We start from the raw sequence: 142,250 nt of genomic DNA, 5'->3' as shown, positions 1-142,250 counted from the left end.
GAGCTCCCCAGTGCTGAGGGCAGTGCTGCCTGATCATTCTAGTAGGTACTTTCCGTGGCTGTACAACTTTTAACAGCAGGAGGAGTGTGGACTTGGCTCTAACCACAGGGAGACTGCAACGGGATAAGATTGATTGCCTTGGAGCAAAGGGTTCTGGGTTGAAATGAACCTCTTAAGAGTGACAGCTGTCTCAGATAGTGGAGGAGCAGGTTAACACACGTGCTTTATCCAGATAGTCTGTATGCAGAGCCTTGCTTTCCTCCAGCTACAATTCTAACAGATCTGCCAATCGCTTGCTGAGAGCATTTGGAGAGAGAATGTTTATGGTCCAACATATATTGGGCTAGCAGTCAGCTGGGAGTGGGGTGCCCTCCCAGCAGTGTGGGGAGCCAGGAGAGGAACAGCAGGGGTTATGCTTTTAAGGTCAGGATTTAATAGCAGTGGGCAGGGCTATGTAGGAGGAAGCTAGCTTGACTTCTGTCTGTGCTATGTTTGGCTCCAGACGGAGCAATGACTCCCTCCGTTCCCTGGTCAACTAAGTTGCCAAACTTCAGAGAATAGATTTTAGAGGTACAGGGGAAGTTACTAAACTAAGGACGCTGCTTGCTGGATTTCTTACAATGGGGCTCTTAAAGCTTGACATCAAAGGTCTCTCTAGATAATAGTAGGGGTGGAAGATGCCATCGTCTGCTGTCCCTGTTTCTTGTGTTCTTGACGTGCAAGCTCTTCTCAGACATATTGCGCGAGGCTCTTGAGGTAAGATTGTTTCTATGCCTCTCTTCTCCTTTCCCCTTCCTCCTGCCATAGCTCCCATCCCAAAAAAGCAAATGTGGCATGTTTCCAGACAGCCCTTAGTTTCTGTACTGCAGTGGCTATTGAGAGCAGCTGGGATGTTCAGAAGGAAAATGAAGAGTTGAAGATGATGGAGCATCTGGGCCTGAGCGAGGAGGAGGAGGACAGTGAACTCGTCGTAGTGGCAAAGAAATGTTTTGGGGCAAGGTGACTACTGGGAGTTCAGTTGCTCGCCATTTAGTGCCAGCTGACCAGTGTTGGAAAGGCAGACCACAGGCTGGGGAGAGGAGGCAGAGTTGGAGCCAGGAGGTTACTTTGGGGGAGAGTATGGAAGAAGAGGAGGGGCCAGGAGCAGAACACACACACAGCTGCAGGTGGGCATCCTGAAGGGAATGCTGGGAAGCGGCTGGACAGGTGGGAGGGGAGCTGGAAGAGCTCAGTGCCCTAGAAGCCTAGAGGGTTATGTTTGGTGGGAATTCCCTAGCGTTCTTCAGGATACCTTCCACCCTTGTCTGATCTTTCTGGCACTGGGGCAGCAAACTGTCCTCTCTGGCCTGCCGTGCCCCCATGTGTTGTATCTGACTCTGTTGCCTGTCTCCACAGGCTTTTGTCTGTTCTCCCCCTGTCCTTTTATTATTTGCATTAGAGCAATGCCTAGAGATCCCTAGTCAAGTCACATTTTTGGCAAGTTACATGATGGTGTTGCAGAGCCAGAAACATGAACCCAGGACCCCTGAGTCCCCGTCCAGTGGTGTAATCCCAAGGCCAGGCATCCATCCATCTTTCCATCCCTTGTTTTGTGTGTCCTATCTCTCTCCTGGCCTTGCTTTCTGTTTTCACTCGTAGCTGCTTCTCTCTACCAATTCCCTCTACCACGTGCTCCTTTTTCCCCGTTCTGTTCTCTCCCTCTCTGCAGTGTTGTCTCCTCAACCAGCCCGCAAGCTGTAGCAAATATTTGAGTGCCTGTTGTGCAGGGAGAATGGCAGTTTACTCTAGGCCCAATCCCGCTTTCATTGCTGTCTCGCAATTGCTTCAGTCGGAGCAGAAGCAGGCCCCTTGTGCCCAGGGGAATGACTCAAAGCTGCATGGTGCCACGCACTTCCATGCATATATATTGCATATCTCCGAGGCTGTGATGCTTGCTGGTTCTGCTTGTGGTTTGTTACTTAAAGGTGAATTGTGACACTCCTGTGGTAGGAATGGAAACTGAGCCTGGATCAGCTTAGCAGTCGTTAGAGCATATTTCTCTCTTCGTGTCTCTGCAAATTAACGACAGGTTTCCAGCCGGTTGCTAATAGTGCCTGTGGGGCTGCAACCATTGGTCACCCCAGCAGCAGACTTGTCTCTCGGCTTGCCTGATGTTTTCAGCCCAAGTGGATCTGTTGCGCCGAGGCTGGGCCAAGAGCAGTGAAACTAGATGCTGGGTGGATTTCCATGCCTTCCCTCCCAATCCTCCTGCAAACCTCCGAAGCCTCTTTGTTCCATTTAGAGGCTTTGAACGTTTATTATGTTAAGACACAGCAAACATCATACTTGGGAGGAATAGTGCCTGGGCCTGCAGTCAGCATGCAGGGGGCAAAGGCATCTGGAAACTCTCCAGGCTTAATCTTGGAATTAAGCATCTAATTGCTTCTTGGCTTGCCCCCAGGAGAAAGAGGCCTTCCTTTGAAATGATAACCTATAGGTTCCGTAGGATGCCCAGTTGCTAGAGCACTCATAGAATCATAGAATATCAGGATTGGAAGGGACCTCAGGAGGTCATCTAGTCCAACCCCCTGCTCAAGGCAGGACCAATCCCCAACTAAATCATCCCAGCCAGGGCTTTGTCAAGTCTGACCTTAAAAACTTCTAAGGAAGGAGATTCCACCACCTCCCTAGGTAACGCATTCCAGTGTTTCACCACCCTCCTAGAGAAAAAGTTTTTCCTAATATCCAACCTAAACCTCCCCCACTGCAACTTGAGACCATTACTCCTTGTTCTGTCATTTTTTACCACTGAGAACATTCTAGATCCATCCTCTTTGGAACCCCCTTTCAGGTAGTTGAAAGCAGCTATCAAATCCCACCTCATTCTTCTCTTCCACAGACTAAACAATCCCAGTTCCCTCAGCCTCTCCTCATAAGTCATGTGTTCCAGTCCTCTAATCATTTTTGTTGCCCTCCGCTGGTCGTTTTCCAATTTTTCCACATCCTTCTTGTAGTGTGGGGCCCAAAACTGGACACAGTACTCTAGATGAGGCCTCACCAATGTCGAATAGAGCGGAACGATCACGTCCCTTGATCTGCTGGCAATGCCCCTACTTATACACCCCAAAATGCCATTGGCCTTCTTGGCAACAAGGGCACACTGTTGACTCATATCCAGCTTCTCGTCCACTGTCACCCCTAGGTCCTTTTCTGCAGAACTGCTGCCGAGCCATTCGGTCCCTAGTCTGTAGCGGTGCATGGGATTCTTCCGTCCTAAGTGCAGCACTCTGCACTTGTCCTTGTTGAACCTCATCGGATTTCTTTTGGCCCAATCCTCTAATTTGTCTAGGGCCCTCTGTGTCCTATCCCTACCCTCCAGCGTATCTACCTCTCCTCCCAGTTTAGTGTTATCTGCAAACTTGCTGAGAGTGCAATGCACACCATCCTCCAGATCATTAATGAAGATATTGAACAAAACCGGCCTGAGGACCAACCCTTGGGGCACTCCACTTGATACCGGCTGCCGTCTAGACATGGAGCCATTGAACACTACCCGTTGAGCCTGACAATCTAGCCAACTTTCTATCCACCTTATAGTCCATTCGTCCAGCCCATACTTCTTTAACTTGCTGGCAAGAATACTGTGGGAGACAGTGTCAAAAGCTTTGCTAAAGTCAAGGAACAACACATCCACTGCTTTCCCCTCATCCACAGAGCCAGTTACCTCGTCATAGAAGGCAATTAGATTAGTCAGGCATGACTTGCCCTTTGGTGAATCCATGCTGACTATTCCTGATCACTTTCCTCTCCTCTAAGTGCTTCAGAATTGATTCCTTGAGGACCTGCTCCATGATTTTTCCAGGGACTGAGGTGAGGCTGACTGGCCTGTAGTTCCCAGGATCCTTCTCCTTCCCTTTTTTAAAGATGGGCAGTACATTAGCCTTTTTCCAGTCATCTGGGACTTCCACCAATCGCCGTGAGGTTTTAAAGATCATGGCCAATGGCTCTGCAATCACATCCGCCCACTCCTTTAGCACTCTTGGATGCAGTGCATCCGGCCCCATGGACTTGTGCTCGTCCAGCTTTTCTAAATAGTCCCGAACCACTTCTTTCTCCACAGAGGGCTTGTCACCTCCTCCCCATGCTGTGCTGCCCAGTGCAGCAGTCTGGTAGCTGATCTTGTTCGTAAAGACAGAGGCAAAAAAAGCATTGAGTACATTAGCTTTTTCTACATCCTCTGTCACTAGGTTGCCTCCCTCATTCAGTAAGGGGCCCACACTTTCCTTGACTTTCTTCTTGTTGCGAACATACCTGAAGAAACCCTTCATGTTACTCTTAACATCTCTTGCTAGCTGCAACTCCAGGTATGATTTGGCCCTCCTGATTTCACTCCTGCATGCCCGAGCAATATTTTTATACTCTTCCCTGGTCATTTGTCCAATCTTCTACTTGTAAGCTTCTTTTTTGTGTTTAAGATCAGCAAGGATTTCACTGTTAAGCCAAGCTGGTCGCCTGCCATATTTACTATTCTTTCTACACAATTGCTGACTGAGTAGAAAGGCTCCTGAAAGCCTCTCCATTGTTTTCTCTTGTCAGATCTTATCCAGGAAGCAGTTTAAACCCCTAATCCAACTTGATCAGTCTGATTTCATGGTGGGGGCGGGGGAGGGTCAGGAAGTCCTGAACCCTGGGTAAAGATTCCTGGAGCTGGCCCTGGCAGTGGGGTTGGGACCTGCTTGTTGTAAACACGGATCTCAAAATATCAGGATGAAAGACGGTTGGGAACTCTGCTGGCTTCATGTGGGGCAGTTGCTCACCTGCAGCGAAAGTCACTTAACAGACAGTCCGTGTCTCTTCACTGGGAGTCCTTTGGGTGCCTGTCAGCCCTGAGTGTATCCACTCCTTGGTGGCGTATTACAGCCGCTATCTAGCCTGTACAGAACCTTCCGTTCTGAGCAGCTGTCAACAGCCTTCCGTAAAGGTGACCTGCAAGTAGGTGGAGAGCTCCGGGGCCGTGTGCTGCCAGCTTGCACGGGCGCTGGTTGCTCTGTGTACCCGGCCTGTTTGGGAGAAGCGGTACAGACGTCCGTGTCATCTGGTGTTAAGTATCTGGGCAGGTCACCTCCGAGTGATCTGTCCCTGCAGGAATTGCTGGGTGCATCCCGGGTGGGTGTGTCTTGCTTCGGGGAGGAGTGCAGGACTTACATTGACCCCTGCACAGGCCTAGGCTCTCCTCCGGTTGGTCTGGAGGCCCTATAATAGCCTGCCAGGGAGAGCCTGCTCTGGTAATTGAGCTGGTCCTGTGACCATGGGTGAACCAAAGAAAGCCCAGACAGGGAGCACAGAAGTGACTCGGGCAGGGAGCGTAGAGCTAGCAGCAGTAGCAGTTTCTGATGTGATTGTTTCCACAGCCACTATGTCCACCAGGAGGCTGCGGAGCGAGGACTACAAGGACTACAGCTCCACAGAGGCTACGCCTGACGGGAGCCCCACTGAAGGCATAAATGGCTTTGCATCTCCTGAGTCCTACCAGCGGTTTGGGGAGAGCAACGGGACAACGTGAGTGACTGGTTCAGAACCACCTCTTGTCTCCGCTGACGCAGACTGCCTGGGCGTGGCTGGTGGTGGGCTCTGCATTCAGCTGCTGGCCGCCGCGACCCCCCGGTACTCCTCGGGTGCCAGAGCATCCTCCTGTGCGCTGGCCATGTGCTGTGTAACCGGGAAAGCACTAGCCCCCTTTCAGGGTGAGGGGGAGGCAGCTGGCTTTGCAGACTCTCTCGTGCCTGTCCGTACAGGTCTCCGGGAGCAAGGGCTCCGCCCGCCAGGGTTGCTGTAAGCTCAGTCTGGGCGTGGATAGACTGGGTACTTGGCACAGATGCCGGGTCTCGGCAGAAATTTTTTCCAGCAGTTTATTTCTCCCACGAAGCCTGACTCAGAGACAGCATTTTTAAATTTTTTTTTTGAAACCAGCTTTGGATTGCCCTCTCCCCACCTGCATTCTCCCGCCACCTTTTTTTCCCCAGCCAGCTCTGACTTGGGGATGTGGAAGGCAAATGACTTGCCCGGATCCAGAGCAATCAGTAGCGTGCTTGCAGTAATGTCTCAGCATCTTCCTTGCTCCCAGTTCAAGCGAAAGGGTACATGCCGGGGCAGCTAGTGTTGAAGCAGCTGTAATCAAAAATGATTTCACACCGTGGGCACCCAGGCCTCCGAACGGGGAAGCTCCTGACCTGCAGAGTTTGCTCGGGGCTACCCAACATCTCCCTGAATGGCAGTGCAAGATGCTTGAGCTCATGGACCCATTCAGTATCAGTCGCTTCTGACTGCGTTGTCACTTGCTGGTGCAGCTGGGCTTACAAAGACCTGCAGGTGCTAAGCTCTGCTTGCTGCTCCGGCAGACGCATCTGCTGCTCAGAGATCCTGCAAGGGTATTTTCTGTTCCCAACCACTGCCAATCTCTGTTCAAGGGCAGCCTAGGACTCGAGTGGCTGTGTGGCGGGGAGGCTGGGGCTGAAGTACATTGTCAGGCTTGCACTGGGGCTTGGGGATGGGGCTTGAATATCTTGTGGCACTCCTGACCGTCTCTGTATCTTCTCATCTGCAGATGGTTTCAAACCTTGATCCACCTGGTGAAAGGGAATATTGGCACTGGCCTGCTGGGACTGCCCCTGGCTGTGAAAAATGCTGGCATCGTGGTAAGATCGTGTCTTCCCTCCTAGCACGCAGGCACCCATTCCAATTGCGGGTGGGGGGGCTTCTGCTTGGTTTCTAGACAGTGGCATGTTGATGGCTTGGACTCAGGCCTTCTGTGTGTCTAACATCTCCTGCTTAGATGGCTGCTGGGGTTGGTCATAGGCTAGAAAGCATCCAGGCCTACGTCATCGGTTCCACTCCCTGCTAGGTCAGTAGCGACTGCACGGCTAGTGGCTGGCTGTTCAGAAGCACCAGCGAAGAGCTGCGGCGTTGGGCTGGTTTCTTGGGGGAAGGTATCAGCAGGGCTTTGCTGCTGGGTTCCTCTTGGTGCCATTTCCTCTGCCCGGGCTTGAAGCAGGGCGTTGGGGAAGGTTTGCCCATGCACTGAGGTCACTGTGCTGTATCCTGTAGACAAACCGAGGGCTGCAGACTCCAGAGCTGTGGGGCAGGCCCTTTTTGCTGATCGTACAGCGACCCTTAGCCTCGTGTGGGTCTCTTTCCAATGCTGCAGTTAGACCAGTGACTGTAAAGCCTCTGGCTGCTAGAAGGTGTCCTCTCACCCCCTTACCTAGACTGAGAAAACACATTGTGAAACATCAGGCGGTCTCTTCTCCGCTCCTAGCAATTAAGTACACGTGTAAATTGTGACCTAAAACAAAACTTTGCAGTGTGACAACATCCCGTCCGCCGAGCCCAGGCGGTAGAACTTGGGCGTTAACGCTGTCCCAGAAGCACCTAGTGCTGAACTGCATTCCTTAGCCATCAGATGCTGCTGAGCCTTCCTGCTGATTAACATTCTTGTGTATCTAGCTGCTCCTGCAACCCTCAGGCACTGATACGGGCGTATTCGTCTCGCCAGTATCTATAATAGGCCATACAGTGCATCGCTTCAGCATCTGTGGAGGGAGCAGGCGGCCCTTCTGCCCATTCCCATGGAGCTCCAGGGGTGTTGGGGATCCTGACACTGAGTCCAACCCCAACGGTTCCATTTCCCCCATGACTTTGTTACTAATCTGGTGCCATGCGCTGTTTAAATATCGTCCATCTTCTATAAAGCTCCTTGAGGTGCTTTGGCATCAGACGAAGCCAACATACCTCGCTTGGGGCTTCCGCTACTCTCCACCAGTCCGCAGTTGCGAGGTGGCCCCAGACCTGGGGCTGTGTTGGACTGCAGGGAACAATCCAGCATTTGGAAAGGCAGAGCCTGGATCCTACAGAGCTTTTCCCCCTCACAGTTCTGATTCCCACTGTGTTAGGAGTTTTGCCTCGGTTCCTTGGTACGCTCTTCTAATGCAGGCAGGACCGCGCTTGTGTTCTCAGCTCTCTATACATTGCTGTCTAATGTAAACCCAGTCTTGCAGTTCTCGTTTTAACCATCAGAGTGCACTCTTCTCTCTCTCTCCTTTCTCTCTCCTCTCCTGCTGTCTAGCTGGGCCCTCTCAGTTTGCTGGTGATGGGAATCGCCGCAGTGCATTGTATGGGCATCCTGGTTAAATGCGCTCACCACTTCTGCAACAAGTAAGAGAAACCCCCACTGCTGTCATGCCTGAAGTGTTGGCCTCCTATCCCCTTCCCAGCACTCCCCTTGCCTGAGTTTTATGGAGCTCATTAGAAATGGGGTTCTTTGGTGGCACATCCTTTAAAGTCCGCAGGCAGCATTCTATCCGTGGAAGTCTGCCAAAGTGCTGAAAGCCCTTGTGCAACCTGTGGACAGAAAGCTCTCCTTCCTGAATCCCTGGGTGTGGTGCATGGTGGACGTAGAGGGTTGGAGAGGATGTTGCCTTTGTAATATTGTAACCAGATCTGCAGAGCGTTGCACCAAGTTCCTCCTATTGGGAAGAAGCTTTTTGCAAGCTACCAGGTTAGGTAAGTTACACAGATTTTTCAAGGGCTTGGTCAGTTTCTATTAGAGAGAGGGAGCTGATGGGGAGGAACACTTACACCCTGGGTAAGGAGAGAGGCTATTATAAAGGCGATTGTGTACAGCATGTGATTGTGCTGTGCCTGGCCCTCAGAGTCAGTTACACAGTGTGCTACAGGTGTGTTCCTCGGTCCTGATTTCGCACTACGCCCCCTTTTTCCAGTGCTGAGCCTGGCAGTGCACCTGACAGCCCTGTATTTGTTGTCCCAGTCCTTGATCTCTCAAACTACCACCATGATGCAGTGAATCAAAGCTCTCCTGGTTCTTCAGACTCCTTTGTGAATCACTTAATCTCTCTCCACCTTTGCTTCCCCACCTGTAAAATGGGGGTGGCGACGCCTCCCTACCTCCCAGGGGCCTTGGGAGGTGCACGTCACTCACACCTGTGATGTGCCTGGAGATCACTGACTGGGAAGAGCCACAGAGGGGGAAAGTATTAAAGAATGAAATAGAAAATGGAGGTCGTTTTCACTTCCCATGGCCCCTGATTGATTTGGGGTTGTCTCCCTGCTTGCACTAGTGTATCCAAGAGCTCTCCTTGTCTGTTGGTTCAAGTCCCCGCTCACACCTGTCCTGGGTGGATTCCCATCTTCCTCTGAGCAGATACTGTGGGGTTACTGCTTGTGGTTACACAAGCTTGACGGTTCCATCTCCATTATATGGTACCTGGGTTCAACAGAGAAGCATGACAAGAGTTATTACAGTGGCCTAGCAGAGTGGTCCCCGAACTATGGGGCGCGCACCCCTAGGGGATGTGGAGGAATGTTTGGGGAGGCGCAACAGGGCCTGGGCCAGTCTCCACAGGAGCACCACCCAGCCTTGCTCTGCCCCCAGTTGTGGCCCTGACTCCCGGCTGCAGGGTCACATGCAGCCCTGGCCTCGGCACTCGGCCCCTGCTGCCGGCCCCGACCGTGCCTCTGCTGTTGGCCTGCCCCCAACTGCTGCTCTCTCAGCCACAGCCTCTGACCCTAGCCACAGCCCGGCTGCAGTTCTGCTCCCAGACATGGCTCCGGCCCTGGCTCACGACTGCGGCCCAGGGGGCACAGGCAAGTGGTATGGGTGTGGGGGGAGACATAATGTAAAAAGTTTGGGGACCCTGGCCCAAAATTTGCCAATCAGAAATATCTTCAGCCTTGCATCTAATACCAGCAATCTTGTGTTATTCCCCTGGTTTGTGCCTCTGAAACTAGAAGGTAGATTGGGCCACCATTGTCGCTTTTCTCTCTGCCTTCAGATATCAAAGGCCTTTTGTGGACTATGGAGATGCTGTGATGTACGGGCTGGAAGCCAGCCCTAGTGCCTGGCTTCGGACCCACGCCATCTGGGGAAGGTACCATGTTCTCTTCTTGCTTTGGGTTTGGATTGGGAGAGGAAGGGCTGGCTGGGCTCTAAAACATGCTAATCAAATAGTGAGCAAAATAAGAGACTTAACCAGTTCTTCCAGTTCAGGGGAACGCCACATCTGCCTTCTCAGCCTTGTCCCAGTCTGAGGGGAGCCTGGCTTTGTGCAGAGCACCTTTCTTACCCTGAGAGAGGCTGCACAACGCAAAGCCCTAGGGTCTGACCAGGCTCTAGGCAAGCACAACTGTTGTGTGCTCTGCAGTTGCTTGTCTATGCCCCTGGATGCTGGACTCTGTCTCGCTGTGTTCATTGCCTTGAAATGCGGGAGGTCATCCCCGTGTGGTCAGCTGTGGTGCTGTAGGGGAAATGTGGTACTTGACTGCATGTATCTGGGTGGGAAAAGGAAACTCATTTGCTCCGCAGCCGAGCAAGGAAGGGACAGATGACGCTAATTACCTCATTGCATGTTGGCACAAATTCCTGTCAGCCACTGGATACCGAGGAAGCTTAACCGCCGGTCAGAGGCTTCCCATCCGTTTCAGTAACTCCGCTGCCTGGCAGGTGTTGCCCAAGTCCGTACGTTAGCAGTGTGCCTGTTACACACACTGACAATCCATATGTGAAGCAGGGCTTCTGTGGCTCGGGGCCTCTCTGGTGCAACAAGAGCCTGTAACCTCTCTTGCTGGGACTGGTCTCCTTGAATGCAGCGGGGAGAAAACTTTTAAAGCAAAAAAGGATGAGCATAGCTGAGTCTCCCAGATGGCAAGGCTTTCCTTACGGGGATGGTGCTGGTGCCTTCCGCGGAACGGGCAATCCAAACTCCTGGGGGTGGGGAAGGACCCTCTTCAATTGACAGCGAGGGTAATTAACCATTGAAACCACTTACCCCAGGCTTGGGGTGGATTCTCCATCACTGACAATTTTAACATCAAGACTGGATGTTTTCCTAACCGATCTGCTTGCAGAATTACTTGGGAGCAGTTCTGTGGCTTGTGCTCTACAGGAGATCAGACTAGACGAGCACAATGGTCCCGTCTGGCCTTGGAATCTATGAATTTTGGGGGTCCAGATCTTCATCCCCACCCAGTGTAAACTCTGTGCTTCTGCACCTCGCCAAACTGCAAGATAAGGTCCCCTCCTTGGTCACAATATTTGAGATGCCTTTATGGCACTCTTGGGCTAAATCTCTAAAGGCCACGATGTCAGACTTACCCAGGTCTAGCACAGGACACTGAGCCCCTTCTAAAATGGGAGATGGGGTGGAGAAGGTGAACAGAGAGCTAGGAATTTTTAAGCATAAGATGCAGGATCCCATCTTATCCCTTTGCTGAGACAGTGGTTGGAAACCACCCTTGTGTAACAGATCTGTTCACGCACATTTCTCTGCTTGCTGCTGCTTCTGATGGGCCTGTTCCAGGTATTGGCTTGTCTCCGAGTTGAGAGCTTCCACCTTAAAAAGGTCAGAGTACTCAAAGGGCCTTCTGCTGTGTGAGCTTCCTGGTGAAAGGGAGGGAGAGGGGAAGCTTCTTCCTCCGGCAACGCTCCCTCCTACCATCAGCAAAAGCAAGCAATCCAGATCACCCTTTGACCTCTAGCTCTGTATTGCAGTCTCCTAGCTGAGGAATCGCTCACACTGTTGATGTAGCATTAGGATCAAAGGATGCACCTCTAGCGTGAGTCTGTGTCTTTTAGCATTTGTTTCTTTTTTTAAATACTTTCTTTCCCCCCCCACCCCCAGATACATAGTGGGATTTTTCTTGATTCTCACCCAGCTGGGGTTCTGCTGTGTTTATTTCGTATTTCTGGCTGACAATCTGAAACAGGTAAGACTTCAGCTTTCTTGTCAATAAGGGGGTGGGGAGGGGAGTTTTTGTTTAAAAATTCTCTCCAGATTTGGGAGGAGCTCAGGTTGTTCCTCCTCCCGCAAACTAAAACCCAAACCCAGGGAGAGGAGACTTGCTTCCATAACTAGAGTGGTACAGGAAAATATAACCCTTCAGACCAAAGGCAGCGATCAATATCCCGGCCGCATTTGTGCAAAGTGGGAAAGTGACAGATATAACCTCCCCCTATCATGTATTTGTCACAGGTGATAAATGGCTGCTAGACCTCTTGTCTTCCACACTCACAGAGGGAACTAAAGGCAGGATCTGGAAAAAAAAAATCAGCACTAGATAATACTTGCCTGCCACATCTTTTGTCTGTGGATGCTTCCAAGCCTCCGGGATTAAGAGGGGAAGGGGATTATCCCACATTGCATATTGTGGGGAATCTTGCACCTTCCTTCAAAGCAGTTGGTACTGGCCACAGTCCGATGGGATATTGAACTAGACAGTACGGTAACACCTAGACGCTCCTATTGAGACCAGCTCAATTTCAAGGGGGGGTTCCTGTTGTAGAATGATGCCAGTGAGAGCTCTTTTAAACAGAACCAAATGAATTAGGTCTCTCTTCTCTGGACTGCAAACTTCCAGGGCAGGGACCATCAGATCATGTAGGCTGAGCTCCTGTATATCACATGTTACCGCCCGGCACCTACACCCTAAGCCCAGCAACTGAAATTAGACCAAAATATTACAGCCTAGAAACAGGCATTTGCAAAACTTCAGAGCAAGCTGGGAGTTCCCTGCATGCCTCCCCATGCCAGTCACTCCTTTCCTTTTAAATGGCTGGAATATAGCAGGCAGGGTATAAAATGAAAGCGCTGTAGCTTTTAAATAAATAATGGCCAAGGAGATTCCCTTCGTGCTGATGCCTCTCGAGGGACAGTATGTAGGAGGGAATCAAGGGCACACTGGGCATTGAAGATCTGACTGTGTTCCACGCTCTGGGGCTCTGAGCCAGGCCGTGCACAGGGGGAGCCGGATGGGAAAGGGGCTGCCAAGTGTCCCACAAAGCATCAGAGGAAACCCTGCCCACCTGCTTGCCCAGCATGAGGGGAGCTTTTCTGGGGCAGCTCCCTTGACGCTGTGATGGATCTTTTTTAAATAAGTGGCTGGAAAGGAGACTGCATCCTCAGTCATATCTACTTAATAAACACTCTGCAGGGAGCTTAGTCACTGTGAGAAATCCACAGATGCATGCCAGCTCAGCGAGTGGTTTGATCTGTCAGATGCTGGTGGAAGTCTGAGAACGCTGGAAACCTGCTTAGTTGGGTTTTATTCAGATCAGTGGAAATTCTTACTCACCTGGGAAAGGGTGGAGATGTAGGGGGGAGAAGAGAGGACACCTCAGGTTGCTCCAAAGAACTGGGCCATAATGTCATGAAAACCAATAGCCTCAGGAGGTGAAGAGAGCAGGCAGGGGATCTTCCAGTCACCACACTCGGGAATACACCGGAGTGAATTCCTGGAGGTTTCATGTCCTTCCCAGCATTACATTGCCTTCTGTCTTTTGGGGGTGTCCTGTCGGTTTCCACAGGGCAGTGAATTAGTGTGAAGTGGCTGCTCTGCATCAGTGCTCTCTTTGTATGATGAGCTGTTTTTCTTTCACCTCACAGACCCTGTCATAGTCAGTCATGACTAGAGGGCAGGTGGACAAATGCAGCCAGCTGTTAGTTCGCTGACCGCATTGGCTGACTGTCACTGCTGTTTCAAGGCAGGCTTCCTGCCATGGGAATCCTTCATGTTGCTTTAATAATGGAGCGATCTCGACGGTCCAGTGCTGGCTGAGCTACAAAGAAGCCGACCATTAGAAATGGAGATCAGATGTTTGTTTGCTTCTTTACTAGCTGAGGGTGGGGAAAAGCCCCTTGCTGGTTTCAGAAGCCCATATTTGGGGGCATTATTTTACATGATCGTAAAGTAAATCCTCCTATGAAATCTGGAACATTAAGTCTTTGCACAATATGTGTTTATATTTTGTGCTGTGCTTCGCTGCCCCAGGAGTGGTTACGGCTTGGGTAATACATTGTATACTAGCACCAAAGTGCCTTTAATCCAATCATGATGCGGCAAAAAAAGAAACCGGCTGTTCCCGCTTTATGCAGAGCGTGTGTGCATACTGAGTTCTGTAAAAATATACTGTACTGTCTCTTTAATAGACTAGTTATGGTTTGGCTAAAAAGGGTTATTTGCAACTCGTTCGGAAATCCTAGCTCAGCTGTCCAGCAATTTGACGGATTTGCACTTGATGTGATAGGCGAGGTGTAAAGCCACACTTTAACTGTAAGAGTGTCTTTGAGTACCCAGGATCTGTGACTATGGCAGGGGGCGGATGCTGTTGTGTCTAAAGCACAGGACTGGGCTCTATTCCTAGCTTTTCATCGGGCATGCTGTGTGACCTCAATGCAAGTCTCTGAGTTGCTATGCCTCGCTTTCCCCATCTAGGGACCCTAACACTTCTCGCTTGGGAGTCTGAGTTTCATTTGGTGTTTACAAAGCTCTGTAAAATTCATATGGAAGCTGCTATAGAAGTTCAAAGTGTTTGCATAGCAAAACCATGTTAAATGTCCCCTCCCTCCCTGCCCTACAGCCGTCTGTTGGGTTATTAAAAGAACTTGCAGTATTTTAATTTTGCAAATGCAGCCTATCTCTAAAAGATAAAGGTTGTGTGGCTCTTAAATTGTGAGACCATAACTGTGTGGCTAGGACTCGCCATCAGCCACGTGACTCGGTTGCCAAGTTCAGGTTATGACAGGGAACAGTTCAGGATCCAGGGTTTTGTTTATTTTTTTTTGGCTCCTCCCTCCAGGTGATCTCTGCAGCAAATGGCACCACCAATGACTGCCATTCCAACAAAACCACGGTGCTGACTCCCACTATGGACTCCCGGTTGTTCATCCTCTCCTTACTGCCGTTCCTGGTGCTGCTCGTGTACATACGGAATCTCAAGTTCCTGTCCATCTTTTCCATGCTGGCCAACCTCGCCATGCTGAGCAGTCTCATCATGATAAACTGGTATATCATCACGGTACGTGCAAAGAGCAAAGCCGAATGCCTCGCCAATCTAGAGACCTTCCAGACCTCACTCAGGGACTGCATATGATGATCTTCAGAAGTTTGAGAGCCGGGCATGCCTGCTGGGGCTCGGAGCTTCAGCCTGGCGGAGAAGGAGGGGGTCTTGGGGAGTCTGCCTGGCCCGGAGGGGAGGGGTGTGTCTCGGGGATCAGGAGTGGGGCTGAAGCCCCAAGAGCCCTGCTCTCACAGGCCATAAGCCCTGAGACCCACCACCCTGCCGCAGAGCAGGAGCCCAAATCTCCCCGCTACCCCAAGTCTGGTAGGTGGAGTAAGTGGAGAAATGGAGGGCTTTTAGACGCACTTTAACTGTAAAAGAGCCACAGTTTGGCTACCTCTGTATTATATGAGCTACTCTTAGGGATTGCTGCCGGTCAAGACGGTTAGAGGAGTGGGTGTGTGGTCGGGGGAGGGCGTACACTAGAGTCGGTGGGGGACGGTAGGTAAAGCATTAGGTGCACTGTACAGGGAGAAACTTGCCCAGCTCTTGCAGCGCTGGATGCACACCTGCTTTCAGGAGCATTTGAGTCCATGTTTTGACTGAGTGGTGAGCAAGTGGGACAGAAAAGAACCTTTGAACCAGGCCTTGGTTTCTCTCGTGCATTTAAATCCAAGTTGCTCTTTTCTAGAGCATTCCAGATCCCAGCAACCTGCCTCTTGTAGCGGGCTGGAAGACCTACCCTCTGTTTTTTGGCACGGCGATCTTTGCTTTTGAAGGTATCGGAGTGGTAAGTGTCGGCTTGTCAGCGGTGCAAGAATCGGCTGCTATTCACGCTCTCTGCAGCATCTGTTCTGTATGTGCTGATCTCTCTCTCTCTCTCTCTCTCTCTCTCTCTCCTTGTAAGCCAAATGTTTGACCTGGGTGACTGGTATTCATTGTGCATCCACTACACAGACACAGCTTCCCTCTGTCAAACCTCTCTGCTACTAGGAGAATGGAGGGGTATCGAGCCCTTTAAAGAAATCTTGAAAGACCTTTACACTAAAGCAGCAATTGTTCAATTGCTTCCTCTTCAGATCTAATACTTTCAAAGCCGGCGTTCTGACTTAAAGACCTTGGTCTACCTGTGTGGCACAGATAAGTGTGGCCTATAGGAGTGAACTTCGCTGGGTTTTAAAGCTGCCTTGCTAGAGACAGGAAAGACAAAGTGACATGAGGATTGGAGTGCTTGGTCTAGTCCCTCCACTTGAGTAGCCTGCTGTCTTGCAGCGGTTTCGGTTCAATTTCCGGTGGTGCCAATTATGTTTGCCTACTTTCTAGTAGGTGCTGTAAATAGAGCAGCATGCTGATGTGAAAAAGGAAGGGGTGGAGCACTTTTATTATCTTGGTTAAACCTCATAGGGGATTTCCCAGAGCTCCCTTTCTAAGGGGACAGCTGGTTTCATGTCTTTGTGTTACCTGGCTACGTAAACACATGAGCTGGAAGCACTAAGTCCATTAAGAACATGAGAATGACCAGACTGGGTCAGACCAGTGGTCCCTCTAACCCAGTATCCTGTCTTCCGACAGTGGCCAAAGCACTGGTCTTCAGAGAGAATGAACAGAACAGGTGATCATCAAATGATCCATTCCCTGTCGCCCATTCCCAGCTTCTGGCAGTCAGAGGCTTGGGACACCCAGAGCATAGGGTTGCATCCCTGACCATCTTGGCTAGTAGCTATTGATGGAGCTATCCTCCAGGAACTTATCTAGTTCTTATCAAAGACACCAGAGTATTGAAAAATGCACTGCACAGAACTGTAAAGACTGTGTACAAGCCCTCTCTCGCCAGCCGTGTTCACAAAGCAAGCATGGAGCGGTGGGAATAAAAGCTTTTTCTTTGGCTTAATTTGCTTCTCTCACAGTCCTCTACTCCATCAGCTGTGCTTCTGTGACCTGTTGATGCTCCCTCTTTAAAACCCAGTGCAGTCTAAGACACATAGCAGCTATCACAGGATCTCACAAAAGTCTATATTTGAAGACCCAAAAGCACCACTGACAAGTCAACTGTAAAAGAATAAGACTGGCCAAGAAAGTATTTGTGTCCTGAGCTAGTTGCTCTTCAAATTCTAACAGCAAAAATGTAAGTACATCAGAAGCAGGAAACCTGCCAAACAGTCTGAGGGGCCACTGGATGATCGAGGTGCTAAAGAAGCCCTCAAGGAAGACCAGGCTATTGCGGAGAAGCTAAATGAATTCTTTGTGTTAGTTTTCATGGCCGAGGACGTGGGGGAGATCCTCACACCCGAGCCATTCATTTTAGGTGACAAACCTGAGGAACTCTCCCAGACTGAGGTGTCAGCAGAGGGGCTTTTGGAACAAATTGATCAATTAAACAGCAGTAAGTCCCCAAGATCAGATGGTTTTCACCCAAGAGTTCTGAAGGAGCTCAAATATGAAATTGCAAAACTACTAATGGTATGTAGCCTGTGGCTTAAATTAGCCTCTGTACTAGATGATGGGACAACAGCTAATGTTATGCCTATTTTTGAAAAAGGCTCCACGGCAGAAGCGATCCTGGAAATTAAAGGCTGGAAAACCTAACTTTGGCAAATGGGTTGAAACTATAGTAGAGAACAGAATTATCAGTCCCGCAGATGAACATGATTTGTTGGGCAATGGGCAACAGGCAACACGGCTTTTGTGAGGCAAGATTTCACTTTACAAATCTGTTACAATTCTTTGAGGGTGTCAACAAGCTAATAACAAGGGTGATCCAGTGGGAAAAGGAAATTGGACTTTTAAGAAAGCCTTTGACAAGGTCACTTACCAAAGGCTCTTAAGCAAAGTAAGCAGTCATGGGTTAAGAGGGAAGGTCCTCTCATGGATCAGTATCTGGTTAAAAGATAAGAAACTAAGGGTAGGAATAAATTGCCAGTTTTCACAATGAAGAGAGGTAAATAGTGGGGTCCCCCAAAGATCTGTCCTGGGACCTGTGCTGTTCAACATATATTCATAAATGATCTGGAAAAGGGGTGAACAGTGAGGTGGCAAAATTTTCAAATGATACAAAATTACTCAAGATAGTTAAGCCCATAGCCTACTGTGAAGTTACAAAGGGGTCTAACAAAATGGCAGATGAAATTCAGTGTTGATAAATACAAAGTAAGTGCATTGGAAAACATAATGCCAACTATACATATGAAATGATGGGGTCTAAATTAGCTGTTAATACTCCAGAAAGCAATCATTTAGTCATTGTGGAGAGTTTTCTGAAAGCATCCGCTCTTTGTGCAGCAGCAGTCTAACAATGGTAGGAATCATTAGGAAAGGGCTAATAATAAAACAGAAAATACATAATGTCACTATATAAATCCATGGTCTGCCTACACCTTGAATACTGTGTACAGTTCTGGTTGCCCCATATCAATAAAGATCTATTAGAATTGGAAAGGATGGCAGAGAAGGGCAAGACAATGATTAGGAGTATGGAACAGCTTCCATATGAGGAAAGATTAAAAAGACTGAAAACAGCTAAGAAAATAGACAAGTAAGGGGAAGGAGGGGATATGACAGAAGTCTATAAAAGCATGAATGGTGTGGAGAAAGTGAACAAGAGTGTTGTTTAACCCTTCACGTAACACAAGAACTAAGCGTCACCTAATGAAATGAATAGGCAGCAGGTTTAAAACAAACATAAGGATGTACTACTTCACACAATGCACTGTCAACCTGTGGAACTCATTGCCAAAGGATGTTGTAAAGGCCAAAAGTATAAAGAGTTCAAAAAAGAATTGGGTAAGTTCATGGAGGATGGCTCCATCAATGGCTATTATCCATCCTAACAAGATGGTTAGGGACGCAATCCAATGCTCTGGGTTCTCCTTAACCAACTGCCAGAACCATCTGGCACTGGCCACTGTCATGGATAGGCTACTGGGCTAGATGAACCACTGGTCTGACCCAGTATGGCCGTTCTTAAGCACAGTGGCCATAGTCTTGAGTAGAGGTAAAGCAACATGCTGCAAACTTCACAATGCACTCCTACCACCCCCCCAGAAAAGTGTCGTCTTTTGTCTCTCCTGTTACTTTTGATTACTAGGGCTTCTTGAAAATTGTTTCTCAGCAGCTTACAAAAAATTGTATTTTCAGTGGAATGAAATTGTTCAAAAAGTCTGATTTCCATGGAAAACTTTGATATGTTGTTGAAAACCAAATGCACAAAACCTGAAGTATTTCGATTCAAAATGGTGCAATTTGGGGGTTCTGTGCTCCCATTCTCTTGTATAGGAGGGCTCGCTGGCTGGACTTTTCTTTGCATAAAGTCAGTGACTCCTATAATGAATTCCCTTCTCCAAAAGGGGAGGAGGCATCATGGGAGATGTAGTCCAGCTAGCAAACCCAGCCCTTTGAGGAGATTGGGAGCATAAGGCACCCAAACTACAATTCCTATGAGGCATTGCTGCTTTGTTGTTTTTCAGTATTTTGTGGAAAAGTTGAAATAGCTTAAACCTGTGGCTTTTTCTAATCCCTCACTGTCTGGTTGAAATGATTGGGGACTGCTGCCAGCACTGTGTTTACAAAGAAGGGAAGGCATAGTAGCTTCCTGTAAATTATACCTGACACCGGCTAACTCCTACACAACTCCTTTAGCAGCTACATTACCTGTGGCCCAAGCATGAGAAAAGCGGATGAGGCTGTACGGAGAAAGTACATGAGTTTAATGGCATTCTGGTACATCCTGAATGAAGTTCACGTATCACTTACAGGGATGCAGTGCTGGTACTTTCAGCAGGAGATGACATGGTAAAGCCAGTTAGTCTTAAGGAATGAGGAAGAATGGGAGGGAGCGATTCTTTTCTCTATTAAGGGGAGAAGGGGGTCTCTTGAAACAGTTTATTGTGAAGGGGGGGAATGGAAACCTTCAGGATGCACAGAGGTAGTGAAGCCAGTTAGCAGTGCTAGATGTAGGACAAACTAAAGTATAACTTTATCATCCCAGTATAGACTAGTCCCACCCATGCATAGTATTTTCTCCCCTCCCCCAGCAGTCCTAGCCAGTAGTTCTCTGAAAGCCAGCAGTGCAGGGAGACTGGGTTGGACAGGGAGATGGTGATAATGCCCCCCCTCTGGAGTGGAGTGTGATGAGCAGCTGGTGCAGCACGCAACAGGGGAAATCTTGCCCAAGAGCAGGATTTAAGGGCAGGGGCGTCTAACCGCACAGAGGAAATAGCGGCAGGACTTTCGGTGCTACGGTACGTCGTGTAGCACTCTCCTCTTCTTTTGAAAGGTTGAAGGGATGAGCTGACCCCATTAGGATTTGACCACATGATTCCTAGGAGCCTGGCTACCTCATACCAGAGTCTTAAACGGTGTAATCCACCCCCGGGCCTGCATTCACCCTACTGTTACCGTCCCACCTCCTTAACTCCTCTACAGTGGAGCGACTTGGGTAGTGTCCGCAGTCACATGATTCCCTGCTCCTTTTCCTTGGGTCTTGTTGCAGCATGGCATGGGTTGGGGAGGTTACCCATGATCCAGGGAGCATCTCGTCCTGTTCAGCTGCTGCACTGCTGGCAAATGGCTAAACAGCAACAGTCAGCTGTGTGCCATGGCTGCTACTCACTGCTGCTTAGGGTCTCCTCTGACTATGGGGCACAGACCCAAAGAGTCTTCTTGAGCAAGCCACATCCAGGAAGATGCTGGCTCAGAGGTGGCGTGCTAGACTCCAAACCCATGGAGGTGACGGGTAGGGAAATGAATTCAGTTTGGTTTTCCTTCTCCTTTTCCTCCTAGGTGCTCCCCCTGGAAAATAAAATGAAGAATCCCCGGCACTTCCCAGTGATCCTGTATGTGGGAATGGCCATAGTCACTGTCTTGTACATCAGCCTGGGGACCTTGGGATACCTGCGATTTGGAGCCAACATCCAGGCCAGCATTACTCTCAACCTGCCTGACTGCTGGTGAGTCTCTGGTCAATGCTATTTACCACTTCCCGTAACACAAGAACTGGGGGTCACCAGGTGACACGAATAGGCAGCAGTTTAAAACTAACATGAGGAAGTACTACTTCCCACAGCGCACAGAAAGCCTGTGGAACTCCTTGCCAAAATATAGCAAAAGAATGAGATGAGTTCATGGAGGATAGGTCCATCAATGGCTATTAGCTAAGATGGCCAGGGATGCAGTCCCATGTTCTGTGTCTCCCTAAACTTCTAACTGCCAGGAGCTGGCGCTGTACAATGGCCTGGATCACTCGATCAATTGCCCTTTTCTGTTCACTGCCTCTGTAGCACCAGCTACTTGGAAGGCTGGATACTGGGCTAGATGGACCACTGGTCTGAGCCAGTATGGCCCGTTCTTACATTCTCTGTGTTGGGCGCTTGCATTTCACATGATGCAGAAAGGAAATCGGTGGGTGCAATAGCTCTTCTCAGTGCAGGGCTGCTGAGGGGATGAGTGTAGCTTGACCACACTTGAACATGTAGCTCCAGAGCAGGTGCTTAGATTGCAGAGCTTTTCCCTCCGGAGTCACGTCTGGTATTGGTTCAGTGCTACTTCTGCCCTTTTCCTTGGGATACTGTACCTCTCTGCTGTGAGTCTTCCTTTGTAAGTGGAAACCTTGCTGGGGTTTCTGATTCATCACACGCAATACGGAGGAGGGTGTCTACCTGTCTCCAATCCTGCTGCAAAGATAGATATCTATCTCCACCCCTTTGGACCAGACTGCCCCAGAGTTATATATATAACCCCTTCATTAGGGAGCCAAGGAGAGTTATTCAGTGTCTGCAGGGTGACTGACCTGTAGGTTACTGGGAAAGGTCTGAGTGGGAGTCAGGTTGTAAACAGGGCTCTCTTTTGATGTTGGGTAAATCACTTAATTTTGCTGCCGTAGTTTCCCTGTCTTTGAAGTTTGGGTGATATGGCCGTGAGAAGTAATGGAGTTTAAAGCACTTTGAGGATGAGAAGTGCCAGGTGCGTTTCAGCCCAACACACACTTCATAGCATAGGGCAACACATAGCTACAATTCAAGCAGGGTGCTTACAGGAATGGTTTGTTTGTGGCATTCTAACTGACAGGTGTCAATCGGCAGCCTGTGCTGCCTGGCGCTGCCTCCCGCTTTACCAAATAGGAATTTCATCTAAATAAAAACTGACTAATAGGCTGATGTTGGGGAGTGCCTTGTTTAGGGTGACCAGAGGTCACGATATTAGGGGCTTTGTCTTATATAGGCACCTATTACGCCGCCCACCCCGTCCCAGTGTTTCACACCCTAGCCTTGTCATAGAGAAGATTAAAAACAAAATTGCTCGGCCCCCAGGGGGCCCAGACAAAGGTGCTAGCAGCTGCTCCAATTGAAACCCTCCAGCTACAGAGCTGCCTTCTCTGTTGTGGCAAGAGGCAGGTTTCAAAGGACTCTGAGGAACTAAGTTAGCGGGCAGGCAGGACAGCAGGAACTAACTAAAAGCCCAGTGCTGTCCGCTAGCACCTAGGGGCTGTATTTTGCAGCTTGTTTGGAACGTGAAGGCTGTGATAATCGATTCAATGAGGCACACAGATGTAAGGCTTTTGAAACTGTTTGTTTGAGGTTTAACATTTGCCAGCCTAAGTCCAGGAGAAGGCATGTTGTGTAACTCCCTTTTTGTCTCAACTTCCTGACGTTGATTTCCACCTCCGCCACTCAGGAAGGTGGTTGTAGGGGAGGATTTAAGTGGGCCCCCGCTTCCTGGCCTTTTACTAGGATGCAGAGTGACTCCAACTTCTGGTCTCTAAAAGTGGAACATCTCTCCGCTCTTTGTGTCAGCTCAGCTCTGTTCCTCCTTCCCCGTCTCCCCTGGCATCACGACAAGAAATGGTGGAAAACCATATGCTTTGACAGGGGGAGGCGTGTCGTTGATACAGTAAGATGCTTAGATGTAAGGACTTGCCCAGTGTGCTCTGTTTCTCCAGCCTGCCCCGGTTTAGGTGTTTGGAAAGCCATGAGCTTCTCAGAATGGGACAAATCATGAGTCCCTCCCTCCCCGGCGGGCTGCCGTGCTTTATAACAGTTCACGGGAAGGCCTCTGATTGGAACGGGTGTGCTCTGCTCGTGTACAGCACTTCGAGCAATGGACAGAAGTAACAGACAAGAATCTGATTTGCCTCCTCTCTCTCCTCAAACACTTTGAGTAAGTTTCAGACATGGGTCTTCTTGGAAGGGATATTGGGTCACTAACTAGCCCTTGACCAAGCTGGTGTTGAACCAGTACCCTAGGATGGCTTGGAAAGATGGCACATCCCCACCCAGGGGAGACGCAGCCGAGCCACTGGGTGTCCAGGAGCTTGGAGAATCCACGGCATCTGTCTCGCCTCTTATCCTGGGCGCCCTGGTCATTGTCCAATGTGTCAGAATATTTCGCTTGCTCTTGTCCTCTTTGGTAACTCCAACTGGACAAGCTGTTCACTGCCCTTTGGTTTTCTTTAATTAAAAAAAAAAAAAAGCACGTTGGATTGGGGGCACAGACTGGCTACATGTCCTGCTCCCAGCGCTAGCTGTGTTTCTCTACGTAAGAGACATGTTGAGTCTCGGGTGCTGCCGAGTCTCTCTGATGGAAGAATGCTTTAGAAATCTGCGAGCTACGCGGAGTCTGACTAGCCTGTCTGTAGGAAGCATGTGGCTCTGTGAAATACAGTGTAGCCCTGGAGAACAATGGATGACATTTCTCCTGTCTTAGTACTTCTGCGTCCCCCCATTACCATGGTATCTGAGTACCTCACAACTCCCCAGGGATGTAGGGCGTGGCTGTTATCCACATTGCACGGAGGGGAAACTGAGGCACAGGCTTGCCTAATGGATCACAGGGAGTCTGGTGGAGCAGGGAATTGAAGCTGGGTCTCTTCTCCTTGCCTGGTGAAAGGGGAAACCATGTGAACACCAGCCCATGAGGAAAGCCCTCTGTCTAGCTCTGTGGCTGCCCCTTTGCCATCTTTCCACTCACTGGCCATGTGCGAGAATGGGTGTGCCTCGTACAGAAACTGTGACATTGCTCTTGTGCACTGACTTGTAGTGGAATAGCTATGCCCAGTCTCTCGAGGCTGAGGTCTTCAGGATGTTTGGTGGCTGATGGAGAGAAAATGTTTGCCCAAGAGGATGAGCTAGGGTGCTATTGGCAAGAGAGGTCTGGGAAACTATTCAAAGTTTAAAAGTGTGCAGTTTCTTTGCCTTCATTGGCCTGGAACCCTGCGTGTCCCAAGGTGGCTTATGAACCAGATAGCAGTGCTTAATCTTGGCTTGTTCCCTGCTAGCCCTACCATTTCCCTCTAGTGGAAAGTGTCTTGACTTGTCATGTGACCAGACTTGCCATTCCTTACCCATGCGTGATAAAGGTTACAGTAAAACTCGTACATCCTGAATCATTGGGCTTCCCCGATATTGACCTTTAATGGCCGTATAAATAGAGAACACAGCCAGAACTAACTGCCTGAGTTTACAGTCTAAACAGGCAAGACACAGGGTAGGAGAGTGGAATATTACTATCCCCATTTTTACAGATGGTGAACTGAAGGGCAGAGGAACAAAGTAGCTTGCCCAAAGTCACACAAGGAATCTGACAGAGCTAAGAATTTAACCCAGCTCTCCGCAGTGCCTTAACCACAAGACCATCCTTCCTCTGTGCAGCATCATCCACTTTCTAAAACATCAATGGATTTTTCCAAACTCTTAAGTGACATTGTGCTTTGCCCCCACCTAGGGGAGCAGGGGGCGAAGTTGCTGACTCCTTGTGATCTGCAGAGACTCCTGGGCCAGCCCTGCTCTGGATCTTTGAAGACGTGCATTACATTCATACAAACTTCTTGCTTTAGGAGCTAGTTCTCTGTAGCCTTTTCCAATCTTTGGTGGTCACTTAGTGTGACACAGTAGGAATATAACCAACCAAACACAGGAACAGGTGACTTATGGTCAGATGTTCAGAAACTCACCCCCATACCTGGATGTAGCTTATGCCCCAAACCCCAACTTGTACAACAGGCGTCAGGGTATTTACACCCTTAAATTAGACTCTCGCCAACATGAAAATTTTGCCTGTAGCTTTTTGTACATTAGCCTGCCTTGATAAGTGTGGGCGTTTTCAGTAGCTAGTATGTCCTGTAAAGCCACAGTGGGCAATGTAGTCTGAATTCTTGAGTTACTTGCTATCTTAAGAAGACTGCATAAAGTGACTAGAGAATTTATAAAAGATATTCCAGGCATATTGACATAGGAATAATCTAAGGGAGATCTGTTCCAATATGCACAGCAAATAGCTCCTGTCTATAGCTTGCACTTTGTACCTCACCTGTCCCCATCACTGCTTCAGGCAGTGTGTAGCTTTTCTCCCATCACTGCCACCATTGAGTTGATCTTCCCAAGCCAAAGCAGGAATGTCCTTTCACCACAACCCCCATCAGGTTCGGTGTGGAGCAGAGAAGCAGCACTGCTTGAAACTGATTCCCAAAAGGAAGAGAGGGATTTTTAGTTACTACTTAATTGTCTCTAGGTTAGAACTGCAAAGTGCTTAATCCTCATGCTTACCAGCTGTTCTATGCCCCATGGATCAGGTGGTTCTCTTCTCCTCACCCCAACTGCCTGACTTCTAGATTTGAAATCCCTCACTGGTGGGTTGCAATGCTGAAGAGCCTCTTGCCCATAAGAATGTGTTCAGGTCGTCCGCGTCCACCCCCTGCGCACCAACCCTGGATTCACAGAGTTGCAGTTTCTCAACATGCTTTGGTACCTTGTATGATTACGAAGGGGCAGCACTTCCAGCCTGTAGACACTAAAGGATTGTAAAAAGGTGGCTAGCCCCTCCTTCCTTGGCTGGAGCTTTTGCATCTCCAGCTTCCACTTGTCTTCCCCCGTGCCACACAAGTTCTGTCTAGCTCTGCTCCCCTGTTCTGTTCTGTTATTTCTCCAGACAGGCGTGCACACATGTACACCAACTGGAAGCCTGATCTAGATTGGCCCATGCAATGCTGGGATCTAGTCAGCTGGTTGGCCCAGGTTATACAACACTCTTTTTCTAAAAGGCCGGTTCTCTTGCCCAGGGATCCCTTGACATTGCACAGCAATTGGTATCCTCTAGCCATCCTTGGTCCCAGATCGGGGTCATTCTCACACAGAGAAGACAAACTCCTTCCCTTTGGATTGCTGGTGTCTGTCACTGTAGAATGAATACCTAGCGAGCCCCCTGCTGACTTGGGGACTTAGCAAGGGGCTCTACCAGGACACACAACCTGCCCAGCACTGCTATTTTAACAGTCCCTTCCCCCAAACCCTCTGTGTCGAGCTCCAAAAATAGTCTGGTGTGTTTTTTTTTTTTTTTTTTTATTGAGCAGGTTAAAGTGCAGGCGGTGGTGACGTCTGCATTGCTTTTAACTTCCGAAGCCTGTGCTAATCCTGGTAGTTCCCCTTGGCTGGGGGGGGGGGGGCAGAAATCGAAAACTGTGAAATATTCATGTTGAAAGCTGATAAACCACTTTGAAGGTAGCCTTGATCTTTTTATTTCAAGGCACAGAGTAGAATTGGGTTCGCTGCAGAGCAAGGCGAAATGTAGCTTTTTCTTCCTCCTGCGAAGAACCCAAATTTTGCTAGCAAAGGTAGGGATGAGAGAGAGAGCTCAGGGAGCAGGTAATAAGAGACAACTTCTGTAATTCTAGCTCACTGGCTGACAGCCAGCGTGGGTTGCTGGTGGCTACTGAAGTCTGATCAGCTGGCTCCTCAGTGAGGCGACCTGTGGTCTCTGTCCATTTCCGGGTGGATGGGTGGTCAGGCGCCCCAGTGGGCAGTGCCCTCATAGGGATTAGCCTCCCTGCATTCCTTAACGGTGGCCCCTGCAGTTCCGGCTGGGGAAGGCGGTCAGGGAGCTTGTGCTGCTGGGACAGTGCCCGTTCAGCAGCTGAGCAAAGGCCTTCGGACTCCAGTTGGCAGGAGCTTGGTGGACAGTGTCATGCTGTGTGTGCACGTGCTCACAAGTTCAAATCCCTGGCCCCTGCGACCCACCCTGACTAGGGAATGAAATGTCCCACTTTCTGAGCAGTGGGAGAAGACCCATATGCAAGCAGCAGAGCCCCGGAACTGGCTAGCAGCAACCTGCTTTAAGCCAGGGGCTGAATGTATGGTCTGAGGAGCTTCCACGGAAGCCAGAGGTATTTAGTGCCCAGAGATGCAGCGAGGCATCTAGTGGGATTTTCCAAACATCCAAAGTAGCTTAGGCGCCTAATTCCCATTGTTTTCAATGGCAGGCACTTCCCTTAGGCAGTTCTGTAAATTCCCCCAGGCACCCAGCTGCGTCTTTAAGCACCTGTGTCAGTCTGGCCCTTCATACCTTCACGATGGTCGGGGCGGGGTCAGAGCGCTCGAAGCACTCGTCGTCGATAACTCCGGTCCGGTCGACTCCTAGGGCACCCACCCACGCTGAGATCTCTCTCCTTGTGGATACAGTCACCTGGCCAGAGCAAGTGCCTTTCAGCTGTGGGCTTAGGGCTTGTGCTGCCCTGTCTTGGGAGGGGGATGCTCGCTTACCCCTTAACCAGGGATCCCGGGCCAGGCTTCACAGACATGGGGATTAAGACAGCTCTCTTTCCCTTCTAAATTCGCTCTTGTCACAGAGCTATTTTTATTTTGTTTTGATTAACTCTGCCTCTGAGGGAGCTGGGATGTGAGTGGAGATGACTGGATTTCTCCCTGTTCCCTTTGCAGGCTGTACCAATCTGTCAAGCTGCTCTACTCCATTGGGATCTTCTTCACCTACGCGCTGCAGTTCTATGTCCCGGCTGAAATCATTGTGCCCGGGGCTGTTTCCCAGGTGCCAGAGCGCTGGGCGCTGTGGGTCAACCTGCTCCTCAGGACGTGCCTCGTCTGTGTGACATGTGAGTAGGAGCCAAACCCGTTCGGTTTGCTCACCTTCTCGGGCGGGGATGGGGGCCCAGCGGTGTGGGAACCCTTGTGAAAGTGTTGGCAGCGTATCCCGGAATCTCCCCCGGTGCTTAGCCGTCACTCATTTGCATTACGAAACCTCCATGCAGTCTGACGCCCTTTGGCACAATCGTTAGACTCTGCCGAGGAGAGCCCGGGTACTGGGATCGGACGTATTGCTGGTTATGACTTGCCCAGCATTTATCCCTTCCCTGGCTGTACTCTGAGGCGGTCATGCTTGGCTCTGCATGCACCCAGAGTAGGTGCTGCAGGTGGTCTGTGTGTTGGAGCAGCACATAGGAACCATGCACAACGCTTGCCTGTGTTAGGTCACATGTCAGGGACTCCTTCCCAAAGTGCCGGCTGTTGGGCGAGGAAATCCCTTTCAGAATGCAAAGCATGGGGCAAACCTCCCGGTGCACTGAGTACGCAGTGTGGTGCCTTCCCTGTCCGCTTGTGTAGGGCTCATGTATGTTTGTATTGGACAGTTACACAGTCTGCAGACGGTTTCTGGCTGCTCTTCCTTGCTTTAAGGCTTGTGAGCAGCTCACAAACAGGCAACTTCCTCCAGTGACTCAGAAGTTGCTGGCTAATACAGTAGCTGGATGGGAGGGGGCAAGACAGGGAGGGGGAGCATGTTAAATCGGCCAACCACGCTTTCATATATAACTGACCTACTTTACCAGGCCTTTGTCTTTTGCATTCTGTGGACTCTGTTTTGAAAGCAAATCTCTTCAGTTGTCACAGAGAATCTCCATCTCCCTTGTTCCCGCCACGGGAGCTCTCTTAAAAGCCCGCATTTAAGTGCCGCATGCAGGAAAGCGGAAGGTAAATAACTGGAGACAATACATAGATGGTTTATAATCAAACTCTGGCGTGAGCATTGGGCCTCCTGCCAACTGCACATCCCAGGGCTGCTGTGCCGGATGGACACAGAAAATCTGAAATTGCCCATCTTCCCCTGCCAAGAGGGTAGTTCTTGGAAAGAAGTTCTAATGTAGTAGGCCAGGAGGCTGAAATCATGGTTATCTATAGAACAGGTGCAGCGTAGCCAGTAGCAATATGGGCTTCCCCAATCTGACCCCAATGCTTCCTCTGCTGGGGGAACTCACCCCTTACTCTAGAGTGGATGGGTCACTCCTACCGTGAAAGGGTAACTTAATCTGTTCCTGCTCTCTGTTCTTTGTCCCAACTGCTGAGAGCGCACATGCCCAAATCACAGTATATAATGGAGAACTGGCAAAATGAAACAGAACAATCTTCTGAGCAGGGCGAGAGGCTCAAATAAGTCTACTCCACGGAAGCTGAATAGCCCAAAGGAAAGCCCTAACCTCGGAGAACTTTGAAGGCTGATAAGTGGCTGTAGCAGCAGGTGTTTAGCGTTGGTCTTGCCTGGAAGCAATGCAGACGACCTGTATACCAAAAAGAAAAGGAGGACTTGTGGCACCTTAGAGACTAACCAATTTGAGCATAAGCTTTCGTGAGCTACAGCTCACTTCATTGGATGCATACTGTGCATCCGATGAAGTGAGCTGTAGCTCACGAAAGCTTATGCTCAAATAAATTGGTTAGTCTCTAAGGTGCCACAAGTCCTCCTTTTCTTTTTGCAAATACAGACTAACACGGCTGTTACTCTGAAACCTGTGTACCAAGGAATTGGTTGAGATGATTGCATCCTCTGTAGGGAGCATTGTGAGTAGGTAAAGATTTGGAGTCTGGGCTTATTGCTGACCCTGGATATTCAGTTCACTGCAGCCAGAGATGCCTCATTCCATCTCTGGCTAGTGGGAAGACTGCGCTCCTTCCCCTCAATACCGACCTAACCATTGTAATCTGCTGTATCACCTTTCTCAAGTCACTGCAACGCACGTCGCCAGACACTGACTTCGAAGGCTGCAAGGGACAACTGGCTACTGCCGATCTCCTAGGCTAGGCCAGACCAATCAAAAGCTTGTTGTATTGCTGCTCCCTGTCCAATCCAGCATCTTCAACATCCTGGCCCTCATCAAAGCTTTCGGTATGCCAGTTACCTCTGGGCTAGCTCTCTGTGCAAGGCAACACAGATTCAGAGGCTGACGGGACCTAGAGCCAGTTGTGGACTGGGGAGCTCTTGGTGGAGGGCCTTTGCCTAAGGAGCGCTCTGCCACAGATTTTGCTGAGCTTGGATCACGCCAGAGGATGAAGCAAGTCATGCTTCTGTATGCAGGTCTTCTCCGAAAGACTGGAAGCCGCCAAATAGCCTTCCATGCTGGAGGTGCAGGGGCTATGCTGCTAATAAGACTGTTCCAGTGCTGTCCTCTTGTATTATCTTAGATACCACAGTGGTGAGCAACAGACGAAGAACCTGGGCACCAAGAAATTCTCACCAGGTTGGGTTTGTGTGGGGCCTGTGTTGATAGGATCAAATGGAGTTACTGAATCAGTGAGAATTGCTGTGTAGATGGTCCCTATGCATGGCTGACGCCAGAGCCTTTCTCTGATGCCAAGGGGGATGGATGCAGGGGGAACCCATCAGTGCCACCCCCTTTCCAAACAACTCATGGCCAGTAAGTACTACAAATAAACCACAACTTCAATTTTCCTGCATCCAGAGTTTGTACTAACAGTAGTATCTACTACTAGAAGTGGACTCCCCGAGCGGATACATCAAGAGGCTGGGAAAGAACAAAGGGTTAAAGGAGATGGGTTTTGGTGGCCATCCGTGTGTGACTGCAGCGAGCCCACAGATGGTGGATTAAAAATAGTCCCAGATGTGCTAAGGGGACAGGCATGGATTCCTTTGTCACGCATATCCCTGCTGGGTTTGTGCACTCAGAGGGGAGTGAGTGTGAGTTCACTCAGAGGGGAGCGAGATCACGGGTTCTCAGAGGATAAAAGCCATTAAGTGGTTGGCATGAATATTCATTGGAATGATCTCATGACCTTGGACCAAGCCTCTGTCAGAGCTTCGGTGGCCCAAGAGAGGGTGCAGTTTGGATTTGTTTTAGCTTAGCACTTCTAAACCTACACCGTTAAAAGCCCTTTGAATTAATATCTGTGGAAAGCTCAATGGTTGTCCCCTGAGGCTGAGGGACTGCAGCTGGTGATTTACTTTTGCTGCTTGTTTTCAGTGGGGTTTTAATTGTGTTTACTTTGAACCACCACAACTGAAGGAGTCGTAGGGGACACACGATAGCACGTTTTGCAGCCCGTTACTCTGCTTGCCCCTGCGAGTTGTCTCTGTAGGGTTGTGCCCTTTGGACCCAGGAGATGGGGGGGAATATTTTGACTGGGGGAAGGAGAGATGAGAGAGAGGAAAATGAGGTGCAAAAGTGTCTGGCTCCTGTTATTCCTCAGCATCCCTCCCTTCCATCCCGCTCACACCCTTAACTTGAGCCAGACCTGAGCAAGTGCCATACTTGAGTTAAGCAGTGGAACAGGGCAGCCCCCTCTTTAAACTGCAGCATTGGAGTGCGGAGCTTTTATCAAGAGGTGAAGCCTCTTTCCATGGAGCTTTGTAAGTGATCCAGGCTTCCTTCACTCCCTTGCCGTGGCCCGATGGCCGGCTGTTCCTGGAAGCGGCTCAGTGGCAGTGAAATATCTGCTTCCGTGTAGCAGCCAGTATCTCAGTACCATCACTCTGTCAGGTGTAGTGTTTGGGCCGCTTCTGAGCCTGCTTTTGAGGCCTGGGAGCCAAAGACCTGAGTTCTAATCTTGACTTTGATGCTAACCAGCCTTCCTGACAAGGTGGTTCACCTTGAGGTGAAAAGGACTGTGTACATTCTGAGAGGCTGCATCTGCCATCAGTTATGTGGCTACAGTTCCTGTTGACTTCAGTGGGAGCTACACCCTGTAACTGAGGGCAGAGTTGGGCCCCAGTATTGTCAGAACACTTTAGTTTTTAAGATCTACAGCCATGTGGTTTTTTCCCCCCCAATGTAAAATATCCAGGCTTTTAAGGTTCTCTGTTTACCCCCTGCCAATAATATTTGGGTGCAAAACCATCAAAAGTGGGAAAACCCAAGATTTCTCCCTTTCTCCTTGGCACAATTGTAGGCCTTTCTTGCTTTGTGGCTTTAGTGCGTATAAATGAGAAACTGATGATGGCAGCAAGACTGTGCGGGTCTGTTCTCCATTAACCCCACAGCTCTCAGTCCAGCTGAACTGTGGCAAACCGCGGTGTTGGGATAGGGACAAAAAGGCCCATGGAAGACTGCAGTGAGACTATCAAAGCCCGTTGAATTAGTTACCTGAGTCAGGATTTTGAATCCAGCAGGTGTTGTGACAACAAATTGCCCACGCACACAATTCCTTAGATTGAGGCAAATTCTAACATGGTCCTCATGGACGGCCAGTAGCTCTTGTAAATGAAGATCTGGAGGTGATAGAAGAAACAGTTGCAAAAGTGCCCTCAGTCTAGCTGTTGAGATCTTTCAATGCCCGAGAGCTCTTCACGAAGAGCTTTTCTTGCACTACGGCCCCTTCTCTCAGCTATTGTTGCTACTGGAGAGAAGAATGGGGAGGGGGACAGTGATTCTGGCAGAGTTATTACACTGAATCCTTTCCATTTGAAATGCCATTCCACGTCTGCAGGTTGCCCCTTGTGCTACTCAAATGAGCATCTTGATCCTGTGATCAGAGGAATAACGTCCAATCATCTGTGGCTGACTTGTGCAAGCAGCAACCTGCTTACAGAGGCTAATTTACTAGCTTTAGACACGAAAGTTCAGTGCCCAGATGTCTGTCTAGAGCAAAGCGCAGGACTCCAGGCAGACAGAGCTGGGGTAGTAATATAGGAAAAGTTACACAGAATGCTACAAGGCCATAAATTGCTCAAAGGTACCCCCTGTTGGCGTTAGAGGATGATGCATTATGAACAGGTTGTAGCAGGAATCTCACTCCAGCACTCAAAGGGTGAGCTGCTTGCTGGCTTGATTGTGATCCTCTCTCCTATCCTCCTTGCTTCTTAATCCGTGAACGGGTGGCCTCCTTTGCTAGGTACTGCATGTCTCCTAGCGGGCTGGCTCCTGCTACCTGGAATGCAAAATGCCTCATTGAGGAAAGCACTGTAATGTGCCAGAACCCTGGTGCCTACGCTGCTTTTTCCAGACGGTGGAGTGAGTTGTGATTACTTGCTCCAAACCATAAGAGCCATGGTCCTCTGTGCCTCTGATCAGTCTGAGACAACTGTCAGCTCCGGTGCTCCTGGGCTTTCCAGGGAGACTTGCAGCAGAACAGGGAAGACCAGACTTGACACCAAGCCCTGGGCTACACTACAGACGTATGTTGGCATAACTGCATTGCTCAGGGGTGTGGAAAATCCCCCCCCGCCCCCCGCTGATGCACTTATACCGGCTGAACTCCTGGTGTAGACAGCGCTATATCGATGGGAGGGCTTCTCCTGTCACCATAGCTACTGCCTCTCGGGGAGGTGGAGTTCCTACCCCGATGGGAGAAGCTCTCCTGTCTGCATAAATAGCATCTTCACTAAGTGCCACAGCAGCTCAATGCTGTATGGGGTAGACAAACCCTGAGACTACTTCCCCGCCCCTTTCGCATATGCTCCAAAGACAGCCAGGAGCACACATCGGATTTGTTTTCTCCTCAGGTCACCTTTACAGCGGACAGGGGTAGGATGAGCTCGGCATCCAGTCGGTCTCGCGCTGCTGTAACCTTACTCGGAGACTGACTGCAGCACACAGCTGCAAAATCCTATGCTACAGCATGTCCTGCGCTGTCTAAGCAGAGCGGGGCCACAGAAGGGCAAGTTGGCCTTAACTTAGGAGTTGCTGCCTGTGTTGTGACACGTTGTGTTTAATTCCAGCAAAACTCAATTGAGAACAGATTTCTGTTGCAACCCCTCAGCCCTTCCCTGAGGTTCCACCGTGGCCAGTCTTGAGCTAACCAGCCAGGCTTGCCGGTGCTGTTGAATTAGATGGCTGTTAGTTTCAAGGCCCTGATCTTGTGACGTGATTAGAAAGCTCTGTCAGAGGCGCTAACCTAAGCAAGTTGCTTGCAGCGGTGGCCGTGTACTTCGCTGTCTGAGTGTCACGGGGCAGTGTAGCCACCGAACTAGGTGTGTCAGAACCTGCGGCTCCAGTGGCTGTCATAGAGTTGAGTTGCCATCTTACCTGGCTGCCCCTAGCCCTCACACTGGAGCTGTGTTGGCAGAATGACCCCTGGACTGAAGACCTTGTTGTCGGGGGCGCTGTGATGCAAGCTGAACAGAGCCACGTTTCTTTCCAGGCACATTTCTTGTTCCGTTGCACAAGAGATCTGTTTTCTGGTGACCCATATTAAAATAAATAAGCTCTGGGTGCAAAAATGCAATGTTTTTTTCCTATATCCTGGGCTCGAGGAGTTGGATTCTCCCCCCCCCCCCGAGTGTGTAGCAGACAGTATTTTTTTTTGACAGGCCGTGTTTTCAAAGCAATCAACCAATTTCCTTTTCTCTGTGGTGATTATGCTTTGAAGTGCCCTACTTCCATTGCCGAGAATCTTTTTTTGTTGTGCAGAATCCGGTTGCCTTCCTCCTTAAGGTTTTGTGTACTGAAAAGCCTTAACAATGCCTTTGAGCACCAAAGATGAAGAGGGCTGCCCACCTTGTCTTTTCCTTTCTTAATAAGTTAGCTGTCTGGGGCTTTGGCCCTTACAATTTTTTTAAATTGATTTATTTTATTGAACTGCTGTCTGTGGTACTTATCCGGCCCCACTACTGTAGTGTTGGAGTGCCTCAGTCTTTAACGCACTAATCTTCACAATAGTCCTGTGAGGGAGGTAAGTGGTGGTATTACCATTTTGCGGATGGGAAGCTGAGGCATTATAAAGCCAAGTGACTCGCCCAAGGACACACAGGACATCTGTGGCAGAGCAGTGGATTGTACTCTGCTGTCTAGTGTCCCAGTCTAGTGCCCTAACCACTGGGCCATCTCTCTTCAGTGTTGTAGGGTCATCATTCTGTTTAGGATTACAAAGAGTGAAGCAGCATACACCCAGGCTAATGCGGCTGGCAGCTGAGAGAACATCCCACAACTAGCTTGGAGTTTCTCTCTCTCTCTTTCTGTGTAGCAGAGCATGTGTCACACCCAGGGCCCAATATACAACTTCAGTAATAGAAATCATTAGAGGCAGTCAAACCAGGGTAAGTATTTTCTGTAAGCGTTGAAGCTGGGGTGTGTGAGGGGGGGGAGACAGATTTTTTTTGTTTGAAACTATCCATGGAATCTTGTGGGTTTTTACTAAATAAAACTATGGCTTGAAACAAAATTTGAGGGTTGTCTTTTTCTCATCTCACCCCAACTGGAAGAGTAGGGGGACATTGGGGAGCTCGGGGGCAGAGAATCCCAGATTCTTCACTTTTTTTTTTCAGTTGTCAGTCTAGTGTTTTCAGTCTTCAAAATTTTCACCAAAACAAATTTTCCACAATTTTTGTCCTGATCAAAAAGCCACGTGTTGCTGGGTAAGACTTCAACAAAAAACTTTCAACCAGTTCTACAAATCATATCAAGAGCTTCACCCACCAAATTAATGGCCTGGGGTTGGGGTGTGTGCCATCTTGGAAAAACTTCTCCTCGACAACTGAATAAATTCAAAATAATGAACCTTGCACTGTTTTGGGGGCACTTGTAGGGTCAAACAAAAAAAACTAGGCCATCTGTGGGTTTGTTTTTTTTTAAGGAATTTCTTAACTCTAAAAACCTCTCTAGATGTATTGATAGGCTTATCTGTGCTGGTGTCGTTTCCGAAGGTAAGCAAAAAAATCTCTTTGCTCTATTCTGACGCAGCGGGATACAACTTTTCCCCTTCCACCTCTTTGTGGTTCAAGGGGTTTTGGATTTATGGGCTCGGCGCTCATGGAGTCGATGGTTTAAACCGTGGTATGAAACGCAGAGATGTTCTGGTGGCTATGATGGAGCACTGGAATGGCCTGAGACACTGGGAAAGTGGAGAGAGGCGGAGATGGATGTGAGGAGTCTCATGACAGCATATGGCTGGCAGGGCCTTTTGTCAGACCAGAGTCTCAGAAGTTGTTCACATTTCTGGAAGTGGAGTCTATTGGCTGTCACCCTGACTGACTTGCCGTCATGTGCTCCTTTCTTCGCTGTGATGATGGCCCTTTGGCACTGGTGCCAGAAGATGGGCACCAACCTCTGTTTTAATTTACACCTTTTTGGGGTAGAGCAGGGTGCTAGGTGTGTTTTTCTGGGCGGTTACTGTCTGGGTGAAGAATGTGAATTGTGCAGGAATGCTGGGACTGCCGATAGAGTTCAGTTGGGCCGAAAGGCCTTGGCCCCGCAGCAGGGTCCTTGTTTCGGGTCATTATCAGGGAGGTCAGTGTTTAACAACTCAGCGGGCCAAGTGGTAAAGTCCGAGGCAGTGCAGTCCAGCTTCCTCTGCTGCCTTTGACGTCATTTCCTGCTCTGTGTTGTTCCCACCTCTCTGCCTCAGGCTCTGTGCAGTCACCCTCCTCTCCTCCCTCTTGTTGGCACACACGTTTCCTATCTTCTAAGTGAGGGCTGAGCCGGATCTGTGACCCTCATTCATGGTTGTATGAAGATGGCCAGGAGAAGCATCCTGTAGTAAATGCCCTTCACTGCTAGCTGATCAAGTCGGGAGGTTCCTCATGAAAATGGGACACGTGTGGCGAATGTCTGCATGTTTCTAACTACCAACAAGCCCTTAGGTGGGAAGAGTTGAAGTTGCCATGCCATGTGTGACACTGCAGTTACCTTCAGTAGCAAGAGAATGGTTCCACTAATTCAGGACTGTGATTTGGGTGGGGGATTAAGGAGAGAGCTGCTGTTTCAACACAATATTGGGGACACGTGTTGGCGAATAGAGAAAACACCTGGCCAAGGAACATGCTCGTTTTTTCTTTCAGGTTTTGTTCTAGTGTAAAAATTCCCCCTCTAATGGTCCAAATTCACTTTTTAAAGCATCATGTTCTTGATACATATTGCCTTGATCATTGCTAATTATCACAGTGTTTATTGGCAACTGGAATGCTATGAAGGCCTATTTAACCCTCCCTCTGCCCTAAGAGATCAGTGTCCCTCGAAAATCCTCTTTATTGCTCTTATGGTCCCCACAACCACAGATCTGAGCACGTGTTACGCAGCCAACCCTGCTGGTGTTGGTCCTAATCTGAAGCATGGGTTCCTGACATTGGGCATGTAGATCTGAGTTTAACCCCCTGATTTTGAAAATTGGGTCCTTACTTGGCAGTGGGAGGGGACATGACTCTGGATTAGCTGGAAAGCTCCGTTTGTGTGCAGCATAACAAAGGTCTTGGTGTCCCTGTGCAGCAGGTGCAGCTGCTTACCTGCGGTAAGCACATACCACCTGGTTTGTGTGCTGGCTCCCTGTCCCTCGCCAGATGCAGCCCAAGGCCTTGGCAGGCTTGTAAAGGCCCAGATTTTCCCAAGGCTTGTTTATCCGTTAGTGCCTAGCTCTGCTTTCTGTCACTGCTGTTAAGATTGGTTGGGGGCCCTGGCTGTCAGGCCCTGTGTGTGCCTGGTTTTCTCACTCCCCTCTGTAGCCTGTTGGAGCCAGAGTCCAGCAGACCTCCAGGGCATGATGCAAAAGGCCTGGGTCTTTAGCAACAAACTGGTTCTAGCTCTTGTTCTCAGGGGATGCGCCTGCTGTCTATAAGTGGATGTCTCACTGCCACAACCGTGGGCCCTATAGAAATAAGTTAAATGAGCCTCCTCCTCATAAAACTGAAGCTCTGCAAGTAGCCCAGTCCTATTGCTATGGTGCCATTAACGACTCTCACTTCAAAATGCATTTTCCAAATAGCGATCTGAACTCCTCCTGTCCAGTGGGCTGCTCCTTCTGCTTTCCACATCCCTCCCTTGCTTCACCCTAACCAGTGAGCCTCTGTTCCACAGGCGGCCCTTGAATGTGTAAATGTTTGACTGGTGAGAGCGCTGGGTCACTGCTCCCCTCCTCCATTGCAAGCTGCCCTGTGCACTAATGATCCAGCCTCTATCTTCTCTCCACCTTCCCTCAGAGGCAACAGAACCCATGGCAGGTGGGGAGGGTTACGTTGGCAGTAGAGGGGGCCTAAGCTTAAACTCTAAAATAACTTGCCCCTGAATGCCCAGCCTTGTCCAGGGAGTCCAGAGACAGCGGATGAGGCTTGGGAATCTGTGGCTTATTCCTTTGTACTGGGCTGCTGTCTGACACGTCCTGTTGCTCTGAAGGAACCTACCCTCTGCTGAAGAGCAGTGTTCCCCATTGCAAGGAGACACTCACCCCTCGGGCTGCTGGCCTTTCTGTGGCCTAGCCAGCTGGGAGCACGACACCCTTCTGACTCCTGCTCAAACAAGACACCTCAGTCTGGTGGCCACTGAGGGGACCCCATGCTCCCCAGACTGAAGGGGAGAGGGCATGACCATGTGTCGGTGTTCTTCTGGGAAAAGATAATGGCCACGGTTCTTGGGACCGTGAACCTGACTGATTCCCGGAGCGAAGCTGCCACTGTGGGGATTTCTGATGCATTTCTCATCATTTAATGATATGAGAGTCCAGGAACGATGGTGCCGAATCCCTGTGCACGATGGCTCTCCGTGGAACCCTAGTGCACTCCTGGAGGAGTTGTTCCCCCTCTTCTCTCCCCCCCCGCCCCAATCTGGTCACAGTCTCTCTAGCCAATCTTGTGTGCACACTGGGGCAAGGTGGAGCTCCAAATGGCCTCTAAATAACGAGCACCAAGGGGCTGTTCCGGAAGACCAACCCCTGAAAAGCTCCTGCTTGCTTTGGTTAATGACACCAGCACCTGTCATCTGTAGCTCTCTCTGCTTTAGATGGGTAGACAAGTGCTATCTCCAGAGAGAATCTCACTTGCCCAGGTTACAGTGACTCAATTGGCAGAGCCAGGAGTAAAGCCCGGGGCTTCGGAGTGCCCTATCCAACAGACAATCCCGCCTTGGGGGCGGGGGAAGTTTGTGCCTGGATTGGGTTGTTCTGTACCCTCGATGTGTGTTGTCACTTTAACAGACTTTGAGGAGGGAGGTGGGAAGAGACACCCAGGCTGCTGGCTTCCAGCAAAGCTTCATTTGGTTGGTGGGCAGAGGCAGAGATCTAACCCATGGGACCATACACCGACCCCTGCTGCCTCATTCACCTTATGCTGTGATGGCCTGTCTGTTCCCACCTGCTCAGAGGAGAGTGGTCCCTCTCCAGGTGCCAGTACTAACAGCCCTGTATTTCTCTCTCCCTCTCCCAGGCCTGCTGGCAATCCTGATCCCCCGCCTGGACATCGTCATCTCTCTGGTGGGCTCTGTGAGCAGCAGTGCTCTCGCCCTCATCATCCCTCCCCTGCTGGAGATCACCACCTATTACGCTGACGGCATCCACCCCGTCACCGTCGCCAAAGACTTCCTGATCAGCATCCTGGGCTTGGCGGGGTTTGTGGTGGGCACCTACGAGTCCCTTTGGGCACTGGCCACACCCCCCATTGCCAACACCACCAGAGCCTTGGTCTAGTGACCCCTTTTCCTTCCCTCGCTCCACCCCAGCAGCGCCATACAGCCTCTTGGCAGCTCACTGGGTTTTCATCAGGGTCGAGGCAGTGACTCTCCCTTCCTTCTCTTTAAATGTATTTGTCCAGGTGAAGTGAGGGTGAGTGCACAACTGGAAAAGACAGGACCCCGATTCCCATTCCCTTTCCCTCTCCTCTTAGTCTGCAGTTCCCACTTGGGGGGGGGTCTCATTGCTTGGCTCTGGGAGCCCTGCAGAGATGACTGGTGGCCCCTGGTTGGGATGGAGTGCCTTCCTTTGCTCCACCGGGATCCTTCTGGCAGATTAAGGTGACATACCTACAGGTGCCAAGGTACTTCAGTTTTAAGTGGACATGCTTCTAGACTATAGAGTACCAAGGGGAGGGAAGAAATCCTTGGGCTCTTTCAGGGATCTAGATGACTGCTTCACAGCTCAGGGTACCTCTACCCTTCCCAAACTCCCCTCTGCCCAGAAAAAGAGAATCTCTGACTCTTTTCTGGTGCCAACCCTTTTTTTTTTTCAGCACTTTAATTCATGGCAACAGAGCAACTCCAGCCAGTGAGTGACACATTAGAGCCTTCATCCTTCAGAGCTGTAGAACCTGGAAAATTACAGTGGCAACAAGGGGAAAAGGGAGCAGGAAACTGCACAATGAGAGAGAATCTCTTGCGTGCACTGACCTGGCAGGCTGATAGTCACAGCCCGGTTTGACATTCGCCGTGTGTAAGGCGGGCCTCGGTAGGTGGAGCGCTCTCTAGCTTGAGGAGCCAAACACATAAGTATTAGATGGCATTGTTTATTGGAATCCACGTTACAAACCCATCTGTCTGGGCCTTTTTCAGCCTAGATCCCTGCCACACTCCATCTCAGGCTCCGTCCATTCTAGGTCGCATGGGATGAGGCAAGTCTGTGTGTGTGTTTGGGTTTCAGAGAAGAGTTGGGGGATTGTGCTAAATCCCTGACTTAAGTTTAGTTGTCTTTTTTTTTTTTCCTTTGTAGACTCTGTATAAACTATGTGGGGTTTATCGAAAGCATTAGGAACAAGGTACGCACGGAGCAGCCTGTGATGGTGTCTGGGAGCTTCACTTCCTTGCTGAGGCAGTTATTTTATTCTTGAACTAGGAGCCCACTTTCCTTTACCCCTTTCTTTCAAAAAAGGGCATGGGACAGGGATGTCCCCTTGCCAGTACTTCTTTAAGCTCACTCCACCTCACCCTGGAACGCTCCCTGCCTACAAGGGATGTCTTGTGTTTACACCCGCCGTAGCTATGCCCCTGCTGGGTGGTGCTACCTCACTGTTTGTTATAAATCACTGATAGCACAAATGCTGAATCATGACAATGAGAACCGAAGGCAAATTGTTATAAAGAACCTGCGTTTCTCTTTTCTTCCCCTGCTGGATCTATCCTTTGTTCTCCGGCTAGTTAAGTGGGGGTCCCACTACTTGCTAGGTAGGAAGAAGCGTTATCTGTTTTATCCACTTGGTTTGATTAGTGAGGGAAGGGAGCTGTCTCTTTCGTGTTTCTCTTTCATTCATTTCCCTTTACTTTGCGCTGGATCTCTAGGCAGCGATAAGCTGTTTAAAGCTTTGTCATTGTCATGCTTTGGTGAGGCGTGGCTTGACACGACACCCTCTCTCATATTCCTGTGGCTTGTAACAGTTTGTCAATGACCAAAGGACTAGAGTAAGCAATCCATGGATATAGATACAGAGTTTGACTTAAAAATCTCTTCCTTCTGGTTAGCGTAAGAGGAGGGGATCACTCAAGTGTGAATGAAAGTGCTAATGAAGGGAGTGTTCGTAAAGCGACGGCTGGAAATCCAATAGCGTCCCAGCATACGCTTTCAGCACACATCAAGGACTACTTTGTAGTGATTGTTTTTTGTAATTTAGTTTTTTACATTGATTTTTTTTTTAAAGGCGCTGCCAACACTCCAGCAGGATGGTTTGTTAATCTCGTGTCTAAAAGTAAGCACAATCTGAAAGGGCTTTGGGCTGAATTTATTTATTTGCTACGGTGGGGCAAGTAGGGCCAATGTATATTCATCTTGAAATCAAAGCTTGGAAGCCAAACTTGCAGCGAGTGATCAGCAGAGGTTTGTTCCCAAAGCCCTGTGCTGAATATGAATGGTCTGAAGGGAGGGTTGATGCTGTCTCTAAACCATCCAAAACCTCTGAGCTCTTGGACTAGTGTAGCAATGGAAAGATCAGTCTATACAATGGCTGGAGCATTTCATTTAATTAGAACAGGAGCAGGGTTTGATTTCCCCTTGGCCACAAAGTGGCTGTCTTAAGTAACTATCAGGGCCTAGCTGCAAGTCTCTGCAGCCCTAACACAGGCCTGGAAGTGGAGTCTGTGCACATGTGAAATGGCAGGATGGCATTTTCAGGCAGGTTTTTTTTTAATGGCAATTCCAAAACATGGCAGGCAGGTCCTGCTCACCCAAGAGGTTGGGTCGTGAATACCTGACCCTGAGGGCTTTACTGGAAGGTGTCGATTTATGCTGTGGCCATACCAAGGGTTGGTTTTAAAGGGTACCCTGGTAAATAGGGTTATTGTGCTTTTGCATTTCCCAAAAGCTGCTTCTGTCTCCAGGAGCCCTCAGGGAGATGTTCAGGAAGCAATTGTGGACCTACATTGTCTGTGCTGCTCTCTCCATATACATTCCTAACACAGATGTTTTCATTAAATGGAGAATTCACTTCCTTCATCAGCTCCTGTTATGCAGGTTGTTTCCTGAAGCAAACAAACTCTTAGCAGAACATTAAGTTCATATTTCCTTGAAAACAGCCTGACCAAAACAATGCATATCGGCACCTCTCCAGACCCTGGCGTGGGCCAAGCTTCTTTCCCACTCTCTAGTACCTCTCCTTCAAAGCCTCAAAGTGTGTCCTCTACAGGGGCACACCTTTCCTTTAGAGATCCCCTCTCCCACCCCGCAGATACCCTGCTATCTCTGCAGCCCCAGTGCAGTCAACAGACTCTAGGAACAAGTTCCATCTGGGCCAAGAGCCAGCCCTGGTTTCAGCAAGGAATACTGTGACTGGTTTGAACTGAGCTTGGGGAAATGTAGGCAAATTTGGTGTGCTGGCTTCTTGTTTCCGACACTGGGAAACAGTGGGGCTTACCGTTCTTTGGGGTTTTAGACCTTTTTTGAGAGAAGACAAAATGCCAGGATGAGAAGCTATCTGGAGATGAGCTTCAATACATAAACTTCGCTCAGGTCCCTCCTATTGTATGTAAGTAGCCTCTTTCCCCACGATGCAGTCATAGTATAGAAATTGCATTCAGTTCAGCATCGGGTGCATACGTTGTCTACACCAGTGTGCCCAGGCCTGGTGTCTTCCTGCAAGATTTTCAGGCCAGTTGTACGGAGATGTAGCTTTTTTCAGCTGCAGGTAGCTATAGCTTATGCTCCTTTACATTTTTACTGCCACTCTCATCATTGGGGTGGCTGCATCTGCAAAACAAAACCTGCTCCATCTGCAGCCTTCGTGCTGAAGGTCATAGCAAGCCCAGCCGCCAGTGAGGGCTTGTTACTGTTTACTTAGGTGAAGCTCTTGAGTTGCCAGTTGATATCTAGCTGGAGTGTCCCTTTAAGACCAAGGACCTGATCCTGCTGTCGCTTGCTTTGGTGTAAATTGCAAGTAATTGCGCTGAGATCAGTGTGAACGAGATCAGGATCAGCAGACCCCTATTTCCGGGAACCGCACTGGGGAACGGCGCTTGACGTGCACACTACATATGGAAAGAGTGCCATGTAAAAGATCATTTTATATTGACTCCTATAGAACTTACTCTGGTGTCTGATTTCATTACTGACGTGCAACTCACTGAGCCTCACCTTTTCTACCCAGCATCATTGCATGCTGGAGTCTCGGAACAGTTTCTCTTGGCTTCATGGCTTTGTCTTCTGCGTGATGGAAAGTTGGCAGCAATTGATAGCCACTACCTCCTGTTATCAGCCAGGCTCTCCTTGCCAGCCAACGTAAGGATTATTCCATCTAATGGAACACTAATGTGTGTGTTGCTCCCCTGCCACTCCCACCCATCCACGTATGCTGCTCTTGGCCTCTACACAGTCCTGATTGACCGTGGAGGGGTGTCTCTTCTCCATTTCCCCAGGTAGAAGTGACCGTTCAAGTTAACCCCAGCACTCCATCAACCTCCCCTCCCTTGCTCCATGTAAAATACTAATGTCAGAATTATTGCTAATGGGACATAAACTATAAGTTATGGCCCCCAACAGTACGTGTCCTCTTCCCCCACCTCCATTTAAAAGCTGTTTCTACTGTCAGCCCTGAGCTGATACAGCACTGTACAGCTCCGGGGGCTGGCTCAGTGGGCACTCTTGCACAGAACACAACATAGATTAAATATAACTTTGCAGAGCACTTGGATAACAAGGGATTATTTGCTCTCTGAATATTAGCAGCTTGCTGCTGGTTCAGAAGAGGGGGAAAACTGTTTTGTTTTGTACTAACTGTCTTGGCCATATGATCATGTTTAAAGGGATATTTACAGAAGTGGCCACATCTACTTTTGGAGCCCCTGGTTGCATTTTACATGCATATCATGCTGTCCCTCTAGCTCGGGTGTGGTACCACATCTCCAATCAAGGGAATGAAAAGGGCATTTCATGGCAGAATAGAGGGAAAGAGTGCATGACGTGCCCATCTGCAATGGTAAAGAAACCCAGGACAAAATTCCACTTTAGATCTACTCCTGGGTAACAGGAGTAACTCCATTCATAGTCAGTGGATTTACCCCTGATGAGAACAACACTTGGTCCCTGGTGTTTAGAATGAATGGTTGGCATGGCAGTTCAAGTAACTGTGAATTTAGACTGTAATCAGTGCTGAAGTCCTCGCATTTGAGGTGCTTGTAGATTCCTATGATCAGGACAACATTATTCAAAATTTTTTGACTAGCTTAAATGTTGGGCCTTTCAGCTATATTTAAATGAAAATAAAGGGGTGGGGAACAGGGTGCATTTAGCTGGGGTTACACTTATCCATGGAATGACTGAATAATTGCGGAGCGAAGTGTAATGTGACATAAGGTAGTCACAGCCAGCATTGGTCTGGATGATCCGTGAGACCTACCATTTGACTTCCACGTTGTCAGCAGGTCAGTGACCAGGAAAAGCGTGTGTATAAATATATCTAATCTGTCGATGTATTTTTTTTGTGCCAGCATGCATGTGTACTGCCAGCACACAGTATGTATATCTGCCCAGTGAAAGAACTGATTTGTATTTGGTGTTGTACCCGGATCATGTATTCTGTTGTTTTATTCAATAAATAAGGTCTATTTTTATTTTATTAAAGGCTTCCATGATGCGATTTTTATACTCAACTTTATTTTTTAGATGTTGGATAAATTTTACCCTTTTGGGTTAAATGTCCATAGTTACCAGCTGTGATCATTTATATGTAACAAGTAGGCTATTCTTAATTATTTAACGCTGGTAAATATTGTTTGGCACCCAAAATGTGCAAGGTGCTTTATCAGTTACCTTAAGCCATGGGTCCCGGCCCCAAAGGGCTAGGCATGTAAATGATGAAATGCCTGTCAGGTCCAGGAGCTGAGGTCAGGAACTGAGTCGGTTATCAGGAATCAGGCCTGTTAAGGATCAGGGGACAGGAGCAGTTAGCACTTGGTGATCAGGGTGGAGCCCAATTGTACAGATGACTTCCTGTTCCTTCTTCTGACTTAAGTAGGTGGGGGAGAAGGCCAATCAAGACCTCTGGTGTTCCACCAATCAGGGCCCAGGGATGGAGTTTTCTAGCTGATGCTATTAAGCTGTTGGGTGGAGCGTTGACCCTCAGGAACCTTGTGGGCCTGGGTTTTAGACACGTGGGTCATGATGATGACGCAGGAAGGGAAAAACAAAAGAGAAGGCAGCTGGCAGGGGAATAAGGGTATGGAGGTTGCAGGTGCAACATAAAATGAACAAGTCTGACTGGTTCTAAAGTATCCCAGATTTGTGCAAATTGCTTACTTCTTCCCTGACCAGGAAAGGAGAGGTCATGATGACTATAAATCTGTATTGTGGGAGAAGGGGTTTCAAAGCCACCAGGGGAAATAGCTGTCCAGCTCCCATGTATTTCTCATTGACCCAGACACCTGATTGCCATGAGCTTTGAAAATTGATGCCTACAACTCCTACCTCTCTCCTCCCTTCCCTCCTAGCACTTTCTAATATGTTGCTTTTGAGAGAGAGCAAAGCCAGCCTGTCTGCAGCGGGCATGCAGACTCTGTAATCCCTCTGTTCCAAGCACTGTATCGAAACGTGTAGACTTCTACGGCATAGGAGAATTCACAGGGCTTGATCTGCAAGAAATTATACTCCCTCAATGGGAGATGGTCGGGAGTGGATTATTGAACAGGTGCAGCTTGGTGCACCCAAGAGATGCAAATGGGAGCAACAGAAACTGCTAATTTTACTGGGCAGTATGCTAAACAAATGCTTTATTAAAATACCCCAGCCTGTTTGCCCTTATATGGCAAGCATGACCTTCCTTTTTATTTTCTTCCAAGGGACTTGTTATGCTGGGGAATTGCAAGCAAGGACTATCATTTGACGTTGTGTCAGCGAGTGGTGAGCACCGAATGCTAAGTTGTGTTTAACACTGTTACCATAACTCCACAATGTCGCTTCCCAGTGTAGACAAGCATTCAGCCAAAGAGGAGGGAAGTGCAAAGGGTTCAACAGTCTGTGCTGGAAGGATAAGCTACACAGTACACCCAGTGAATTGATTTTGCACTTGTATAGTACTTCCCCTTCCAAACACCAATGAACTGACATGCCAGTTAATTCATATATCCCCATTTTACAGGTGGGAAAACTGAGGCAGGGAGAAATTAAGTGATTTGCTCAAGGTCATGTAGGAAGTTGCAGCAGAGCTGTCACTAGGACTTAAGCGTCCTGGCTCCTCCTTTTGTGCCTGCGCCATAAAATGATTTTTCCTCTCTAGTAAACGGCCCAACTTACTAGTATTCAGTTTTACATTTTCTGTTTCTACTGTAATAAGTTCTGACCATCACCTCACTTTATAACCTCCTTGTAAGAACAGTGACTAAAATGATGCCTTAATTCTGCATCTGTCTGGAAGATCGGGGTTTGTTCCTTTCGCTGTCTAGTGTTGGTCAAAATGTTTTCCTACAGGGATTGCAGGAAAGCCAGCTGTGTTCTATTAGCCTCCTGCATGATCAACATAATTGCTGCCTAAATGCTTGTTACAGAATCTTTGCTGCTGGTCCCTGTGTGCGAAGCAGAAGTTTGATCTTCAATTAGCAGGTCAAGCTTGTGGCTCCAATGGTTGTGACTTATCAATTGAAATTAATTTGCTCTTCCCATCAGTGACGGAAGAGACCTGTGCGGACGCAAAACTCCTATCCGCATTCATCCGCTGTCTGAAACAGTCTGCACACATAAAGCAGATATCCGCAGATTTGCAGGGCTCTAAGTATGGGATATATCAACCTTTCTACAGTACAGACAGGGTGTTTTCTTTCTAAACTGCAGATGGAGCTACGGGTTTTCAGAAAGTATCAATATAATCAGGAAAGGTCTGTAGATCCACCTCCTGTATATATGAGTCTGTCTATGGCCACCTGGATGCATAGTTGTACCCGATCCACCCAACAGAGTGATATGACTCACCGAGTAACTGATATTCAACCTGTACTCTCTGATAGTTACTCATTTGGAAAGTACAGCAACAAGGTTGTAACTTGAATTAGCTTCAGGTACTGCTGAATAATTAATTCATCATGATGATGATACTAATTCATGTTGCTGCTGTATGTCATTATCAGGGCCATTTGGAAAATCAACTCTCAAGAAATGAGTCTCTGCGTTTGAAAGATGCTTGGCTTCTAAGCATAAGAAATCATCCATAATGGATGGAAGGCCTGAGCATTGGGAATGTATAAACCCAGGAACAGGATCAAAGTGGCTCCAGCCTGGAAGTTTAGAGCAGCTCAGGACCTTACTCCAGTTCTGAGAGTCCATCCTGCCCTAACAACGGCTCCTGCATCAGTGGCCATCTCTGGTGGAAGGGGAAAAGGGGCAGACAAGAATGCAGCCTGGGAAACTGTGCTACAAAAGAGCTCTCCGAAGATACAACTGGCAGTTTGGGCACCTAACTGCCCTTTGTGCCGTTTCCAAATCAATCCATTGTGGGGGTGGCACCATTCCTGTGAATCCAGCAGCTGTTTGGGTAGTGGGAGAAGAGGGAACCTCCTTGCACCGCATTGAGTGAACCTGGCATTTGGAGGATAACCTCTTCAGTCAGCTGATGAAGTTCAGAGTGCCCAACCCAAATCCATGAATCGAGTGGGGTCAGTTTCCCCTTTGGAGAAAGGGGAGGGATAATCTCCAAGTTCAACAGAGTGAATTCTGCATTGTGAAGGAGGAGAGTCCACTAGTGACTTGTCCTGTCTGCTACTTACTGGAGCAAGACAAAGATGCTACCCTCTTGAACAAGCTCAGTATTAGTGCAGCGATTATAAGTCTCCAGTGTTTACATGAGCCAGATAATCCGTTTGAAGCCAGCCCCTGGCACGAAGTGCATTCAGCAGTGTTTCTCAACCTATTTACCATTGTGGGACGTAGGTTGAGACTTACTGCCCCAGACACACACTAGCCCCCCCAGCCCTACGCTGCCAGCACGCCCCTTCTCCTCAGGGGCAGAACTGCCACACTGCCCCGCCGCCTCCCTGTGCCTAGCGACCCCTCCCTGCTAATCCCTCCCCCAATGCCCAGAGACCTCTCCACCGAGCAGGGCCGGCAGCTGGGACCCCAGGTGCGGGGCCAGGAGTGGAGCCTTAGGTAAAACCTGGGGCTGCTGCAGCATGTCCCCACACCCCTAGTTCCTGCACCAATGCTGCCCAGCGCCCTCACCAAATCCCCCACTTCCCAGCAAACCCCCCTCCCCCCCAAAAAAACCCTCCCCAGAGACTCTCTCTCCTGCACCCTGCCCAGCCCTGCTGCTGGTAGGAGCCTCCAGCAGGACTGTCTGACACCGTCTGCCCCTCAGCCAGCCCTGCCCCCTGCCAGACAGGAGCAGCAAATTTTGAATATTTTTTGGCGCACAGCTGCAGCCCAGCTGTGTGCTAACTGGGCTGCGGGTTGAGAACCACTGGTCTACAGTATGGCCATTGCTCTCACCAGTAGATTTCAATTACACGTCCTTCTCTCCCACTACTTCGTAGTTTGAGCATGCATCTACTGAAGCAGGTGCAACCCTAGGCCGAGCCACGTTCAGACTGACTGCAAATTAATACATCTCATTTTCTTCAAGGCCAACTTACCAGTACTAGAGCACTTCTAACTCTCTCTGGTTTTACTAATTTAAGGGCCTTTTCATTTAAGTGCTGGGTGTCCACAGCATGCATTGCAGTCGCTCAGCTGAGCTTGCTTCATTCTGTTTGTTACCTCTACGCGCTTTATTGAAAGTTTAAGGAGAAAGCTGATCTTTTCCCCCCCATGCAATGGGTTGCCAACTTCCGAATCGCACAAAACCGAACACCCTTGCCCCGCCCCTTCTCCAAGGCCCCACCCCACTCATTCCATCCCCCGTCACTCCGTCACTTGCTCTCCCCCATCCTCGCTCGCTCATTTTCACCAGGCTGAGGAGGGTCCCTTTTCGACTGGGTGTTCCGGTTGAAAACCGGACACCTGGCAACCTTTACACGAGTCACGGCAAATGTGCTGTGGGTCAAGGAAAAAAGCCAGGAGTCCATTACAAAATAAAGAATTTATAATATAAGAGCCCACAAAATCTGTTAATTTAATTCACAATATTCCACTAGCAGCTTCTTAAGAAATAAATCCCCCCACCTTGAGGTGAGAAGGCTTTTAATTGAAACCCTTAGCTAAAATCTAGAGCTCTAGGTCTTAATCTAGGCTGGGGTCCTAACTCAAATTAAGCTTCTGAAACTGGGATGGGCTCCCAGAACTGGAGCAAGGTCCTGAGCTGTGCTAAATTTCCAGGCTGGACCAAGTGGCTGAGCTGTCACATGCCAGGCTGGAGTGAGTTCCAGACTATGCTAAAGGACTGGAATAGACGTCTGACGAAACTGAGCTCCCACACTGCAGTGAGGTATTCAGGGCTGGAATTCATCGTAATAGGTTTTAGCCAATCAGCCCCCCCCCACATGACCCAAAAATGGAATGTCACGGCCAGCTGCAAACACAGGGGTCTCGTTCAGCTCCAAAGGAAACTCCACCGTTATGTTACCCCATGATAGCAATTCCAAAGACTTCATTAGTTCAAGATCAGAGTATCTCGAAAGAGGAAACCATCCCCGCAGTTGGGTTCTGCTTCACGGTATCTCCCTGAGCTTCAATAAGGAATTTTATTACAGATCATAGTTGTTACCAATTTGATCCTTTCACAGGCTGTCCCCTTGGGCCTTTGCCCTCTCTCCAATGGCTTGCAATGTCAGTTTTATTTCATGAGCTTTAATAAGTCTTTTAAAGACACCTACAAAATACACTCAGGCAATAGCTCCCATCATTGCTAGAGCATGGGTATTAAGGATTTTTTGTACACTATTGTACAATAATCTGCCAGATGCATTCCAGGTTGCAGTCTCTTTCTAAGCATCTGACATCAGTGACTAAAGTCTGATCCAGGGTAGGAAATTTTGGTCTTATGTCTTCTCTTTCCAGCCACTTTGAGGGCGGCAAAGTAGAGTTTTGTCACAGCTTGACTTTTAATTCTTAGGAAGGTCAGACTTCTAATTGTAAAAAGAAAAGGAGGACTTGTGGCACCTTAGAGACTACCCAATTTATTTGAGCATAAGCTTTTGTGAGCTACCGCTCACTTCATCGGATGCATTCAGTGGAAAATACAGTGAGGAGATTTATATACACATAGAACATGAAAAAATGGGTGTTATACACACTGTAAGGAGAGTGACATCACCGCTGAGGAGACGTGGCCTCCCTGTGTTTCGTGACACCGCACCTCACAATTCAAGGTTGTGAGAGAGCCTGTTGGATACGTTCCTGGAACACGTCTCCTTCTATCACCATCCCCAAGTGCAGGCATTATGTTTTAATTGGAATTTTCCAAAGCACTTCAGGCACTTTTGAACGTCAACTGTCATAAAAGGCTGGAAATTGATCCTCGCATTTTATTAACTATTATTTGCTATCTGGAATTCACAGGGCAGTCAGTCACTGCTGATTGAAGTTGGCAAATGGCAATAAAACTCACTAACACCCCATTTCTGGGGCGTTAGCATGTTAGCAATCACGGGGGGGGGGAGCCTTTTTTAAAGAGATCAACCAAGATCAGGTATTCTCTGTGGATGACTGCTGACTCCTGCTCTCTCCTGAAGCAGGTGTGTGTGTCTTATGCTGCATATGTGGGTGTGCACCTGTAGAACAATGCCTGTTAAATCCTATCTGTCTCTGCCTCTGCTCCTTGTCCTCCTCCCTAACACACTTAGTCCCTTTGATTTCCGTGGGACTGCTCCCACAGTAAGCCTGTACTCAGTGTGAGAATTGCAGAATCTGGGTCTTATTTATAGGTGGTGCAGGTAGAGTCACCCATAATTAGGGTTTCCTGGTACTTCCCATCATAAGCCCCTGTTTCTAGAGGTTTATAACTTTGTCCAGTTTTACCCCCTGGGGCTGAAGTTTTCCATGCTGGCTGTTTGCCTCAAGGCTGATGTGTTCTGAAAATTTCAACCACACCAGTTGTATTGAGACTGGATAAAAAATACATTCTGCCAGGTTAAAAAAAAATATTCTTAACTGTCGTGTTGAGAAGCCCTCGCACCGCTGCGCTTGAGAGCAGGGACTTGAAAATGGGCAGGAGTGTGTCACCAGGGTGTCAGGGGGGTGCCTTTTACCGTTCCCATAAGAAAACGCCCACATTCGGCCAAGTTATGAGCCTTTGCATAATCTGCTCCCACGCAGGCCATGAAGGCTTGTTAAAGCTTCACAGCTAAAATCTCCAAACCTTCCACCTGCCCTGGGCCCGTTCCAGCCCCTGCACACTCTGACGGGGTGACTGAACTGTTCATGGGCCCTCCTCCCAGAGTGACGGCACATGGTCCACCCCAGGCTGCAGGGCTCCTTGTAACAGCTCCTCCTGGGCTGCTGTGTTACTGGGAACCTTGTCTCTCTGTGCTGGTGCCCTGGCGGGTAGTGGAAAAAGAGGAGACAGTGACTCAAATGCAGAGGGGTGGGGGAAGGAGACATAACGGCAGGAGCAGAGGGAGGCAGAAGATGGAACAGGGACAGGGAGGGAGGGGGTTGGGGACAGAAGCTGAGGGTGGGGGGGTGATAGGAGAAGAGGGGGAAACATGGGCGGGAGATAGGGAAGGAGGCAGACAGGAGCAAAATGTAGTGAGAGGAGAGGAGGAGGGATACAAGCATAAGAGAACAGGGCAGAAGAATCTATTACCACTAGAGAACATTCCCACAGAACCTGGAGTGGAATCCATTATTCCGGACTGCCTGCATTCCTGTCCTGTCTAGTAAATAGCTACGTGTGTTTCTCCATCCCCCTCCAGTAGCAGGTCAATGTAGAAGATAACTTTCTACTGCTACCAATTACTCTGATGGTTCAAGCAGTGGTAGAGGACTATGCTGTGAATCTACAGAGCCCAAGCCTGCAAATGACTCAGGGTGGGCTCCATGTGATGAACATTTTGTTTTTTCCGTGCAAAGTTTTTTTTAAAAAAGATAGGAAATTACATCCAAAAACTGAATTAAAAGGGGATTAAGGTTGCAAAGCCAAGCACTGAAAAGTTAGGAACCGTCAGAATTCAGGGTGCTTGTGTAACCTTCGTTTTGCCCCCTTAAGCATATGCATTATCATACCGTCTGGACCGACATGATCATGCACTGGTTTTCCTTGCCGAACCCTGCCTCAGTCAGCGCTGCGGGGAGGCAAGCACCATCTGCATAGATGCTCCTGGAGAACAGCTGCCCTTTCTCCCCCACATCCAGGATATGCAGAGGAGTGGTGCTGCAACTGGGCTAAGTCCCTCTGGGGCAGTTCCCAGCTCTGTTAACTCTCCACCTGATTGCAGCATGGAATTACAGGAGACTGTTCTCCTCAGTCTCCTTCCCCTTCGACCTCAAGCAGAGCCCCTTATGGGTGAGGTGCTGGGTTTGCTGCAGCTCCCCTTATTTCTCTGACCTTTGGCCTTTGCTGAATTTGATCCTGCCTGTTCCCGGTGCCTGTCATGCGGACCCTTCCTTCCTCAGGCTGGCATGAAGGTGGGGAAAGAGAGAGGGCAGCTGCACCAGAATGATGCTAATGCACGAGGTCTGTGCGTCCCAGTTGTAAGCATGTGACATGCCCACGGAAGACCACAGAATGCCCTGGCACGCTTGGCCGCTGTCACCGAGTGCGGAGTACCCAGGGGCAGCCAGGAATGAGGGTCTAAGGGGCTCAGATCCACGTTTGTCTTCTTCAGAAACACACTTGCTGCTCAATGTCTTTCCCCAGTGCATTCTGGGTCACGGAGGATGGTGAGGACAGGTGTTCTCCTGCTCTCTGAGTGCAGGTCTGGGAGGGAGACGCTGCCCTGTGGAGCTCATGCTGGGTAGGGCAGATGATTTCATGCCCCTGAGAGAGCTCCTCCCTCCACTGAAAACTTGGAGCAGGGCTTTCCAGGCTGCTTTCTTCTACCCCTCTGGGGCACAGGATTTGCAGCTAGGCGTCTGAGCGCCATTCCACCCCTTGCTGGAGCTGTATGGGAGAGCACCAGGTGGAGGAGTTTGCCAGCACAACCATTTGAACTGGAAGATCCCAGGCAGCAAGTGAACCAGGTAGGAAGTGGGGCCTCTGGGGGATGCTTTTTGCCCATGGGGGAGGGCTCTTCTGCCCAGCAGGAGGTTTATAGTCCACAGAGAGTCCTCCTTGCTCAGTGGCAGGCCTTGGTGTTCAGGGGTTGAGGAAGGGGATTGAATAGTCTTTTCTCAGGGGGCTTTCCACAGTCCAGTGGGTTGAGAAAGCAGCTTGAGGAGGCAGGCAGGGAGCTGCGATGGGGGTTAGCTCAGACTGGATCTCCTTTGCTGTTTGGGGGAATTGCTGCTTTTTGGGGGGTGGACCAGAAGTGGGTTTATGTGTGTGCATGCAGGGTGGAATTGCAGCTGGGCTTATGTGGTCAGTAATGAACGGTTTTACGCTGTGGGTTGTAAATGGTTTTATTGTGCGGGATCAGCTGGGATTTCGCTTGCTATGTGTTGAAGGCACAGCTGTTTTGCTGGTCAGCAATTTAGGCCTTTGCTCACGTGTGGGTGGGGCAGGGGTTAAGTGCGTTTTGTTTGGGGGGAGTTCGTGGGAAGGTGTCCGGAGTGATTTGGTGGGGAAGGTTATGTGCGACAGTTTTGGGGACTGGTATTCGTGAAGGTGACAGAAATGACTATGCGGGTGTGTGTTAGAAATGTTTTTTAATTTGGTGGAGTCACAACTGATTCATTGTGGGGGGTTCCACCATTGTTTGTTTGTTTGTTTGTTTAGTTGGTCAGAAATGATATTGCGTGGTGGAGTCTGAACCGATTTTGTGGCTGAGTGTTTGGTCGCTCTTCATTCTCTCGGACAGGGAGAGAGCCCCTGGGCACTAATATAATACAGACAAGAGATGCTGGGTAAAAATAAAATCAATTAAGCGAATCTGTTTTGCTTTTTAACTGCATGTTGTGTGAGCGACTACGTTTGAGCACAGGGATTCGATGACTCAAATTGATTTTATATCATTTTATATCATAAATCCCTCTTTGATTTACGTAAACAGCTAAAATACCAACCAGACTCCAGGGCAGTGACTGGGATTCTGGACAACTCACCTGATCCTCAATAAAGTGCTTTTCTGAATCCGTCACTAGGCTTGCCGTAATCAAATCACTCCCTGTAACATTAGTTCACCCATAGGTGCTGGAAGTAGGAGTGTGGGGGATGCTGCCGCACCTCCTGGCCTGAAGTGGTTTCCATCATATACCGTTTGGTTCAATAGCTCTCAGCACCCCCCCAGCCCCAAACCAATTGTTCCAGTGCCCCTGAGTTCACCTGCTCAATTTCTTATTTCTGTCCTGACCACTGGGAGGCACACCATACAGCAGCACCTCCAGCATCTGCGAATCAGGCCAGATCAACACGGCTCTCGGCTGTGTCATGGTGGGTTGTGCTCCTAGCAACTCATTCAGGAATTGGGCTTTAGCAGTGGATTGACAGCAGGTTTCAGCAGCTGCTGATCAAACCGTCCGAAGCTGCGGCGAAAGTACCCCGGCCGTTCCGCGCAACGCCCAGAGTCCGGTGGCCTTGCAGAACGTGCGTCTTCTATTTAAACACGTTGCTGGGGCGTGTGGAAGCAAAGGGCCTTTCTTAGAGAAAAGCACTGATGCGATGAGTGGGCCTGTGTATGTTTAATGTGAGGACAGGGCAGGCTGTTCATTGCTCCATTATTGATGGGATTTTTACACTTCAGACAGAATCCATTAGAAACTGTCTCTTCAGTGCTGGGGTAAGTGAAAATAAAAAGTTACTGGAGACGGGGGGGCAAACTTATCCCTGGTGTAACACCACTGAAGCTGATAGCGTTTCTTCAACCCTGTTAACTAGAATGAGATGTAAACCTAATGGCCTGAGTGACTGGGGATCATTAGAGAGCCCATAATGCTCTTTGGATTGTCCTAGCTGGCTCAATCTCTGGAATTATATTTTGGCTGCAGATTCCTTGGCCACAGTAGTCTCTTGTATCTTGTGCCCCACATCTCTGGGTAGCGATGCTGCACACTGTTACAGGTGGCTGCGTTACAGTGACAGGTGGAGCGATCCCTATGCATCGTTCATGCATCAGTTTTTAAAGTGCTTTGGGTTCCTCCTGGCTGAAAGGGTCACCATGAATAAAAGATTAGCATTGTTCATTCTCCTTTTGGCTTGTTTGAGCCTTCCCATCAGGGTCTGAGGAACCATGGCACAAAGCACACAAAGCCAGCTGAAATAAAGTGCACAAACATTGTTATTTTTAGCACAAATTAGAGGTTTCTGTGCTAAATGGAAGGCACAATAATCTCCAGGAGCTTGGTCAAACCGGTGTCCCCACCAAGAAATGAATGGCTGTGTCCACGTGGGAATCTGTCGCACAGGGTAACATTTCTATTGCACTCAGGTGTTTCTAATGGAGCTGATTAGAACTAGTCAGAGAAAAGGGTATTTTTCAGAGAGGGGGGTTGTGGGAAATTTGGTGAGTTTTTTTTCCTTTGGTCAAAAACTCAAAACCCGTAGAGTTTTGGTTTTCAACCAAGATCTTTTTGCATTTTTGATGATATGTCAAAATTTTCTATGGAAAGCAGAGACTTCTGTGAAAGCATGGATGTTCTGTCAACACCCCAATGCTCTGTCAAAACAGCTGGGATGGAAAACTCTTGGCCAGACCTGGAGCAGATGCTGAGACTGCTGCCTTTTGTTTGTTTCCTTGCGTGTGCATGGCCTCTGAGTTCTGTAGTAAGGTGCACGGCAGTGAGGCTATAGTTCAAAGACATTCCCCAGCAGTTCATCATAATGTTATGGTGGCGTAGAGCAATTCTGGGGTCTGTGCGACTTAAATCTCTTAAATCTTTCTTGTTGCCTTTCTAGTGCTGTTGCAACAAAGATTCTGTAACCACAATTCAGGAAACATTTTTATTTGGGGGCAGGGAGAGCAAATGGGAGATTTCATACCTGTTGTAAGACTAGTTATCCCTTTGCTCTTTCTGAGCAACGGATGAAGTGCAGGTGAATCAGATCTGATTGAATCTACAGTAAAGCTTTTTCACTTGGATATTTGCGTTCTTTTTGGAACCCAGGTGAAAATAAACTCATTAAACCAATGACTGCATCTGGGGAAAAAACACTGATTTTTTTTCTCTTTCATGCCTATCAAGGAAGACAAGATGTTTTTAATCAAGGTAGGGGTGTGTACACACACACACACACACACACACACAGGTGCTTTTGTTGCATTGAAAGTTGCATTGAAAGTGAATGGGACTTACACTTATAAGTAATTTAGGCTCATTTGAAAATCCCACCCATAATACATTACAGACATACTCACACTTGTAAACTTGCATTTAAAACAGTGATACTCAGACCTCAGTGGTTCAGGAGTCAAATTGGTGATCAACATTACCCAAAAGAGCCATGGTCATGTGAAATCATTATTTCATTTACTATACAGTCATATTTAAACAGTGCAGTGGGAAATATTTTGTTTATATATATAATAACATATATATTATTCTCACAGCAAAATGACTGACCAAGTAGTAGTATTTTATAAACTACAATTGGTTAATAACATAGTAAAAGCCTCCTGATTGGTTAATAATTAAATCACACAATGCTTTAATAGCATGAGCTGCAAAGAGCCTCAGAAAACCCATTAAAGAGCCACTTGTGGCTCATGAGCCTCAGTCTGAGTATCACTGATTTAAAACATATTTTCATGTCTTCCTTGATGGCTGTGCACAAAAGCAGATTTATGCTTTACATGCCGGGGTAACCAGAGCAGAAGATCTCCAGGGATCAAAGGAAAATTGCTTGCAAAATTTGTTCTGTGGTGCCACACCCCATTGCATGCTGGAACTTGTTACATATGCAAGTAAGACAAGTGGATAATTTCCTTACTGCTGGTCAGACTTGTTGAAAACCTAACCATCTTGACTCTGTCTTCCTTATTCCCTTCTCCTCAGTCCCACAATCTGTTAAATTCAAGCCCAGTGAACCGGTGCCATTTGGGGCCACTGGGGACAAAGGCCCAGATCCTCCACTGAAATCAATGGAAGTTAGAATCCTAAATACCTTAAGGATCTGGGCCCAACTCCCTTTCCTCTAGTCCAAAATATCTCTTGAATTAAACACCAAACGAGAGAAAAATTGGCTTCTCTCCTATAAGCTCCTCTCAGCATGGGAAACAGTATTCACACTTGTGCTCTAAATATCCTGTCAAGAGCCTCCAGGTCTGGTCTCATTTAAAGGTAATATGCTCTCTTTGAGCTGCTGGCATTTGCAGAGGACTTGTCATTGTGGATTATCTTCTGACTTAAATTCAGCCTCATTGTGGTGATTTCCCCTTCCCATTGTGATGGTTTTTCATCAGAGGAGCAGTCAAGTCACACTGATGATTGTCTTCTTCTGAAGTGGATTCAGTTTTCTGGTGATGGGTTTTCCTTCCTGAACGGTTCACCTTTGGCTCCAAAGAGAAGGGAAAGGGTTCACCACCTCAGCTCATTCAAGGGAATCGCATGACTTACCAAATGCTACCATTTTTGTGTATATTCACGTAAGGTGGGGCTTTCAGAGGCACCTGTCTCCTTTGGGAGCTTCTGGAAAATCCCACCATTCAATAAAAATATTGAATTCCCTTTGGCTGAGTTTACACCCCTTTCTGCTTTCACTCTCGGGTAACCTTGTGGCCAGTGCAAGTTTGCTGGCAGGGGTATTAGCAGGAACAGCAAATAGTCAGTGAATACTGGAGAATACTTTGGGAAGACAGATTCCCAAGACATAGAGGTGAGCGTTCACACAGAAAACTTCAGTGCTGGGACTTATGCTCATCCAATCGTGAAACAGTAACTATTCCATGGGTCCAAATGAAACCAGTTGAATTTTGGGTGTCCAACACTCAGCTAGCTGTTCACAAACATTCTTGAGATACACAGAATTAGTTGGTGAATAATGGAGAAGTTAGAGAAAATGGTGAAATGTTTGTGGATAGTTCACTGAATAAATTTACTAGGAATCACTTGGCTCTAGCTGTTTCCAGGATACCTATCTGACTGAGGCTGGGGAGACTATGCCAGGGCAAGTAAGCAAGGAGGGGCTGTTTTCAAAGCTCATTGCATTCCAAAGAGGATCCTATGTTGCAGAACAGGGTGGGCTGCATGGTTCTTGTTGCAGACAGCTTATATATGGAGCTGTGTCCTCTGCTGACCTCTCGCTGTTTTGGCTGCACTCTTTGCACTTCACTTAAAAGTGGAGCAGGGGATAAGTGTGAATATGGTAAAACCTCCTCCCTTCTGGCTCAGCCCATGGGTGCTAGTCTCCATCAGTCCTGTAAGCCAGTTGCAGTGCAGTCAGTATGATTCTCTTGTACTCTTTCCTAAAGTTCTGGTTCATCACCCCGTAAACCACAGCGTTCAGACAGCTGTTGAAGTAGGCCATGAAGTAGCTGGCCGTGAAGAGCCACTCGGGTATCAAGGAACCCAGTGTGGGCTTGACCGCCACCACGAAGCCGATGAAGTTTAACGGTGCCCAGCACACAGCAAAGAGCACGAAGACCACGAACATGGTCAGGAAGTTCCAGAAATCATGGGGCTTGATTTTGGGCTGTGTCTCCGGCTTCACCCTGCGCCGCACCTGGAGGACCAGCAGCCAGATCCGCAGGTAGCAGTAGCTGACGATGGTGATGGGTAGGAAGAAATGGATGACCACCACGGAGATGGTGTAAAGGGCGCTGACGGACTGGGCGAAAGTGCAGGAGTACACTCGCGGGTCGTACTGCAGGGACTCCACAAAGAAGTTTGGCACGATGGCCAGCAAGGTGAGTGCCCAAACCAGCCCCACGTAGCACACAGTGTTGGTGCCCGAGAAGAGCGTGTCATACTTCAGGCTGTGGCAGATGTAACAGTAGCGGTTAATGGCGATGCCCGTGATGTTGAAGACGGAGCCGATAACGCTGATGCCCATCAGAAAGCCGCTGGCCTGGCAGTGGAGGTACCCCATCACCCAGCCGCCATGGACAATAGCCATCAGGACCAGGGGATAAGGGTAAAAAGCCACAAGTAAGTCTGCAATGGCCAAGCTCACCACGAAGGCATTGCCTGGGGAAGGTAACACCAAAAAAAAAACAAAAAAAACAGTTAGACCCTATGGTCGGAATGCAGCAGCAACAGCCAGGAAAACGCCTTCTCCTTGCTAAACAAATCAGCTTCCTGCGCCTACTCCAAATTACACCTGCTTGCCGTACTGTCTTTCTACTTCTCTTTGCACGGTGGCGATGGCTCTGGGAGCTGGATTCTGTTCTGGCTCGTGCATCATCTACGGAGTAGCTTAACTTACTATCACTTTAACTACCATGACTGCTTTTCCTTTCATCGCTACCTCATACCCACACCCCTGTTTGTCTGTTCATCCCCTGGTTGCATCTTGTCACAATCCTAGATTTTTAGCTCCCTGGGGCAGACACTGTCCGTTTTATTCATTTTATATGGGGCCGTGATTGCCTTTAGGAGCAATTTAGCCTTTAGCCACAATTGAAATAACATTGACCATCCATCTAATATATTATCCTCATATGCCCTTGGGAGACAGGCCAGTGCTATTAGTACAGATGAGCTAATGGCTAGATTTTTTTTCTAAAGTGAAACCCACTTGTGAAAATTGGGCTGTGAGTGACTTGCCCAAAATCTCACAGAATGTCAGTGGCAGAGCCAGGCATCGAACCCGGCTCCCCCGTGGTGTCAGGCCCTAATCACTGGGTTGCAGAATCTCCTGAGCTGCACTTCTATCACTTGGACAAGGAAAGCCAAATGGGTGCTTTGCAGTTCATTGGTCCACAATAGCGTGCTTGCTCTCTGCTGGGCTGATTTGGGAATTAAAGCCCCAAAGGGGATAATGCTGCCCACAGCTATCTGTGCCTCCTCTTCCGCAAGAGGACTCCCGAGCCATCGGCAGTGGCTTTTCACGCAAGGGTCTTTCTTCTTCCTCACCGTGACAGGAGAGAGGTGGGTTTTTTCCTCTCTTTGGAGCAGCTCTAGGGAAATGGCACACTGGGTGGGGTAGAGAATTCAGTGGTAGGTGAAAGGCATAGCCTAGCTGCATGGAAAGTGCAGGACCCCACCCAGATGGAACTGTGTGATGGAAGAGGCAGAGAGCTTGCAACACTGACTTTTGTGCGAACACCCTCCCTACGGGGAACGAATTCCTGCCTGCAATAAACCAAATTCCTACTGCGAGGGGCCCTGTCACAGGTCATTCTCCCCTCTTCCCCCTCCATCCCCTCCCACACTTCCCCCTCCCTACCTTATTCTGTACCCATCCTGACCCCTGTACTGCTTGCAGTAAAAGAAAAGAGCAGGCGAGGGGTTTAAATCACTGCTTTCCCTGGAGACAATACAGCTGAGACGTGTTCTTCTGGGTGGCACTTGCAGCCGAAGCCAAAGCAGATGGTAACCACTCAGTTTAATGCAATGGGTCCATTCAAGCTGGCTGCACTAAAAGTTGCCCTAGCCATGGCTCCGCTCCAGCAGGGACGTGGAACCAGCCATTCCATGCATGGGGGTTAGTTATATGCAGGTGCTTGGGATGGGCTCTGGATTTTGACACGGGGGAGCCTGTTAAAGTCAGTCCTACTGGGATGATAGATTTGGTTCTGGCTTTGTGCTTTTCAACGTGCGTTGACATTTCTTGGCTCTGTAGGATCAGATTGATCCTGGTGTTAGATTGCACCAGTCACACCCGGGCTACCCCCAGCCACTGACTTCCAGTTTGGTTCGTCAGCGACAGTCTAGGTAGCATAAATGAAGCAGCGGTTAGGTGCGCCCCAGTATGGGACAGGGACACACACCTATCAAAGTTATTTCTCTGCTCTCCCAGCTCCTCCTGCCTTTCGGCTTTTCCCTGCAGTGAAGTCCGAATGCTGGGACGCAGGGGATCAAACCCCAAACACAGCCTGGAACCCAACCCTGGCCATCATGGACCTACCTCTGGCAGGCCTGAGAGCCCTCCACGCTTGTATACCTAGTCATGCCAATGAAGTCCAGTTGTATTGGAGCATAGCATTGCTACCACTCCCATTGCAAAGACTGTGATGTCCTAAGGGTTCCATTGTCACTGCATGGCGAGGGAGAGAACCCATTCAAAGATAAGGAGGTTACAACTAGAAATGTAGGAGTGTCTAGCAGTTACGGAACAGGCCTAGGCATCAGGATGCCTGAGTTCCATTCCTGGCTTTGTCTTTTAGACCTGAGCTTTCAGAGGTACGCTGACTTCAGGTCATTCAATTCTGGGGAGAAAGACAGCCTGCTTTGAAGAGGCATGGAATTTGCCTGGCTCCCACTGACGCCACTTGGGATTCTTGGACGCTCAGCGTCACTGAAAATCAGGCCCCATTTGTCTCCATGTAGACCCCAAAGCTGGTGGACACCCTTGACAATATAAGCCTCCAGCTTTCTGCCTCAGTTTCCCCCCTTACAATAATTTTCTAGTGGTGCTGAGAGTCAGATTTAGTGTAAAATGCTTCAGGATCCAATGCTGCAGAAATGCAAAGTGTTGTTACATGAAGTGACGGATGGGCTTTTCCAGAGATGCAGGCTAATTATTACTGACCAAGACCTTGGCTTGTAACCTGGGTTTATTCTAGGCAAGGGAAGACAGAAAACTTTCTACCTATGTGGGGCTTGTAAGCAGAGCATGAGGTCAGCAAAATTCTCCACTTCATTGCAGCAGAAACAACCTAACCTGGAGAGTTACTGGTAACTTTCTTAGTGCATAAAGAGGGATAAAAACCAAAACACCCTGATTTATTAAACGCCAGCTGAAGTGTAGCTGTTCCCAGAATCAGGCGGTGCAAATGGAAAATAGCTGTTTTCCCCTGTGTGAAGGCTGGAACAATTCTTACCATTCATTTTGTGTCCTATTCTACCCATGCACTTACAAAATCATCTGCGAGGCTAGGAGGGGGGAAGCTTTAGGTCCTCCAAACCTCTTAATTGAGCTAAGAATCTAAATCCCACAAGGAGCTTGACCAGAGTTCCCCCAGAGAGGGTGCTGATGAGCATTGAAGCCAGCTGGTGGAATCTGGGTCAAGATTTTCAGAAGTGATGAGTGATTTGGGATGTTTCAGTTTTTGGGGTGCCCCAGCTGAGACCCCTTAAAAAGGGCTTTCAGAAAGCACTGAGTACCCACCCTCTGAAAAATTGGGCCCTTTTTTAGGGTGTCCCAAGTTGAGCAGCCAAAATCACTAGTCCCTTGGCTGAGATTGTAAATAAATGAGTGCAATGTATCTCGGGCATGGAAGCCAGGGTCAGTATGGACAACGGAATTTCCCCCCCTCCCCATGCTTTGATAGCCTGTTTTACTAGCCTTGCCAACACCAGGCTCTCTGCAACGACTAGAAATTTGCCTTGAATCCCGACTGTGCTGGGTGGGAGAAGTTTACACACACAGATGGATGGACAGACACACACACACAAGGACGGACCCACAGACACAAAGGTGGATTCTGCTAGCACTGGTGTGTCACTGCACTAGCAGGGCAGGAGGCTGGCTTACTGCTCCTGAGCCCCGCGGAGAGCGGAGGGAGGCAGAGCTGCTCCTGGGGAGCCTGGAGAGTGAAGCCCCCCCATCCCAGCAAGGCCATTACCTGCTTTTCTCAGGTTCTTGTTCTTGAAGACCGAGATGATCACCAGGAGGTTGCCCAGGATGTCCACAGCGATGGTGACGATGAGGATGACAGCCAGCGTGATCACCACCCAGGTGGGGTAGAGACCATCCTCCCTTCCCAAGCCAGCAGACAGGTTCTTCAGCAGAGAACCTTCCTCCTCCATCCTCGGTCATCTAACCTGCCTCCCAGGGCACAGCAGAGTCCTCGGCCAGTCAGGACTAGCAGGTTCCAGTGGCCCTGAGCCAAGAGGTCAGGGCTCAAGGAAGGCAAGGGTCAGTGCTCCTCTCAAAGCACCAGGAGAGGCGCATGGGCCCCTCCCGGAGAGGTTCTTTGGAAGTTTGGCTCGCTCCCCGCCTCTGGCGTGGCAGGGTCTCGCCTTTGTCCCTGTCCGCGGGCCCTGCGGGGAGGTGGGATTCCCCAGCCGATCACCGCTTCGGGCACCCGCGGGGAGCTAAGAGCTGCGCACACGCGTCTCTCCTACCGGCGCTGTGGCTGCTCCGCGGGGCGCCCTTTCCAAAGCCCCATGCCTAGGGGGCGGACGGGGGCCGCTCCCCACACGGGTCAAGTGGCCCCTGGGGCGCTGGTTGGGGAAGTCCCCCTCCCGCGGGCAGCGCTAGGAGCCGGGGGGAGGGAGCAGGCGAGCTCCCGGCTCAGCGCAGCCAGCCCCTTGCCGGGGGCGCTCCCTTCCCAGTGCCGCGCTCTGGGTGCCAAGCGCCGGGCTCCGGGGACCTCTCCGGCCCCGTTGATGCTCTTCCCACCTCGTTCATCCCGTCGGCTCCATTCAGCCCCGTCCCTGGGCTCCCTCGGCAGCCGGCGCTCCGCGCTCTCCCGTGCTCTCCTCTGGAAAAGTTCCCCTTGGCGGGGAGAAACTTTGCAGCCTGCGGCAGAACCGGACAGCCCGGCGGAGCCGTGCGCCAGGCTGCCCGTGCGCCACGCGTCCCCCGGGGTCCCGGCGGGCTGAGCCCTGCCGCTGCCCTGCGCCTTCCAGTCCCCCTGTCGCCTGCTTGGTCACGGTCTCCTCCTTGCCCTTGGCCCCTCCCAGCCCCCTGACCTGCGGCTCTAGGCCAGGAAAGCCCCCCCAGTCCCTCAGAAGCAGCTCCCGAGGCGCAATCTCCGCACCGCGCCCGGCTCCTTCGCGCATTTATAGGCCAACCGGCCCTTGGTGCGCTGCTCGCTCCTGGTCAGGGGCTGTTAACTCCTCCCTGCCCGGGGCGGAGAGCAGCGGCGCACTGAATGCCCGCGGCTGCTCAGACCAGCGTTATCCAAGCTCTGGATGCGCGCAGGTGAGGAACGGGTCCGTCTGGTGCGAGGGGAAGGCAAGGAGCCCTGCAGGCAGCTGGTCACAGTCACTCAACCCCTTACAGCGAGGCTAGCTGTGCCCCCTGTCCGAGCCGGTACAATGAGCCCACTAGCAAAGGGAGTCACCGTGAACAATGTCTGAAATGGGACCTCAATTCTGCCTCTGTTTTGGCCACTTGGTAATAGCCCCAGCATTGTGGCCTTGGTCGCTGTGGGAAGCCCTGCTCCAGGTATTCCCAGTTTGTTCTCCCACAGGTTTCTCTCTCTCTGTGCTCTTGCAGCCAGGGGGAGGCCACCCAGGGCAAACCTCACAGAGCAAACTGCCAAAGCAGCACCCAGGAGCAGCAGGCCAGTGTTCTCCATCCTACAGGTGCCAGGCGGGGACTCCTGGAGAGGACGGTGTGGTCATGGCATGCTGCTCCTCTGAGGGGGGTGGTCAGCTCTATGAGCCACTTTCCACTTGGTCTCGGGGCCCAACTACAGCGGGATGCTCAGGAAAGTTAGGGGAAACCAACCCAAGGTGCATGGTCAATGCACATTTGTTAACTCCCTCCCCCCACAGCAGTGGTGTGTTGTCTGCATATGCAACACATGGCCCAGGACCGGCTCTGCCTGCAGGATGATTCCCTCCAGCCCCCAGGCGTGTGCCCGGAGGATGCCATTTTCTAAGACAACATGGCCTCCTCCACACAGCATGCAGTGTAAGTGCAAGGTCTCGCCTCGTGGAGGAGGCCATTTTGCATGCAAGTGTAGCATTGCATGCCTGGCGAAACACCTCATGGCTCGCCATTGCCCCCCAGCGCAGATGCTTTCAGGAGTGAAGTGGCCTTCGCTCACTGGAGAGTAAGTTACAGTGAACTGAGAACATCCACCCAGGGTTTAAGGGGCCTTAATTCATGTGCGTTGCCTTCACATCAGTAGTTGATTTGCCTCCACTTTCCTGAGTGTCCCCTCCCCATGTCGGTTTGGCCTCTGTGCTCTTCCAGCAGGAGTAGCTCTCAGAAGAGGTGAGGAGAGGCATTACCTTCCGACTTTCACTAGGCACAAAGCACTGAGTGTTAGTTTGAGGGCAGCAGGTTTTAGTTTGAGTGACAGGCTTTGCCATCCAGGGCTCAGTTTCATAGAATCATAGGACTGGAAGGGACCTCAAGAGGTCTAGTCCAGTCACCTGCACTCATGGCAGGACTAAGTATTATCAAGACCATCCCTGACAGGTGTTTGTCCAACCTGCTCTTAAAAATCTCCAATGATGGAGATTCCACAACCTCCCGAGGACAGTTAGGTAGTTTGCTGCAATTTAAGCATATTGATTTTTGTCCTATCCTGAGAGGTTAACAAGAACAATTTACCTACCTCCTCCTTGTACCAGCCTTTTATATATTTGAAAGCTGTTACCATGTCCCCTCTCTGTCTTCTCTTCTCCAGACTAAACAAACCCAATGTTTTCAATCTTCCCTCACAGGTCATGTCTTCTAGACTTTTAATCATTTTTGTTGCTCTTCTCTGGACTGTCTCCAGTTTGTCCACATCTTTCCTGAAATGTGGCACCCAGAACTGGACACAATACTCCTGTTGAGGCCTAATCAATGTGGAGTAGAGCGGATGAATTACTTCTTGTGTCTTGCTTACAACAGTCCTGCTAATACATCCCAGAATGATGTTCGCTTTTTTTTTGCATGAGCGTTACACTGTTGACTCATGTTTGACTTGTGATCCACTCTGACCCCCAGATCGCTTTCCGCAGCACTCCTTCCTAGGCAGTCATGTCCCATTTTGTGTGTGTGCAACTGATTGTTCCTTCCTAAGTGGAGTACTTGGCATTTGTCCTTATTGAATTTCATCCTATTTACTTCAGACCATTTCTCCCGTTTTGTCCAGATCATTTTGAATTTTAATCCTGTCCTTCTCCAAAGCACTTGCAAACCCTCCCAGCTTGGTATCGTCTTCAAAGTGTACTCTGTATGCCATTATCTAAATCACTGATGAAGATATTGAACAGAACTGGACCCAGAACAGATCCCTGCGGGATTCCACTCGTTATGCCCTTCCAGCTTGACTGTGAACCACTGATAACTACTCTCTGGGAGCAGTTTTCCAATCAGTTATGCACACACAGCCCTTTGGTAAAACTCAACAGCTTGAGACCATTTTGAATGGCATCATATCAATAGTTTGATATATAGTAATGATTGGATGAGTCAGACCTCATTGAGATTGACAGCTGCTGTGAATCCACACTTCAATTAACATAACTAAGGATAAATTAATCACAAGCCCCAATCTGAGACAAAAGGAGTTTGGGAGTGAGTAGCTGGAGAGTGCTACGATATGTGAGCCATGCATGGGGGGAAAGTAATCCAAGTATTTGGGTGGAAATTAGACACATGGCTGCTTCCTGGGAGAGGAGAGGTATCGGGGCAGAGGAGAGGGGAATAGGAGGCGGAGGGCTTGGGCCTGCAGTGAGGGGACAGGGTTATGGGAAGGGGGATAAATGGCAATGACTAGTACAGGGGAGGGGAGAGGGATTTTTGGGGGTTCAGGTGAGGGAGTGGAGAGGTGGGACACAGGGAAGGGGTGAGTGGCAGAGTAACTGGGGGAGAGTAGGGGCAGGGGCATCTCTCAGCCCCATGTTCTCCCCTCCCATGTGTGTGCCCAGATCTGGGGGGCTCTTGCCCCTCTGGGATATTTTGAGCTCACTTCCCTGTCTCACTCCTAGGGGCTGGGATATGGGCCCCCTTACCCTTCTGGGGCTGTCTGAGCCCCTCTTGCTGTCCTCATGTGTGTTCTAGGATACGAGGGGCCTGGGTCCCCCTTCCTACCTCCCACTCATGTGAGTCGGGTTCTGGGGGCACTTGTTCTTTCTGGGAGGGTCTGAGGCCCGCTCCCTAGCCCCCATGTGAGCCAGGTTCTGGGAAGTCCTGCCCCTTTGGGTGGGGAGCTGAGAACAGGCATGCTTCAGACATATCACAGGCTCTAAAGCACTCAGGAGCAGGGATGGGCACACCGACTGAGCTGAGTGGAGCAGTTCGTAGGTCTCAGAGCTGCTGTTTCAGGCTGTATCCTCCTCATGGGGTGTTCTCATTCAGCTGAGACCATCCCACTGAGCTGAACCTCCCAGAGCCTCTTGTGTTGCCTCGGGAAGTGTAGAGAAAAGGCTTTAGGTGGGTTTTGTTTTATTTGCATGGCACTAGAGATCTAACTATTGCCATGATGGGGGCCAAAATGGTCTCGATCCGTCCATGTATACCCAAGGGAGGGACTGGCACCCTCTAACTCTTCAGGGGACCCAAACTGAGACTGGTATGTGAAATCATGTTCCTGTCTTTGCTTGCGGAGACGTGCGGTCTGCAAGAGGTACGGTGCAGATGCACCATTAAAGGGTTGCTATGCAGACACTTAATGCTTACCTGGCTTGTTCGAGGGACCGTCCCAATGCCATTGCTGTGGGGTGAGCACCTTATCACTGATGTCTCTAGTCCGAACGTTTGTATGCTGTTGCAATAAAGATTTAGTAACTCATGTTGCTTGCGACAAGTTGTCCCTGTTAGAATGCACTGTGTTTTATTTGATGGGGGGGCTTACTGTGAACACAGAGCTGATGGAGAGAGAACCAACCACACGGGATGCATGTTAGTCATGTTACTTAATGTGCCGCGGGCCGGTACTCAGATGCTGTGGTGAATGCTGTCTGAACTCCAAGAGCCTGCCTGTCCACTCACTTACACTGTGAGGTTTCCCTGGACTCTAATGGGGTTACTTACACTAGGGTATGTGGAGAGAGCAGAATCAGGCCCTGGAGTTCAGATGTGGAAGGTGGTAAGCACTGGAATGGGTTCCCTACGGAGGTGGTGGAATCTCCATCCTTAGAAGTTTTTAAGGCCCGGCTTGACAAGGCCCTGGCTGGGATGATTTAGTTGGGGTTGGCCCTGCTTTGAGCAGAGGGTTGGACTGGATGACCTCCTGAGGTCTCTTCCAACCCTAATCTTCTATGATTCTATCTAGGAGAGCAGCAAGGGGAGGGGATTGGATAGATGGTTCTGCTTTTCGCCCTTATCTCTGTGTGAAACCTTCCGATGCCTGGCTATTGCTCAGGGCCTTCACATCCCCACCTTTGTATCCCTGGGATGCTCACTCGCACCCACAAAGCACCCAGCATAGCCATCTGTGCTGGAGAGCCCTGTTTCATGCAGCATGGAAGGGGTTAATACCCAATCACTGTGCTGTCTCTGCAGCCCAACAGGCTGGCATGGCTGGCGGAGGGGGAGTTCCCTGCTCACCTGGACGGGCATCGGGAGGAGCTGGCTGAATAGTGCAAACAAGTATCCACCAGTATTGGTTCCAATAAAAAGGCAAATCTGCTCTGATGAGTATGGCCAGCTCTGGGCCTTCGCTCCCCTGAATCTGTACACATGGGGGTGTTTTACACATGGAAAGCACAAGTAATCCGGATACTCATGACTGCTGCGCAGATGGAGACTTGTGCCAGAGGAAAGCTCTTGGATTGCCGTCTTGAAATCTTGCATATCCTCCCTCAGTTAACAATCGACCTGATGGCAAACATGCCCCAAGTACCCCTGTGGCATAACACTGTCAACTGGAACTGGGGCACTGGACCAAGCCGAGACATGTCCCGTATTTCCTGTTCCACTTGAACAGGATCTAGTGGCTTGTGGGCTGAGACCACAGTACCGCTGCCTGCGATCCAGTGCTCAGTGGTTTATGGGGTGATGCTGACTTTGGGTGCTGTTTTTCTGCATTGTGCCCTGGTATTGCAAGCAAAGCCTAGTGCATCATTGTGTCCTTGGGGGTGTCTGCTTCCTCAGCTGCCTTTGCAGAGCCGTCTTTTTCCTGATCCTGGCACGCTCTGCCAGGCCTGCTCCAGCCCTAATACCTGTGGGTCAGACACGTCCTTTGGACCAGCCTACCTATTGCTCCACTCCCTGATCCTGCCATGGCCTTCTCTTTCCAGGGACCTATGTCCCTGAGCTATGTATGCAGCTATAATTCTACCTCCCCGTGCCCTTGTGTGGGCATGATGCACTCCTAGAACATCATTAATCCTGGATGCACTCAGGTCTCCAGTGTCGTCAGGGGACGACAGAGTGCTGTTTGCATTTCTTTGAGTGCATCTCTTGTCCAAACAAACTTTTCTGCCCCCGTGCGGACAACTGGTTCCTATAAGGGCAGTACTGACCCTATGTGAGTCTGAGAACGGGTAGGGTCATTGTCACTTGCCTTCCTAATACAAGATCATTTATGTATCAATTCAGGACTCGATAGGTTCTAGTAATGCCAGCTAGTGAGCACCCTGGACAACCTTTCTCTCCCCTTGCCCAGTTATGTGGTTTCTGCGTGGGAGAGAATAAATGTTTCTTTGCTTGGGGGCTGTGTATGTCCTGCTTTGTGGCTCTCTTTGGCCTTGGTGCATCTCAGGTTTGTGACCTACTGTCTAGTGGCACAAGAGTTTGGGTTTGCAACTTGGGGGTGCTCGTGGGGGTCACGTTGCTTGCATCATGCCCCCCATGTCCGACATGCAAGGGCTTCAAGCTGACTGATGAATGAAATGAAAAGGTCGCCTTGTGTGAAACGTCCCGTTTCCTGGAAAAATCGCTCTCCTCTGACTGAAGTAGGGATGTTTACTAAGGGCGTGAGTCCTGACCACTCCCCGGGTAACACTGGGGGCTCTCGGGCCCATCGCTCGGAAAACATGTAGGGAAGCTGGAGTTTTGTTCCTGGTCATGTGTGACCCCAGCACAAGCTGCTCACACTTTCCCCACCCTCGTTGTCTCGGCTCTAGAGCTGGGGCCCAAATCCACGGACCCAAAGGCCTCCAGACTTTGCGGGTGTTTGAAATCTGAGATGGATCCAGAGCCAAAATTTGCAGGTGGTTTCCGTCTTTAGAATGGGTTCAATCAACAGCCAGAATCTGATTGCAGCTGACAGGTAGGGCATCCAGATCCAAATTTTGCACCCCACACCTGTCTTTCCTCTGAGCTAGGCAGCTGCCTGACGCTTACAAAGGAGCCCCCGTTAGTTTTCAAGTAAAATAGGAATACAAAACTGCCTCTTTTTTTAATTGCTTTCAAAAAGCGACCAAACAAACGAAGATAAACTCTCTCAGAGAAACAATACGTTACCAAGCACAAGGCGATCCAGGCGAATCCCACCTCTCTCGACGGCGGGGGCGGGGGGGGGACCCTGGGAGGAGCCAGCGCACCGTCTCCTCCCCCGCTGACGTGCGGATATTCACGGCTGCACATACATACCTTGACACGCGCACACACACTCGCACACGCACAGGACGTGCTTTCACATGTCTGTGGGTCATTGCACATAGTGAGCTGCTGGAGTGCAGTCAGCAGTTCTTTCTAGGGCCTTGATCCCCAGGCCAGGGCTTGGGCAGACCCTGAGTGGAGATGCTCAGCCGCTCAGGCTGTGTGGAGTCTGGGCATGAGCGAGCCAGCGAGAACCCCAGGGTCCCCTCTGTACCCAGCAGCCTTTATGAAGAATCCCACTTTCTATAATGACAACGGAGCCATGTCCCCGGCACAAGGGATGCTGCAGATGTAGACAGACGACCGGTAACACTTGCGGTGCAGATGTAGCCTGGCACATTTCCAGATGGGAAGGTGCTGAAGTAATTGTCCAGTCAAACACCTACCTACTTTGAATTCAGGCCTGCCTGTATATCTTGTGCCTTCTCCTGCCAGCGACCTTGTGGTACCTCATGATGTGGGTTAGGGAGGCAGGATTCTTTGCTCAGTTTTTCCTGTAGAAATGGACATTTTTCTGGGCTCTTTACAGGTGCAGGGAGACAAGCCCAGGAATGAACTAATGTAGCGGCTAAATTCCCCCTTCTCATGGCCATGAGGCACCAGCCCAGAGGACAGACGGCATTGGGGGCAGGCTGTCCTCAAAACTCCACAGTTCTGCTTGGCCCACCTTAAACCCTTGGAACCAGGCACAAGAGACCTCTCCATGCCACCCCTCAGAGACATAGCTCATCTCCCTGGACTACAGTGAGGCACCAAGTCAGTCCCACCTTCTGCTACCCTGGCAACGGACTGTCCCAAAGGTCGGTGGTCCTCTCTCCTGCTGCCAGGCTCCATGTCCAGGGCAGGGAGAGGTGGGGCCTCCATGTCTAAGGAAGCTCTTGGCATGAAGAATGACTTGCCATCAGCGCCTGCTGGCATCTGAGGAATTTCCTTTGTGTTCCCTGGCACTGGCCTTTCTGGTTTTTTGCCCAGCTGAGTGAGATCCATTTTGGAGCAGCAACAGGAGCGATTTAAAGAACGCCAGGGAGAAGAGTCCACGCTATATTACAGCCCGACTGCACACAGGGAAGCTGTTAACGGGGGATGGGGAGAGTTGTACGTCCCAGGAGAGAGAGGACCAAGACCAGGTTACTTCTCCCTCCGTACACGTTCCAGTCACAGCTCACGCTGCTTCCTTCTCGTTTTGAACATGCAGCCCCATTAAAACATCACCTCCTCGCAGCTTCCATAGTCACTTTCCACCATGTCAGAGCCCTCGTAGTTTGGGGGTGGCATTGGCTGGGCCCTGGTGCTGGGCTGGGGCCCCACCTCGCAGTCCGCATAGGACGGCTGGGCCACGCTGAGGCGCATGCTCACCCTCTTGTAGCCAGCGTCCGGAGGGTAGGGGGTCCCCTCGCCCTGCAGCAGCTGGGAAGGGTAGTAGCTGATGGCGGTGTATTCGTTCTGGCACTGGGAGGCAGGCAGTTCCATGGAGTCGGGTGGCAGGAAGTCCTCCAGGTTCTGGTTGCTGTAGCGGGGTGGGATGGGGGCCCGCTTATTGCTCTGGTCTAGTGGGAAGGGAAAGCCACCGTAAAGACCAGGTGGTTCAGGGTCTACTTGGGGAGGAGGAGGAGGATGGGCAGATGGCAGAAGAGGGCCTTGAATAACGTCGTAGTGGGGATGGTCCTGGACATCCGATGGTTGGTACCTGGGCGGCCAGTAGGTGGTTTCTGCTGGATATACTGGAATAAAATCAGAACCAGGTTAACAGCTGTCCATAGCCATTCCTACTTGGAATCAGACCAAGGTATGGCTGGAAGGGGCCTCAAGAGGCCATCTAGTCTATCCCCCGTGCTGAGACACAATTAAGTATACGTAAGTATACATCTAGTTATCCAATAGCTCTCTCTCTCTCTCTCTCTCTCTCTCTCCATCCATCCAAATCTGGGTATATTGGAGAGAAAGGAAGAGAGAACAAGTAGAAAAGAGGGGTGTAGTGGGTCAGGTGTGAGGGGTCTTGGCAGGGCTGGGGGGGGATAGCTGGGTTTAGCAGGTCAGGATTGAGGGGTGTTGGCAGGCCTCTGGGGATGGAATAGCTGGGTGTAGCAGGTCAGGATTGAGGGGTGTTGGCAGGGCTGTGTGTGTGAATAGCTGGGTGTAGCTGGTCAGGTGTGAGGGATGTAGCAGGTCAGGAGTGATGGGTGTTGGCAGAGCTGTGTGTGTGTGTGTGGGTATGTGTGTGAATAGCTGGGTGTAGCTGGTCAGGTGTGAGGGGTATTGGCAGGGCTGTGTGGGGGAATAGCTGGGTTTAGCGGGTCAGGATTCAGGGGTGTTGGCAGGGCTCTGGGAGGGAACAGCTGGGTGTAGCGGGTCAGGATTGAGGGGTGTTGGCAGGGCTGTGTGTGTGAATAGCCAGGTGTAGCTGGTCAGGTGTGAGGGATGTAGCAGAGCTCTGTGTGTGTGTATGTGTGTGAATAGCTGGGTGTAGCTGGTCAGGTGTGAGGGGTGTTGGCAGAGCTCTGTGTGTGTGTGTGTATGTGTGTGAATAGCTGGGTGTAGCTGGTCAGGTGTGAGGGGTGTTGGCAGGGCTGTGCGGGGAAATAGCTGGGTTTAGCAGGTCAGGATTCAGGGGTGTTGGCAGGGCTCTGGGAGGGAATAACTGGGTGTAGCAGGTCAGGATTGAGGGGTGTTGGCAGGGCTGTGTGTGTGAATAGCCGGGTGTAGCTGGTCAGGTGTGAGGGATGTAGCAGGTCAGGAGTGATGGATGTTGGCAGGGCTGCGTGTGTGTGTATGTGTGTGAATAGCTGGGTGTAGCAGGTCAGGATTGAGGGGTGTTGGCAGGGCTGTGTGTGTGAATAGCCGGGTGTAGCTGGTCAGGTGTGAGGGGTGTTGGCAGAGCTGTGTGTGTGTGTGTGTGTGTGTGTGTGTGAATAGCTGGGTGTAGCTGGTCAGGTGTGAGGGGTGTTGGCAGGGCTGTGCGGGGAAATAGCTGGGTTTAGCAGGTCAGGATTCAGGGGTGTTGGCAGGGCTCTGGGAGGGAATAACTGGGTGTAGCAGGTCAGGATTGAGGGGTGTTGGCAGGGCTGTGTGTGTGAATAGCTGGGTGTAGCTGGTCAGGTGTGAGGGATGTAGCAGGTCAGGAGTGATGGATGTTGGCAGGGCTGTGTGTGTGTGTGTGTGTGTGTGAATAGCTGGGTGTAGCTAGTCAGGTGTGAGGGGTGATGGCGGGGCTGTGGGGGGAATAGCTGGGTGTAGCAGTAGGGACTAGACTGCATGGGGAGGGCTGTGGCATAGGCTTGGACAGCATCTGCCCACACTACACTGGCTCTGGTCAGTGCCATTGGCCCTTCACAAGCCTGCAGCCCGAATGCATTGAGTCATCTCTAGCAGGAGGAAGGGCCGTGTGGAGGGGGAGCACTGACCCATCTGCTCCCTGGCCCAGGAGCTCTTGATGAAGGACTCGTTGTCGGAGATGGAGGAGGGCGCGGCAGATGGGAGGTTGGGGGCCACGCTGCACACGATGGTGCCCCGGGGTTTCTGGGCGTTGCCCGAGCTGAAGGTGACAAACTCTGACGTAGGGATGGGCTTGTGCGGCTCCGGCGTGCCCCTGTCCAGGTTGTTGTGTGGGCCGTTGCTGAGGATGTTGAGCTCGATGGGTGGCGGGGTGTGCGTGGCCACCCCCACGCTCTTGGAGAACTCGCTTTTGGAGAGCAGGTCTGGGTCCTCGCTGGCCACAGGCTTGTGGGCCTTGGCGGGGCGGCAGTAACGCCTGCGGACGAAGGCGAAGGCCGCCGCCAGGATGGCGACGCCCAGCACCCCAGCGACGATCTCGCCGATCTCCACGGGACCCACCCCCCACTTGGCAGGCGCGATGTCGGGGGTAACGAGTCTCTGCGTGCAGAATGCCCCCTGGTACTCCCCGGTGCAGATGCAGCGGACAGAGCCGCCGGCATTCACGCAGCGCCCCGCGTTCCGGCAGGGGTTGTCCTGGCATTCCTCAGCCACCTTCTCACACCTGCAGCGGGGAAGGGGAAGGGAGACACCGGCCGTCAGAGCTGGGGACACCTGCTAGAAGCTCTAACCAGTTGAAGCAGTGCGGCTGCTCCACACAACTGTTCTCAGAGCCCCAGCACCCGCTAGCACAAAATTATGCCCGGCCTCGGTTGCTTGCCTGCCAAGAACCAGCCCTTCGGTTTAGGAGATGCTGTACCGCCACCAGGGGATTCTGTGGGACTTTTCTGTCCATTGGGCTCCCAAGTTCTCTAGCTTGGAGGGAGGTGGGGCCACGCTGGGGAGCCTGTGAGGCCGATTTCTGAATGGGCCTTTCTCTGGAATGTGGTGTGTTATTCCTCTAGCGGTGAGGTGAGGAGGGGCCCACAGGGAAGTGTCCCTGGCAATAAGTTAAAGGATAGTTTTCAGGGAACAGGAGCAAAGTTGCCTTTTCTCCAGTTCTGCCAGGTAGCGGGAGAATTGTGGGGTGGGGCAGGGGAATGGCCAGCTTGTAAAGGCAAACTTGGACCCCAGCCACCTTTGTTTATTTTATACCCATATTTGCGGTTCGTTTGGTCTGGAGCAGCTGCTTTAGCCCCATTTGCAGTCCTTTCATGGTAGCACTGGCTACCCTAAAGTTCCTTCTCCCTGGTTTTCTGTAGGGTGGTGCACTACCCCTGTCAAGCCACCCAAGGAACCCTGAAAATGCCACTGCTCCCCTCAGCCATTCGGTACATTTCGCCACACCACAGAGACGTAAAACAGATGATTGCAATACCAAAGGCTACGGGACAAAACTCCTCTTTCCAAAGTTCAGAGGAAGATTCTTCTCCAGTACACCCCTCTCCTTTGCTGGGGAGAACTGGGTGCTTGGAACCTCTCCACTCTTGAAGTCTCTGATAAATCAGGCTAGGGAATCCAGAGACACTCTGAACTGCATTCATCTTTAAGAAACCTCCTCAGATGTAGTTTACCTAGCCGGTCTTCCCAAGGGAAGCTACAGATGTTTGCAGCCTGGAGCAAACATCCGGGGAGTGTCCAGAGTAGCTCTGACAAATGCATGAATTTCTAGAAGCTCTAGTAAAGACCAGCTGGCCCTTAGGCACTTAGAGATTTTATGAAAAGTCTGAGGAATCAAGACCAAAATACTGATTTCTCTTTTCCACCCCCATTAAAAAACCTGACACTCTCCCATCCCTGAATAGAACAGGAATCATCAACTTCAAAATGATTCTAGAGCTCTGAACTCCTTCAGGGCTCGAAAAGCTGGATTTGGGATCCTCCCACCCAGTAGCAACACCCCTCCCACCCAGAACTGGCCCCTTTTTAATCACATTTCTTTTTCAGCTTCCTCTCAACACCTTCTCGTGCATAACGATTTATTTAAGGGAGACACTCGCACACCCTTTAAGGTTACCTCCTTATGCTAAACAATCTGTTCCATCTTACATTTAGCTGTGACACTTGGAGCACCTTCCCCAGACCTGCAGAAGTGCTCCGGGAAGCTGGAAAGCTTGTCTCTCTCACCAACAGAAGTTGGTCCAATAGAAGATATCACCTCCCCTACCTTGTCTGACTAGAGGGTGCAGCTTGTTTCAGGTGCAGCAGTGCCACCTGGTGAGCAGTTGCATATTTTCCCCAAAATTGGGTGGGTAATTTCAACCTTAATATTCACCCAAGAGGCCGGGCATATGCCGGGCAGCTTTAATTCAAAGGCAGCAGAGATGTGCTAGATCCACTTCACATTCAGCGTGAGCTGGGTCTTTTCGGCCATGTTGTGGGGCAGACAGGAGCGAGGAGCCCAGAGAGGGACATGGGGTTACAGCAGGCGTAACTGATGACCCACGGTGACATGGATCGTGAAATCTACTTCTGGAGCCACGTTATCTCTTTCAGCGCTGTCAGCGCTGAATGCGCATTCTGAACATGCACTAATGTGGATATGAAGAATATCCAGAATTATCAAAATTAATGACAACAATAATTTGGGAAGGCACATTAAACCTTGTGCTTCAGGGCTTAAGCCAGTCTCTAATTATTAGAGACCAGGATGAGCCCTGGGTCTCATCCCACTGTAGGGGCAGATTATCCTATATCTGCCTGCTGTAGGTTCTTACACTTTTCCCTGAAGGATCTGGTGCTGGCAACTATCAGAGACAGGATACTGGGCTGGATGGAGCTTGGGTCTGATTCCAGTAGACATTCCTATGTTCCTTAGCACTGCAGATCTGGTGTCTGACAGACATGGTCCCTAGAGTATCCCCACCAGCAGTGTCTTGGTAACTGTAGGGATCTGACTCTTGGCTGATATTAACCAACTTGCTTTTCAGCTGTAAAACTCGACGTGTGTCAGATACAGAGCCGTCATCAATCTCCCCCAGAACAATGCATCCTCTGTGCTCGTCCTCTCAGTTCCGCGAAGGAGCCCTGACATGGCCAGGGTAATTTGTAACACAGCCCAGCTAAGTGTCTACTTGTTACAAGAGCAGTTCTGGGAACAGCCCTGTCACAAGAAGACACTTTGAATCGGCACCAAAGAAAACATTCACTGACACCCAGCAAAATGCTGACTAAAGGAGATTATTTTCCCAGGCTCTAAGAACTGTGGTACATAGCTCAGCTAGTGACAATGCAATCGGAGGGGGATTAATTCATTGTCTGATTCTTTATGCCTTCTAGAGTCTGAGAATGCAACCCAAACAGTGCATGTAATGTGATGATCAGTCTTGGAGTGGCTGGCCAGGGTATTAAGGTTTGTGACCAGGTAAACTGCAGGAACATGCAGTTCCTGAGTATTCACCCCAGCCATGAGAAACGGCGCCCAAGGTTAACCGTCTCTTGTAAGCTGAGGGCTCCGCAAAGGGGAACACGCAGTCCCAAAGCCATTCCTTGGTCTTACCTTTCCCCCAGATACCAATCTGGGCAGCGGCAGGTGTAGCCTGTTTTGGAGAGGAGGCAGGTGCCCCCATGCAAACAGGGCTTGGATTCACACGGGCTGTCCCCCAGCTCGCAGCGGTTGCCGGAAAACAGCACTGGGCAGATGCAAGTGTAACCTAGAGAGGGCAATAGAGAGCTGTGAGATTGCTACACCAGCTAGCAGGGAACTGGTGTTGGAGGTGGTTTCTGGCCCAGAGTGCAAGAACAATCTGACACGTTGGGAAATAGCAGCGGGGGTGAACTTGGGGTTGAGGCTGCATAATAAGACACACCACAACTGCCCAGTGCTGAGCCTCTCCTGAATGTGTCTTGTAACCCCGGGTACAGCTCAAGTGAGGTCCTAAATGTAGCTGGTGGTCCCCTCCCTCCCGGGAGGGCAAAGCTGATCCATCAGCTGCAGATTTCTATGACTCTTTTAGACATGATGCCAAGTAACCCATTGTTTTCCGTTCTCGCCAGTCTTTAGCCCGCCAAGTGCCCAGCAAAAGGCCATGTGCCAGGCAGCTCCTGTCCGGACACACTTTGTTCCACTTCTCCGTGGGAGTTGTCATATCGACAGCAGGAGAGAAAACCCAATGTGGTGGGTGGCTGGGATTCTATTTTTCTGGTATCTGCCAAATCAAATTCTGATCCTGGGAATTTCAACTGCTCTGCTGAGCTCTTTTGCACCATGCAAGAGCAAGCTGCGCTGGGGAAGTGAAGCCCCTCCACCTTGGAGCATCCTAGAAAAGTGCCTGGTTATGACCCCAAAATAAACACCTCCATCCTCTGTGCATTAAGTAACTCAGGCAAGTTCACGCTCACTTCTGCATCACTAGTAGAGACCTGTGCACACACTCATGCACATGGCAGGCACAACCAGCCAGCCATGCAAACACAGAGACATGTATGTTCAATCCTACACAAATGCATACATATGCTCACACACTGTATCCCTGAGCATGATCCTGTCACTGGCTGGTTGGCCTCATTGTGACATTAGCATGAGATCCAAGCATATTTACACAAACACTTTCTTGCACAAACACACATGCCCTTGCACTCCAGCATACACACACACACACACACTTGCACAAGCACATTTGCACATATGTGAACATGTGCACACATTCACCTGGACACACATGCACCCTTTTGCAGGTTTGCACACTCGCACACCATGTCTGTACGCTTTACCTCGAACAAGTTCACCTGAGCTAAACAGCTGCCTAGCCGACAGGATTCTAAATCCTGTCGCCCGAGGATGCAGGCAGGGAGGGAGGGAGGGAGGGAGGAAGGGAGGTGTGCTCTCAGCCCTTTGATTGCTGCTAGCCCAACAGGGCGTGGGACCCTGCAACAGACCTCAGGCAGAAAGACAAAAGCATCAATAAGCACAGACAGCAGTTCAAAGGATTCCCCTGTGCATGTCTCCCATCACCATGTAGCTGTATCAGAGCCACCTCCAGATGCCCCCAAGAAAGGGGAATGGAAGTCAGAGCAAGAAAGCCCAAGCATGGGCAGTGGTTGGCTCAAGAGGCTCAATGCTGCAATGTTACGCTGTCCACATGAGTCCCTCCCACTATGTTCACCCACAGAAATCAGAGCAAGATGTTCTGGAGAGGAACGATGGTGTAGTGGTTAGGGCACTAGCCTGGGATTGGGAGACCCGACGTTAATGCTACAGGCCTCCTGTGAGGCCTTGGTCAAGTCGCTCTGTGTCTCCGTGCCCCAACTGTGAAATGGGGGTGATAGCACTGACCTGCCTCACAGGGGAGTTGGGAGGTTGATGAGGTGCACAGATAGATACACCCATGTTTGTGACATTGATGAAATCCTGTTACAAATAACTGCTGGGCAGCCAGGTTCAGATGAACCCAAGAATTGCAGGCATGAGCTTGTGTTAATGACTTTCACAAGTTCCCTCCCCCACCCCCGGGAGTCACTTACAGGATGGGAACAAATCCACATCTCGTCTTCCCACAGTGTTTCCACCTTCCGGGAGCTGAAATGTCATGGGATGACCAGACCTCACGTTATTCCAGCCCCACTAACGGCTCCTTGAGGCTTTGTAAAAGCCTGAATGAAAATACAAGTGAATCCAAACACTGCAAAGACACCAGGCCCTGGGCCCACTCCACCCAGAAACAGCGGTGCACCCGGTCTGATGTGCCAAGGACTGCGGAGTCATGCTTCCAATGTGGTGTTTCACTGATTGAGGACATTGCCCCCTGACAGCCTGCTGGGAGATGCAGCGCTGTGAAAAGCCACAACTTCCCCTCCTCTGGGGCAGCCCCCTTAAATTTGCCATTCAGATCATCTGTTTGCCACGCTCGCCTCCAGACTATTGATTTCTTATTGCCCAGAAAGTAACGGCAGGACATTCACGTACCTCCTCCGTGAGTCTCGACGCACATCCCCTCGTTGAGGCAGGGGCTGCTGCTGCAGGTGCCGGTGTGAGAGCAGCACTGCTTTATCCCCACCTCCTCCACAATCCCCTTCGCCTGGCTGTCCCCAGGCAGGAGCCTCACGTCTTCGCTGTCAATTCTGACAGCATCCAGGCAACCTCTAAACCCCCGAGTGACCCGCTGGGGCTGTCGGGACTGGACGATCCCCCCGAAGAGCAGATCTCTCCTGGAAGGGGAGATGCTGCAGGCCACGGGCAGCTGGAGAGACGTATTTCCCAAGCTGTCGACGAGCAAGCGGAGGGAGGTGCTTTTCACTTCCAGAAGGACCAAGTGCCACTCTCCGTCGCTCACAAAACCCAGGGAGGAGAGGTTGCCATTGATATTGCCACGGCATCGGTGTCCGAGATGAGGCACCCCGTTAACGAGCTGCAAAACACGCCCAAACAGCCAGAATTAGCAGCAATGCAAGCAGCATTGTGCCGCGAAGCTTTCAACGCTCCCTGCTCCCCTCCTTCCCCTTCTGTGCAAGGCAAGAGGGGAGCAGCTGAGATTTCCAGGACCCCAAGAATCTTCAGCCAATAGGACTGTTCCACCAGCCAGACCTCCTGAGGCTTTGCCTTGCATTAGAAATGAAACGCCCATGGGACTGTCCACGGTGAGGGACAACTGTGTACATCTTTGACATTACAGTGTGTCTCACCGCAGTTCCTGGTGGACTGAGCAAACACCTTCACCATTAACTCTGCTGGCAGCCTCAGCGGGAAGCTGAAAGATTGCACTAGCCTTGCAACCGACAATCTCCTCTTGTCCCCCAAGCTGTTGCCTATTGGCAGGGTGGTCTCGGGGGGGAGCCGGAGTCGGTAGGTGCTGGCCTGGAGAAGGCAGCTGCCTCTCGCCAGCGCTAAACTTCACACCCAAGAAGTCAAACCTACTTTAAAACTAGGTTTGCGCTGCTATTTTGGAAAACAACTAGTCCGTCTCATCTTGCTCATGCAGCTCGATCCCTGTCCTCTCCTGCAGCCCTTGACTAGTAGGTGGAGAGGGCTGCTCATGAGATGGGCTATAAAGCCAGGAGCTGCTCTGCCCTATTTTTAGCAGGTGTTTCAAGCAGATCATGCAGTAATCAGCATAGCTGGAACAGTGCACGGATGGACTCAACGCCCTCCCCAGCAGCTAGATGGGAACTGCTTCTAGAAAAGATCGTGCCGTGGGCCTGTGGCCATGCTGGGGCACCTGGGTGACCCGGAAAGTGTGAGGTCTCTAGAGGACTGCGCTATGGGCTGCTCTAGGATCACCTCCTTCTAACTGCTGGACCATTCCACTCCACTGTTACAATGGGGAGAAAGAGGGCAGGGCAGGAGAAAACCATTCTTAATGTGAACAAACCAAACAGCATTTTATTATTTCCTTTTGTTTTTTGTTCTCTCTAGGAATGGCTGTGAACCAAAACCCAGCTCCTGTCACTTTTCCAGTCAGCCAAAGATATGTTGTTAGCTGCCCCTGGGACTCCTGTAATATGTAAGGCCAAATTCTGCTCTAACTTACTGAATGCATCACCCTGTGGGTTCAGAGTGCACGCTAGGACAGGCGGGATTTAGTCCCTCCTGCCTCCCTTTGTAAAGAGCTGGGAGGTGGGAAGGAATCATCTCTGTGCTGTGATTCATCATGCCATAAGAAGTATGATTCGGATTATGGTAGCACCCGCAAGCCACAACAGAGATCAGGGCCCCGCTGGGTGCTGTACATAGGCCCAGTGAGACAATTGCCACCATAAGGAGCTAACGATCTTCTGTCTCCCAGTTCCACGCTCCGTGCCCCAGACCACATCGCCACGTGGCAGCATGCAGAAGTTGCATGACTTTACTTCCCAGCCTCTTACAGCCCCCACCTGCTGCACCGGGGTTTAATTTGGATCACCGTAGGGCTGGCATTCAGGATGCCTGGGCACAAGTGAACTCCATTTCCCAAGTGATTTCTTGGTATCTTGTTACTGGTGTGGAAGCTGCCCATGCTGGAGCTTCTCTGTTGGCATTAACGAGAAGTGCCGAAAGAATCTAGGCAAGCACGAGTAGCTGGCAGGGCTACATTGTAGGAGCAGGTAAAGGGGGCCAAGAAGAAAGAAAGAGACCTGCTGTAGTACCCAGCTTTTTATCAGCACGCTGGAAACCAGGGCCAAAGCTGCTAATACCCACTGCAATCCAATACTCCCGCTCCAGCACCAGGGGCTGGGACTGACACAATCAGATCATTGAAATTCTAATAACTAACCACACAAATGCTCTCTGCATTGTAATGGAGGGGCAGTGCGGAAAAAATGCTGTCCATTGCCTGTGACTCCTTTTAAAAACTTTGGTGGGACAGAGGAAAAGAGAAAGAAGCAAGTAAATGTGGTTTCAGGGTGAATTCAGGTGAAAACCCCTCTTTTCCCCTACCGCACTGATTCGTAAGGGAGCGTCTTCTATAGAACCCAGGGGGCCATGAATAGGGAGAATGCACAAGTGGAATTTCAAACATTTGTTTCTCTCTCTCTCTCTAATATATATGTATGGCTGTCTCCTCTGCCCATATATATGTATATATATGACAAGGGGAAACCTGTTTTGGAAGGACTTGTAGAAACTGGTGGATGATCTTCACTGGGTGACACTTGGGGGAGCTGTGCGCATGGATCTCTGCACAGTGGGGTGAGAATATCAGAGAAGGTTTTGCAGTTTCCCTTCTGTTTTAAACACAAGCTGAGCATCAGTAACTGGCTTGTTCAGATTCTGGGGACAAGTTAGGATTCAATTCCCCTGAAGCAAAAAGAAACTCCTTTGTGAGTCTCGTCCAGCTAGCCTGTCTTTTTCCTCCTTGTGGTGCACAATGCCGTTTCAGCATGGGTGCAGTGCTTGGAGATCATGAGGATAAGGCAGGTGTGTTCACTCTGGGAGGAATTTGTTCAAAACACTGGAACTACAAACTCAAAACCATAAGCAAATAAATAACAGATGCTACTGACTTGTGCTTATTTGCCTATTTTTGCAAAACTAAAAACTTGAGGGCACCCAGAGTTTATCTAGGCAACATGTCCTGGCAATGTTTTGGTCCCTCTGATGCACTTCACAAACAGTGTGACAAAGAAATGAGTCAAAGGCACTGCCGTCCCTCCAGCTGAAGGGCAGAATATCTATTAATATTACCCACTGGACAGGCACAGCCGTCTATTTACAGCCTGTCATAAATATAAAGGGAAGGGTAAACACCTTTAAATCCCTCCTGGCCAGAGGAAAAACCCTTTCACCTGTAAAGGGTTAAGAAGCTAAGGTAACCTCGCTGGCACCTGACCAAAATGACCAATGAGGAGACAAGATACTTTCAAAGCTGGAAGGGGGGAGAAACAAAGGGTCTCTCTGTCTGTGTGATGCTTTTGTCGGGAACAGGAAAGGAATGGAGTCTTAGAATTTAGTAAGTAATCTAGTTAGATATGCGTTAGACTCTGTTTTGTTTAAATGGCTGATAAAATAAGCTGTGCTGAATGGAATGTACATTCCTGTTTTTGTGTCTTTTTGTAACTTACTGTTTTGCCTAGAGGGATTCTCTATGTTTTGAATCTGATTACCCTGTAAAGTATTTACCATCCTGATTTTACAGAGGTGATTCTTTTACTTTTTCTTCAATTAAAATTCTTCTTTTACGAACCTGATTGCTTTTTCATTGTTCTTAAGATCCAAGGGTTTGGGTCTGTGTTCACCTATGTAAATTGGTGAGGATTTTTATCAAGCCTTTCCCAGGAAAGGGGGTGTAGGGTTTGGGAGGATTTTGGGGGGAAGATGTTTCCAAGTGAGCTCTTTCCCTGTTATATATTTGTTAGACGCTTGGTGGTGGCAGCAATAAAGTCCAAGGGCAAAAGGTAAAATAGTTTGTACCTTGGGGAAGTTTTAACCTAAGATGGTAAAAATAAGCTAGGGCGTTTTCATGCAGGTCCCCACATCTGTACCCTAGAGTTCAGAGCGGGGCAGGAACCTTGACATAGCCAAAAACACTGGGGGTTTGGTAGGTGGCCGTCTTGAACTCAGTCATTAACTAGCCTTTGTCACCAGGCCCTATGTGTCGGGGTTGGCTAATAAGTTGTCTCTTGGCTGCTATGCATGCCTCCTCCTCTTTCCCTGTGCACCTTCCTGAGGGCTAAGATCAGTTGAGGTGATTTTATTGACCAGTCTCTGAGCTGCTCTAAGACTTGGAGACAAGGTGCTTCCAGTAGAGCATCCCTGGTTATGTGACTTTCTTGCTCCAAGGGCCTGCTGGAGCCTAACTCTGCCGGCCTTCAGGGTGAAGTCTGAGGCACCCCTTTTAGATCCGATGTGGGCTTGACAATGGCCCCTCCCTGAATGTTTTGTTGGGGCAGTAGAGGGGCGCTCCGGGGCTGTGCAAGGTGCAGAAGAGGGTGCAAGAGTCTTCCGCAGCTTTCATGCCCCTGGGCAATGGGCAGGGGCAATGGGCAGGTACAATCACAGTCCCTGCATTCGCTGTGCTCAGCAATTGGTGCATCCCAGCCAGAGGGGCCAGCAGATCTGAGCTGCTATGCAAGGTCACGCAGAATTCTGGCTGAGAAAATTCCTTCTGGTCAGCAGACCCTTTCGCCATTTCCCCCAACGCTGCATGGCCAATGGCTTAATGCCGCCACGGGGCTCAGGGATGGGGACTGCGTGAGCTGCCTCTTCTGAGCAGTTTGAAATGGACACTGTCGTCTTAAAAACCATCCTCCTGTGTGAATATTATTCACCCACTCCTGTTCCAGCCATCCCCTAAGATTGCTGTAGCTGCAAGAAATTAGAGAAGAAAAAACCTATTTCTCTGTGTTTTTTCAGTTTGTTCCTTTGACAGTACTTGGTGTATTGCCAGCTCCACGGATTCCCCTGCTAGACCATTTCTCTTGTTGTTTGTGGGGGTCTTTTATGCCATAACAACGGAAAGAAAAACTTTTAAAAATCAGAAAACGCCACAGAAAGAGGCAGGGGATTCAGGGGCTGGAGAAGCACTTGAAAGTATTGTTAAACTCAGTTTAAAAAATTGATCGTGTCCCTTTAAATGAGCATGATGCTGTATTTAATTTATGTCTTAAGTCTCGATTACACAGAGATGGGTTCAGGGAAAAAACCCCAGTAAGTCAATAAGTGAGTTATAAGATATAATGGGCCTAATTTAAGTTTGATAATTAATGAGGAACAGACAAAAAAAGCCTTTTCTGGAGGGCTCTTGGTTTCCTTCTGCTGCCAAGGTGGAAGGGAGCAGACACATGCTCTTTTGAATTCTTTATAGATTCAGCGAGTGCAGCCAAAGAAAGGGGAGAGATCAGATGAAGATGTTCCTGGTTCTGGCAGCTGTCTGGAGTGACGAAACCCACTGCAGGAAACATAAGCTAAGAGGCCTGCAAGTTTAAGCTTGAATTGGTTCTCCCGCATCTCACTGGCTAAAGTTGCCTGGATCGTTCATGAAATAGTAAGTGATGTGAGTTGCCATTTTATAAGACTTCTGTCCCCACCTTCTCCCTGCCCTCCATGAAAACAAAGAGCCTTTAATCCATTGGTGGCCATCCAGACACCTTCTCTGTATCTTTTCGGGTGGCCACTGGATCCGTGCTCAGCCCAGCTCAGCCGCTGAGGAAAGTAGAAGCAGCCGCTGTTGTTTCCTGTGGTACGTTAATGAGTGACACCATGTTGAAGGGCTGCTGACTAATTCCCTGGTGGGTAAATGGGGTTGGGTTGCTCACTAACAAGCTTGTGGGTTGGTGGAAACACCATGTTCACAGGTCCTTGTGAGGCTGTAGGTACCATGGACCAGATCCTCCGCGGGTATGAGTCCATTCAGCTCCACTGAAGTCAGCGGAGCCATGTCAGTTTGTACCAGCTGGGAATCTGGCTCCTGGTGCTCCCTGAGTGACTCCTGTAGGTACATGGGAACTCTATTGTCTGGCATCCCTCAACTGTCTCCTGTGCTGCTAAGACTATTACCAGGTAGCGCGGCAGCCTTGAGGTCGGGACCGCGCTGTACCTGGTGCTGTACGAACGTCTCAGGTGACGTTTCCACAGACGCTCAGCATCAGCTTCACTTTTGCTTTTGTTCAAATCGGTGGGAATTTTCCCATTGGCTCAACAGGGACAGAGCGTTTTTGAAAACCCCACCCGGTATGTAACAGCCCTTGCTCCAATGAGCCTCCAGTCAAATGGACATGATGTAACACAAGGATGAAACAAACCAGGCGGGGTAAAGGAAGAGACGTAGTAGCACTAGGCTGCTTTAGTACAGACCGGCTGTGTGCACAATCCGTGGGTGCAAAAAGCCCCTCTCTAGCAGTCATGCTGTATTCACAACGTGTCATGCTGTAATCACGTGTCGCCCGCCTAGGTGAACATACCAAGTTGCACAGTACCCAGGTTACCAACAGGTCTTCCCCACATGGTATTTTAGAATGGCTTACACCTACACATAGGTGAGTATTTCTTTGTTCAGTCTGTTCCTTCCTTTGGCTATATTTCCCAGTGCACAATCAGTGGAATTGTTCCTTAATGCAGAAATACATCCTTAGCTATTGCAAACCCTACCTCCAGAACAGCAGTGTTGGTCCCATTGATGAAGAGCAGAACACCATGCAGCTGGTGAGTTTTCAGGCGGAACTGCATCTGCCAGTCCCCTCTCTCCTGGTGATGGTACCAGATGTAGCTGTGTCCACTGAATCTCACAGCAGTGCCTAGAAATATAACCAGGTCATCTGAAAACAGTCTGAAATTCTGGATTGTGTTTAACCTACGGCATCCAGTGCTTTCCCCAGCCCTGTGTTTTCCCACATTTCAGCCCCTGTAATTCTAGCCTGACTTGCAGGAGTCCTTGCTGCCCCGAGTCTCTACATAGCTCTGCCAGTGAGGCTCGTGAGGACCTGCAATGCCCCCTGGCTATTCACATTTTGAGTCTCCCCAACGGCTCTTCCACCATAATGACCCTGCAGCCCAGTCCTGATCTGCAGCAGCCCTCCTGTTCCTGTCCTGAGTGTTCACTAACGCTACCAATGCACTTCAGTCCTGATCTGCAGCATCTCTTGATATTCCTGATCTACAACATGTGGCTCTGCCTATGCAGCTCGATCCTGTCCTGCAGCCTCCCGGATGTTCCTGTTAGGGGGCTGCAAACAGCTTTGCCAGGACAGCTCATTCCCAACCTGCCAGCTGCTGCTATTCCTTGGGCTATGTGGAAATACAGAAGATTCCACTTATTAGAAACCTTTCGGTCACCAGCAGAAAGTGCTATTACCCAGCAGTTACTAATAAGCAGAAGGCAGGTTTGCAGGGCTGCAGCTAGGACAGAAGCACTGGGACATGCCTTCCCATCTGCAGCCCAGATGCTGGGCCTTTCTATGGGGAACTGAGGCGCTGGGGACCCCTGGGGCTGTACAGTGCCTCTCCCTGCACTCTTTGGGGTTCAGCATGCCCCAGCACTTCTCTCCCTGTGTGTAGTTCCCCAACAGGGCACAGCCTGGAGAGGCATCTACCCTGCCAACAGCCTCCCTCCCAGCCCAAAGCCCCTGTGTCAGCAGGTTTGCCGGGCTCCAGTCCCAGAAGGAAGCAACGGGACAGGCTGAGCATCATCCGCAGGCAGGTTTGCAGGGTTGCCGCCAGAGAAGGCAGGTCCCAGCACTTCATTCCCCGGCTGCAGCTTCCCTCCCAACCCGGGGCTGCCGCTGGGGCCGTGCTTCTGAAAACCATTGGTAATAAGCGGCAAGTACCTGAATCCCATTAACATGAAAGTCAGTGGGACGGGATTGGAGCCTGGCAAAATGTTGCTGTTAACAGGAAGTTGTCAATAGCCGGTGTAGTAGGAAGAGGGCCTGAAACATAAGGCCTTGCATTAGAGGCCTGGTATGAGGCCTGAGGCCTGGGCGAAAGTCATGGTCAAAACTTGCTAATATAAAGCAAAGTTAAGTTGTGAGCAAGAGGCAGGTCCTGCTCACACAATCTGGCAAGAACAGGGTTGATATTGCAGAAACACACATTCCTAAGTAATGCGAGGGATAAGAACATATATGCAAATACATTCCAGAAAGGTGGTACCAGAACAGCTCGATACCGGCACATTCCCCAAACAGAACAGGAACACACTGACCCATCCTAAAGATAGGTCAGGATGACAGCATGATGAATGTAGATGTTTTGATCATTACTTTAGCCTCAGACCTCATACCAGGCCTCTAATACAAGGCCTCACGTTGCAGGCCCTCTTCCTACCACAGCCGGGTTGCTGTTAAGTGGAAGCTACTGTACTTAAAATATGAATACAAATTCTTTGGCTTGATTTGAATTCACCACTTTTAACTCGTCTGTGTTTTGCTGGGCACAGGACCAAAGCACAGGAACCCAAGGATCAAAGCTCTACCCTAACAGCCCAGACCATTTTGCTCCACATATGAGTGACTTTACTCTCATCATGGGCAACAGAGATCCTGTTATTATTTAATGACACAGGATAGGAGCTTAGCATTATCCAGTGGAATTCTTCCTACAGGCCAGATGGAATTTAAAGCTCAAGGACGCTAGGTCTGGCTCTGAAAGCGAAGCCAGAATGGCCAGTTACTGGAACAGTGTAATTGCATGAGAACTCCCTGAGTTTCACGATGTACTGAAGGGATAATCCCACACACTAGAGACTGGCATGGCTTTCCCAAGGGGGAGAATTCAAGAGCAATAAGGAGGATTTCTCACCATTGCAAGAACAAATTTGCTCCAAGCTGTGCCGGGGTGTGAGAACGCTGAGTCGGGCAGTGCTGTAGGTGGACACCATGCCCGGGTCCAGCTGAATTGTCTCCTTGCAGACACGCCGGGCACAAGCTGGCCCATGACATGGCACATGAATGGCCTTCTTCAGCTGGAGCCCCACCTGCTGGTCCATCTCCCCAGCTGACAGAGAAATCTTGTTTGCTAGGACACGGGGCTCGTAGAAGGCACCAGGGGACTCTCCGACGGCCAAGAGGAGCTCCACACCGTTAGAGGCTACCGCGGGCTGTAGGCTGGCCATGTGGATGTTCTGACGTCTTATGACCAAGATGTTTCCCAGAAACCTTTGCAAGTTGCGCCAGTGGTCACCCACAAACTCCTCGGGGGAGAGGTGCTGGAAGTGTAACACCACGGCCTTGTCCAGGGCCTCCTGGCTGAAGCACCACACATGGACGTTGACGGTGGTGGTGGTTTTGAACGTGCCGTCGCTGACCGTCACATTCAGGGCGTAGTGGCCATGGGGAAGCTTTTCACCAGCGATTATTTTGCCATCCGTTGCCCCCACTGAGAAGTGCCGCTCTTGGGGCACTTCTGCTGCCAAGGTATACACCAGGGTGTCATGGGGGTCTCGATCTGTGGCATGGATCTTGCCGAGAACACCGCCTCGGAAGGCGCTCTCATTAGTAGTGATGAATACCTCCAGGGGCAACGCTGAGGGAGCATATTGGCTGGGCTCGCTCACCTGGATGTTTACAAAGGCAGAGGACGAAAGAGGAGGGATGCCGCTGTCCGAGACCTGTCAAGGAAAACAAAAGGACCTGTTACAGCCACGTGTGGGAAGAGCGTCTCTTCCCCGCTCCCCAGCAGATGGGCGCAGAAGGACGCATTGGGGTAGAGCACCTCTCACTTCCTGTGTGCGGGAGCTGGGAGAGCACGAGCTGTGGCTGTGGGATGAAGGAGGAGAAAGAGCAGCGGGGCAGCAATGGCAGGGCAGTGCCAGGAGATGGCCTTTGTGATTGCAGCTCTCGGGAAGGTGGACAGGTAGGATTGAAACAGTGCCTTCCAAGAGAGAGACTCAGACCAGGCCTTCCCATGAAAAAAACAGGAGCCTGCAGGCTGCTGAGGGAGGTGGATCACTAACAGCGTTAACATGGTGCATTCATTCGCATTCAGAGTGGAACTCGTTGGCGGAGAACATGCCTAGGTGATTCTGATTTCTTGGGGTTTAATTGGCTCTTCAGTGATGGTTCTTTGGAGAAGCGGATGGTGCAGCAGCCTGGCTTTTGAAGGCCAGGAAAAAAATTCCCTACAGGAACACTGACTGCAAGTCACCGCCTAATAGGATCTCCAAAATAATGCTGCTGGAATGTGTGGAAATGCAGCAGCCCCAGAGGCAGACTTGCAGCTGCTCCATTTTCACAAAAGCAATCCTGTACTCACTCCTGTAGCCTCCTTCCTCTGAAGGAGGGATAGCTCAGGGGTCTGAGCATTGGCCTGCTAAACCCCGGGTTTGAGCTCCATCCTTGAGGGGGTCATTTAGAGATCTGGGGCAAAAATCGGGGATTGGCCCTGCTTTGAGCAGGGGGTTGGACTAGATGATCTCCTGAGGTCCCTTCCAACTCTTGATATTCTAAGTCATTTGCCAGGTTCCTGAGTGCACCATTATCAGCAGAATAAAGCAGGTATGGCTACCAATCTTCCAACAAATCTAAATGCCAATCCAGATTTTTAGAACTGTGCATGCAGAAACACGTGTGCATTTGAGTGCCTAAGTTCTGGGCAAAATCACTGCGATTGTCTGCGCAACCGCAGCCATGGTACGTCCATATTAAGTGCACAACTGTATCATAGGACATGTTTCTTTCTAACCTCAGGCAGTTAGTGGTTGGGCCTTATGTTATTAATAATAATACTTATCTAAGTATAAATATAATACTTAGATCCCTTCTATGTTTTTAGCCCATTGACTATACTTGTGGATGACTTAGTCATATCAATGTCTAATTCTTTTCTGAATCTTGTCTTTGTTTTGCCTCAGTGCTACCTGAAGGTGGTGAGTCCTAGTGGTTAATTATTCATTGTGTAAAAAAATAGCATTTTCTTTGATCCCTGTTAAATTTAGTTTCTTTTGCTTTCTTTGGGTGATCCCTACACCTAGTAAATAGGAGGTTCTGAGTTACTGTCTCTGAAGCATCCATTCTGTCATATTTCATTAGACAGAGAAGGTGGGTGAGGTAATGTCTTATATTGGACCAACTTCTGTTGGTGAAAGAGACAAGCGTTTGAGCGACAAAGAGCTCCTCTACAGTCCAGGACTGTGTCTCCAATATCCTGGGACCAACACGGCTACAATACTTCATATTTCTTTCTGACGTCACCTCTAAATCCTCCTTTCTTCACGCTATATATAGTCCTAGGCTCTGGTTCTTCACCACTGAGCCAATGAGATCTTTGCTACTGATTTCAGTAGGAGCCTGATTATGCTCTCTAATCTTTTTACCTCTTCTCTTTCTACGGGTGGAACAGCAGATTAGTGCATCTCTGGAGACTGTGACTTATATTCTTCATTATTTACCAAGCAATACAATTTTGACGGATCTCATCTGAATCCCTAAATTTGTGTGCATCACAACACCTCCATGTAGTTTGGAAAAACTGTCATTTTGGGCTCAGCAGAGCTCCGGAAGTAGAATGGCAGGAGGCACTGGGGGAGCTGGGTGTGGAGCCCAGCGTTAGAACAGCATGAGCGTTGCAGCACAGGGCTGAGGTGCACTGGCAGAGCTGTGGGGGTAAGGCCTGCTCCGGCGTTTTAACTTGCCAATAAAAAAATAATGTCCTGACCCTGTTGATTTGTTCCCCCAGGAAAACCAGTTCAGGCTGAAAACAACCTATTTTGCCCTAATTTGTTGACCTGATGCGAGCATGAATAAAAGGGAAGAGCTCCTTGTTGGAGTACTTAGGTGAAGCTTTCAGGAACAGACGCGAGTCTCTCCTGAAGTGGAAGGTCACTAGAACTATATTGGGGAAAGCACCATACAGGGTCAATTGCGCCACAGAGGTTCCCATGACTATACCAGCAGGTTTTATTGCTGGAAAAGCTGGCCCCAGTTTTGTGCAGACACAGCTCTTGGGAAGTGAGCTCTACAGATGGATCCAGGCTTCAAAATTTGGATCTGGATCCAAACTTCCCAAAGACTGGAGTTGCTTCTGTCTGGGCTTTTGGGTATAACTTCCCAAATTTCCCAATTTCCTCCATTGTTACTGTACTGGCCTCGGTGAATTCATATCCCAAAGGGGTAAGGCAGGATCTACCTGGACCTGTAAGAGGTACTGCTCTTTCGTTCTTCTGTCCAGAACAGATGAGGTCACCAGCAGACCGTCCTGGGTGACATCAAAGGCTTTCCCGTCGTTTCCCTCGGTGATCTGGAATGAATATGGCGGCCCGTTCTCAGGGGAGTCTCTGTCGCTCATGATCAGCTGCAGGACACTTGTGCCAACTGGGGCTATCTCCTGAAATATGGGAGAAAAGGGGTTGAGCAAAGCGAGGGAAGACACCTGGCCCAGATAAGGGTGGAATTTCTCTGCCTCTAGGGCTGCTGTTTGATCCTGGCTCCCAAAAGGCACAGGGTGGTTGTGCTGATGTCAGCAGACGCCTATGGAAACATAAGGGGAAACAGCCAGCAAATAACTCCAAATAACTGTTACTGCAACTCCTGTAACTACAACTCCACTTGTCCTGTGGGAAGAACAGTGAGCAGGGCTGGACGCAAGGCTGCAGCTAACTGCTGAAAATCCATTTAACTCTCCGACTTGCTGTTGTTCCTTGCAACTTTGGGAGGAGGTAGAAACCTCCCCTGCCTCCTGAGGAATTAAAACTTTCCCTGGGCTTTCACTGGTTTGGCCCTTTGTGTGAATCTTCTCACTCAGCATTAGCTCTCTTAGCCTCTCCGACAGCCCAGGGTTGGGCAGCTCTCAAGGTTTTCATGGAGTCAGTTGGGTAGGTTTAATAGGCTGTAAAGCAGTGGTGGGCAGCCTGCAGCCCATGCGCAGCAAATCAGGGTAATCCGCTGGTGGGCCGCAAGACAGTTGGTTTACATTGACTGTCTGCAGGCATGGCCGTCCACAGCTCGCAGTGGCCGCAGTTCGCCGTTCCCGGCCCCTGGGAGCTGCAGGCGGCTGTGACTGCGGATGCTCAGTGGAAACAAACTGTCTCGTGGCCCACCAGTGGATTACCCTGATGGGCCGCAGGTTGCCCGCCACTGCTGTAGAGCCTTCAGGGACCACTGTGCTCATTGACTTTGTCCTCCCGCATAACCCAGGCCATAGATTTCACCCCAGGCATTCCTGCATCTAGCTCAACTACCAATGGCTAAAACTACCTTCTTGATTTAAAGACTCCAAGTAACGGAGCATTTATGGCATCTCTCGGTAAAGGTCCAATGGTTAGTTACCCTCACTGTTAAAAAATGTACATTGTATTTCCTGTTTGAACTTTGCTGACTTCAACTTTGTAGTACCTCTATCCACTTTACTGAGTTGGAGTGTTTGCAACTGCAGTAACGAGAGAGAGAGAGAGAATGAATGAATAATGAGCCTGATCGTAGAACAAGAACCTGTCAAACCTCAAAATGATAACTGGGAATTCTTAAGTAATCAAAATAATTAATTAATAATCTATAGCTACAACTTCCAGCCATTGGCTTTTGCGGTGCCTTTGTCAGAAAGATTAAGGAGCCCTCTACTATCCGATGTCTTGTGCCTGAGTAGGTATTTATAAGCCATGATTAAATTGCCTCTGAACCTTCTCTTTGATAACTAAATAGACTGAGCTTCTTTACATCCCTTATTGTCAGGCCGGTTTGCCAGATCACAAATCATGCTTGTAGCTCTTAAACTGTTCCTATTACACCCGTCACCAAACACCCCAAATTACCCAAAGCCCTGGACAGTTTTTAACCAGGGAATCCAGGTTACCTATGGCAAGAAGCTGCCTTCATCGTTATATGTGACCAGATTGTGGGTGCAGTGGCGCGGGACGGCACAGCCTTCAGGAGGACCAGGAAGAAATGCAGGGACTGGTCCCTTCCTACGTCCCTGGAGATGCCATGTAGACCAAAGAGGGCAGGGAGGAGGGTGCTGTAGGTCAGGACCTCAGGGCTTTGAGGCTCAGTACTGAAAGGGCACAAGGTGCTTGCAGGTGTAGTGGAAGGGGGGTGGTGAATAGCACCTGCTGGTAACATATCTGCCTCTAGACAGTGCTATTAGTTCATTGCTTGTCACAAACACAAAGCAGAATCTCCCTTCACAGCTAACCGCCCCCTCCCAACCCTGGTGTAATTCATGAGGGGTCCCTTGGGTATCCTGAAATGAAATACAACATGGTTTTACAAAAGGTAGATCGTGCCAAACCAACCTGATCTCCTTCTTTGAGAAAGTAACAGATTTTTTAGACAAAGAAAACGCAGTGGATCTAATTTACCTAGATTTCAGTAAGGTTTTTGATACCGTGCCACATGGGGAATTATTAGTTAAATTGGAAAAGATGGGGATCAATATGAAAATTGAAAGGTGGATAAGGAATTGGTTAAAAGGGAGACTACAGTGGGTCATACTGAAAGGTGAACTGTCAGGCTGGAGGGAGGTTATCAGTGGAGTTCCTCAGGGATCGGTTTTGGGACCAATCTTATTTAATCTTTTTATTACTGACCTCGGCATAAAAAGTGGGAGTGTGCTAATAAAGTTTGCGGATGATAGAAAGCTGGGAGGTATTGCCAATTTAGAGAGAGACCGGGATATCATACAGGAGGATCTGGATGACCTTGTAAACTGGAGTAATAGTAATAGGATGAAATTTAATAGTGAGAAGTGTAAGGTCATGCATTTAGGGATTAATAACAAGAATTTTAGTTATAAACTGGGGACGTATCAATTAGAAGTAATGGAGGAGGAGAAGGACCTTGGAGTATTGGTTGATCACAGGATGACTATGAGCCGCCAATGTGATATGGCAGTGAAAAAAGCGAATGCAGTCTTGGGATGCATCCGGCGAGGTATTTCCAGTAGGGATAAGGAGGTGTTAGTACCATTATAAAAGGCACTGGTGAGACCTCACCTGGAATATTGTGTGCAGTTCTAGTCTCCCATGTTTAAGAAGGATGAATTCAAACAGGAACAGGTACAGAGAAGGGCTACTAGGATGATCCAAGGAATGGAAAACCTGTCTTATGAAAGGAGACTCAAGGAGCTTGGTTGTTTAGCCTAACCAAAAGAAGGTTGAGGGGAGATATGATTGCTCTTTATAAATATATCAGAGGGATAAATACCGGGGAGGGAGAGGAATTATTTAAGCTCAGTACCAATGTGGACACAAGAACAAATGGATATAAACTGGCCATCGGGAAGTTTAGACTTGAAATTAGACGAAGGTTTCTAACCATCGGAGGAGTGAAGTTCTGGAATAGCCTTCCAACGGAAGCAGCGGGGAAAAAAGACCTATCTGGCTTTAAGATTAAACTCGATAAGTTTACGGAGGAGATGGTATGATGGGATAACATGATTTTGGCAATTAATTGATCTTTAACTATTCATGGTAAATAGGCCCAATGGCCTGTGATGGGATGTTAGATGGGGTGGGATCTGAGTTACTACAGAGAATTCTTTCCTGGGTATCTGGCTGGTGACTCTTGCCCATATGCTCAGGGTTCAGCTGATCGCCATATTTGGGGTCGGGAAGGAATTTTCCTCCAGGGCAGATTGGAAGAGGCCCTGGTGTTTTTTTTGCCTTCCTCTGTAGCATGGGGCACGGGTCACTTGCTGGAGGATTCTCTGCTCCTTGAAGTCTTTAAACCATGATTTGAGGACTTCAATAGCTCAGACACAGGTGAGAGGTTTATTGCAGGAGTGGGTGGGTGAGAGTCTGTGGCCTGCGTTGTGCAGGAGATCAGAGTAGATGATCATAATGGTCCCTTCTGACCTTAATATCTCTGAATCTATGAAAGAGAGGCAACACAGTGTCTCCGCTGTGCAGAGGCTCTGCCTTACCTGCACCACCACGCTGTAATTGAGCTGGAAGAACCTGGGCGGGTTGTCGTTGACATCCGTCACCTGGACGCGCACTGCAACGTCGCTGAACAGTGCCGGCTGGCCGCTGTCTGTGGCTCGGACCGTCAGGGAATAGCTGGGGACCTAGAAGGTGTTCGTTGGGAGAAGTGGAAAGAAGCCTGGGATTCGTGTCCAGATGTTTTATTCTCCCCACATGCAGGCTTCTTAAAGAGCACAAGGTAATGGGCAGTATAATGATAATCACACTTAGCCCTTCTCTGGAGCTTTCCATCCATATGTCTCAAAGTACTTCACCAAGAAAGTAAATATAATTGTCCCCTGTTTGCAAGTGGACAAACTGAGTCACAGAGATGGGAACTGACTGGCCGAGGATCGCACGGGAGGCTATTGGCCTCGCCAGGAAGAGAATCCTGATCTCCTGACTCCCAGTCCAGTGCTCTAACCATTACACCACAGTATCTCTGCTCTAGTCCAGACCCCAAAGCATGTGTTCCTGACCCTTCAGCAATATCTGTGGGTCCAAAGGATTCGTGTGCATGGCAGCTGATTACCCTGGCCTGCTGAGTGCAATGTTTTAAATGGATCCTTCAAAACCCAGCAGAGAGATGAGCACTGTGCGCTTCCCAAGTCATTTTCAGCCTTCTCCTGGAGGTGTGACGTAACATGGTTTTCTATCTCGCCCATCTGCAGCATCAAGCCTTAGGTGGACCTTATCTTGGGACTGCAACTCACCTCCTCCCGGTCCAGGTGCTTGGCAATACAGATCTGTCCGCTCTTGGGATGGATGGTGAAGTGCTCCAGTAGGTTCCCTCCCACAATAGAGTATGTGATCTGATTGTTCATCGCCCCATCCAGATCATCAGCTGACACCTATTGGGGGAGCGATAAGAGGGGGGCTCCTGAACAAATGTCTCCTGTCTAAGAGGCAATGTCTTGCTGGTTGTTTGAGGGTGGGAGGTTCTGACTAAGGCATGACAGGGGAAGATGGACTGTTGCTTTTGAGAGTACTTCGCAGAAGCCCAGGGTAGGAACAGAGAAAATTCTGCAAGGCCATTCTGTTGTCTTCCTTCAAATCATAGAAACAGATGATTAGGGTTGGAAGAGACCTCAGGGGGGTCATCTAGTCCAACCCCCTGCTCAAAGCAGGACCAACACCAACTAAATCATCCCAGCCAGGGCTTTGTCAAGCTGGGCCTTAAAAACCTCTCAGGATGGAGATTCCAACACCTCCCTAGGGAGCGCATTCCAGCGCTTCACCACCCTCCGAGTGAAATAGTGTTTCCTAATATCCAACCTTGACCTCCCCCACTGCAACTTGAGACCATTGCTCCTTGTTCTGTCGTCTGCCACCACTGAGAACAGCCGAGCTCCATCCTCTTTCGAACCCCCTTCAGGTAGTTGAAGGCTGCTATCAAATCCCCCCTCACTCTTCTCTTCTGCAGACTAAATAAGTCTAGCTCCCTCAGCCTCTCCTCGTAAGTCCCTCCTTAAAACTCACCTCTGCCATGGTGCCTACAAAACACTCAACAATGACCTGGCAGCTGGTGTGCTGGGACCACTGCTTTTCACCCTGTTGTAACAGTTTCACTGTTGCCTTGTTCTTTCCACCGCTGGCCCCCCACTTTCTGGATCCACCTATTGTCTCTGGTAATACATTTAGCCTGTAAGCTCTGTGGGGCGGGGATCCTCTAATCATTCTGTGTGCAGCATCAATCCCTGACTAAGGCCTCTAGTCTCTACCACAATGTGAATGAGAATGTGGGTGGGTACCTGGCTTCAGCCAGGAGCCATCCTTTAGGCTGCTAAGTAAGAGTCGTTCCGTTCTGTCTTACCGTAAGGATAGTTTCCCCAACAGCTGCATCCTCGCGGATTTCGGTGACATAAGGATCCTGGGTGAACTTTGGCATATGATCATTTATGTCGGTGATATTAATCACCACCATGGTGATGTCACTGAGAGACGCAGAACCCTTCCTTGTGCCTTCAACAGATAAGTAATACTCGTGGCTCACTTCAAAATCCAGGCTCCCGCTAACGTACAAGATACCTGTATATGTGTACAGACAGCAAAGACAGGAGATGCTTTGAACGCAGGACATGTAATGTCTTACAGAGACCCCCAGATCAATCAAGGAGGAAATTGGCAAACCAGCAGCAGATAAAGCCATGGTGGCTACAGCAATATTCCATCAAACCAGGACACTAAACATTGTGACTTCACATAAAACAAGCTCTAATCAGACAGACTCTTTTCATAACTAGCCCAACTCTGCTGTCGAATGCTTGAAGAAGTAAAATATCCTTTCACTGCGTAACGGCTTCTGGATTCATATGTGGAAAAGATCAAATCGGGGACAATATAAACCAATAGCATCTTGCAGTAAAGTAGAAAAATACATAAGGTGATGAGTTAGGTTCTGGTGAAACCAGAATAAGATAGGTATTCAATCAAAAGTGCCTAGTGCAGGAAAGAAAGGTTCTTGTCGAAGCCTATGTGGATGTATGAGAGACAATCAACAGATAGGTATCCGCTGGAGATCTCTAGCTGTCTCCTTTGAAAGTGGTGGCATGAGTGTCTGCGTTTGTCTGTGGGTATATAAGCAGAAGGGTAGGGCATATCTCAGGGTATTGGTGAGAAACTGAGGTCTACATGAAAGCAAAGAGGGAGACAGAATGTTGCCATGTACTCGAATCAAATCATCATGAGATTATGACTAAAATCCCATGTTAGCCTTTCTCTGGGAATTACTCTGCTCCAATTCAATTAGGATGGACGTTCTGAAGAAGTGATCTTTGTGGAAAAGTTAGCGAGAGTGTTGGGGCTGGGACGATAAAGACAGCATCTTGGATTGGGATGATCTAGTGAAGGGCTGAAGGCTTCCATTGTCACATCAAAGTGGCTATCTCAGGGAATCTGACATTGTTCTTGCAATAGGCAGCCTTTATCATCTCTTTGAGTAAACAATATGGCACATTACGCTAGCTCATCAGGGCTGACTCAGCACCTGCTCCGTGAGTAATAATTCCATTTTTATCCATGCTTGTTGAATAGCTACCTAATAAAATCACCTATTGTAGCACTCTCTGCCCTGTCAGATTCCTTGTCGGGTCAGGGTGGAGTGTTTTTCCTCCAGAACCAAACAACAAGGGAACAAAACCATCCTGAGCATTCACAATGGAAAAATCTCCACACTCTGTTTTCTGTTCATGCATCATCCCCCAGAAGCCTGATCCAAAGCCCACTGAAGTCAATAGGGGTCTTTTTGTTGACTTCAATGGACTTTGGATTGTTCCCTAAGAGAATCTGGTGTCTGTATTTAGGGTAGTGGAGTATTACATATCCCTCCCTCCTCACAAATCATACTCCATATCTGGGCAAGAAAGAGCACAGGGCTGAGGGTAGGGGATGGGGAATAGGGGTGGGGAGCTGTCAAACTGGGAAAGAAGAGAGAAGCTATTTTAAAATATGAAACATGATATTAAAAAAACACTTGGGGAGAGAGGGAGGCAAAAAGTTAAACAAAGGCAGGGAAGATAAGAGAGGAGAGAGAGAAAGATCAAAGGAGAGAGAAGGGGAGAGAGAGATGGGAATCAAAGACGATAATAAAAGACCTCCAGAGGAAGATAAGGGTGGTGGTGGAAGAGAGGATGAGGAGGGGAAGAAAGTTTTCAGGATCATGAGAAGGGGCTAGAATAAAAGAGGGAAGTCAGGTAAAGAGCATATGGAATGCAAAAAACATGAATTACAATACGGAGGAGAAAGGGAGAAGCAGCATGAGGCAGACAGAGACAAAACAGGAAAACGGGCACTGACTAGGATGGTCTCCTTGCCAGTCCAGCCAGGACGTGCCGTGGAACTAGACCTTCTACCTGTGTTTGAGTTGATTTGGAATTTCCCTTGATCATTCCCATTCACGATTTCGTACTTGATCTCCATGTTCTCAGCGCTGTCCCTTGTCAGCGTGGACAGGTTGAGGACCTCAGTGCCCACGGCCACGTCTTCCGTTACCGTGGCCACATATTCGGTGCTCAGGAAAACTGGCAGGTATTCGGTCAGATCCACCACAGAGACAGTGACGGTGGTGAGAGCAGAGAGGGGGCGCGGGGAGCCCCGGTCTGTTGCACAAACTGTCAGCTCAAATGCTGAAATCTGAGTGTCCTTTAGGGGCTTCTCTAGCCGGATTACCCCAGTAGTCTCCTCGATTGAAAAGTGTCCATCAGCTGAGTCAGTGAGAGAATAGATCACTTCTGCATTGCAGCCTGGAATGATAACGGGGCAGACTGGATTAATCACGGGACTTCATAGTTTATGGATACCCAAATGAACTTAAACCCAAGAGAAAGACTTTTGGTTGCATTTAAGTCCCAGTTCATGTGTGCACCATTCCAATATGGATCCAACCTTTTACCCATCCCTGCAGCCATCCATCAGATATTTGTCTCCGATATGCTGTTGATCTCTGTTTTTTTAATTAATTATTTTTATTTTCACCCTCATAATTGCACAGTCTCCCATATCTACCATTGTAAATAAAACCTTCACAGAGGAGCTCTTCCAGGAGCCTTATCCAGGGCTCAGGAAACCCAGGGTCACAAGAAAAATCCAAACAACTTCCCAAAGACCATTTTCATTTCTCTTCCCTCGCCTTCTCTTCCTCCCGCCCCATTTATAAACCTTCATCACTACTGTCATTGGCTCCCATTCTCCATCAGTGGTGACATTTGCATCCAGCAGCTCTGCGGTGCTCCCATAAATACTGGCCCAATGAGAAAGAGGCCGGTCGAGACTGGAACTTCACTCTTTTACTTGTTTGTGCATAATGCTACCTCTAAGCTACTAAGATGCCCTCAGCTGGTATCTTCTGAAGTTTACACATGTATCCAGTTTCCTACAGGGTCTTCAAGGTCTTCAGGAATGTGTAAGCAACGAGAAGATTGGATCAAAGATCCAGACACCTTTGCACCAAGTCACAGCCGTCTATGCCCTTTGCTGCATTCCTTCCCTGTATTTTGAGAATTTCTATCTATGATGTAAAAGAACTCAGGCTAGAAATCCCGTTCTGACTCACCTTCGTCGAGATCCCTGGCAGAGACCACTGCAATGGGTGTCTTCATTGTGGTGTTATCAAAGACAGCTACTGCACAATGACTGGGAAAGAACCTTGGAGCATTGTCATTCGCATCCTCTATGACTAGGGTTATATCTGCCTGGCAGGAACGGCCTCCACCATCTGTTGCCTTGGCGACAAGATGGTACGTAGGTTTCTGCTCCCGGTCTAGAGGTGCAGAAGTGGTCAGCTCCCCTAGTGAAATAATAAAGAGACAGCAATGGCTGCAATCTAAGAGAATTTTGGTAAAGAGGGCTATATGACACACTATGTCAATGCACTAGCCTTGGGAGACAGCAAACTTGGGTTAAAAAAATAGCTCCAGCCCAGTTAGCAGTGAGAAAAAGCCCATGTCTCAGTGCTACAAGCTATTCCGATATCACTATCAGCCTTTGCACAGGAGTGGCCCTGTGCAAGGGAACGCTATGCAAGGGAAGTTTGCACATGATGTGTCTCAGCTGTAATAAATTGCACTTCGCTAGCAGGATCTCAGACGTCTTTGCAAACATTGAGTTAATCACCCCCAGGTAGATAAGTATTATCTCTCTTTTAGAGATGGGGAAACTGAGACCCACGGAGATGAAATCTTGCCTAAGGTCATGCAGAAAGGCCTTGCTAGAGCTTAGAATGGAACCCAGGTCTCTTGATTCAGCCCTGCCCCCTAAAACCCACCTTCTCCTTTTATGCCCGGCTGTAGACTGTAATATCAGTCCTTCCCCTTCCCCAAGCACTAAAACCTCACCAGGGTAACTCCAAACATTTTTAAAGGAAGTCAGTGGAGGGAGCGTTTAGTTAACTCCAGAAAAGAACCAGTATTCTAAAGATACTGCAATAAATGAAGGAGGCTCCCTGTTTGCCCTCGCTGCTACCTTGACAGAGCTGAAATTAAAGGCTTTTCTGTTTATTCAACAAGAGATAAGGGGCAGGCAGCTCCAGGGAGCCAACTTTGCAACTGCAACTGATCTCCGGACTGAGTGGGTGGGGAAGAGAACATAACCCACAGGTCTCTGCAAACTGCCATGTGGCAGGTGCAGCTCTTACCTGTCTGTGGGTCCAGTCTGAACTCCTCGGCACCAGGACCATGCAGACTATATGTTATCTGCGCATTGCTGCCAACATCAGAGTCAGTGGCTGATATTTTCAAAATGAAAAGACCAGGGAGTGCATCTTCAGAGACTTTCCCTGTGTAGAGAATCTGGAAAGGAGAGAAGTTAGTGCCCTCAGACATGCTTGGCATCATTCTGTGTGCAGGATGTGTATGCTCAAGCCAACATAACAAAACTTTACTGCCAGATGTTGTGATTTCAAATAAAGGAGTGGGGAGCTGGTAAGAAGAAGGCTGACATTGTCCAGGCTCCTCCTGCTTTTCTCCCACCTCTCCTCCAAGCAGATGGAAATGGGGAAGCCATGTCTATGGCGATTTGAGTGAGTTATTACTGTCTTTGTGACCCTTTAGCAGAGTTTTCTGAAACACGAGGCTATCAGGCTTGCCAGTGAATTGGGTCCTGCAGCTTCAGCAGTCCCCTTCAGGTCTCACTGCTGCTTCCATTCGATATAAAGGGAAATCTATTTTATGATATATGTGTGGGTGTGGGTAGTACAATGCTCATAACCAGTGGTAGAATGATAGGCCTGGGGACTCAATCCACTATGCACAGATCAATGTGCCTCCATGTGGCTGGTCAGTGTTTCTGTGCCAGGGGGACCACCTCTGATGGGAGAGGCTAATTCAATGTCTGCTCCTTGGTCTCTTTGCTGAGAGTGCCTCAAGGTTGTTAATTAGCCTCTGTGTCTTTTGTGATGAGGAAACCTGCCCATTGGAAACTGGACTGAGGTCAGCAAACTCATGTCACAGAGGCCATTGAACATTGCTTGGAGAGCAACAACTTTTGATCATTCCCAACGTGAGCTTGATTCATACCAGTGACCTGGAGGTGAAAAGCTCTCTGTCCTATTGCCAAACCCCTTAGCTATCCCCTGTGATAGAAATCCTTTAGCCTAATGGGATACATGGCTTGCCCATTTTCATGCCCCTACCCAGAAAGCTTCCCCCACCCTTTGCCTCTATATGTTATCCGCCATACTGCTTGTGTCATAAGCCACAGCTACGTTACACATCTGGAGTCTGGGTCTGACCCTCTCGTTACCATGTTGCTTAATTAAAAGATGGTGAGTACGGTCAAAGTAATAAGGAGATAGCTCTGTACAAGAGTTACAACAAGACCGCACCACGTTAACTTGTGCCAGCTCTGTCATCAGTTCCACTTCCACTGCCTTTCCCCCTCGCCTCACCTGCTTGCATTCGGGGTTGTTGTCATTGATATCGAGGACAAAAATCTCCACTTCCGTGACAGCCTGAAATTTCCCATCGGAGGCTGTGACCTTGAGGAGATATTTCTCTATATCTTCCCTGTCAAGAGGCTTCTTGGAAATGATTTTCCAGTCTTCCTTAACCTGTTTAACACTGAACTGTCCTATCATGTCTCCTTCTGGAAAGATACAGAAGACAGAGTGAGGAAACACAGTGTACAGCGAGCGCTGAAAGTGTGAAGGGACAGGGGTTGGGGATGGATATGCTGCTTCTCTCCTGTACCACCTCACCCACTCCATGCAACCTGCTGCAGAACTTGCATGTGTTAGCAGCAGCTGTAAGGAGAAATGGGCAGGAATGTCCTATTGGCTCCATCTGAGACCTCTGACTCCTCCCTGCTGCACTTTAAGCCCCAGGAAATACCACTTATGCCTCAGTCATGGGTTGCTTAAATATTACATGAGCTACCGGGGGGGAACAAGTTGTTTTCTAAAGGTTGTTTTCAACAGCTTTGAAATGTCCCAGTGATGTGCATACGAGCCAGCACGAAAGCACACAATGTATCCCATTTCCTAAAGTCTGTCCATATCTCTCTCTATCTCCAAACACAACAGAATTATATGTGGCTAAAGAGATCTGGAAGCTACATTCACACTGAAATGCAAACACTGATTGTTCATTATTGCAGTGCAAGAAAAGATTTTTTTTTTTTAAATGTACTATTGCAACTGTAAAAGCGGCAGAGTCCTGTGGCACCTTATAGACTAACAGACGTATTGGAGCATGAGCTTTCGCGGGTGAATACCCACTTCGTTGGATGCATTGCAACTGATCTCCCGTAGCTACTTTTAATGATGTAATAAGTGAATCCAGAGGTGGTTGCGTAACGGCTAGCGGGCCAGATTCTCCAGTCTGCCAAGTTTGCTTTGTGCGGCTAAGGTGACAGAAAGTGAACTTTAAAGTGGCCAGAAACTACCCCCAGGGGTGCTGGAACAGTTTGTATAATGGGGGTGCTGAGAGCCATTGAACCAAACTGCAAACCCTGCATATGACAGAAACCACTTCAAGTCAGGGGATGCAGTAGTACCCCTAGTTCCAGCACCTGTGACTACTCTGGGAGAATTCACCCATATTGTGGGAATCTCCGGTGGCAAAGAACTGATGGCCTGCACTGGAACTGTACCAGTGTAGGCAAAGGGTGTATCTGGTGAGGGGAGGCAATGTGTGTGTGTGGTGGGGGGCAGTGGCATAGGCTCAGCTACACCAGGTTCCTCACTTACATCAGGCCATGAAACACCGTACGCCAGCGGCACAAGGGAAGCAAAAGTGGATGGGAATCTGGGAGGCAGTGACCATGAGTTGGTTGAGTTCAGGATCCTGACGCAGGGAAGAAAGGTAAGCAGCAGGATACGGACCCTGGACTTCAGGAAAGCAGACTTTGACTCCCTCAGGGAACGGATGGCCAGGATCCCCTGGGGGACTAACATGAAGGGGAAAGGAGTCCAGGAGAGCTGGCTGTATTTCAAGGAATCCCTGTTGAGGTTACGGGGACAAACCATCCCGATGAGTCGAAAGAATAGTAAATATGACAGGCGACCAGCTTGGCTTAATGGTGAAATCCTAGCGGATCTTAAACATAAAAAAGAAGCTTACAAGAAGTGGAAGGTTGGACATATGACCAGGGAAGAGTATAAAAATATTGCTCGGGCATGTAGGAATGATATCAGGAGGGCCAAATCGCACCTGGAGCTGCAGCTAGCAAGAGATGTCAAGAGTAACAAGAAGGGTTTCTTCAGGTATGTTGGCAACAAGAAGAAAGCCAAGGAAAGTGTGGGCCCCTTACTGAATGAGGGAGGCAACCTAGTGACAGAGGATGTGGAAAAAGCTAATGTACTCAATGCTTTTTTTGCCTCTGTCTTCACTAACAAGGTCAGCTCCCAGACTGCTGCGCTGGGCATCACAAAATGGGGAAGAGATGGCCAGCCCTCTGTGGAGAAAGAGGTGGTTAGGGACTATTTAGAAAAGCTGGACGTGCACAAGTCCATGGGACCGGACGAGTTGCATCTGAGAGTGCTGAAGGAATTGGCGGCTGTGGTTGCAGAGCCATTGGCCATTATCTTTGAAAACTCGTGGCGAACGGGGGAAGTCCCGGATGACTGGAAAAAGGCTAATGTAGTGCCAATCTTTAAAAAAGGGAAGAAGGAGGATTCTGGGAACTACAGGCCAGTCAGCCTCACCTCAGTCCCTGGAAAAATCATGGAGCAGGTCCTCAAAGAATCAATCCTGAAGCACTTGCATGAGAGGAAAGTGATCAGGAACAGCCAGCATGGATTCACCAAGGGAAGGTCATGCCTGACTAATCTAATCGCCTTTTACGATGAGATAACTGGTTCTGTGGATGAAGGGAAAGCAGTGGATGTATTGTTTCTTGACTTTAGCAAAGCTTTTGACACGGTCTCCCACAGTATTCTTGTCAGCAAGTTAAGGAAGTATGGGCTGGATGAATGCACTATAAGGTGGGTAGAAAGCTGGCTAGATTGTCGGGCTCAACGGGTAGTGATCAATGGCTCCATGTCTAGTTGGCAGCCGGTGTCAAGTGGAGTGCCCCAGGGGTCGGTCCTGGGGCCGGTTTTGTTCAATATCTTCATAAATGATCTGGAGGATGGTGTGGATTGCACTCTCAGCAAATTTGCGGATGATACTAAACTGGGAGGAGTGGTAGATACGCTGGAGGGGAGGGATAGGATACAGAAGGACCTAGACAAATTGGAGGATTGGGCCAAAAGAAATCTGATGAGGTTCAATAAGGATAAGTGCAGGGTCCTGCACTTAGGACGGAAGAATCCAATGCACCGCTACAGACTAGGGGCCGAATGGCTAGGCAGCAGTTCTGCGGAAAAGGACCTAGGGGTGACAGTGGACGAGAAGCTGGATATGAGTCAGCAGTGTGCCCTTGTTGCCAAGAAGGCCAATGGCATTTTGGGATGTATAAGTAGGGGCATAGCGAGCAGATCGAGGGACGTGATCGTTCCCCTCTATTCGACATTGGTGAGGCCTCATCTGGAGTACTGTGTCCAGTTTTGGGCCCCACACTACAAGAAGGATGTGGATAAACTGGAGAGAGTCCAGCGAAGGGCAACAAAAATGATTAGGGGTCTAGAACACATGACTTATGAGGAGAGGCTGAGGGAGCTGGGATTGTTTAGCCTGCAGAAGAGAAGAATGAGGGGGGATTTGATAGCTGCTTTCAACTACCTGAAAGGGGGTTCCAAAGAGGATGGCTCTAGACTGTTCTCAATGGTAGCAGATGACAGAACGAGGAGTAATGGTCTCAAGTTGCAGTGGGGGAGGTTTAGATTGGATATTAGGAAAACTTTTTCACTATGAGGGTGGTGAAACACTGGAATGCGTTACCTAGGGAGGTGGTAGAATCTCCTTCCTTAGAGGTTTTTAAGGTCAGGCTTGACAAAGCCCTGGCTGGGATGATTTAACTGGGAATTGGTCCTGCTTCGAGCAGGGGGTTGGACTAGATGACCTTCTGGGGTCCCTTCCAACCCTGATATTCTATGATTCTATGATAAGTTCAAGTTGCCTCCTGGCAACTTTCATTTACACTGGGGTTGGGGGGCTGAGAAGCAGGGAGCCAAACTGGCTCTCTCCATTGCACCCCAGGAGAATCAAGCCCTAGCATTTTTATTTTTAACTTGCTCTGTGTTTTAAAATATCTAGTGGCCACCTAGGCCTCCTCAGCTGTCATTTTGTTGTTCACTAGGCCACTGAGAACTTTGTGGCGGCAGGGGGCACAGAGCTCAGATCCTCTTGCTACAAAACCACAGGCCTCCCAGTGTGAGACTCACCATGACCTTAGGCAGCACAGAGCCTTGTGCTGTGGGCTCAGAGTTCTATCACCACTGACCCTAAGAAGTTCAAAGTGGCCTGGGCCTACAGAAGAGTGACACCCACCAAGACCGAGGAGGTCCCAGATTTGTTACCATATTTATGATGAACCCCTTCTATACGTTTACTTCAAAATAGCATGTGCTGTGTGACATGATCCAGTTCATCAGCACTTGATGGGCGTCCGCTTACACCCTGCCTCCTGTTACCCCCTACTTTTCCTTCTGATGCACATCCCCCACTAGCTGAAAAACAGGTGGCTCAGTTAAAGGGGGAAGGGGGAAAGAGTGCATGAGAGGACTCCCCCTAAAATAATGATCAGAATGGTTTCTTTTCTATGGACCCTAAAGGATAAGCGCGTCTTGATTGCATTGTGTGTTGTTTTGCTAGGCCCTGGGGCAATACATGTGTTTCTTAGAATTTTAACTACATATGGAACCGCCTAACCCAAAATAGAGAAAACATAAATAAAGCCCAAACAACATCAAAGTGCATTTTCCAGGGCATAAAGTAATCTGAAACCAGATCTTAAAGAAGCCAGAAATGTTCTGACAAAAACAGCCAAACATACTCAGCCAGATGAGTTAAAAATAACCAGGCATTCAAAAAACCAGCTAAAAAGAGTTTGAAAACACAGACACACTCCTGTTTTAAAAGATTGTAACAGATCACAGGCTACAGCATGATCTGGCTAAATGCTTTGACCCTGAAGGGTCTTTATCTGAGCTGGAACAAACATTTTAATTTTAGGCATTTGTTTCACTGTTGAGAAAGACCCTTTGTAGTCAAAACACACTACAAAATCATGCAATTACTTGTCGAAATAAAGTATGGACATTTTAGTTTTTAATCCTCTTTTTTTTTTTTAATAGGCTGTGGTTAATTTTGATTGGCCTGGCTTCCATTCTGGGTGTGCAATAACCTCCTTATTGTTTCTTAATAGTGAAAAACTTTAGTATGTCTGAAACTACAATATTGGACATTATTTGATACAGACAATGGGCTAACTAAAACCACTGGGTAAGCGTGTGCAATTACAGACATATAAGGACTGATTCTCGGAAGTGCTGAGTGCCCACAGATCTCATTGACTTCATCCTGAACGTGTTCAGTACCAGAATATCAGGCACGCGCCCACACACACAGTATCTTTACATATACATTCAGAGTATATGTACATATGCAGATTTGTATGCTGGCTAGACTGGCTTATAAGAGAAAAGCAAGACTAAAGAAATTAAATACATATCGCAGCCTCCATGAGAAACAAAATATTACGACTCACTCTGAGACTGCTGCAACACCCCTGGTGGAAAACACTTAATATGATGCATGCAATAAGTATTGCAATGGGACCGTTTGCAGAATAAGGTACTAGTCGGTGTGACTAATGGTAGCAGAATGTGGCCCTAAGATTATACGCTTATTATTCTTGCCAACTCAAGAGTTAAAATTAATAGCAGCTCACCAGTTATGTAACATGTGACACGTCTGTTCTGCTCTGAGATATCAGCATCTGTGGTTCTGAGCGTGGCAATGACCTGCCCAGGCTCAGCATTCTCAGTCACTGAACCTTTGTAGACCTCTGAGGTGAACTGTGGAGCATTATCGTTTTCATCAGAGATGGTGACCTCCACCAAAGTTTGGGAAGACAGCTGGACTTTCCTGCCATGGTCTGTGGCTACCACATAAAAACGGTAGGTCTCCTGAGCTTCACAATCCAGCCCTTTCAGTGTCGTGATCCACCCACTCTCACTATCAATGGTGAAGAGTCCTCTGATGTTGCCAGATTCTGCTTCCAGGCTGTAGGTCACCTGTCCGTCGCTCCCTGTGTCCTGGTCATTAGCGGTAACTTGAATTACTGTGGTTCCTGATGGCATGTTCTCCGTGACAAAAGCCTGATAGGGATCCGCCTCAAAAACCGGTTTATTATCATTGACATCTTTCACTTGGATACTTACTGAGACCAATGAGACCAGCTCGGTCCCCTGGTGTGAGCAGTGAGCCATTATGTCAATCTGGTACCATTTGGTCTTCTCATGATCCATGGCCTTCTTGATTTTTAAAGCCCCCGTTTGCTTGTCCAGTGTGAATACCTCATCCTTATTGCTTTCAGCGGTGGTTCCCTTCACCAGGCTGTATATGATGGGCTCCTCTGCCACAGCTTTAACTGATCCTATTTCTGATCCTTCTGGAAGGTCCTCAGATGCTGAGAACGTATACAGTGGCTCAGAAAACCTTGGCAAGGACACTTCTCTGGGGACAATCTGAAGATTCACTGGGACATGAGAGTTCCAGTGAGGGGGTCTGCTGTCTTCAGCTTTGACGTTGAAGTTAAATGCTCTATTTTCTAACCCAACGAGGCTCTCTTTGACTTTAACAACCCCAGTGGCAGCACTGATCTCAACAAGATCCTCCGCAATGCTTTCCACTGAATCAACAGAGTAGGTGACGTCTGCATTCACGCCTTCATCAGCATCATAAGCCAGGACCTGAATGACTGGGGAGCCTTTGCTTACATTGGACTGAATGGACAAGGTGTACTCAGAGGCTTTGAACTGAGGCGGGTTGTCATTCTCATCTGTAAGGATTATCTTGACTGTGCAGAAAGCCACCTTCCCGCCCCCATCCTTTGCCATGACTTTAATAGCAATGACTCTCTCGGTAGGATTTTCCCGGTCCAGCTTCTGCAGCGTGGCAATGTGGCCTTTATTGTCTATGGAGAACTTCTCCTGGGCAAGTTTGTTTATGATAGTATAATCTATACTGCCATATGGGCCATCGTCTGGGTCAATAGCCAGAAGCTCAATCACCTTGGTTCCTACCTCGGCATTTTCAGCCAGCTCTGCTTCATACACATTCTGCCAAAAAGATGGGCTGTATTTATTTGCATTGGTGGTATTGATGTACACGGGCACAGTGGTCTTGAAAACCCCATCTGAAGCAGAGACCTTGAGGTTGTAAGATGACTCCAGGTCCTTTCTACAGCGGTTGAGCATGGAAATTATTCCAGAAGTGCTGTTGATGGTGAAATGTCTTTTGTCATTGCCTGAGAGTATTACATATTCCAGTCTGGTGATGTCTCCACTGTCAGGGTCCAGGGCCTGGACCTTTATCACAGTATGGCCACAGGTGGCCATTTCGCTCACCTTGGCTTCATACTGAGGTTGGCTGAACTCGGGGGGGTTGTCATTTATGTCTGCCACGTCAATGATTACTAGGGCTTCGCTGCTAAGAGGGGGAATTCCGTGATCTGTAGCTCTTACTTTCATGAGAAACTGGTGGTTTGTTTCATGATCCAGCACGTGGGCCGTTGTGATTTGTCCCGTGTTAGGGTCAATATCAAAGGACTTGGTAGCATCTGAACTGTCGTCCAAGATCTGATAGGAAATTACTTTGTTTCGTCCTGAATCCTTATCAGAAGCAAAGAGCTGGACAACAAGGGTCTGAGCTGGCAAGCCTTCTGAGACAGATGCTGTGTAAAGCATCTGAGAAAATACAGGTGGGTTATCGTTAATATCCTCCACCTCCACTTCCACCGTGGCTTCTGAAAAGGACCCCAACGCTGTGTCCGTGGCTCTCACCGTAAATGTATGTTTTGTCTCTGATTCGTAGTCCAGCTGCCCAGTGACAGTAAGGACACCAGTCTTGAAGTCAGTGTTGAACAGTTTAAGGGACTCTTCTTCCATGATGTTGTAGATGAGCCGCAAGCCTTCAGGACTACGAGCCTGTGTGTGGAGAATAGGTGTGTACAGGGGGATATTTTCCGGCACTTTCACTGTATAGTAAAGGCTTTGGAACAAAGGATTGGATTTGTTCCTCACAGTGATTAAAACCTCTTCTTCAGCATGCAAGGGAGGCTCGCCAATATCTCTAGCAATAACTTTAAGGGTGTATTTATTTAAAGCTTGATAATCGAGGGGTTTCTTGAGCGAGATATCCCCCAAGTAGGGGTCAATCCAGAAGTACTCATAGAACTCTGCTAATGAATAAGTAATGGCTCCGTTGTCTCCTATGTCTCTGTCAGTGGCAGATACCTGAAAAACAACATCACCCGGTTCCGTACCATCCTGAACTGATGTGTAATACGGTATGTTCTCAAACTGTGGTGGATTGTCATTGACATCCTCCACATAAACCTTGACTGTAGCCTGAGAAACCCTGGGTGGGTTTCTACTGTCCTTTACTTCCACAGCAACCTCGTACATGTCCTGTCTTTCACGGTCAAACTCCACAGGCTTGGTCTGCAGCACTCCTGATGCCTGGATCATTTTGAACCTCTCCGTGCCATTTAAGAGGGAAAAAAAGAGTGGCTCATTTAGCTGATTCCCCCTGACTCCAAGAACAATCAGAGTCTCTTGATCCGTAGAATTCTCCAGCACTGTTGCTGTATACGAGTCCTGATCAAATTTTAAGGCAGTAACTTGGGCTTTGCTTAAATTTATCCTGACCAGAGCCGTACTCTTATATAAGCCATCACCAGCTCTGACTGTGAGCTCACGATAACTTCCCAGGAGGGTAGCATTAAGCACGGAGATGAGACCTGTGAGTGGGTGAATGCAGAAAGCGTTGTCAAGGTTGCCGTCCGCTATGCTATACGTCACCTCCGAATCTGCGTCTTCTGCTTGCACTTCCAAAAGCTCCATGCCTGGGTGGGCAGGCAGCAAGACAGAAAGTTCATAAGTGTCATTTAAAAATACTGGAGGAGAGTCATTCACATCTTTGACGTGGACTATGACCTTGGCAGGCATGGATGCAAATAAACAGGGATTACCCCTGTCATGGACATGTATGTTGAAGTAGAAAACCGGGATGAGCTCATAATTGATGTCGGCACGAGTGGTCAGCGTTCCCATGCTCGGATCTATATTAAAATATTTCAGTGCCTCCTGTTCTAAAATTTCATAGACCAGCAAGGCATTCGAATCTTGGTCAGCATCTGTTGCATGTGCTACCAGTGGGGCATTGTTTCCATCCATAACCATGCTTTCCAATGGAGCATTCTCGCTGATCCAGCCGACGAAGGAAGGCTTAACAAAGGCAGGTGCATTGTCGTTCTCATCCATGACGTAGATAAGCACTGTTACGTCCGTAAATGCTCCTCCCATGTTGGTGCCTCGGACTTTCAGCTGGTAAGATGAGACCTGCTCAAAATCTAAGTTCTTCTGAGTGGAAATAAGGCCTGATTGATAATTCATAGAAAATACACCATCCCCATTTCCTTCTTTGATTTCATAGCTGACAGGTGACACACTTGTGGCTGAAACCAGGATAAGAGGAGAGCCAGCAGCAATAGATTCGCTGATCTCTGTGATGTATTCCACCTCTAGAAATTTAGGAGGGGTGCTGTCGGAGGGTTTAATGTGAATGTGGACTGCAGTGGAGTCCTTAAGTTGGGGGAACCCTTGATCTTCTGCCTTTACAATGAGCGTTAACCGCTCTTGTTTGGACTGGTCAAGTTTCTGGGCAACTGTAATAATTCCAGACAGCGAGTCAATGCTGAAGAACCCTTCACTGTTACCTGAAATAAAAGAAATGGCAAAATCAAGAGATTAACTCACTCTTTGGCCGTGTCCTCTTGGATTGTTTCCAGGGACGTTCCTGGTATCATATCAAATGACTTGTGCTAACCATTGTCTGTTTCCTTCATTGGGAAATAACAATCTATATTAATGTATAGATTGGTTTGGGGTGCTGGAACAATTTGTATAGTGGGGGGGTGCTGAGAGCCATTGAGCCAAACTATAAACCCCACGTATAATGGAAACCGCTTCAAGCCAGGGGGTGCGGCAGCACCTCCTGCACCTCCTAGTTCCCACACCTATGGGCTGGTCTTCCTCTAAACATAATGATCCTGCAGTAAACTATAGGCAAACTTGTAAATAAAGGATAAGGATTATTAGAAAAATTATTCTTTAATTCAGGTGAATTTAATGCTGGTGAAACGTGCACTTGAAGTTTTCCGTTTTTGGATTGAACAGGTACAGCGTGGGCTGTGCCATATCCCCCTGCCCTACCCTGCCATAACTTATTATTATTATAATAATATGTGTATTTCAGTAGAACCTATGAGCTCCTGTCATGGCCCAGCATCTGAACGTGCTAGGTGCTGTACTAATACAGAACAAAAAGGCAGGCCCTGCCCAAAGTGCTGACAATCTAAGCAGCCAATATGGCACATCCTTAAGTGTTTGGGTTGTACTGTTAGAGTGATAAAATATATGACCATTGCAGTCTGTGGGCACCTTTGAACTGGAGGGACCATCACTAGGAATTGAAAAGAGGTACTTCAGTTTCTATAGCAATTAATTCCTTGGTGCCTCTACAGAGACAGCCAACAAGAAAGGTGGTGATAAGTTTGGGGATCATTAGCAGCTAGATGGAGACCATCCACTTATTTCACATAGGCCATCAAACAGCAGTCTGGAGGCTGCTGCAGCTGGTCCCCGTGTTTCAATCACTAACGTCTTAGCTTAGACTTGAACTTGTGACCCAGGGGTGAAATGATCTTCTCTAAGAAAACATGTTAATATTCTGTAACATGATAGAGGAATGAACAATTTCTAAATGTGCATCCACGTACTGCTCCCATTTCCAACCCAGGCTGGGGATAGATATAGCCATTAGAAAGGGCACAATGTGCTGTGATTGTCCAACAGGCTGGGGCCCTTTTTAAGGTATCCAGGAATCTGGAGCTCGTTCAGCTCTGCTGGCCCTGTGCAGTCAGGCTGTACGTCAGTTAGAGACGTTAAATGTGCCCTGGAAGAATGTTCCTGCAGCAGCTAGGCTCTGGTGGCTTGAAGATATGAGGCGATAGGGAACAGTGTGAGTTTGTGCGGAACTGAAGTCAGAGCCGGGGGACTGGGCACAAGGAAGAAACGCCAGGAGGTATTATTCCTAGCAAGCCTTCTCCTGCAGTTCACCAACAGTGCTGATTTTCCAGGCACTTTCTCCATTTTTTAGGAGCTGCCTGTCTCCTTCTACCAGAACCCAGAGAGGAATGAGATTGGATGACCAACCACAACTGTATAGGGTTCCTAATGACACTTTCTACATCGGGTGAGGCTGAGTCTGTGCACATCAGGAGAGGTCAAGGGGTCTGTTTCTACAAGGGGGGAGGCAAAAGCAGCTTCCCAATGAAAGAAACTCAGCATGCTCCTGTTGCCTCAGCCACGGAGATAGCTCTGTTTCTGCTCTGCAGATCACAAGAGCTCAGCAGTGGTAATATTGAGGGTACACAGAAACAGGACCAGCCACCGAATGGTGGATCCCACTAACTGGACAAGATTGCTCCAGTGTCTGGATCCATGTTGCACGCATGTTCTTTACTAACACTGCCCTGCCTCATGTCCCTCACCTGCCTGAAGAGAGTAGTGGATTTCAGCATTGGCTCCTTGGTCCTGATCCAGGGCTCTGACTTGTACAACCTCTGTGCCTACTGCCACTGAGTCCAGTGCCTCTGCTTCATAGTGGACGCTGACGAACTGGGGAGGGTGAATGTTGCAGTTCTCCACGTGGATGACAACCCTGGCAAAGTTCCGTTTGATGGGGACTTCCTGGTCCCTCACCTGAATGTCAGAGAGAAAGAGCAGGTTAACATTATGCTCAGTGAGGGGAGGGCCATTACTGGGTAATGCTTCTCAGTTACTCTTCCAAATGCTCATCAAGACTGAGATGTTTTGACTGTAATAACCCTGTACTATGGGTAGTGCTCAGCAGGGACTGAACCTATGCCCTTAAGAGCCGAAGCACAGGCCTCTACCAATTGAGTTGAAGGAGTAATTTTGTTAGCTGGCAGCAGTAATAGGCTCTTAACCTCGATGTGGATCAGCCATTAGCACATTTATCTGGTGTGTTACATGGTGAAAGCTAAAGGCCTGCCTTTCCCTCCCCTCTAAAAGTGTTGGCCCCAGTTTAAACTTCTCAAGCCACCCAGCCATATTTCTGATGGACAAAGGGACCCCAAAGCATGTTCCAGCTCAGCAGGCTGATGCTTTGGCTCTGACATACCATCACTGTTAAGATGTGCTGCAGCATGGATTGAGAACTGAGCCCCTCTGCTGTCATGATGGCGCCGCTGCTCGGATCCAGCTGGAAAAGCCGGGTGCTTCTGGGATCCACGCTGCCATGGAGGGTGTAGATCAAACCCTTCCCTTTGTCCTCATCTGTTGCACTGACCCGAAGGATTTCTGTCCCAGGGGGAGTGTCCTCAGGAATTGTCAGCTCGTAACGGCTCTCCTGGAACTGGGGGCGGTGCTGGTTAATGTCAATCACATGGACGTAGGCCTGCAGAGGAAGTAGTGCATTATTCAGGGGAGCCTGTTCCGGGGCCCAATCCTATTCACTAATCAAGGGGTTGCAGGAAAAATTCAAAACACAGACTGACCAGTAAATAGTGTGTGGTAAAGTTAGGTACGCAACTGTTGTGCCTTTGTTTCCTGAATGCAGCCATTTTGTGCTCATTTCCGTGCAGGCTGTCCAAGAAGATGCCCACTGTGCTCTTTTCATTGAGCCTTTATCTTTGCTCACTGTAATTTTGTTGATCTCTCAGTCTAAAAAGCCTGAAAGTGTCTGCTGCTGGTATATGGAGAAACACTCACCGTTTGCCCTGAAAACATGAATGCAGCCACTGGTCTTGGCTTTGCTGGCTAATGTCAGGCTGTTGCTTGTTAATTTCACACTGGGAAACTGAGGGAGCAGGAATGGTGGGTGGGAGGAGCTTGTACATATCAGGAGCAGTGTGAAAATATTTAAAAAAGAATAACCCCCTTGAATATTTTACGGTAAAACCTGCAAACCGCAAACCCTATTTCTGCTGCGGAGGTTGGCTGGTTCCTTCCATTATCCAATACCCCTGAATCCCTCCCTTGCCCTCCCCATTACACCCCCACCTCTGCACCTTTTGACCACATCTTGCCCAGCCCGCTGTAATGATTTGCTTCCTTTTTAACAAAATCAAACATGCCATAGTGTTTTGCAACAGCAAGTTTGCTGACATCCCGCAGTGGCCACTGGTGCCAAAATAAACCGATGATGAGATTGTGGGAGGCCACAAATGCGCATTAGCCAAAGTGGTGTTTGTTTTTTATTTGGAACGATAGTTTGTGACATTGAAGATAGCAGGTGGTCACCAATGAATTTTGGTGGAATGGCAGCCTCTGCCTGTCTAACATCCTTGCTAACCTCCCCCTACATACCACCCCAGGGAATTTCCCACAACGAGTCACCACAAGGAGCACTGATGGGTCAGTCAAGGTGAGAATCCCGTTGTAAAATGCTTGTTGATTTTTGACTTCTCCTTGTCTCTGCAGGGTAATGGTCTGAGAGCGAGCAATCCCTCTCAGGGTGGAGCATCCTCAGCCTACACAAGTGGAGAGGGGACGTGCTTTTGGATACTGAATTGAGGAAGGGGTAGAGCAGAGAGCCCATGTCTCCTCCTTTCTGTTCCCCAGCCTTCTCTCCATGTCACCAGCCTGAGAGTAGTCCCCTTTGTGCTGAGAACGAGAGAGGTTGCTGCAGTGCCAAACAGGGAAGAAATGGGGATAACATTTGAATGGGTGTATCCCCCCTAAATCGGTCACTGCTGCCCTTTCGGTTCTCAGGGCCTTGGGTCTCCGCTGTGTACAGCACTGTACTCATACTGATCCTCCGCTGCTACATGTCCTCTCTGACCTCTCACTCTCGCTCCTCCAGCCGTAAAAGCTGAGCAAAGGACCTTGATAAAAGGATTAAACAGCCTCCTCCTTACTCATCCCCCCCAACTCCCTTCTTTCACTTAGGTTGATTTCCTGTGGGACTCTTCTGCTTCTACTCTTCTGATATAAATGACTAAGGGATTGAGTGCAAGAGTTTAAATTAGAGTGTACAGTCCTTGGGGCGCAGGCCTCATCTTCCTAAACCCTGAGCCTGGGGAGCGTAAGAGGGATTTACAGCAACCCCAAATAGGCACAATGCAATGAGACTCGCATTGCTAGGGCCCGATCCAAAGCCTGTTGAAGGCAATGGAAAGATTAGCAACTTTAACCGCCTTCAGGAAGGGTGGGAACTTACCTGGGTCCTGATGAAACTCGACCCATCAGTGACTTCTACTGTAAGGTTATAGCTTGGCTTCTTCTTTGCATCTAGGGCTCTCGCAATGACCATGCTGCCTGTGCTCTTTTCAATATCAAAATCCATGTCATCGTCACCACCTGGGATGGGGAAGAGAAATAAAACGGAGGGATGTGTGGGGGGGGGAGGGGAAGCAATATAATAAAAGAAGAATTTTGCTCCAAGGAAGCTGGGGTGTGTGTGAATTAAAGCTTGGCAGCTGGCAGGCATTCTAAATGTCCCACCGCCAGGACATGGAGGGAAGTATGTAGATAGGACCGGAGGGAGGTCCCATGGGCAGGATGAGTCAGTGAAAGCCTTTTTCTTGTTGTTTGGTAAAGAATCTAAAAGGCCTGATCAGAGGCAGAGGGAACACTGGGGCATCTCCAGCTGAAGAGAAGGACTAGGAAGGTGACCCAGGCCTAGAATTGTCAGGGGAGACAGAATGTGCTGGCTTCACATTGGGCGGGAATTTTCCTCCCTTTACCCCCATCCCAGTCCCCGAGGGGAGCCCTGTGTTCCACGGATTGCCTCTAGCCCTCAGTGTAGTCACTGCAAGAGCTGGGTGGGGGAAGGCAGAGCTACTAAGTCTCCCAGATTGGCTAGAGACTCACAAGTTTGGGCACCCATCCCTGGGCACCGGCTCTTAGTTCTTGCACTCATTGGGAGGACAGGGGAGTGGTTTGGAGGAAGGAGCTCTAGGCCGCATCTCTATAGTAAGAGCCCTGGATGGAAGCATTAGGGATCTAAACCATGCAGACCCCTAGGAGCCCTCGAGAATGGTAACCATGGAGTTCTGGCCTTGAGGACCATAACCCTCAGCTCACTCACAGCCACAGAGAGGGCTAGAGGACTGGTAGTGAATAGAATGGTACTATGTAGCTATGTTGCTCTAGATGTACTTCTGTGGCCATGGGCGGTTTGGGGGCTACACTCTAGGCAGGGTTTCTATGGTCAGGACATCCCATTGTGGGTGAGCAGTGGGAAATCTGAGGGACAAAGAGAGGGACCAGAAAGGAGATGGAGATGGGAGAAGCTAGGCCAGAGGAGTGGCCAGGGGGAAACTCTAGCTGTGGAATAGGGAGCTGAACAGAAACAAGGGTTTGAGGAAAATCTCAGATGGGAGACAGAGAAGAGGGTGGGAGGGAGGAAGAGTGATTTTATGCGAATGATGCCATGGATATTCAAATTTGAAAATTAGGGCATTACCTCATTTGCATCCACTCTCCAGATTTCTAGAGCTACAGGCTTATCACCTATGGGAAAGGGGGTGACTTTGCACAAGGGAAAGCTGCAGTGGATTTCAAACTCCAGGGTCGCACTGACAGTAAGTTAGTGGTGTCCTTCCCTGCCATGGCAGGGAGCCTGCAAGCTCTCGGAGAAGCCCAACGCTGAACAGCTGCAGAAGCAGACGGCACTCCCAGTGTGAGCAAAGGCCGTTTCCTTCAGCCCAGATGGCCACATAGCACAGACTCGAGGAACTCAGTGGAAGACTCATTCCTCATGCTATTGCTAGGCAGCCCAAGGATGACCGCCCCTGCACTGAGTCTCACACTCTATTTGCTTGTTATTCACATATGACATGCAAAATGCCATTGGAATAAGCTGGTTTATAGACGGTTAGAGGCTGTTAGGGCTATTTATCATGTGCCCCAACACCTCTGCCAGACAGCAGCCAGATTCCCCAACATTCTGAATCAGGCGTATTTTCCTATGAGCATCCAATGGTGCAGCTATCAGGGTGTGTGGGAAAATCCTGATTGATACAGTGCAAGACAGACAAAAGAAGCCGAGGCTGAGGAAAAGAAATTGACAAGTGGCTTTCCTTCCACCAGCATAAGCGATCAGCACTCTAACCTCACTTCCATGGGGAAATGGCGCCAGAGGAGAGGAGAAAACCAGGTAAGTAAAGACCCCAAGTAGAAGAGGGAAGAAGATGCTCAGAGCCCCCCAAGGAAAATGTGAAATCCCTCCCCTCTCTTCAGCTGCTACCCCCTTGAAGGTGGCTCAGTCTAGGCTCCCACCCTCTCAGTTGTCAAACCCTGCCTCCAGTAAGAAAAACCCTGACATCAGGGAAAGGCTAGTCCCAAATTCCGCACCAAGGCTTCCTGATTTCTGCAGCATGAGAAGTACAGCATTCAGCTGCAAATCACAACTTCACCAGCCGCGTAAAATAAATTAAACAATACGGATTCAGATGCATGGTGATGCAGCACTTCACAAAGTGCCGACTAACAGCCAATGCATTCACAACTGCCTTTTCTGAATTTGGCACGCAGGAGATCAGAAAGGGCCCAAACTATAAGGGAAGATAAACGCTGTGATGAAATTCAGAGGTAAATATCCTGGGGGCTATAAAATCCAGGCAAGTGGTAATAAAGCCAGAGAAACGTTGGGTTGGCATTGTCAGTGCTATACAAGGTCGAGGCTCATTGTTAATTGTATTTGTACTTCATTATCCTGGCCCAAATGCAAGAGAGGCGGGAGAAGGATTTACTCACACACTTAAAGCTCTGCCTGTGAAGGACAATTCCTGCAGACTGGACCCCAGCCGGGACTAGGCCAAATAGGCACGTGACATAATCTCCCCATGGTACCAGGCGCATACTGAGCACTGAACAGCATGACAGTTCTGAATCACTATCTCTGCCCAGTGTGATCCATGGACAAATTCACCCCAATTTCACAGGCTGCCTTCCCACAAAGTTGTCCCAGAGTGGAGTTCTAAAAAGGAGAACTGTCCTGGGTAAGCACTTCCATCAGAAGTACGGGAAAGACACACGGTCTATATCAAACCTGATCTCATGGAAATCGTAGGCTATTTAAGAGCAGACTCAGGGGAGGAAGAAGAGGAGGAATCCAGAAAGAACTGTTTTCCAGAGGAATCATACAGTGCCCTGAGCAAAGCAAGCCTGGTAACCAAGTCAGCCAAACAGAAAGCTCAAAAGGTCTTTTACCAGGCTGCACAGCCATGATTGCCACATATTTCCCACGAGCCATGTGAGTCTGTCTCACCCGCAGCATCTTCCAAAGCGGGAGATTTCATTATAGATGGGCAAGTGCCAGAAATGTCACTGTAAAATATGACGGGTAGTTGTTCTTGGGCACCGACTCTTTTAGTGGGGCAGCTATGTTTACTGTGTAGTCAGCCTGAATGTCATTCAGTGCCTACATGGAGGCTTCTCCTATAATCTTAAGTAAACTGCTTTGTTTGCTCTGGGCATGTATGTGCTGAATGCCCAGAGAACTGGGGCAAAATTCTTCCAGCTCTTAGACACCATAGCACTAGTTTCCCACTGGTGCCTCACCTGTGATGTTAAACCAGAGCTGGCTGGGTCCCATCTCAACGCTGATCACTCCCACCATGTGGTTCACAGGGTCCGTTTCCATCACAGCAAAGTTAAAATGCGGCTCGTCAAAAGCTAGTGGCTCTGAGGAAGGGCCTGGGCTAGAGACCCAACTGATGTGAAGCCGCACGCTGGAGGAAAGTGGGGGGCTGCCACCGTCTGTCGCCTTGACCTGCCAATGAATACACAGGCTGAGTTTCAGAGAGAAGTCTGGTTTAGCAGTCTTGCACACTAACCAGGTTAGGCTGAAGTTCTCAGGGCCCGGCTCTGCATGATACTTCCCTGAAGTTTCTCTTTGAGTTTTAAGCCTGAACGTGCCCATAAACCACAAAGCAAACCTCACTCATATGGGCAAAGTTTGACCTGCTTTCACAGAGACGTCATGCAACCAAATTCCTATTGGTCACAAAGCAAACCCTTATACTTTCCCAGGCTCACTCCAAATCAGACCCATGCTTGTGTCAAAGCAGAGAGGGACCTGGGCCAGGAGCCTGGATCCAAAAGCCCCTGAAGTTGGCAGGAGTTTGAACTTGAATTGAAACTTTGTGAGTTGGGTTCCGGCTCCTCTCTGCAATGGATCTGAACCAGAACTCCAAATCTAAACACCTCTAAATCTATGGGAAAGCTCAGACGCAGATCCAAGCCCAGGTGACATCATGTGGAACATGATATTCTCCCTGGAAGAATGTGGTGCATTCCACCTCAGACTTTTCCTCCATTTTTCATACCTCCATCTCACTTTCGCTGGTTCTCTTTGTCCCTCCATCTGTGCCCATCTCCCCCTCCCCACTCTCTCTCTCTCTTCCATGTGTCCCTCTCATCTTATCCATCTTCTTTCTCTCCTCTCTGATTTTCTCCCTCCCTCCTACTTCTGTGTTTCCCTCTCCGCTTTCCCCCTACCCGTCTCCCTTCATGTGCATTCTCTCTCTGTGCCTCTCTCACCGTTAGTATGTTGTATTCCGAGGCAGGGAAAGCCTTTCTGGAGAGCACCGTGCCTGTTGCAGGGTTGATTGTGAATATCCCCTCCTCATACTCCTCCATGCTATAGGTGACCTGTCCATTCTGCCCCACATCACGGTCTGAGGCAATCAGCCTGCAAACTGGCAGTGGAGCCTCAGAAGCTGCTCTCTCCTGGAGCTGAACCATGAAGAGTTTGTGGGGGAAGCTGGGAGGATTGTCATTGGCATCCAGGACCTGGATCACGACTCTGGCAGTGGACTTCAGGGTTGGATCTCCGTTGTCCGAAACAGCAACCTGCAAGCAAACCAGGGGACTAGGTAAAGGAGCATCTTATCATGAGCCAGAACACAACAGCCAACCCTCATCATGAAGGGCAGTTGTAAAAATATAGGGTGGTTGTTTTGTGTATGTGTATTTGTCCGCCACCACGATTTGAATGTCACTTCCGCCGCCTGGATGAAATTTCAAACCTATCCAACTGCATGTGACCAAGTTATTCTCTGGCGTTTGCAGCTTGCAGAAGTTGTGTGTTACACTACGCGGTGTTGTCTAGGGCTGGTCCACTTAAGAGGAGATGCATTTACAATTGCACCTTGTGCTGAAGGGCTAGAGATACCTGCTCTTAGCACTGAAGGTCCCAGATTCTAATAGTCCAGGCCATGGGTCATTATAGATATAAACTCTAAGAACCTGATTCTCCTCTCATTTACACTGATATAAATCAGGAGTAATTCCATTGAAATCAGTGGAGTAAAACGGATGTGCTTGAATCCGGTCCTACTCTTGCTACACAAATATATACGTTATTCCAGGGTTCTGGATGCATGAACAGGCAGTCATGACCTCCCCATGGTGTGTGTGAGCTCTGTGCCAAAAGTCATTAAAAACTGACACCCTAGACTGAGCACAAGATCTCAGATCTGACCTGTGATCTTTGTGTGACAAGTTATTGATAATGTTTTGGATACAGGGACTGTATAAGTTTATGGAGGAGATGCTATGATGGGATAACATGATTTTGGCAATTAATTGATCTTTAACTATTCATGGTAAATAGGCCCAATGGCCTGTGATGGGATGTTAGATGGGGTGGGATCTGGGTTACTACAGAGAATTCTTTCCTGGGTATCTGGCTGGTGAATCTTGCCCACATGCTCAGGGTTCAGCTGATCGCCATATTTGGGGTCGGGAAGGAATTTTCCTCCAGGGCAGATTGGAAGAGGCCCTGGGGTTTTTTTGTCTTCCTCTGCAGCATAGGGCACGGGTCACTTGCTGGAGGATTCTCTGCACCTTGAAGTCTTTAAACAATGATTTGAGGACTTCAATAGCTCAGACATAGGTGAGAGGTTGATTGCAGGAGTGGGTGGGTGAGAGTCTGTGGCCTGCATTGTGCAGGAGGTCAGACTAGATGATCATAATGGTCCCTTCTGACCTTAATATCTATGAATCTATGAAACAAATAGGATGGAGGTTCTTTGTCTTCGTTTAGGATTTGGCCATTTTCACTGATGTGTTTGTGAAATTCTTGGAGGGTGGGAGAAAAGGAACAGAAAAGTCCTGAAACTGTAGAATAATAGTGTGCTGAAATATCTCCCAAATGATCATGGAATCCACAGAAATATAGAAAAGGGGCAGGAAAATTCACCCTTGCCTGGAACTATTGAGTTTAGAAACAAGGAAGACATTGACAAATGTACTGAAGTGACTGAGCACAGGTGCTGGAGATAAGAGCTTCTGAGTTCTAATACTGACTCACCCTGAGGCTTGGGGCAAGTCACTTAACCTCTCTGTGCCTCAGTTTATCCCTCTGTTAAATGGGGATAAACAGATCTCTTGGGGATGCTGTGAGACTGAAAAGGTATGTGTGTGTAGAGTGTTCTAGAATTACTAAACATTATTATTAGGGAGGAGAGGGCTGGTTCCTCAGCACAACTGGGGATTCCTTCAGCTTTATGGAAATCACTCTACTGTAGGGGAATCTCCTGGTGATGTAAAGGCAGCATAGCTTGCTCTGTACCACCCTTGCTTTCCTTTCTGCATAGGGGCCAAGTTAACGCTCTGGCAATCCTGGGCTAGTGGAATGGTCCATAGGGTTCCTGTGCCTTCTCTAACTTGTACTGGGTGTTAGTTTGGCCCCAGCAGAGTTCTAGGATTGGCGAGGCCCCTTCCCTTCCCTGCAATCCAACGGCACCCAGCATGAGCTCAGTGCACCTGAGGACTGGGCTCAGATAACGCCGTACACTAAGATAAATAAGGGTGAATTTCTCTGCCTTGGTCTCTTACAAATGAATCATTGTCCATCTTGTTAGAGGCTAGAATTGCAATTCCCACCCTTCGTTCCCCATGGTTTGGCAACAGGCCTCGTGTTCCTCCACTCTTCCGTTAGGAAATCTTGAGGCACTTTTCAAAAACATTGTGCAGCTGGCACTTGGGGCAACACAGGAAAAAAAAGCCAACATTTAATTATCTTTCCCAGCGCTTGGGAGCTGATGGTACGAGCCTCTTTCTCTGTGCGCCAACTTGCAAGGCAATGTTCTTTGAGGACTTGAAACACTTGCAGGTAAATAAAACTAATTACAGCTTCGTCATTACCCACCTCTAGGATATGTTCAGCCTTGTGTTCTCGATCCAGCTGCCGAGAAGTGGTGGAAATCAGACCTGCCAAGAGAGAGATAATCTTTGAGTTCCAAGCCTCATAGGAGTGGATGGCACAAATCGCTCTTCCAACTCGCCAGCCAGAGCCAGAGTTTCCAGTGCCAATGTTACCCCTTAAGTAAATGGATGAAAAAGCAAGTGGACTGTGGGAAGAGAGCATTTCCTGACCCCAAACTAGCAAACTTCCCATGCTTGTGAGTAGAAGTGGTTTTACAATGTGGAAATGTTGCCTCCTGTTTCTCCGTTTTGAACATTGATCTCTAACTGTTACAGTATTTTGGGCAAAAGTTTGAAGTTCCTTTTTATGGAGGGGAAGAATATCTCTCCCAGCCAGCAGCTGGAAGCTGAAGCTAGATAAATCCAGGCTATAATGTACACATTTTTAACAGTGACAGTAATTAACCATTGGATTAGCTTTCCAAGGGATATGGTGGATTCTCCATCATTTGAAGTCTTTAGATCTAGAGTCGATGGCTTTCTAAAAAATATGCTCTAGCATGGGCTTGTTGCAGGGATTAGTGGGTGAAATTCTCTGGCCTGTGTTATGCAGGAGGTCAAACCAGGTGATCATAATGGTCCCTCCTGGCCTTTAAATCAATGATTTTCACAAGCAGCTAGCCAAGGAGAGCTGGATCCTGGTGGTGACTCCTCTCCTGTCTTAACAGTGATCCTGTTCAGAAGGGCTGCCAGCTTTGCATTGTTTTCAAAACCAGCTCTTCCAGCTGATGGAAATGTTATATATAATGCATGACTTTCTGACAATGAACAGCCTCCTGCCTGTGAGCTCTCTGTGTCACAGCCCTGGGTCTGCCACGGCCAGCAGTCACTGCTTGGTTTATTATGTATTCGTTATGGGTCAAATCCTGAGGGCCGTTACTCACGCAAACTCCAACTGAAGTCAATGGGAATTTGTGTGAACACTGAGTGAGGACCTCAGATTTGGACCGATAATAATACTTACAATAACCAATCATAATGCCTAGGGAGTTTGTGGAATCTCCATCACTGGAGATTTTTTAAGAGCAGGTTAGAGAAATACCTGTCAGGAATGGTCTAGATAGTACTTAGTCCTGTCGTGAGTGCAGGGGACTGGACTAGATGACCTCTCAAGGTCCCTTCCAGTCCTATGATTCTATGATAATGAACTATCATAGTAAGTGTAATTACAATCTATTGCACTTTCCATCTGAGAATCCCAAACAGCTTTCCAGGCATTCATGAAGGTGCTTTGGCACCTTTAATATCTCTGCAATGTAGATATTATTATGTCCTTATTCCAGATGGACAGATGGAAGCAGGGAAGGTTGAGGACCATGCACAAGGTCAGAGTAAGTCAGTGGCAGAACTGTGAATAGAATTCAGGGAGCCTGTCTGACAGTCCCCTGCTTTAAGACTAGACACCCTGTTACAAGGCAGTGTGGCCTAGTAGCCTGGACTAGGGCTCAGGAGACCTGGGTTCTAGTCCCAGCTCTGCTATTGGGCCTGTTGGGTGTCACTTCCCCTCTCTGTGCCTCAGATTTCCCATCTATAAAGTGAGGATAATGATACTGCCCTCTTTTGAAAAGCACTTTGAGATCTGCCATTGCAAAGCTAGGTATTATTATTATTTAGTATTTATAATAAGCATGACAAAAATGTTCTCTACTCCTTGTCTCTCTTTATTGGCATGACCGCTCTGCAGAGTGGGGAGAGCACAGGGTATGAGAGATTCCAGACGAGGCCATTGCTAAGGTGCATGTTTGGCTTAACAACCACAAAGGCACCTTTTTGAAACCAGATTGTTTCACGGGGTTGCCTGCCCTCAGTAAGCAGCTGTGTCCACTGGCTGGCCTCCCTGAATCTCACCCATTGTCTGCTACACAAATGCCAATTCCTGGTGAAATATCTCCATATGAGAAAAGTACCTTTGAAAATAAATGGGGAAAGATTAGACTTTACCTTGCATATTCCAGATCCCATATGGGAACAGACCTTGTATATTTTTCATATCCTACTGAATGTGTGTGTGTGATGCAGTGTTGCTAACTCCTGTGATTTTGAGACACATGGTGCTTTAAGCCCCAACTCCTGGAGTCGAATGATGATGTGAGAATCTCAGCTTTCATTTTTTTTAAAAAGTACGTTTTTAGCCCTCACAGTTAGGGATAAAAGCTTTAAAATGCGACTGCGTGTACCCCAAGGCTCGGGAAGCAGAAGGCAAATTAAAGTAAACCCCACATATATAGTTAAAAACACTTGTGATTTTTAAGTTAATCTCATGATTTTTGAGGCTTGACCTCGGACTTTTGAACACAAATTGTTGAATAGTGTGCCTGGGTGGTAGTATATGTGTATATTTGTCAGCATGTGTGTGCGTGTAGCAGTCTGTCTAGGGGATATGTCATTCTCACTGTGCTTACATCATCCCTTCTTTCATTCTACCACCTGTTGTCAGTTGGATTGCCTTTAAAAAGAGAGTGGAATGCGTCAAATGCCATTTGCAGGGGTGTCAAAACTGACAACACAAATGTTTTTATATCCTGTTTCTGATCCAAGGGTTAATACAGTTACTGGATAGATACTGTTGTTTTAAATTTGGTCATAGTTACTTTTGTGTACAAGTGTCTAAATGCCACAGGCAGCAGAAAATCGCATGTGGCTGCGAGAAACACCCTGCAGCTGTGGCAGCTGCCACTATAAACATTTATGTGATGCATTTAAAACAGTAAACCTGGTCTCCTTAATGTATCTTATAACAAGAGTAGCTTTCATAGATTCAGAGATATTAAGGTCAGAAGGGACCATTATGATCATCTAGTCTGACCTCCTGCACAATTCAGGCCACAGAATCTCACCCACCCACTCCTGCGAAAAACCTCTCACCTATGTCTGAGCTATTGAAGTCCTCAAAACATGGTTTAAAGACTTCAAGGTGCAGAGAATCCTCCAGCAAGTGACCCATGCCCCATGCTACAGAGGAAGGCGAAAAAAAAGCAGGGCCTCTTCCAATTTGCCCTGGAGGAAAATTCCTTCCCGACCCCAAATATGGTGATCAGCTGAACCCTGAGCATATGGGCAAGATTCACCAGCCAGATACCCAGGAAAGAATTCTCTGTAGTAACTCAGATCCCACCCCATCTAACATCCCATCACAGGCCATTGGGCCTATTTACCATGAATATTTAAAGATCAATTAATTGCCAAAATCATGTTATCCCATCATACCATCTCCTCCATAAACATATCGAGTTTAATCTTGAAGCCAGATAGGTCTTTTGCCTTAAGCCATAGCTTAACGGACTATGTTTGGATATATGTGATGGATTTCCCCCCCCAGTCATCATTTCTACATCTGAGCAGAGGTAGAAGAGCAAGAAGCAATAATACAGCAATCAAGGAGTCTTTGAATCTGCCCCTTGTCATAGAATGTAGCGCTAGAAGGGACCTCAAGAAATCATCAAAGCCTCCCCCCACGCTGGGACAGGAACAAACATGTCTATGAGAACAAGTAAGGCTCTGATTTAGCAAAACACTTTGGCGCATGCTTAAGTGCTTTGCTGAATCAGGGCCTAAATGCTGAGTCATAAGCAATGGTGCCTGGTGAGACTGCTGAATCCTGTAGCCATGGCTTACGTCTGACGAGATGGGATAGGTAGGTGGACGCAAGGATGGTAAGTGGATGTGAAAGGGGGAACATGGGTGAAATGGGTGCGGTGTAGTTGTAGTCATGTAGAGAGACAAGGTGGTTAAGGTGATATCTTTTATTGGACCAACTTCTGTTGGTGAGAGAGACAGGCTTTCGAGCCCTGAAGAAGAGCAACGTGTGGCTTGAAAGCTTGTCTCTCTCACCGACAGAAGTTGGTCCAATAAAAGATATTCCCTCACCTCGTCACACTGGTAGAAAGTTAGTCACAAAAAGGAGGCCAGACAGAGATGGTGGTGGAACTGAAAACAAACCAGGTTCTGGCTAAGCATCACAGTAACAGAGAAATGAAGGAATAGAGGGTGGGTGGACTGGGTCCTACTGATCATCATTATTCTATGACACATGTATCACGTCCCAGGCTAAACCTTCTCCGTGGATAATGGAGAACCCTGCTCACCAGCACGGGCTGATTTTGCTTTATGTCCATAACTCCTGGGTACAATGGGGGGTCTCTCTTCCATTGGCTTCTCTTTCTGACCCCAGGGCAAGTTCCACTAGGGCAAACTTGTTTCTGTGCCCCCCACCCCGTGCCCAGTCACAGCTAGTGATGCCTCTCCATGGTTTGCTAACCAGCCTGTCCTGAGCCCAGAAAGCACGTGTGGTTAACGGTTAATTGTTCTAATTCCCAAACAGAGCTATAGTACTGCATGCCTGCCAAGACACACAAATGCAAAGTGTGTTCACACAACTCCGGCAGCTGAGCACTCGGAGCCCCAGAGGCGGAGACTGGACACGAAGTTCAGGGGAAGCCGGGCGGAATTTTTTCTTTGTTGCCATTCTGTTAGGCACACTCTGAAATCAGAGGGCTAGAGTGGAAGGCAAAACCATTATGGAAGGGAAACTTCCATTAGCTTTTGTGCTCTGAAGAGATGTTTACACACAGCTGTTTGAACCACTTCCTCCTAGGAGCTGGAAAAAAGCACCCCCTCCCCTACTCCCCCCCAGATAATTGTTGTTTTCCTTTCTGATTTGGCCAATGCTGAGCAGGCTTTCTAATGGGATTTGAAATCCACTCTGGGTTTTTTGGCTGATTTCCTTGTCTGTGCCCCAGTGCACAATAATGGTTAAGGTACCTTGTCACGGTTTGGAAAGGCACAATGACTAGCCAGGAGGCTCGAGCTCCAGAGGCCAACGCAGCTCCTACACACAACATGGAGGTTAGATGCCACTGGAGCGGTTAACTCCCTCGAGCTCTTACTGCCTGGGTTAATCATTGAGCGGGGTGGCCTTTTTACAAAATCCCAGACAAGAACCATCACAAACATGTTTACTCCTTGGTTGTCGCCTCCTCCAGGCTGGTCCTGAAGATCACTTGCAAACTAACTGAGGTCCTGTATTGTCTTTACAGTTCTTTTCCAGCTGGAAGAAAAGTTTGCAAGGCCAGGAATGCACAAGCCCTGTGCTTGCAGCCTGTCCGAGCCCACGTGCTGACAATGGAAACAGATCATTTCTGCCTGCAGCGACAGAATGCCTCCTGTTCATTGTCAGAATAAGGGGAAAGAAAGCCAGGCATGCTGGAACAGGAGCAGCAAGCAACAGTGCGTTGGTATCAGCCAACAGAAAAAAACAGCTTCTGCTGGCAGAGCTGGGGATAGGGTTCTGACCTCATGCCCAGCTCGGGCAAGAGCAGAACCCAAAGAGTTAACACAGGGAGCTCCAAGGTCAAGGGCACCTGAATTTTTCACCACAAGGCCCTGAAAAAGGAGAAGGTAGTTTGCCTAAAATCCTCTTTCTCCCTTCTGTTGTCCTCTTCCCTCTTTCATTTCCCCCCCCCATGTGCTTTCTTGCTCTACCTCACCCTCTTTCTTTTATTCTGCTCTCCCATTTTACCCCCTCATTAGACCCTTCTCCCTCTTTCTTTCTTTTGGCACAAATTGTTAACAGCGACCATTGAAACGAACTGTCAAGGGCAATGGTGGATTCTCCATCTCTTGGTGTCTTCAGATCCAGACTAGATGCCTTTCTGGAAGATATGTTTTAGCCACACACAAGTTATTGGGCTCATTAAAGGGACAACTGGGTGAAAGATAATGGCCTGTGACATACTGGAGGTCTGACTAGACGATCTAACGGTCCCCTCTTTCCTTATATCTCCCTGTGATGGAATGCTCACCCCACACTAGACAACAAAGGGTTAATGTGGCCCAGGTGGGGTTAAGTAATCCAATAGGCCACATCTGAGGGAGGATGAGCCTTGATGAGCAAGCCCTGATTAAGGATGGAGCCCAGCTGAGTAGGAGCAGGTGGGGCTAGTATAAAGCAAGGAAGTTTACAGCAGAAAGGGGCTGCAGTGTGGAAGCCTGCAGTCATTCTCTGGGCTTAGAGAGGGAAAGGAGGAGACCCAGGGGGAGAGAGAAAGAACTGGGATCCTGGCCCTGAAGGAAGAGTTTACCTAGAAGGGTGGTCGAGCGGAAGCCTGATAGGGATGGAGTAGGAAAAGGCTCAGGGAAATGGCAGCAATGTTTGGGATGTTGCAGACTTTGGCTGGTGATTAGAGGGTCCCTGAGCTGGAACCCAGAGTAGTGGGCAGGCCTAGGTTCCCCTGCCAGGCACTGGGGAAGTGGCACAGCCTGGGCAGTGAATGGGAAGGCTGCCTGAGACAGTTCATGTGGAAAGACTGTGATATCCCAGAAGGGGGAAAACACATATCTTCACCAGGGTGAGTAAGGGCTGTGCAACTGGTCCCTAAAAAGTTACACCTGGGATGACATTACCCCAGTAGGAACATGGGGACATTGGAAGTAACCAGGGGTCCATACATTCCAGCATCCTGTCTCTGACAGTGGCCAGTACCACACACATGAAAGGAAGCTTCAAGAACCACCCCTAAGTGGACAATTCTGGACAAAGCTTGCCAGCAGGTATAAGGGACGGGGGTGCAGGAAGTCTGGCCTAGCAGCCTCAGCTGGGCTGAGGTCTGCAAGAATCAGAGTCCGGCTGGAGATCAGAGGCAGTACTGGGTTAGAATCGAGAGGCAGGAATTGGGGTCGAAGTCAGGATGGAGACAGAGACCAGGTGAAGTCTGGCATTACAGCAGGCCAAGGTTTGTGCGGTTGCCCAGACAACTTCCTGGGGTTAAGTAGGGGCACTGGGCCAATCAGACACTGTCACTCTGGATCTCTTTGGCTGTACTTCCTGTACTATCCTCCATCCTGTCCCCTGGCTGTACTTCTCTATGGCCGCCAAGCGGCACTGTGGGAATATCTGCTGTTCCAGGCTCTGCAGACCTGGGTTCTAGCTGCCAGTCCCTTATACAGGGGACACTTCTTCCTAACCTGTTCATGATTCGCTTATTCCCCAAAGCATGAGAATGTATATCCCTTATCCAATGTAAGATGGTTCCATCTAAGGTGACAGTGGATGCTCTCGTTCTCCATATAAATATCCAGCCCTTTTTTTTTTTTAAATCATGCTTAGCTCTTGGCCTCAGAGATGTCTTGTGACAGTGAGTTCCACAAACTGATTATGCAGTGAGTGGAAGAAGTGTGTGGAGATGACCTATTGCTCCAAGTACTGTTCCTTTAAGGATGCCAAGTAAGATGCTGATTGCACTGAATTTCAGCATTTTGAGTGAAGTCAGCAGTGAGTGCTTTCCATGATGAGAATGGTTTCCCTGGTATCAGGGTCACCCCTGACACCATCAGATCTGCCCTGCATATTGCTGATTAGGAGTGAACACAGTCTTCACGGCTGTAATTCATTTGGAAAGAAGCAAATGCTTTCCAGCGTTCTTTAGAACCATGGTTTGTCTTTGAAGAGAGGGATCTCCTGTGCTCAGGTCAACCGAGGTCACTGCAAAGGTGATCCGAGCGAGGGGTGGTTTCACAAGCACCTCTTTGGCTTGTGTCTCCAGTTCCTAATTCCAAGAGTCAAATCCAGGAATGTGAGATTTGGTAATAAAAGCCGGAGGATTTGCAGCTGGAACAAACCCGCGCATGTAAAGGCTTGTCACAGGAGCATGGGGATAGAAACCCAAGACTTATTCTGGCTTCAGCTTATACAAGGACTTTAAATCCAGTCTCATCCGCAAGTCAGTGCTGTATGCAGCTCTCTGTTTAGAGGTGACAAAGAAAAATCCACCCCACGAGTATTGCCAGCATCATGTAACGACACTGCACTATTGATGTTACAACAGTCAGCAGTTTCCTAAACCTTTTGCAGTCAGATGGGCAACGTGTGCTCAATGGGACCGAGCAGAAAACAGGTGTATTAGATCTGGGTTAAAACAAAGCCCAAAATCAAGGGGGAAAGACTGGGGATGTTATACGCCAAAGCAGCCCATGAGCAAATACGTTGTTGCTCAGATGTCCTTCCTAAAATCAAAGTCTGAAGACCCACAAATGACATTGATTACTGTGTCTGTAGGAGGATGTCACAGAAGACAACATGCTGAGCATGATTGGCAGGTGCTGCTTGCTGCAGGGTCATTATAGACAGGCGGCTTCACGGCTAGACTTTCAGCCTCGCCTCCTCCAAGACAAAGATATACATATCTGAGGGCACACAGCTACTGCAAGTCATAGAGAATATCGGCTGTCCTCTGAAAAGGCAGAGCTGGAGAAAATTATGCCTGCCTTTAAGCATAAACCCACAGTGATCTTCAGGTACTAGGCTCCCAGCTGCCTCCTGTTCAGGGGATTTTTATAGCCAATGTAGCTAACTTACAAGACCACACACCATTTGAGCTCACAGCACTAAAGCAGAAAGTGACCTTTTCCTCCCTGAGAATAAGGTGCCCATAAGTCTCAAAGCACCCTTAGATCTGCACAGAGGGAATGGGCTGGGAGCCCAGCTGATAGGTAGCAGATAAGGAGAATGGATTCAGAGACAGGCATGTTCCCCAGCCCTGGTCTCCTGAAAGGAGGAACTCAGGTTTAAAGAGGGAGGGGAGCAATGTCTGCAAGTCTTTCTGGTTCCCTCCATGGTAAGAAACACACAGGGAAAGAAATCGGTTTCTGGAAGCAGTAGCCCCTCTGGATACAGGAACCCAGTAGTAGCAGAGAGCTCAGAGATGGAGGATGTTTCCGATGAAGAGATACTGGCTGAGTGAATAGTTGGGGAAGGGAAGAAGATACCAGTTTTCTGAGGCAAAGTGGATACCACGTATTCTACATTTGCTTGTCTTCAGGACAAGTGACCAAAACCACCCTGTAACTCTGACATCCTCATTCCCTCCATAACACCCCCTCTCCACTTGCAAACTCCCCATACACTAGAACACAATTTACATCGAAGAATGACTTCTAAATACTAGGCATATCCAATGTAGATGTCTGCAAAAGTTTCCAGCTAAAACTATGACCCACAAAAACTCCACTGCACCATCTGCTAGGCTGGGCTGGGGATATTCCATTGCCAGAGGCAGGAAGCTCTCATCTTCACTGTGTTTATTCCCTCTTCTTATTAACCTTTGTTTATTACCCCTCTTCTCCACCCTCTCTCAGGTATCCGAGAAGGGGGACAGGGTTGAATCCTTTATACTTGCTCTATGCTGTCTGGGAAAGCCCCTTGTTAAGGGGTCATTCTTAGGGGGGCCCTTTCTGTTCCGTGTAAACCTTGTAGCTCTGAGAGAATGACTTAAAGGGGACTATCCCTCCACAGAACAGCTCCAGTGTGGGTTGCATCTGCTAGTGTGTCTCAACTCCGAACAGGAGGAACCTCCCTCTAGAACTGAGAGGTGGAGCGTAACCTCTGTGGCCCCTGCAATTCTTGGATTCTCTGAGACCACCAGCAAAATGACAACTGTGAGGAGGGGGCCCTCTGTCCACAGGGAACTATACTGAGACCTGCCCATCTCAGCTCAGGAGGGCACCAGAAACCTTATCAAGAAAAGAGCAAGTAAGAATATAGTAAATGAAAGCAGCAATTCTCTTTCCCAGGCAAGGCACCTGCACTCTTAAGATCTGCAGTGCCCTGTGGTGGACGGGCTTGCTTGAACATGTTATCTCCTGCTGCCACATCTCATAGCATGGGGTGAGGGTTAGAAGCTGATTGGTTGTTACAGGTGATGGGGTTCTTGCTGAGGGCAGAGAGTAAATTAACCTTTCTTTATAGACAACGTTATCAGTAAAGGTGAGGGAATTCAAATGCCAGATGGTTACAAAACCTTTCCGGGGCTAGGCCTGGTGCGCGAGCAAGAAGGGGTTGGGTTGGGGTTGGCTATACTCGTGCCCTTCCTGGCATTCCCAGCAGATAAGGACTGAATGGGCATGGAGTCTGAAACACCACCTAGCCTTTGGAGGTGGGGCTCTCCTGGCTGGGGGAGGTAACACAGAGGGTTTGTGAGTGCAGTGTGGCTAAGGAGAGGTTGCTGTCTGTTGTGTGGGTCAGAAGATGCCTTCAGTACGCAGAGCTCTCAGTCTGACCCAGCACTAACCTCGCAGTGCAAGCCAAAGCCCCAGTATGCCTGGCTCTCTCCCGCTAGCTGCCAGAATGCATGGGCATTGCTGACAAGGTGAAGCTGGGCTTGTGGGGGAGGACTGTGTTGATGGGCATCAATCTACCAGGCCCTCCTGCTGGTTGATTTTCAGAACGGTGTCTGGCTGGTGCCTGAGTGCAGCTATGGGAGGGTCTTAACCAGAAATGGGGAGAGGGTGAATTATGGACTGATGTGGGGCAGAGACCTTTAGGGTGCATTCCGTACTCGGGTGGTCATTCCCTCTCTATGAGATGTGGGGGCATTTCAGCCTAGTTGATCCTTGAGACTGAATCTTTCTGATTTGTTTCCAGTGCCACTGTAACATAAACTCGTATTTGTCCATTGAACAAAAGCATTTTACTAGGGAGATGATGGGCTATGTATTTCTGGAGACCTAGACTGTGGTGTTCTTCAAGTTTAAGAAGTTTCCTTCTAAGTGTGCTGTTGGCTCATGACTCTGAAACCTTTGTGCCGACTCTCATCTCTTCAGTATTTGCTCAAATTGCATGACTAACAACAATAGACTCTGTGGCTTCCGCTTGAAATTACTCATAGCTCGTAACTGAAGAACATAAAGAAAGTAAAGACTCCCAGTCATGTCCAGTCACAGACACTTCTGCCTCAGCAAATTCAATCACTCAAAATATTCTTCTGTCTTTGAATGTTGGGGTGATCTCAGAGTAAGTGTGGTAGAATTTGGAAGCGATCACTGGTTTTGGAATGTAAACCCTTCTAGAACCTTTCATGGTCTTTCCTCCATTTAGTAAAGAGAGAGAGAGAGGCGTTTTTTGCCTTTGAAAAAGCATGTAGAATAAAGAGCTAGAATATTTGAAAAAACTCTTCAGAGTGTGTTAAAAGCTCTAGAGGATTCATGGTGCCAGAAACTTCTCTGGGCCCTTTTCCCCTCTCTTAAAATGTAGGTAAAGTCACCCATTTTGCAGTGAATTTTTTGTGGTTGTTTCTTGCACAACTATGATGGCTTTCACTGTCCGGAGAGGGTCAAGTAGATCCCCATCTCAAACACACTATAAATCATCACTGACAACAAAGATCAGGATTCTGCCTTCCACCACTTTCCAGCCATCGGTAGCCTCAGGATGAGACACAAGAAGATTGTATTTGTAGCCACTTTAGTGGGGCAACCAACACGTTCCCTTCCTCATCGTGAAATCAGCATTGTGTAAACTGTCTACAGCCCAGAAATTTAGACAAGCTGTGACTTTATCTGGCAACAGCAATCAATGTCTTCTTTTTAAATTCTGTATATACTTGCATGTAAACCTAGGGGTGCATACCAATGTTTCCAGGCAATCGTTTTCGTTTTGGATGACATGCAAGTAAAGGGGAAGAGAAAGGAAGCTAGATCAAGTTTGGAAGCAGGTCCTCTCACTGCTCCCAAGCTCTGAGTTTAAAGAAGAGTCCTCCCACCAAGTGATAAGGTCACCTCTCATCAGATGCACACAACCCCTGAGATGGAGAATACAGAGAGAGGGACAGGAGATGGCTTATATGTGAGTCACGCATTTTTTGTTTGTGTACAGACATTTCCCTTCGAGGTGAGTCAGCTCATTTGGATTTTAGCCTGGTTGTTCTAACGTAAAATTAGAATATTGTTTTTACGTGGATGCTGCAACTCTCTAGCAGAGTGCATAGTTACCGGGGGTGCAGAGGAATGTAGAGCTGCAATTGCTGAAGAAGACAGATGGTTGGGAGGACTCCGTGATATTATCCAGCATGTCACCATTTGTGGCCAACATACAGTACCATCTTACAGGGAGTACAAAAAGAGTCTCTACTGAAACCTGGAGGTTCTTACCATTTACTATACTATACTATACCTGCCTCCCCTACACGGTCAACCCTACAATAGCTCAACACCTTAACAAGCCAGGGAAGGGGTTACTAGAGACTGACGAGCAACACACATTGCCAAGAGCCAAGTTAGTTTCACTTGCCTCTTCAGTACATCCAGCTGCCGTAGCATACCGAGAGCAAGGAACATTAACCTGTTGCACTATCCTGGTACTGCCATGCCAGACTCATTTAATCAACCCCATACCATAGTCAGATTCTTTGCCCTCCTTGCTCCAGTTCCCAAGAGCTGATATAGTGAGAGGCCTGGCAGAGCTTTCATTTTCAGACCGGCCCCATGTCAGACTACCATAATTTGGGGAAGCTGTTTACACTAAGCATCAGTGGGCTTTGGAAGGCTCTCACAGATCTGGCAATTAATGCTGAGATGAAAGATGTAGTCTGGAGTGATGGCAGAAAGAGGCTGAGTCAATACTGGTTTCAGAGTAGCAGCCGTGTTAGTCTGTATTCGCAAAAAAGAACAGGAGGACTTGTGGCACCTTAGAGACTAACCAATTTATTGGAGGATAAGCTTTAGCAATAGCACTGGTGAACCAGAGGAGTCCCCAGGTATAACAGAATTTGTTTTTATTGAACCTGTCGTAGGGTGATCATCCTGTTCTATAACCAAAGAGTACCTTCCAAAAGGACACTTCCTGCTGGTGCCGATACACTTGCCACTGGCTTACGCTGCTCAGTGGGGCAGTTGATTGTAAATAATAAAAACAAATTCTTTGTGTCTCTTTGATGCTCTCAAAGAGGTAAAACAATCTTGTTTCTTTCTGAGAGCCACTTGGCTGCAGATAAAGATTGTTACAGCTTGTGGGAGTGCCAGTGACAGACAATCGGCCTCTTAGCAGACACTGTACCTGAGGATTTGGATATTTGAAAGAAGTCACCATTAAACTGCCCTACTTCATCAGAGCCCACCTGTAATTTAGCAGCTGTGCACTCTCCTGAACTGTGTATGCTCTGTGCAACACTCCATGTGTGCTATGGAGACACTGAGGCTGTTTAATCCTTACCTGTGACAGGATTAATGGTGAAGAACCCTTGAGGATTTCCATTTACGATATGGAAAGTCAGCTTCCCTGCAGAGCTGCTGTCTGGGTCCCTGGCATCAAGCTGAAGGACAGAGGTATTCATGGGGGAGTTCTCCATGACAGAGGCATAAAAGACTGGTCTCGACATCTGGGGCGGGTTGTCATTGATGTCGGTGACTTCAATATAAACTTCGGTCACAGAGGACAGAGGAACTGAACCTCTGTCAACAGCTAACACTGTCAGCCAATAGTGAGATGTAGATTCTCGGTCCAGTGGTCCCACAGTCTGAATTGTACCTAGGAGAATTACCAAAAGCTCTTTCAATGGATTCCAAGAACTCCAATAAACTTGCACAACAATCCCCTTAAAAACTCTGGGCTGGAATTTGTGTGTGGTCCACTAGCAGTTCTGTGTTACCATGCAGGAGATCTGAGTCTCAGCACTGGATCTGGTGCATGAGGTCAGGCTTATCTCGGAGATGAAGCTTGCATACCTTGGGGTTCTAGGGTGGTGGAGGGGGAGAAAAAGGGTTGAAATGCTGCAGCAGTAGACCCTGATGACTGAAGTGAGTCATGATTTAATACTCTATCAGTCCAGGTGAACAAGGTGCACGCAAACCTCACTCTGCTGTGGGGCCTATGGCTGGCCCAGGCAGCCCTGGATGTGGGCAATGAAAACCAGGACGGGGGCAGGGAAAGTGTGTCTGGGACATATACCAATCCCAAGTATCCCTGAGCAGCTGCAGGCAGTGGGGCTGTTATGGGACTTTGGCTGCTCTTGCAAGGTATCTTCCCCTTGCAGAGCCCCTTAGGGAGGCAGGAGGTCCACACATTGGGGAATTCCCATTGGGAGCAGCTGCCACTGCTAGCGCATGGGGTTGCACGTTGCACTTCCCTGCACAAGCAAGGGTGATTTGAGCTTACGGACTTTGCAAACAGAATACGGAAAGGTTCCGGTGGGTCAAAATTCAGACCAACCACAGGATGTCATTTAAGCCAACCTTCACGGTGCCCCTTGACATACCCTTACACTGGCCTGTCATTACCTGTGTCCTCTTCAATGCGGAAGACAGCCAGGCCAGTGCCCTCTCGGATGAAATATTGGAGTTCTCCATCCTGCCCCTTATCTCCATCCTGAGCTGTTACCATCATCACCGATGTACCCTCGGGACTGTTCTCCTGCACCCCACCGCTGAACACAAAGAAGGCAAAGCGAGGAGGGTGTAGGTTCTCGTTGACGTCAAGGACATCAACTGCCACGTGGCAGAATGAAGAGCGAGAGATGGGCCTCCCGCCATCGCTGACTTGTATGGTCAGATTGTAAAAGTTCCTAATCTCATAGTCCAGCTCTTTCTCCAGCCAGAGAGCCCCCGTCAGCCTCTCCATGTGGAATGTCCTCTCCTCATTGTTGATAAGGCTGTATTTTAGCTCTCCCCCAGAGCCAGCATCAGGATCAAAGGCTTCCAGGAAGAGCAGAATGGTCCCCAGGGGCAGGTCCTCAGGGACCTTCACATGGTTCAGGGCTGGGATGCAGTGTGGGGAGTTGTCATTTACATCTTCCAAAGTCACAACCAGATCAGCGACTGAAAACAGCTGGTGGCCCATTCTAGGCTGGTCCCTGGCTTCTATTTTTAGCACATAGCGAGGCCACAATTCTCTGTCCAGGGGGCCAGTCACTGTCACCTCCCCGGTGACACTGTTAATGACAAATTTATCAGTGGGGGTGAGGAGGGAATATTTTACCTTCCCATTGTCATCCATATCAGCATCTTCTGCTTTCACCTGTGCTATAACTGTCCCTGTTGTTACATCTTCTGGTATCACCACCCCATATGCACCTGGTGGGAATTTAGGAGCATTGTCGTTGGCATCCAACACATTCACTGCCAAGAGTTTCCATGATGACCTCTGAGGAGTGCCAAGGTCATACACAGTAATGTTAAGGATGTAGAAACTGGTTCGTTCATGGTCTAAAGGTGAGAGAACTTGGAGGAGACCCATCTCCATGTCAATTGTAAAACAACTGTCCTCATTTCCATCAGTGATCACATAGACCAGTTTGCCGTTAAAGCCAGTGTCAGGGTCAACAGCTGCAAGGTCAACAATGGTTGAGTTGACTAGGGCAGTCTCCATGATATCGATAGACCTTGGAAAGTTGTCATCAAACTGAGGTGAATGATGATTCACATGATACTGGTTCACAGAGGTTTCCTCCTCCAAGCCTTGGTCCTTAGACAGAGACTTGATGGAGTGGATTATATTCTCCGTCAGCTGCTGCAACACCCCCGTCTCCTCACACTGCATGTGGACTGGGAAGCCAGGGCTGACCACAGTGATGTTAACAGATGTAGGTGAAGCATAGTTCTCTCCATCTGTTGCAGTTATCTTCAGAGAGTAGAGGGGTGACTGCTCAGCAGGAAGATCTCTGAGAGAGGTTCTAAGGGAAATGACTCCAGAGACAGGATTCAGGTCAAAATGCTGAAGCTCATTGCCAGATGTGATTTGGTATCTTACGTGCTGCAGTTCATCTACATCAATGGCAGATACTGTGACCACGGGGTGCCCAATAGATAAGTCCCATGGGATGCTTCCATTGCAGTTTGCCTTCTCGAATACTGGGGCATTGTCATTCAGGTTGCTCAGAATGAGGGAAACATAAACCTCGGTCTCGTGGCGGAAGGGGGATCCCCAGTCTGATGCCCACACACGCAGATGGTACCATCTCTGCATCAGTTCATAGTCCATTGGCTTGGAGGTGGAGATGATGCCTGAGTATGGGTCAATGACAAATGGAACTTCTTTCTTGTTGGCTATGGTGTAGGTGACAAAGCCGTTCTCCCCATGGTCATGGTCTGTAGCCATCACTGTTAAAACACTGGTGCCAGGCAGGACATTTTCATCAAAGGTGCCATGATAGGAAGACTGAGTAAAAGTTGGAGCATGGTTGTTGCAATCAATGATATCAATGGCAACAGTGGTGTAGGCCTGGCTGTTGGCCGTTGTAACTTCAAGTTCAAAGTGAGACTGGTCTTGGAAGTCCATCGTTCTGACTGTAGTTATGAGCCCAGTTTGAGGGTTGATTTTAAACCCTGTGCTGTCCGGAGTGGGTCTCAAAATATACTTCAGATTTGGAAAGACTGGGGTGATTTTAGCCATAGCAACTTGGCTCCCAGGTGGGGAAAATTCACTGAGCTGGACTCTGTACACTTCCTGCTGAAATCTGGCAGAGACATACTTGGAAGGAGGTATGTGGATAATTCTAATCTGTGAGCACAGAGGTGGTTTGCTCTTGTCCTTGGCCTGCAGACTTAGATTGAAACCAGAGGGATTAGCCAACCAATTGATCTCTTTGGTTGACACAATCATGAACTCATTGCTCCCAACAAAGGATTTCATGGCTTTGAAATGCCTTCCTGGATCTCCGGCTACAATATCAACTGAATCAATCCCGGGTTCTGAACCACTAGCTTCCACAAACAATGTAGCATAGAGGAGGTCCTCAGCTGAGTCAGCTGGTGTCACCGTCACTGAGGCAATAGCTGGGGGCTTCCTGGCAGATGGCTCCACTTGGACCACCAGATTAGCTAGGTTTCCAAATCCATTGCCCTCGGAGATTTTTCGCATTCGGTCCACAGCCAGGACCTGCAGCTGGTGTTTCCCTCGGTATGTACCATTCAGCCTCCTGGCCGTCATCACTACTCCGCTGGTGGGGTGCACCATGAACAAGTGTGAGCGGGTGTGGAGGGCGTAATAGAACTCTGCATTCTGACCCAGGTCAGCATCCGTGGCACTGACCACGCTGATAGCAGTTTTCGGAGGTGTGTCTTCTCTGATGGTGACTTTGTACGAGGGGGGTGAAAAAAGAGGTTTCAAGTCATTCCTGTCCAGAATGTGGATCAGCACTTTGGCCCACGCTTCATAGGCAAAGGCTTTCTCTGTGGCTTGAATTATCAACATGTAATTGTCTTTGACCTCCCTGTTTAAAAGTGCCGTGTTCCCGCTCCTCATTCTGATCCTCAAGAAGCAGAAATCCCCAACCATGTGCTCCTCGGTTTTAAAGAGACCGTCGCTGTCCCCGGAAGCTATTGTGTACCTGACGGCCCACTCTTGGTCTGTCACGTAAATGCCCATTTTGACATAGCTCTCTATATAGGTCTTGGGGGCAGAATTCTCATAGATTGTGGCGTTATAAAAGGGATGGGTAAAATGTAAGGGGGAGGAGTTGCCTTTCTCAGAGCTCCCCAAGCAGGCCAGACAATGCATCAGAAAACAAGCAGAGCTCAGGACACGCTTCTTTGTAGCAAATTCCATGGTGTGTGAGGCGGGGTGTCTCCTTGGGCCCTGAAGCGAGGCAAAGAACAAACAATTAGTGTGTTAGCTAACATGGATGGGGGCAGTTATATTAAATCTCGCATGTTGCAGCATGAGAGAAGATGCAACAAAAACTAAGGATGTGATTGAACTATGCATTATGCTCACATCCAGCAGGACCTGATTTAAAGAACCATGATCACTCTCTAGGAAATGTCACAAAATAGGAACACAGGAATTACCAGACTGGATCAGAACCATGGTCTATCTAGTCCAGTGTCCTGTCTCTGACAGTGGCCAGCACCAGGTGCCTCAGGGAAACCCCACCGCTGGGAGATGTGGGACAATCTGCCCTAATCTCATCCTAATCCCTAATAGCTAGAGATTGCATTAAACCTTGGTGCATGAGGTTTTCTGTCCCTTCCAAAACTCTCTTTTTCAGCAGTAGCTATTATAACTCAGGGTCACCTTTTTCTTCCTATAAACATTCAGTCCTTCTTTGAACCCTGCTGAGGCAATGTCCCGTATTTTACTGAACCCTTGCTGAGCTGTTGTGTGCTTCCTCTTGCTGAATACCAAGACACGAGTGTTTCTGCAGTAGCTACAATCCTAGTGCCCCTGCTGCCAGGTTCCTCCACTAGCACTGCACCCAGGTCTGTGGAGCAATAACGCTATCATCATGAGTGTAACTCTCACAAAGGCGTGACTATGACGTCACTGAAGGAATGGGGCGGCAGATGTGTCATGAATATGGAGAAATGTTATTAGTGAGGGTGACAATGGTTTTTAAATGGCCAGGGTATTTTTTATGAAGCTAGATGAATGCTTGTCTCTTTGCATTAAGGGATGAAACTGGGGATATTCACTGATAATTCAAGCTATTTATAGGCGCCTCTATTTCCCTTGGATATCCCAGGAGATCACAATCTGGGACTGTTCCTTCCTCTTTTAAATTCAAATTGCATATCAAGTACCAATACCTGCCAGTTGTTCGGCACCTTACTAATTTAAACAAGAAGGACTTGTTTTTCCAGATGCTTTTTCAAGATTCATCTCTTTAAAAGACGGGACTGGTTCAATTTCCTAGTTAAACCAAACATTCGGAACAAATGATCTGAACCCAAGTTTGTGCGCATGTGTGTCAGCTTCTCTTGCTGAGATGGCCAATAAAGAGCTATACACTAGACACTATCATTCACACCCAGCCTTCATGAATAAGTAAAAGCCTGTCATCCAGCAGTCTGACTGACTGGAACAAGACAACTGAAGTTT

At 48.9% G+C, this 142,250-nt stretch overlaps 3 protein-coding genes across 4 annotated transcripts in view; 1 reads left to right on the top strand and 2 right to left on the bottom strand.

The window, feature by feature from the left end:
- LOC144269000 (proton-coupled amino acid transporter 1-like) overlaps positions 1-44,559 on the top strand; it is a 49,508-nt gene extending 4,949 nt beyond the window's left edge. For both annotated transcript variants that reach the window (XM_077824422.1, XM_077824423.1), the window contains exons 2-11: positions 5,391-5,538; positions 6,584-6,674; positions 8,102-8,190; positions 9,828-9,923; positions 11,673-11,757; positions 14,627-14,845; positions 15,519-15,617; positions 20,606-20,772; positions 27,529-27,698; positions 38,954-44,559. In XM_077824422.1, the coding sequence (XP_077680548.1) occupies positions 5,396-5,538; positions 6,584-6,674; positions 8,102-8,190; positions 9,828-9,923; positions 11,673-11,757; positions 14,627-14,845; positions 15,519-15,617; positions 20,606-20,772; positions 27,529-27,698; positions 38,954-39,213 (1,419 nt within the window). In that variant the 5' untranslated portion in view covers positions 5,391-5,395 and the 3' untranslated portion in view covers positions 39,214-44,559. The remainder of the gene's footprint in view (positions 1-5,390; positions 5,539-6,583; positions 6,675-8,101; positions 8,191-9,827; positions 9,924-11,672; positions 11,758-14,626; positions 14,846-15,518; positions 15,618-20,605; positions 20,773-27,528; positions 27,699-38,953) is intronic.
- Positions 44,560-58,288: 13,729 nt separating this feature from the next.
- LOC144269168 (melatonin receptor type 1A-like) lies at positions 58,289-62,799 on the bottom strand. Its single transcript, XM_077824667.1, has 2 exons — positions 62,616-62,799; positions 58,289-59,073 (listed from the first exon to the last, which is right to left on the bottom strand). The coding sequence occupies exons 1-2, from the start codon at positions 62,797-62,799 to the stop codon at positions 58,289-58,291; spliced, it is 969 nt and encodes a 322-aa protein (XP_077680793.1).
- An 8,611-nt stretch (positions 62,800-71,410) lies between these two features.
- FAT2 (FAT atypical cadherin 2) lies at positions 71,411-140,978 on the bottom strand. Its single transcript, XM_077824666.1, has 23 exons — positions 137,714-140,978; positions 136,650-136,964; positions 123,612-123,673; positions 120,998-121,309; positions 120,017-120,227; positions 116,670-116,809; positions 114,630-114,905; positions 113,977-114,187; positions 108,088-112,140; positions 102,704-102,900; positions 101,453-101,606; positions 100,373-100,606; positions 99,174-99,563; positions 97,136-97,350; positions 96,036-96,173; positions 95,283-95,426; positions 91,554-91,751; positions 88,230-89,037; positions 86,082-86,227; positions 79,485-79,926; positions 77,079-77,232; positions 73,612-74,204; positions 71,411-71,931 (listed from the first exon to the last, which is right to left on the bottom strand). The coding sequence occupies exons 1-23, from the start codon at positions 140,976-140,978 to the stop codon at positions 71,411-71,413; spliced, it is 13,179 nt and encodes a 4,392-aa protein (XP_077680792.1).
- Positions 140,979-142,250: the final 1,272 nt, after the last annotated feature.

Source organism: Eretmochelys imbricata, chromosome 8 (genome assembly GCF_965152235.1).
Source record: "Eretmochelys imbricata isolate rEreImb1 chromosome 8, rEreImb1.hap1, whole genome shotgun sequence".
Lineage (NCBI taxonomy): Eukaryota > Metazoa > Chordata > Testudines > Cheloniidae > Eretmochelys > Eretmochelys imbricata.
This window is presented reverse-complemented; position numbering and strand designations above follow the sequence as displayed.

Coding starts and splice junctions, on each gene's coding strand:
- LOC144269168 (XM_077824667.1), bottom strand. CDS start 62,799: ATGGAGGAGGAAGGTTCTCTGCTGAAGAACCTGTCTGCTGGCTTGGGA. Junction 59,074..62,615: donor CAAGAACCTGAGAAAAGCAG/GTAATGGCCTTG, acceptor TACCTTCCCCAG/GCAATGCCTTCGTGGTGAGC.
- FAT2 (XM_077824666.1), bottom strand. CDS start 140,978: ATGGAATTTGCTACAAAGAAGCGTGTCCTGAGCTCTGCTTGTTTTCTG. Junction 114,188..114,629: donor AGCACATCTTAACAGTGATG/GTATGTCAGAGC, acceptor TCTGACATTCAG/GTGAGGGACCAGGAAGTCCC. Junction 102,901..108,087: donor TGTCACATGTTACATAACTG/GTGAGCTGCTAT, acceptor GTATCTTTCCAG/AAGGAGACATGATAGGACAG.